The 144179-nt window shown below is 38.3% G+C and overlaps 4 protein-coding genes across 6 annotated transcripts; 2 read left to right on the forward strand and 2 right to left on the reverse strand.

The window, feature by feature from the left end:
* Positions 1–1832: 1832 nt before the first annotated feature.
* Positions 1833–51372, reverse strand: ddb1 (damage-specific DNA binding protein 1). Its single transcript, XM_053318718.1, has 27 exons — positions 51213–51372; positions 48989–49137; positions 48275–48391; positions 46512–46733; positions 45034–45148; positions 42669–42766; positions 38254–38412; positions 35390–35473; positions 34834–34950; positions 30899–31001; positions 29394–29469; positions 29197–29305; positions 26616–26794; positions 23847–24010; positions 22292–22399; positions 18732–18939; positions 18395–18490; positions 17867–17978; positions 16172–16295; positions 14297–14461; positions 13672–13766; positions 11084–11254; positions 9255–9364; positions 8282–8451; positions 5429–5531; positions 3788–3911; positions 1833–2518 (listed from the first exon to the last, which is right to left on the reverse strand). The coding sequence occupies exons 1-27, from the start codon at positions 51271–51273 to the stop codon at positions 2435–2437; spliced, it is 3423 nt and encodes a 1140-aa protein (XP_053174693.1). The 5' UTR covers positions 51274–51372; the 3' UTR covers positions 1833–2434.
* An 8014-nt stretch (positions 51373–59386) lies between these two features.
* cfap70 (cilia and flagella associated protein 70) lies at positions 59387–75641 on the forward strand. Its single transcript, XM_053322099.1, has 26 exons — positions 59387–59458; positions 60518–60704; positions 61537–61632; positions 61768–61853; positions 63907–64095; positions 64487–64669; positions 64974–65068; positions 65526–65622; positions 65766–65903; positions 66266–66427; positions 66683–66772; positions 66983–67074; positions 67351–67411; positions 67528–67710; positions 67815–67946; positions 68093–68227; positions 68589–68722; positions 70344–70459; positions 70724–70921; positions 72591–72730; positions 73053–73205; positions 73420–73584; positions 74110–74199; positions 74631–74732; positions 75172–75219; positions 75531–75641. The coding sequence occupies exons 1-26, from the start codon at positions 59387–59389 to the stop codon at positions 75639–75641; spliced, it is 3255 nt and encodes a 1084-aa protein (XP_053178074.1).
* Positions 75642–76622: 981 nt separating this feature from the next.
* On the reverse strand, positions 76623–80536 carry LOC128361650 (transmembrane protein 138-like). The gene is made up of 6 exons (XM_053322209.1): positions 80508–80536; positions 79384–79468; positions 79124–79329; positions 78720–78891; positions 78225–78300; positions 76623–76735 (listed from the first exon to the last, which is right to left on the reverse strand). Exons 1-6 carry the CDS (start codon positions 80534–80536, stop codon positions 76623–76625), a joined length of 681 nt encoding a protein of 226 aa, XP_053178184.1.
* A 4968-nt stretch (positions 80537–85504) lies between these two features.
* LOC128356434 (CD151 antigen-like) lies at positions 85505–112977 on the forward strand. Of its 3 annotated transcripts, XR_008321188.1 has the most exons (9): positions 85505–85632; positions 92194–92278; positions 96600–96791; positions 106761–106835; positions 110211–110315; positions 110976–111134; positions 111372–111458; positions 111595–111719; positions 111755–112977. XR_008321188.1 is itself a non-coding variant. In XM_053316826.1 (8 exons), the coding sequence occupies exons 2-8, from the start codon at positions 92195–92197 to the stop codon at positions 111652–111654; spliced, it is 762 nt and encodes a 253-aa protein (XP_053172801.1). In that variant the 5' UTR covers positions 85505–85632; position 92194; the 3' UTR covers positions 111655–112977. The 3 variants fall into 3 exon arrangements, 2 of the variants coding, with proteins under 2 accessions (XP_053172801.1, XP_053172802.1); XM_053316826.1 differs by having other exon boundaries at positions 111595–112977; XM_053316827.1 differs by lacking the exon at positions 85505–85632 and adding an exon at positions 85763–85786 and having other exon boundaries at positions 111595–112977.
* Positions 112978–144179: the final 31202 nt, after the last annotated feature.

Genomic DNA, 144179 nt, shown 5'->3' on the forward strand with positions numbered 1-144179 from the left:
CTTTACGGTCATGGAAGGACATATTTGCCTTTAAGTGTACAAATGTGTGTTTCTCTAAGTTCACAAAACAGATTTCAGTATGAGGAGAGGTGAAAATGCAAAACAATCACAAGTGAATGCGAAATCGGTAGAAGAAACATCGGAGCAAAACATTAAAAAAAAAAAAGGTATGCCTGTATACCTCAGGATGGTGACAGGAGGACCAGTTTGTTTGAAACCTTCAGATAAAAACGCAACAATGAAGAGAATTATGATTGAAGTACTTTTCACTGTCACCCTGCCAGTATTTCTTTGTCTAAGACCTTTTGATATTCTCGACTGATATAGCTGGTATCTCCCAATTCTACACTGTTTACTGAAGATAAAAGGAAATATACACACACACACACACACCAGAAATTAATGAGGTGCTTGAGTAAACAATACAAAGTGGTATTTTTTCAGCGGGTCTGACAGAGGAACACGGAGGAAACCCGGCTTGTTTAGCATGGACAGAAACTGATTTACTGACAGATAAAACCTTTTTTTTTTTTCTTCCTCTATTCGTCTTGTTTGAATACCTCAGATTCATTGTGGCTGTGTGAGTTAGGGGTAGCAAGGCTGCATAAAGTGTAAATCAGACCCAGGATGCTGTTTTAATTTGACGAACAACAAAGCACCTTGTTTAAGAGCAGTCTGTCTGTTGTATATAAAAGCATAAAGTGAATCTACATACGATCGTTTCAGCCTCAACAAGAGGCTTTTTATATTCTACTAAAGAGCTTCACAATCTGTTTTGCTCACAGGTTCACACATTTTCAAGTCTGTCTTAAAACAATTTTTACACTGGCTAATAAAAGATCCCTTAAATGTACTATCAGTGTAAGTGATGGAGATCAGAATCCACAGTGTGTCCAGTCTTTTATTACAAAAATACATTAAAAAGTTTATCGGGGGCTTGTATGAGGCTTCAGCAGTCTGAGTTATATGAAATGGATATCTGCCACATTTACAGTCTTTTCAGCATCAAATTCCCTCTTTGTGTTTCCCTGTTGAGCTGCTGTAGAAGTTTAGTAACAAAAATTGGGACTTTGGCCCTAAAAAGACTGGAACGTTGAAAGATATCTACTTGGAGTAATTTGGACGGATGAAGCTTCATATTAGCTTCAGATAAACTTTTAATCCATTGTAACACAGGAGGAGGACTGTGGATTTTTGGCTTCCCATCACTTACATTGTAAGAGCATTATGAAGGGATTTTCTAATGGTTGGTATAGACAGGAGGGATGAATACAGCAAGAAAAACATGTTTTAGGGTTAATCTGTTGTTTTAAGACAGACTTTAAAAATTGCTATTTTGTACCAAGTACCAATTATCTAATTTACTCATAAAATAAATATATATATATATAATCTTATATATAAGATAATTATTTTATCACAGAACTGCAACACAAAGTGTAAAATATGCCTCAACATTTTTCTTGTTATAACAAAAAGGTAAGAAAATGTACTTGTTTTAATAGCAGTTTTGTTCATTATAATGAGAAAATGATGATCTTGTTATATATCAAACTCTTACAAATGAGAATAACCTTTTATCGTAACTTAGTGATTTCTTGAATCAAGAAATTCTTGATCTCAATTATTTTTGTCCTTGTGGCAGCAATACGACAGGGATTTCTGCTTAAAAACTGACTTTGAGTAATCAATTATCAAAACAGTTCTCTGTAATAATATTAATTGAATAAATGATTGTGATTTCAGTTTCATTATAGAATTTCAAAGCAGAAAAACTGGACGTAAGGACAAAGGACAATAAATGTGAACAGAAGGACAAACTGAGACAAGTGTTAACAGTACTAAAGCAAAGTTTATTAGAATAAACAAAGAAAACATCACAAAGACAAAATAGCTATAAATCTATCATTTTCCTCATTTTGTTTCTCATACAGCGTTTACTCCAGACTTCAATAATAATCTTGAAAAGTGTAAATCACTCAGATTTAAACTGGGGGGACGTGGAGGATCTGCTAACCTTCAACTTGCCTGAAGCGGTCACAAATATCCAAAGAAAGTTTTTGGTGAGGAAAATCTGGTGCTTTTCCTATTCATAGTCACACATTATTCCACACGGACACAGTCACACATGTGCACGCACACGCACACACACGCACACGCACGCACACACACACACAGACCAATGTCTTTACTTTGGTCTTTTTATTGTCCAAACAGGATGCTACGCACTTCGCCTAGAGACTCTTGTCTAAATGAAGAGTGCTTCACTCGGTGTGCAGCAACTTCAAGGTCTCAACAGTTGACAAATCAGTAAAGTCTGAAGGACGAACATGCACACACCGTTTATTTATAATTATTTACAAATCTGCAAAACCCAAACCGTTCCCTTCCAGGTCACTCTTCCTCCCTTCAGGAGCCTCCTCTATCAGCAGGGCTAGTGGATCCTCGTTAGCTCCTCCACTATCTTAATGACCTCGTCCACCGTGGCTTCACGCTTCATGCCGCTGCCGTCATCAATCTGGAATTGAACAACACCAAACTGTGAGCCTCCACTATTGAGACAAGCCTCACAGCTGCCACTTACGTCACACTGACAAATAAACCGGTGAATGTAAAGATAAAGAGACACTAAAGCATTTTACTCCATCATATTTATTTTATTGCTTCACTTCATGTTTTTTGGGTCTGCTGCTTTGAGGTGAGGTTATCTTATAAACTCCAATCTTTTATTTTCTCTGCACAGCTGATTGATTGTAACCTTTTTCTATCTTAAAATGACTACATTTTATCTGTGTGTGTTTTTTTTTAAATCACTGTTGTTCTTTATCTCAACATTAAAGTGTAACTTTACCCTCAGGTCTGAGCCCAAGTCCACACACTGCATAATTTTGAAAAATGTTAAAAATTGGGCAAAGGGCTGCGGGGAAATGATGGGAAGTAATGAGATGAAGACAAACAGTGTGACGACATTTAAGCAAGCCAGAAGTCATTTTTAAATAAACCTGTCTCTGTTTAACTTGGTTTATTTTCACACCAAGACAGTTTTAGCCTCAGCGGCTGACAGCAGCACTGAGCCGCTCGAGGAAATGCCTCCAAATGCGGAACAGCAGTGGACCGCAGCGGACAGGTTCAGTAACGGTGGAACTCTGGTTACACTGCGATTTAACGTTTCAAAACAAGATTTTACCAGCTGATAACTGCAAGAACAGACAGTCGTAGAGTTAAAGAGAGTTAGGAAAGGATTTCTGCATTTTTTGGGGCTGCCAGCAGTGTTTACTCAAGCTGACTGTCACAGATGGAGAGATTCCCTCCAGCAGGTCATTGCTGCTGTTACCTCCTGGAAATAAAACTGTCACAATGAGTATATAATTGAAAATGAGTGCAGACTCATGCTTTGCCTTCATTTATATGCTTAAAGTGTAATACTTCTTGAAATGAGAGTGAACAGAATATGCTTGTTTTTATTTGTTTATTTGCCAAAAGCAACTTTGCCACCTGTTCAACCGTGAAGGTTATTCCCAGTTCCACTCACAGAACAAAGGAGCAGCTAATAAAAAAGGTCTTCAAGGATTTCTGAAAGTTCAACATACACAAATAAACAGTGCTCGTCTGCTTCTTTACCAGATGTTTCTGTTGAACTCACAGAGCCACTTAACTTTTATATTTTATTTATAGTTATGTTAATTATGGAAAATATGGCAATGAGATACAGTAGGAGGTCAGTATAGTGAAAGATTCCCAAGACAAGAAAAAGTCATATTTCATCACGTATTTCATTAGCTCATACCTGTAGAGTACTGACGACCTCCTGCATCTTGGCTCGGCCGAGATCCAGGAAGCTCTCGATCAGATCCCCGTCGATAAATCCCGTGGCCTGCTCTGTCTTTCTCTCTGTGTGGAAGGACCTCCAGGTATGGCGGAGTCAAGGAAAATCAATAAAAGACTGCTGCTGCTTCGCCTTAGGATCGCACTTTAGGTACAGCATTACATATTTTATCTCAGGCAGAGTCAACACATATTCAGTATGATGTGAAGGAACACTGGGAATATCAATATTCAGTCAGGCCAGAAGTACGGAGAGCGCTCGGCCTGGAACTGCTCTCCAAGCTGCAGCTAAACAAGATTACCGAGCAAAACATACAGGATTTCACTGAGGTCTCTGTAGTGTTCACCACACTCAATTCAAGACTTTTTAAAATCACATTTGAGTGTTTTAAATCTCTTCTTAAGACCGACTTTTCCTCAAAGGCATTTTAGTGATGCTTCCTTGCACTGATTGGTTTGTCTTTGTTCTTATTCTTTCATAATGTATGCTATCACATGCTTTTCTTACAGTATGCTTGCATTTGCACTTTATGAAGCACTTTGTGACTCTGGTTTTGAAAAGCGCTGAATAAATAAAGATTCTCCTTCTTCTAAAACAACATAGCGTGCAATTAGTAGTTGAAAGTCAACAGAGACAAAGGCCTACAATTAATTAAGTAAATACATTTTGATCATTTTCATTTTTTCCCTGTCAGTGCTTCTCAGCTACTGTATGTACAACAATCATTTCTAGTGTTGGAATTATTCAATTAACAGGTGGCACAATACTGATATATGGATTAGCCCATTACAAAATAATTTGTAATTTGAGTTGACTACAGTTTTGTTTTAAAATTGACACTAGCTAATTATGAGTTGATGAGCTTCCTCTCTATTGTAGCTGCTATGACAACGAGTCTACCAGCCTGACGGTGCTAACTCCACATAAAAAGACGGAGCTTCCTGAAGCACGATCCTGTCTGTCACACCAGTCTCAGTTATACTTCACACATGTATAAGCTCTCGTGGCGGCATTAAAAAAAAAAGAAAAAAGCTGTGACTAATTTTGAAGTCTACAGCAGGCAAGAAAAAATATGTAATTTACTTCTTCAAATATAATTTGACGTTTTTAAACACTGTTGTAGGGCTTTTTTAAGACATCTGAATTCAACACTTTTTAAGGCTCTTCGGTCATGTTAACAAGGAGTTTTATGATATAACACATCTCCAGCTTATATGTGCTGTCAGTGTAATCGCCTCTCACACTCATGAAATTCAGATTTTTACGTGTGTATGTTTTTACACAAAATAGCCATTAAAATGGTGTAGAATCAGCAACAAGCTTCAATAAAAAACATAGTTTCCCATTAGCATGAGAAGTATCTATGGAAGTGCTGGTCTGTATTACACATATATCAAGATAATATGGCAGAGCAGCCATATACATACATGATGTCTGTACATAGAGGTCTATTACTCCCCTGTGAAGCTGATTTCAGCAACTATTGATCTGTCACTTTACTATCGGGGGTTTGCCGCCTACAACACAACCAAACCTGTCATTACAGCTCGTCCCTGTCATTGTGACAGATGGCGAGGGAGCGAATGAATATAAGAAGGATATAAGTTGTGTTCAATCTTGCCAACGCTCTTGATGACCTTGTTCAGGCGGTTCTGCAGGTCCAGGAGGAGGCTGTACCAGCCCTCGGACAGGGAGGTCACCAGACCTAAACACACACAAGCAAAAACGCATGTCAGTTAATGCAATCTTTTTTTTCTTAATGAATAATTCACAGGCAGATTTTTGGGCTCAGTGTAGCTGCCAGCAATCCTGCGAGTCAGATGGTAAATACATTTCATCCTCATGGGAAGTTTTTTGAAGCTGAATTCATAATAGGACTGAAAAACACTGTAATAAATACGTTAAAAGACCATTACTGTGACTATATGCTCCTGATGTAAGTTTCATGCTTGTATGCACAGACTACTGTATGTTGTGAGTAAAGTTGCATGATCTCTATACTTCAATAATTCAAAGGCACTCCAAACTGTTTTATTGTGAGAGCGACTTCCTGCTGAATCTCACTGTCACAGGGCTTCGAGGGAGTAGATGGCTTTCCTGCATGCAAGTTCTATGACAGTGAGTGCATTATTATCATACTCGGGGGTAAATGATATGCATTGAAATTGAAAGTGCACCTAAGAACAGGCATACATGTGAAGGAGTGATATAGTTATTTATAATGCAGGGTGTGTTTCTCTGCATATGAAGCTGTTAAAGTGTTAAAGCATCAACACAAAGTTCCAGGAGTGGTTTGGAGGACAGTAGATTCATTTCACTATCGACTGATCTGCTAATTGTTTTCCCCGCCGATTCACAGATTAAATCGTTTAATCTACCCGGAGTGAAGAAATTTGCCTGTCACAAATAAATTAATCTTCAAAATAATTTGTTTTGTCTGACCAACAGTTTAAAACCCCCAGAGATAAAACGCAGGAAGAAAATCCTCACGTTTGAGAAGCTTGAACCAGCAAATGTTGTCAGGATGTTAATACTTAATTGGCCACCAAAAGTGTTTTAATTCATTATCTGTCAATTGACTATTCTTTTTTAGCCCACAATTGCTATAATTGTCAGAAAAAGCCACAAGTGAGCACACACTGAGTCAATTTCACTCAGTCTTCAATCGTAGTGTGTGAATACATTTTTTGTACAAAGATGCATATAACAGTGCTAATATCCAATCAGAGGTTTCATCTGGATGAATTAAAGACAGACTGTTTAAATGTCACATTAAAATATAAGACCAACATGCATACTTATATTTACTTGCAAAAATATACCAGTATTCAAGACCTTTTTTTTCTTTTTTTTTTTCTCACAGCCTTGAGTTTACACAAAACCCCTTTGACATTTGATGACATTCTCTCTTGACATCATCCCACAATATCAGTGCAATCTTTCTGTCACACAATTTCCGTTTTTTCAAGAACAAACCAAAACAACTTTATTACGGTTTGCCCTCTAGTTGGTTGTTTTGGGTGGAATAATCATGTGGTCTGTAGCTTCTTCCCAGAAACACTCACTATATCACACCATCAGGAGCGATAAGATGAGCTGGGGTATTTTTTCTTCATTACGCGCGGCAGGCCCATGCCGGTTTACGGGTTATTGCGGGAGGAGTTTTTTTTTTTCTTGAATCTACGATGTCGGCTTTTATTTCCTGTTAAACTTTCCTCCGAGGCTTTTTAACAGGATCACAGAAGGTGTTGAGGTGAAATGATGTGCTTGTGTGTCGGTGCTGTCGGGGTGCATGGGGGTAAATTACAGCCGTGTCCAAATGATGTGCGCTCCCTGTTTTTCATCTCTACCATCATTACTGCCAGGCTGAAAGTTACCGCTTTAAATCTGAGTAATGAGGTGTAAAATTATAATTTCTCTGCCATTCTTCTGCCTCTCTGAAAGCAAAACATTAGTTCTGAATAATGATTTTGACAGACATTTGTGAATTTCCTAATTGGTCTGAGGTCTCCTTACTGCAGTCAGCTGATTATTAGAAATACTGGAAATGAGACCTGTCTGCACAATCCAACAGCCTTCACACTGGCAAAATATTTATTCGTTTGTCAGTGAACAATATTAAAACTTCTGTTAATGCTGCTAGTAAATTCAAACTTAATTCTCATGCACATGTTTACTTTCCTGCATGTGCTGAATTATTATATTGATTATCAAATGAAAACTAAAGCTGCAACTAATCATTATTTCAATTATTGATTTAACTGTTGACTATTTTATTGAGATTAGTTGTTTGGTCCAAAAAAAATGTCAGAAAATGGTGAAAAATGTCATCAATGTGACATCCTTATACATCTTGCTTTTGAAAATGAAAATAGTTGGTGATTAAGCTAATAGTAGCTTAAAAACAAGAGAGACTTTTAATTAATTGTTGAAGCTTGGTGGGTGAAAACTGTTGCTAAGAAATTGTTGAATGAATTTCTTGCTGTGGTTGTGATGACTTTCTTCTAAAAGGTAAAAAATAAAGTGGAAACTGTTCACAGTGCGGTCTGCGTCTGTCTGTTCTGAGCAACACGAACACCGCTTCTGAAATGGCACGCTGCTGTTAAGCTTTTATAAAAATGTAATTTTCAGTGCTGTGAGCCACTAAAACCAAATTCTGTTCACCTTCATCGCATCAAGGTGGTTGGCAGAAGTCGCAGCAGTGCATAGCACAAAAACTTGGAAAAATAAATTCATTACTGGTCTGTATGACTGTATACAAGCAGGGGCAAATGGGAAAATATGCTTCCACATGTAGCCTTAAACTCTAAAAAATAAACATTTCAGAACAGCCATGTTTCTGTAGTTTATGTACCTCGAAACTTTCATTTAAAAATTGACATTGATTCCGCTAACAGCAACATCTATTTTTGTGTGTAAATGCTTGTGTCAGCGTGCATTTGTCCATGTGCTTACCAATCATGCCGTTAACAGTGCCGAAGAGCACGGAGCCTTGGGTGGGCGTGGAGCTCTCACCCAGGTTCTGCAGCACCAGTGAACCGTGGCAGAAGACATTGACAAACTCCCCGAGGTGGAAGACCCCCACCTCCTGCAGGTGCTGCCGCTCCTCGTCTGTGGTGGCCGCACTGCACACAGGAGGGATGATGGGACAGAGAAAAGAGAGGATTAGAAAAAGAATGTATTAGAGGATTGGAGAAAGGAGCAAATGAAAAGAGTAGAGAGCAACTGAAAGCATAAAGCCAAACAGAAAAGGACGTCAAAAGAAAGATAATATATTATTTGGTGCAAGAGCGATCGATTAAGCAAAAGGGAAAAAATAGAGGGGCAGAGATTTCAGAAGCATTGGAAAAGGTCAGAGAATGATAGAGATGTAATGGATGAGAGGGTGAGGAACAGTGGATATAGCAACGAAGAGAGATGTGATACAAAAATAAAGGTCAAAAGCACTGAGTGGACCGAGCTGATGTATTAGGTTGATAACAAGCAGTGGCAGAAATGAAACATGCTCACTTTCAGAGCACATCTTTCCTTGAAATCAACACAAATAGTAAAATGAATACAGAGAGAGAAATACAGCAGAGCTCAGTAACAAAGTGTTCGGGTGACTCATAAGTTCTAATAAAAAAGATGCATGGACAATGTTATTGCACTGTGCTCACATCACTGATATTTCTCTAAAGTATCACGGGACTCTGTGCAGAAAGAGCAGCCTCTTACTGAAGTAAAGTTGATTTCAATGGATATATATCGGAGAAACGTTTTGTCAGTTCTGCTGTAGAGAAGCAGCTCAGGGGAACCATAAAGATTAGTGGAAAATACAAAATTCATGTGCATAAAAAAAAAAAAAAAACCCCTTCACTGCAAGAAGTTTTAAAACTGTATAGATACTTTGCACAAGTAGAAGAAAAGTAGAGATGCAGCTTCTCACCTGTCCTTCTGGCAAACAAACAAGTTGAAAGCATTCTCAGCCCCCAAGAAGTTGTCATCATCCAGTATTTCCACAGCACTCATCCAATTAGGATTGAAATCACGTGCAATCTGACAAAAAATAAACCCCAAAACAAAACAAAAAACACATGAGAGATGTTTGATCGAGCAGTAAACAACAACACATGAGAGGGTCCTAAACCGGGGTGGGTTCTTGTCTCCGAGTAAACACGGCATTATCTCTGAGCAAAGAAGTGCTGACTCCAAACAAGTGCAGACATCCCAACAAAAACAAAACAAACAGTCAATATGTGTCAGAACAAGTACAAGGGCAGCAGACTTTCTCAATGCCCTTGAAGGTGCTCTCTCGCACATGCTCAAAACCGCCAAACAGCTGTTGCATCGCCACAGGTGCTGTGATCGGAGGCTGCGATTTACACTCAGCCAAAGAAAATATTGCAGGGAAAGAAACATCAATCTGCATTATTATGATATTTGAGAAGACAGTGTGAGCTCTAATGATTTTGCTAACAGCCTCTAATCATTTTAAGAGAAGCAGGTCATGGACCTGATAGCAATCAGAATCTGCCAGTTAGAGGAATAGTTTGACGTTTACCAAATATGGTTATTAGCTCTTTTGTCAAATGTTAGAGAGTATTGATACCAACAATAAAAGTTGTATCAATCTTCTTCTGAGAAAATAAATAAATTAAAAAAGTACTTGTTGTACATGTTGATGTATTCTTTTAAAACTTTTGGATATTTCATATCATATATATAATAAATTATTTTAAATTAATGATGACATTAAAATAAACTGACTTTTTGGTTTCTCCTGCTGAATGAGAAGCTGAACCCGAACAGACCTCATAGGGAACATATTGGGCACATTCACAGGTCTACATTCATATTCTGGGGCTATACAGGAATATTTTTACATGATTTACAGTTCAAAAACTATTTTATACTGGGTCTTTAAACTGTTTTAGCTCCTGACTTGTTGAGACTCCTCTCCTGATGAGCCCACTGTTTTGATTGGTCAGCTCTGAAGGCTAAATAAACAAACAGTAGTAGCAGGATGTCAGGACTTCTTCGTTCTTTACTTGGAAAAGAAACTTCTCTTATACATCCATACATGTTCGAGCCTGAATCTGATCCGAAATATGTGAGTGGACAATGGGAACAACACGTGTAATAACCTTAACAACGACCTTAGTAACAGAGGCTGCTGAATTGCCAGGATGAAGCCCTGACTTTTAGGAACATTTTTACGTATGTTCAACCCCAGTTTTTGAACTTTGACCATGTTTAACATACACATCCAACATCATATCTGATAACAGAAAATCACAAAAAAGCATGATATCAAAAGAATGATTTCAACAGTGATAAATTGCTACTGTCAATCTCAAATTCTGAGGCAATTCTATGCCTCATGTTCTCGCTCTAAATGAGTTCTAGTCCTCTGGCATCTCACTTATTACACTGAGCCCAGTGCCACGGTGCGCGCTCATGGTGTGCGTGACTCGTTGTCAGATCCCTTCATCATTCTATCTCTAATCAATTTTAGCACTCTGCTCATCGAAAGGCTGGGAGGTATATGTCGGCTACGCTGCTTTATGAAACAAACACAACACAAGTTAAAGCAAGCTGGTGTGGACAAAGGGCCACAGTCTGAACGTTTGTTTCATGTGTGATCAAATCAGAACTGTTTGTAAAACCAGCTGGTTTAGCTTGAAGTGAAAACTCTGTTTTCTCCCAAACCCTTTTTATTTTTTTTGATAAAACAACCACTTGTTTTCCCTTGAAATCCTCTCCTTCACATCTTACCTCTTCAAAGTTGCCCTCCATGGGTTTGTAGGCCAGCAGCAGGACAGATCTCATGAGGTCTCCCACCAGGATGAAATCTCCTTTGGTCTTCAGGTAAAGGGCCATGATGTTGTTGTAGTGGTTGCACTCAGTCCTGAGCTCCTTCTCGGCCGTCCACTCGTACAAACGGACCTTATACAAACAATCAAAGCAAGTAATCATTTGTTAACAAACAGGCTGTCAAGGTAGAGGATTGGCAATTAGCTCCAGTGGTATTAAATGAACTGGCTGACATTTCAGTTCCACATTGCGATCACTTAAGATGTGATGTGCCTGAGTGAGCGTGAGGTTGACGTGCTGATTAACAGTCTGAGTTATTGGCTGCCGTAATACATGAGCATTTAACGACTAATTACACTCACCGGTTCACAGAGTCTGCACATTTCAATAGTCTTTTAAAAAATATATTGAGTGAGTGACGGAAGATTAGGAGGTGTGTCCCCAAATCTAACAGCTATTTAATGAATATCAGTGTGGAGCAAAAACATCACTGCAAAGATACTGGGACACCAAGAATCTGGGAGGTACTAGATTGCCGTTTAGATGTCGGGAACGCTGCAATAATGGTGTGTACAAATGTGTTTTGAAGTTCAGTGGTACTTGAAAGTTTGAAGTAGAAAATAAGAGTTGGATGTTTCAATCAATAGGATGACAATCAGGTCTGAGTCTGGGCTCTGCCTCAGTGAAACATGCTGGTGGCTGTATCCAAGGAAACCCACCAACATCTCTGAGTTGAGACTATGAGGAGAAACAGGCTAAAATTCCTATAAGCTGATGTATGTATATATTGCTGCAAAAGAGGATCAACACCAGTTAATGAAAGCACCCATTCATTCAAAACCTTGCTTTTTGAATAAAGGCTTTTTAACTTAAGAGCACCTGTGGTTTTTTTTTATATGATAAAGACAGTTTCTCGAGCACGCTACCTCTTTTACGCAAGTTCTGAGATTACCTCTATGATGGATTTAACAGATAAGATTAATACATAATAGTGAGGAAACATTTGCTCTATGATTACGAGTAGCTGACACCAAAAATAATTACCAGAGTTTAAGAATTAAATATTTGCAACGGAAGCTTAACTCACCAAATGCCATATTTGAAACAGTACCAAAGTGATTCAGCGTGAAATTATTCCTTTGAAAAGATATTTACAATGCAAATAATGTTAAAGAACTGGTGGGTTTTCGTAGGAAATGAGGCCTTCAGTGTGATGAGTTTCAGAAATCTGCAACCCATGACTTTTTGATTCTCGATATCTTAACACGAGGCTGCCTTTTCAAGCTTTTAATCCTTTTAATCTATCTATAGCTCAGCGTGGATGAGTGTTGCATTACGGAGCATTGAAGAGGGGGGGTTACAGGCTGCTTCTTTCACACTGTATGTCAGTGATTTCACACAGCAATCCATATGGGATAACTCTATTTAGAAATCGGACTTTAAAATGACTGAGGAGGCACTTTTCACCCTGAGAAGATTAAATGCCTCTTAAATATTGAAAGACAGAAAGAGGTCAAAACACACAACTCCAGAGGTCGACTCCTTGGTGAAAAGGAGAGGGAAAAAAAAGTCCAAAAGGTGAAGTGTTGAACAGAAAATAATGAATATCTTTTGGACTCAACAGAAAATTAAAAAATAATCTTACCTGTATTCTGTTGAAAGTCACATCGTCTGACATTGATTAAAAATGACTAATTCATATTGTGTCAAAGGGTCTGATTATGACTCAATACTTCAGTCTGAAGGTGGCTCAAATGCTTAGTCACATTCCAGGTCTAGTTTAGTTATTTTGTGATAAAATATTGTTCAAATCAGAGCTATCCAACCCCCAGACTGCAAGACTTACAAGGCTGCAAGGAAACAATATGATTCTGTAAAAAGCTGCATAATAATCACATAACTTCATAGGCTATTAAAAAGTGAAGCCTTTGACCTTGGTGCAGTCTGTGCTGCACTTTCTTTCATCACTCCCTGTCATGGCAGCCCCTTCCCCACCCACGCTATCCAACAACAACAACATATTGATTGTAATTAAAGTAGGTAATCAGTAAGCAGGTAGCAGACATTTCAGCATTCAGCAAAACATGAAATCTGTGTCGGGTCATTATCGGAGTGTTGCCAAGAGTCTGTCCGTGTTTTTTAATTAAGTAACCACAAGGAAATAACAAGTTTTAGTTTCTGTTAAGTTTCATTAGGTGCTCTCTCTTTCTCTCTCTCATACTCTTTATTTATACATTTTCAACGTCACGGCAACCTCGTGAATACGGGTGGTTTTAACATATCTTCCCATCATCTGTGAGAGAACATGCTGTTTGGCTTTGTGTTGGGTCTAAACAACGAACTGAGTGAGCACCTCCTGATTATTAATCAAGTTCTCATTTTGAGAGCAGGTCTGAGGTAAAAACGTCATCTGAAAAACTTACTTAATTCCAAGTGTGCTTAGAAGTACACTTATTTTCTTCCTTTGAACAATTTGTACATGAACATAGCTGCAGTTCAGTGATGGACGTGTCTGAAAAAACCCACCAAGACTATAAAACACCACTTACAGTGCTATTGATGCTGGCCAGCAGTTTGCCATTGAACTCCACCATAGAGTAGACGGCTCCTTTCACCTCCTTCTCAGCTACAGTTTGCAGCTTGCCTGTAGGAGTGAGCACAATGTCTGTCAGTCTCTATTCAGTTAGAATTCACAGTGTCATGTACTCAATGTCAAACTGCACTAGCACATACAATATCTTTGTGATGCAGAGGATAGCATACAGCTCAATAGCTGCGAGAGAGAGAGAGATGAGGGATAAAGTCTAGAAAATGAATAGATGAGGCATTCAGAGTCAATACAAGCTTGGAATACAACAGGTACAGGTGGATATAAGAAAGGTCGGCAAAGCACCTTGAAAGGGACAGAGTATGAAAGGGAATGAGAAGGAATCAGTGGTGGTGAGAGAAGGAAAGTCTGATATTGAGAGATAAGAAAATGATTAAGTGAGGTGGGAAACAAGAGCATGGTGGGGACAAAGTGTCCGTGAGGGAGGAAATAGGACAGGGTGGAGGGAGGAGAAAATGAAACGGGGTGAAGGATAAAGAGCTGGATGAGGCTGATAGTGTTTCTTTCGGGTTACTTTCTTTGTTTGCAGAGGAGAGAGAAAGCTGAAGACACGCATGAGTACTGACCGTCAGTGTAGTGGAAGACAATAATGCGTCCCTGCTTGGGCTCAGCCTCTTCTGGGTACACCATGGCAGTACCTACGATAAAGTACACCGACGGGTCTTTTCCCAGACGACACGACACCATACTGAGGGCGTACTCGCTGGGGAGGAACTGATGGGCATGGAGAACTGGTAGAAACACAAAAGCACAAATAGGAAACTGAGTGTGGGAGTAGCACAATACGTCTCTCTGTTAACAGGATTTTACATTTATTTGTTCATTTGTCATGACTGTCCCTTTGGTATTCAGTTTAAGAAGATGATTCAGGTTCATTAGAACTTGGGTCTTATTTTCCAGGAACATTGCTATGACACAGTCAGGTGGGCCAAGAAATACGAAGGATTAGATTTTCTCACACAGGTGACAAATGAGCAAACCGTTAAGCCAGATTATCTAAATCAGTTTATTTTGTGGTAACAGGATTTAGAGTCTATAGCCATTGTCACAGTGATACATTGCGCTAAATGCTAACACACTCACAATGACAATGTTAACATGCTGATGTTGAGCAGGTCAAACGTTCACCGTCTCAGTTTAGCGTGATAGCATGTTAATATTTGCTACTAAACACAAAGTACAGCTGAGGCAGGATTTAGTTCAAGTATTGGACAAACTCAAAATCGGATCTGATGATGGTGTCAGAGGAAACTCCAGGGTCACCAAAATTATTACATGCATTTCTGTACCAAATGTCCTGGTAATCCATCCAATAGTTGTCAATGTCAAGTCTATCTTAGTCAAATCCAAACTCATGGATCTGTCATGATAGCACTTGAGAAAATTCAGGGATGTCTGCGCCAAATTACATGGCCATCCATCCAGTAGCTGTCAAAGTATTAAGTGGTAGACCGACAACACTGCCTTCCATAACTTGGAAATCAAAGTGAGCCCACCAGAAATGTCATTAATAATTCCTCATTGCACAGAAAAAGCCTGAGGAGTCGGGCTTGACGTAAGCGCCGTAGACTTAACTGCTCGAATTAAGTGGAAAAGGTAGCCAGCAGCAGTGGATCACTTGCTCCACAACGACCAGAACCATACAGAAATCGTGAAGGCACTACTACCTATTTGACTAATATCAACAATTTCAATAATGCAGCAGCTGAAAAAAGCAAGATAAGGAGCGTGTGACTTAAAACAGCAGGGGCCATCTTTAGCAAAACCTTTGAAATGTCTGCAGACTCAAGTGCTGTAGCAAAAACTGAGTAACTGATCACACGATGAATATGTGCCTCACATTTCATTGGGGGTACATTTTCATAGTACACATACTAGATGCTACAACACTGCATAGTGCATGAGAATGTGTCCCCGTGTGATCTAACATCATCTAATTGAGCTGATCGCACACTGATAAATTGGATTTAGCTGTGGATGTGCTGCACCAGTCCCTTATTTACATATTATTAACATATAAGATACTCTAATTTATGCGGGTGTGGTAACTCCTGGATCTTCCTGGAGGAAGGAAAGATCTGCACTGAGGATTCTGCATTGCAACACAGAATGAAATGATCTACATGAAGACCAACATATTCAATCATTCATGTGTCCATATAATTACTGTTACTGTGTGTTAAGTAGTTAAAAAATTACATATAAAATGAAGACATGACATGTGAGTCCAGATGGCAAAGTTGGGTCAGATAAATAAAAACTTTGTGTTTATGAGCATTCAATAGTTTGATGAAGGAGTTTCAGGCTGTGTAAAGTTTTTTGCCCTGACCTGATTTGACTGGTGGTAATTCTCCAGGAGCCCATTATTTTACCATCAGAAGTGCCATATGAAAGCACCAGCTCTGTGAGATCAAATGGAAATGTACATCCGTCTGTCTCACCTTCAAAGGTGTGTTGATCCACAACTAGCAGACTGTGAACCTCCACCTCTTCGCCGAAGGATGTCTCGTGGGGAGACGTGCTGCTGGGGAAGAGCTTGCTGGAACTCACGCTGCTGGAGAGAGCCTGGAAGTAGATGTAGATTTATATTTCAAGAAAGGAAGACAAAGAGAGGTCTTATAAAGGGTGTACAGGGAATTAAAATCTCTATTTCTGTGTGAGCTCGACACCATCTGTGGCATCAGATGTGCAGCATTTAAAACCAAGTAAACATCTTCTAGTCATTACATGTGAGAGGCTCTGGCTCCGTTGTGTCCCTGCAAAGTTGTGCGTAGCAGAAATAAATACAAACTCAAAATAAAAACCTGTACCCTTGGGGAAGTTGTGGAGCCAAACCGAGTGGACACAACACATGCTGTCACAGTAAATCTGCCTGAAACGAGTTTTTGATTAGCTGTCCAAGTGAGAATCTCTTTTAAAACGCTACTATTTTTTTCTTGGCAGCTGAAATCTCATTGTCAGTGTTCCTTGACAGCAATTCAAACAAAAGACAGCTATGTTTAATGGTAATCTGAACTTCATTTCAACTCTCACAACAACTAAATTTAGCTTGAATAGGTAAAACAATTAAAAAGAAAGGTCTTTTCATTTAGCTTCCTACATACCTGTCAAAACCCTATTATAGAAGGAAGACAGGTCAGTTATCAAGCAAAAAGAGTCAACAAGAGAGTTAAAAAAAAAAAGTTTAAGCTAAGATTATGGTGCTTTGACTATAACACTAAATGGTCGGAGAGAAAATTGGGCCTGAAGATAACTGATGATGACAGTAATTAAATGTGACAAAGCCAGACCGAGAGCATCAACTAAAGGTCCTGGTGAGACCTGGTGGTTGGAAGAAGACAGTACTATGATTTGGTTTGCGGCTCTAAAATTTAAATTTACACAAAGATATCCTCAGGGACACAAATTAATGCTGGGGGCAGTATTGTAAAAGAAAGAATAAAAAAAAGGGGAGAAAAGAAAAAACTTAAGGCAGAAACAACTAGATTTGCAATTTTTAGATTTTAACATTATATTATATAATAATAAGCAACTATTTAATAAGACCGTTGGTTGCATGACAGTGATGACAATGATTTCTAAGAACATTTTCACCATCATACATAATGTATAATAATGAAAATAATCTTTAGTTGCAGTGCTACAAGAGATGCTGAAGAATTTATGAAAATGTTTGGAATAGAAGTTGATTATGTTACATAATACATAATAATTGGGCGAAAATGTATGGCTCAGAATAAATACATATATATCAAAGGACAACTGGACTGACATTGTGTCAATGAAATAACCTTTATGGAAAGCTGATATTGATCTGAAGGCTACAGTATAAACAACATTGACTATATAACTCATTATATGTATCATCAAGCAACGCACTCAGCTTGGAATTCAATCGAATTTAAGTTGCACAAAACAAATAAAAACACCAAACTATTAACATGGGCACAACAGCAGGACGATCTGACTCCTGCTTGAGAAGGTCTGGTTCCAGCTTACCACAACAAGACATCTGTTGTCCTGACTCCCAGTCTCAGGTAATAATGGTTTTGGTCAGTAACCCTAACCCCTCCAAAAAAAATCAAAAACAAGCCCTTGGGTGTTCATTACCTGAACACAACACGGAGCTTCAGTACCTGAGTGCTTGCACTGGGGCGTACGGCAGAGGTGGTGCCGCTCACATCCTGAATCTCCACCCTGCTTGACAGGACGCCGAAACACTGGGAAATCTCTTGGTAGCAGATCCGCCTGGTGGGGTGTTAGCAGAGGGAGATCGAGATGAGAGGAGAAGAGGGAGGGGAAAAGCCAAGGGAGGACACACTAGCAAACATGAAAAGAGCAAACAGTGCTAAGCTGAACAAAACAAGTTGCCCGGAGACTGCTGATGTTTTCCAACTCTATGAAACAACCTTTTAATAACTTATTCAACAACAATAAGTCACGGCTGTCACTTAAATGTCGGGAGTACAAAAAGAGGGAATATAAAATCATTCAGCACATGTACGACAAAAACAATAAGACAAAGAAGATAAAATAGGATCAGAACAAACAGGAAAAATCACTGCAAACAAACACACCAAAAAAATATGCAAAATATTTGATGATGTGTCTGAAATGTTCACTTGAGCTTCAATTCTTATTCATCATTTGACAATAGGACTGACCTGGGAGACTCGTAGAGGGGAACAGTGCGAATGTGGAGTTTCTGAATTTCGTCAATGGTACCGATGGTCAGAGTGCTGTTGTTTGCAAGCGCCAGACTGGGAGAAGAAACAACAAGATTCAGGATTGAGAGTGAAAACAGAAGAATACACCCACTCACTACAAAGTCAAACAAAGTTTAGATGCATTATTTCAATAATCAACATCTGAAACAACTGAGTCTGCTTGAGGATCAAAACAAGAAGTAGTGAAGCTTTCATGTTCTTCAGCTTTTAAAAAAGAAGCAAACATGAAACAACAACACTGATCAAATGCTAAAGTAGTGAATGTGCTGCTGACCTGTCTGGATAACCCTCAGAGTTGAGTGGGCACATATAGTTGACCTCCTTGAGGTTGACGTTGGAGAAGACGAGCTTGTGGTTGGAGGAATAAATGACAGTGGGTCGGTCGGAGCAGGCGAAGACGTTGGAGGTAGACAGAGATCTAAAGGTCCTCAGCACAGTGGGCTGGGTGCCGAGCGTGACCTTCTTACGCTCGCTCAGGGCGCCTGGGGGTAAAGGAAATAAGATTTAAAAACACAAGTTTATCTGTAGTTTGAGAGGTGAGTGTACAGACATGGCCTGACACAGCCGCTGGCCTAATGGCCTGGGGCCAGTAAAGGTTTATGCAGGGAAAGTTGACTGACTGCCAATCAGAGTCGTGGGTATACAGTTCAGGATGAGCGGAGGACATTTCTCTTCGTCTGATAACATTAAAAACGAAGTTAGGCTTCTTGACTCATTTTGAAAAAGACAAGAGAAAGAAGTGAGAAGAGGGAGCGGCCATAGCGAAAACAAAACTGTGAGTGAAAGAAATAAAACATTATTTTCTGATGGTTTCACAGTGGTTACGTTCTAAAGCACAAATAAAAATAACCATCAAACATTCAAAAGATGACAACGCTTTTAAGTTCATGTTTCATTGTCTTCCTCTTCATTTCTCCTTTTCAATCATTCATTACAGTTCAGCTCCATGTCTGTAGTAGACAGGAGGCTCGTGGACGCAGACAGAAGGAGCTCGGAGTGAACACACACACACACACACACACACACAAAATCATCATCATGTTCTTCCTCTTATTGTCCTGTGTTAACGAGCACATTTCTCACTGAAATGTTATCATTAATTCTCTTCTCTTCTCTTTATGAATCCCTACTCTCTGAATTTACACAAAATAGTGAGGGAAAAAAACTACATTTATACAACATTGATGTACTGATCCAATATGTGCCTAATTTTATATTTTGCATATTTTTGAAATACATCAACATTACATATCCATAACAAAAGGAAAACAGTCAAATCTGGAAAGAACTTGTATACAATGAATAAATCACCAAGATAATAGAGAAAAAACAGAGCTATTTTTACTTTTGGCTGCCGTGCAAGGAGCCAGTAAAACCCTGATCTACTGTCCAAGTGGGCCAGTAGGGAAAAATGACAGACATAATTGTTGTCAGCATGATTTTTTTTTTAGTTGTATATTATGTAAATGTTTTCTTTTCATTCATGAATTAATGTCAACTTCATACTTTGAGCAATTATTTTTGGATGTATTATGGTAAATGATGACGATCAGCTGCGATAGAAGGAAGAGGTGGGACTGAGTCTAATCTTCTTCCACGAACATGTGGGAAACATCTGCAGGACATAGCAGATCAATGCAGTCTTCCACCTCAAGTTAGACTCATAAATGCTTTTTTGTTTTTGTTGTTATAAATAATAAATCAGCCAAGCAAAGGCAACAAAATGGGCTGCTGCTGAGTTATAACTTGGACTGTTTAATCTGTGAATTAAAAAGTGGAGCCCAAATGCCAATAAACAGTAAAGTTAGTACTTTTGTGCAGAATGAATGACCTTCTGATACAAGTAAAAACCAGCAGTAAGTGTTGTTAAGTATTAGTGTTTTCCAGCAGCAGCCTTCAATTTATCCTTTAATATTGTTGTTTCATCGATATTTCACACACAAGGGACCAGAGTTGACAATTAATATTTCGGCTAACACCAGCACATTTACAGTAACGTGTGCATTGACCTTGTAAAGCATAAACATATTAAATAAATTGTAGTCCACGTAGAAAATTCATTATCATAACGCTGGCAACACATTTCTATAGTTCATACATTTCACATATTTTTGTCCCTTCTGATCACCGAGCTGATCAAAACATAAGAACAAACAAACGAGTACATTTGTATGCACGTTAATATTCTTGTTGTGCGTCTGATCCTGTATTTGATTTCATTCAGGACACGATGTTTACAAGGAACACAAAGTAACCTGATTATATTCATACCCTTGTGTACACGATTACAACGTTATCCATGTCTCTGATCAGTGTCTGCTGTTTGTGTGTGTGTGAGGGTTTCCTAAACTGCCACCAAGGACGAGACAAATAGTCAATTCATTTATTAGTCAATCAATAAATAATTAATCAGCGACTAATCGATTAATCGCTTTAGTAATTTGTCAAGCACAAAAATATTCTAACATACATGTGAGGAACATTTTCTGAACTTTTAGAGACCAAATGATTGATAAAGAAATGCATGACGGATGAATCAATACTGAAAATAATCAATAATTGAAGCCCTACTGGACACAGCTGCATTTTAACAATGTGTGCTAAATTTAACTTCCATTTTATCGCTTTATTGTTATATAAGGTGAAGCCAAAGTACAGGGTGCTTTAAATCTTTATGCTGGTGTAAAAACGGCGCCTATTTATGACTTGATTTGGAGTAAGTTGCACTGATGGGAAATGACAGAGACTTTCATGGAAAAGCAATCCGGTATGAGAAAGCCCGACTGTTTGTAAAAGATGACTCTTAAATAATCCAGTCTGGAGACACAAAGTGAAAAAGGAAAACAAAAAGCTGCAAACAAAAACAGATTTCACCAAAACCCCCCTGATCATAACCAGGGTATTAATATGCATGTAAGCACACTTGTTGGTTCTGTATTTAATTTTCTATTTCTTTGATGTCTAAATTGTTTAGAAAATCTGCTAATCAGCTAGTAAAATCATCTAACAGGAAAAAGAAACAAAAAACAAAAGGGATGCTTTTCTACTCCAGTGCCTACGTATACTGGCAAGCTTTAAACTTTTAAAAGTCCCGGTGAAATGAAAAATACATTCAAAAATCAATCCCTGACTCGTTGTCTTGTCTCTCCCTGTGAAACGGTTTCAAATGTCTGATGACTCATCTGATGCCACTCAGGGATGTTTACAAAAGTTCATCCAATCAGATGTGACCTTGGTCGAGTCGTTAGCCACTCCAGTCATATAAAACCGCACTTCACCATTTGTGGGTCATAGGAGCCAACAGAGAGCAATGTGAAGAGACAAGAAGAAGTCTGTGTTTGGATATCAGCGAGCAAAAATTCAAATACTCAGTTTCACTGGGAGATACATCTCAGTACAGAAGCTAAAGATGCTCTAACTGATTTTTCATTGAGACTTTAAGAGTATTTATTTTAATACACGAAATAGCAAGAAAAAGAAGTGTCTGAATCAAACTTTTACAATTAGGTCAGTCAAAACATCAAGTTCCCTTGATGGATGTGTGTGAAATCACAGCATTTGATTGCATCATTGCATCTTTTTCTGAAGACAAACAGCCAGCCTTCAATCAAACTCATAACATGAGTTCCTTTAGGCTGCAGTTTCTCCATCATTAGATCCAATTATAGGGCTGGCAGTTATGTAATTCTCCAAGAAATAATATTCTAAAAATGAAAACGAAAACTCAGACAGCTGCCCATGAGCCTGTCTCAAGACCGCTCTTAGTTTCTAAGTTTGAGAAGTTTGTGAATGTCTCGTCTAACAGGTGTAATGATGGTGGTGGGAAGGACCTACCTGTCTGCAGGTCCAGACCAAAGTAGAAGAGCGCTCCGTCTCCCAGAGCGCACAGCAGGTAGTAGCTGCCTTCAAAGGTGGTCATTAGGATTGAGCGAGGGATGATCTCTGAGGACACAGCAAAGTGATTTATTTTTCCTCCACTCTGGAGTCACAAGCTGACAGATGAACACCAAAAGTGATAAATGTCGGTAAAATGTCTCTGTCAGAAAAATCAATACGGGCTATCATCCAGACCGGCTGGTAACTTTTTGGAAAAAAAAATAACTTCATTTAAATGCAGCAGGGTGAATATAAAGCCTTCTGTCTTTTCCATTTCCCAAACATCAGTTTCTCTGACTGCAGGCCAATTACGTCAACGGACAGAATTGATTCTTGGACCACTCTCCACAAAGCAACAGCATAGAAACATCTGAAAACCTGGTTATTGGAAAGGTTGCATATTTATATGGAAATATAGAAGCATTATTTCCTCATTTTAAACTCTCAAGAGGCACATTTTTTAAAACACAAATACAGGGCTGTGTTTGCATTACATTTCAAAATAAGTTACAAATATAATTCATGTTAACAAAACTAACAGACCAACTGTGCATTACTAATAATGTTTCCATTGACGGGGCTAAAGACAACAACAATTATCTTTTACTTTTATTTCTTTATTACCTTCAAAAAGGTTTTCCTGCTTGTAATTCCTAAAAGAAATCACAGCCTGCAGAATTGTGAAATAATGCAAAATAATGTATGATACTTTGGGAAAGAATGTGGAGATATTCTTAAGAGTCCTGTGTGTGCCAGTTCCTAATGTTATGAAACTTTGTCTCCACTGACTGCTGACTTTTTCATTAGCTTAACCAAAAAAGTAGTCACGTCCTCTCTTGCATATTTTAACATTCTTAAATACATCTCAAATGCTTAAATGATGCACTAAGTGCATTTGTGTTGGCAGCAAAATCTATATTCAAGCACACTTGAAAAGCGATGGTACCTCATGGGAAATGTCGTTTACATTTATTAATAAAACTGCTGATAGAATACATTTTAGCTGCTATTCTACTGTTATGGATCCACTACACATACTAATAATGAATTACTACATTATAAGACTGATCTCATTATTGAATTATCATCCCATATTTGTATTTCTGTATGTCTACTATCTGTTTAAAGAATCTTTTGATTTTTAGTAATTGCCTCTGTCCCAGGTTGTAGCCCTCAGCCATTTGAGGAGAGGGTCATGGGAAGGTGGAATAGGTTTTTTACTCATCTAATAGGCTATTTCTATGCATTTGCAACTTTAATCCAATGTGAATTACAATTTTACCTTAATTTTAGGGGAGTTTTTTTCCTTGGCTTCCAGAGAGAATGGGTTTGGTTAGGAATTAATGCTTTTGTGGATCTGAAAAGCCCATCGAGACTTTGTATGTGCCATCAGGCTGTAGAAATAAACTTCACTTGACTTGTCATTATCTCAGTCTACCTATCTGTCTCAACAAGCCGGTAACAGTTTTCCTTGTTCGCTGTCAGCACATCCTGCTTCCCCCCTTTCTCTCACCTCCACCCAGCATTTCCTTGTGCAGAGCTGTGAAGCAGGGCAATTTGAGCACACGGGCTGAGATGTCGGTCCAGAGTCCCACGGCGCATAGTGGTGACTCACCACCGCCTTCCCCCAGAGGTGTGATGTCCAGGCAGGCCACCTCATGCTCCATCTCCGTGGTACTAAGGACAGTGAAAAGGACGTTAGAAGACAGTAGCGAGCTGCCCTGTAACATTGTGTGAATGAGAACTGATTGAGTATGATAAGATCTGACAACAGTGTAGAGCTAAATGACTAATGGCATTAATGTGTTAGTGACACAGAGCATCAGCTTATGTGAGATGCAAAGTCTCCTGATGAGTTGTTCCACGAGTTCACACAGCCCCATGCTGCCAGACGAATGTTCATTTCCGATAACACTGTGTTGAGATCTCAACTCAATGTGTTTGCAAGCAACAGGATTTTCTTTTCTCCTCAACAATCAATAGGCCATGACGAATGACGAATCAACAACCAATCAGATCTCTTCCTTGTTTGAGCTCTTTTGTGAATTTGAATTTTACTTAACTTCGATCGATTCAATCCTATTTTGTACATTCTGGCTCAAAGTCTTAACTTGTCACAATGATGAATTGAAAAGCAATTTTGAAAAAAGTCAGCAAAAAGTTGACATTTCAAAATGAGTCACTTCATAAGTACACTAATCAAATGCATTCAGTGCTTCAGCAAAAAGCAGAACATTAATCAAGCTGCTTGTCATATAAACATAAAGTTCACTTTGTGTATAAATTACGCTTGTTTGGGATTTCCAAAAATTAATAATGATTCCGATTGGGGCGTGCTGGTTAAGGTGCAATCAGCATAAATGCAACATCTACTGTTTGATTTTAGTTGCAGACCTTTCCTAGTCATGTCTGCACTTTCAACTATCAAATGAAATTATTATAAAATTAAAATAAAACAATAATAAAGTCTAATCCTGAACATCTGATTACTTCTCAGCATTTCATATTTTAAAATTGAGTTATAATAATATGTAAATGTTTATTTTAAACAGGTTTAATTTTGCAGTGTGTTTCTTTAATATCTCTATTAGCTGTTTAAATCAGTGGATTACACAAAAACAGATATTCCTAACTTATTATTTTACATTACTTTATTCATAACCAGGTTCTGAATTCAGTTTTATCATTTTATACTTATTTTATCCTTACCACTGTTGTATATCATGTCTTTTTGTCGTTTTTATTTTTATTTTCATCCTCATTCCTTATTCATTCACTCATTGATATGACCTCGTATTGTATCATACATATAACTAAATAAGAATTTTTGAATTAAAATTATAAACTAAAAGATAAATGAATTCCTGCATTGTTGTAACAGAACAGGGCTACTCAATAATACAAACATAATATCAAGATAACCACAGCATAGTTCATGAAGTCCTTTCATTGACTTGAACCACACAACAGAATTTCAGCCATATAGACCCCTTAAATCAAACTATTACTATCTGATTATTTACAGAACTTTAAGACTCACAAAGCAGACCAACTGCTTATTGATGTAGGACAAACATTATTTTCACAACTCCGGTGAGCAGCTCACTCTGTCTCCTTCATTTTTTCATTATTCATGGACACTCGAGGCTGTAAACAAACACTTAAGAGCTTCAAGCAGCCCTGGTGGCGATTTTCAAAGCAGTACATCTTTCTCTATAAAAAAAATATTTATATATATATATATTTTCTACACCCTTGACTTTTTTCAACTACGGTAAAAAGTACTGACTCTAATCAGTTATATTGCAATAGTGCCACAAAGAAAGCCTCAAGGGCAAATAAAGCACAGCAGCCACATTTGAAATGTAAGATTTTACGGCATTTCAAGTTTAATGGTCACTTTGGACTTAAAATATGTGACGCAAAGCCCTCATCTCTGAGTTTACTGCACAACTGTACAGAAAAAAATAAATATCTAACAAAACAGTGCAGGGTAATAATTAAACAAAACTGTGAGTCAGACACAAAGTTGGGGTACTACAGGGAATATAACAAATTAATGTTTGATTAATTAAGCCTTAATACCACAGTTCTGTTGGGTATTGTGTATCTCACATGTAAGCTCCTTCCCTGGTGTTAATTATTCAATTTATCTCACATATTTATCAGTCGCACTATTATGTAACCATCCAAGTATAACAGACATTAACTCAATGTTTTGGAAGCTATCTTTTTCTATTTCCTGACCAGATATGACCTGTGGTCTTTATGGCTGACTTTGTTATTACACTTAAGTTGTTTTTTTTTAAGCTCAATGGCTATAAATAACAAGGTTTAACGCTAGAAGGAGACTTTTAAGGGTGACAGTTACTGGGTTTTTTTAGAAAATAAAGCCAGAGGACGAGGTCAGACATGTTTACTCTAGCTTTTCTGAAATAACTTTCAAGCTGACCCAATTTGATCTAATCCACAGACAGACAAGGCACATGGTTGATGTTTTTGTGTCCTCTCATTGTATTAACATTCCTCTCTTTGTGGTCTCCTGTAATGCTGAATTCACTAATGGAGACTCACAGTATATATAATGCAGTGTAGAAACAAAGCTCTGGTGACTGCACAATATATACGCTCACAGTGTGATGATCAACTGCATTTGTAGTGGTGGATGTAATTGGTGGATAAGTACCCTCAACATTCATCAGTGTTGGAATATTACTTGATAAATATCTATAAATTGACAATCGTGTGTGTGCTTATGTACGTGAGTGTTAATACATCCTACCTGATCTGTTTGAGCTCTCCAGCCAGGATCTGGAGGTAATAGAGGGCTCGTCCCACAGCGAGCACCACCTGGGTGTGGTTGCAGGCAGCCACGCTGATGTTTCTGCCCTGTGGCTCCTTCCATTCGCTCACTAATGCCTTGCTGTCCTGGAGCACCAGACGCACAGAGCCTGATGTGATCTGGAGGCATAAACAGTTTTTGCTGTTAAAGATTATTGTCCAAACAGCACCGTGCCTCTGGGAAATGACAGAAATGATGATGTGGTGAAATTTTGGAAAAAAACTAATTGTTTATATTTGTTTTTGTGCCAAGATTGACTGAGAAATTAGAAATGATTGATTTTGCATTTGTGTTAATCAAAATGTGATGAGACTGTGGTTTAGATAGCATAGAGAACGTTAATTACTTCACTTCCTTATAAGTCACTCCACAAACTGTATTTAACGTACAATATAGTGCATGAAAGAGATTCTTCAGTCCTAAGAGATACTGTTTAAAACAGTCAGGACATTTTAAGTAATCCTGTCAGGGCTTATACAGTAATGAAAGGATAAAGGTGGAAAATGTGGTGACAAGACTAATGACTAGTTAAAACAAAATTTTGCTCACAAGAACCTAAGTAATATAACCATATTTGAATGAAAATACAGCAGTATAATTAGAGAAAGTTGTATGGATTACAGATGTCAAACTATTTTAAATCAAAGAATCCCTTTTATGAAAAGCCAAAAACAACTGTTTTGTATTTTCAAGATGTATTACATTTTCTTTTCATGTTAACTTAATTGCATTTGTATCACATGAACCAAAGAGGTTTGCGAATAACTGATAAAAAACCCCAGGTTAAGACAAAACTCAATATTTATATTAAAATTGTAACTACATAGGACAGGGAGTTGAGGAAAGAACAGAGGTGAAGAGGGCCTCATTAAGAGACTGCTGCAGGTACAAACTGCAGTCATAACGATGTTTGCAGGTTTGAAGATGTTACTGTTAGTGGTGCAATGAGATGTGAACCTAAAGCACATATTCAAGACAGGATCCATAATGGAGTCCTTGAAAGAAGTGAAATGAGGACAAAATGTATAGTTAATAGTTAATAGAGTTGTTTTGCAGCATAATGCCAATCACTACACACTGAGGAAAAATAACAGTTTAAAATTCATCTCTTGTCTGTGTGAAATCATTTCATCACCTCAGTTTTAGTTGGGGATCAGCTCAGGTTCAAACAACTTAAAAATGTATTTGATCAAAAAGGCAATACTTGAAGCCGCGTAAAGCTACTTATGACATCTACGGGTGATAAATTAAGACCACTGTGTTGTAAGCGCTTGTGTATTTCTGCGTGTATATTATCTACAACTACCAAACAGCAAGCAGCAAACCACAACCTGGACACAATCCAATGAGCCTCCCATTGCCATGTTGCTGCTTGATAAATTTTAAGTGTAATATTTATTATTTTTTCCCCTAATAAGAATATCTGGGACTCGCTTGGCGCCCTTCACCAGCCACTCTTACATTTGTTGGCATTTCGTGCTGGGCAGGTAGTGCAAAGTCGGCTTGTTTGAGCTTGTTTTTTTTCCAGAAACTGCTGCTTTCAGTTCTTTATTTGGGGGTTAATTAGAGCAGCAAAGCCCAACCACAGACTGAGCGTGGTACAAAGAAACTAAATAATGAGCTAAAACAAGACTAAAAACAGAAAAGATTTGCAGAGGTATGCAATAATTCTTTGTGGGTTTAACACTCTGAGAAACCTTTCCAAGTTACTTGGAATCATTTGATGTATTGTTAATATCAAAAATATTGCTTGAAGCCCCTGCTGTTTGGGAAGAGAATTATGTGATAAGAGCAAAATGATTTTCAAAGAGTATAAATGAGACAATGCCACTGAAAATTGGTGCTTTCAGCCCATTAATTTCAGTGTCAAACGGTCAGTATCACACGCAGCGTCTTTGTTGTGGGAGACAGTTTAAACTGTGAGCCACAGTTGGAAATGATCAAGTTCTTCACATAATGGTTTCAGTGCAGGTTCAAGTTGAAACATTAACTTTTATTATTTGAAGGCACTACCTTAGAAAGCAAGGGTTAAGTTACACTATTCTGATATGCAAAAATGTATTGAGTGCGTACACATCAACTCAAGAGGTAAGAGTTAGTAAAGTGTGCCAGGGTTAAAACAGTAGTGATGTTTTTATTTATGGCTGAGGATCCAATAGTTGGCAGAATTCCCAGCAGGTTTCATCCTCATTTAAAAAGAGGCAAACTAAAAGTTGAATTTAAATGAACTGCAATATTCATGTCAACCAAGTGTAAAATACATGAAGTCATTTTGCACTCTATATCATATTCACGACTTCCACTTTCAATCATGTATGATTCAGCTCCAGCAAAGTATATCTTATTAAAAGGAGAAAGGCCAAAGCTCAATAATTAATTTCTATAATTAATTCTGAATTTGTGAAATTAGATTATATTCCTGCTTCAGCTAATTCTAGGATAAAAGGCTCAAATAATCAAAAGGAGTCCCGACGTGACCCTAACAAAAGTGTGTTGTGGGTGAATCTGTGTGTATACAAACTTGAATGAGCTGTTGGTGTGCGACGTTGCCACAGTAAAACGTCTGCTGGTTGTCCACAAAGCCTGGAAGTTCAGTCTCCTCAACTTCCTCTCCACTCAGCATCAACACTCTAGGGGACACAAAACACTCTTAAGATAAGATGTGGCATTCTCAATTGACTCTACACTTATCTGGCTTGCTGCTCTGCAAACACTCACCGGGTTTGACCCACAAAAGACAGCACCAGCATGTCATCGGTCTCTCTACCTGCCTCAGAGCGGAGCGGCCACAAACCTTTAAAAAAAAAAGAGGATGTAAGAAAGAAGAGTTACTCATTTTTTTCATCAATAGATTGACAATAACAATTACAAGAACAACAATACAACAATAATAAAGAGAAATACAATGTTTAAGAAGTATCCAAGAAGTCAAATGTTAACATGCTGGAAGACGTTCAGGTTTAGAGCAGGGCAATTAATCGAATTTTATTTTCAATTACGATTTTGGCTTCCAGCGATTATGAAAATGAGATCATCACAATAATGCTTTCATTCTGTCTTGTGTTATGAATCCAGCACACCACTTTCATTTGCGGCGGTGCACTTTTGACCCTCCCTAAACACCGAAACTCACTCTGGGAATCCACATGGGAGCTAACTAACTAACTAACTGTTCGATATATGTCGACTCACAGAAGCAGCCATCTGTCAGGAGCAGCTCCTGGACCGCTGAGAAGATAGCAGCCAGACAAACTGCCTTCACAAGGCTGACAGACAGGACAAATATACTGAGCCAAATATTTTTCATGTTGGCTCCATGGGAAGAAATCAACAGTGGTTGTATTTATTGATTCATTGGTTTTATTTCAGCAACCACTGAGAGAGAGTTGGATCTGTCAGTAGTGAGTAGCAAGCTCACAAACAGACTGGGAGCTGATCAATTATTGTAGATACCGTTAGTTCAAAATATGCATACAGCAGGATATTTGTGTATTTTTAATAGCTGTCGGACTCGGAGTGTAAAGAGACGGACGGACTTTCCGTTACACAAGTCAATTAGTAATTATGTAAAATAATCGAGATCTCAATATTCACCAAAAATAATCGTGATCATGATTTTTGCCACAATCAAGCAGCCCTAGCTCAGGTTGTAGATGCCTCTCAGAGAGCCATTGATTGGATAAGAGAGTAATTGGCTCACATCAAGAGGCCAGGGGCAGGAGCCAGCAGCTAAGACTTTTAGGGCAGAGATAGTCAATAAACAGCTGAAGCCTAACAAGCGCAAGCAGACCTTAGCTGGCCTGCGTGTCTCATTTAAGCATCAAAGAACAGTCTTGGGAAAGGAACCCAATTTTCTGGGATTAAGAGGTGTCTGCTGCCTTTAAAAGCTGATGGGATTCTTCTGCTTGACAGTTTACTATTGCAAGGCATGGTTGTTGATTCACTATATGAAAACAAATGTTTCCCAACGTAGACTTGGCAGTTTCCCTGTGCTTTTCAAAAGCACTGAGCCAAGACCTATGACATCTAAGCCATCTGCTTGCGCTCACATGTTGAGCATGGATGGGCAACAGCTGGTGTCTTGGCCGGGAAAGGCATACAGATGTGCAGATCAAGTGGCTCTGCTGTCAAGTCAGTAGAGGATTACGATCTCAATAAAAGTTAAGACTTGAGAGGGAAATGGTGAAAGAGACACACAGACACACAGACACAGACACACAAACCTTTAATTCCCGGCAGGTCAATGCTGGCATGCTCATGAATCCCAATGCCATTGCGGATGATCCGGAGCGAGCCCTCCTTGAATGCACCTGAGCATGTCACGAGCTGAATGCAAGCAAAGGGGAAACATAAGAGAAAGATCAACTGAGATACAAGGGATCATTTCTTTCCCTAACCCTCTTATAGGGGTTAAGCTGTTGTGTGGTTTATCTTTTTCTATCGTTTCTCATTTTAGCCACATCTTGTAATACATTTCTATTTCTACTTTTTCTCAACACCTGCATTTACTTTAAAAGATAATTATGCTTTAAAACAACCTGGGTCTTATTTCTAATGTCATCATTCAAATAAGTAATAATCACATTGTATTCACTAATTAAGAATTAGTGAGAACCTGTTGCTGACATCTGGAAACACAGTGAAAATATAGCTGAAAAGAAGATCAAGGAAGATGATCAGTCAGGTTTTATATAAACCCCAAGTTATCCTAATCTACTTGGTCTGTAAAAGATGGTTATATTTGACAGTTTGGGTAATAATTTCACTGCTCAACTTCGTTTTCACTTCCAACATCCCAGTTCAATGCAATGTACTTCTGTTGGCAATAAGGGATTATTACTATTTTAGGCAGGCTCACTCTGATTTACTTCCAAATGAAGGCATTTAGATAATCTGGTTGAATGTTGCAGCAGTGTCTTCATTTTTCTTTGGTGAATATTTTTCATCATAACTAACAGAAATAGAAAAGATAGACATAAAAAAAACAATTCAAAATATACAAGACTTATCCTTTAAACTTTAAACTATCCTTTAAACACTTATTACATATTACAGCAGCATTTTGACATTTTTTTAGTTTTCATAGTCAATTAATCTGCTGATTATCATCTCAATTCATCTTATAAATCATTTTCAAGAAGTCTTACCCATTTATAAAGACTGAGTTGACATCCTTAAATTACTTGTTTTGTATGAATAACAGTCTAAGACCAAAACGTGTTAATTTTCCTGACAAATATGCCAGACAAAAAGACCTAAAAAACCTCAAATTTAAGAAGCACATTTATTCTTAGCATAATTGTTAATTAATTGGCTGTCAATCAACAAATACATTTTGGCTCTAGTTATTTCTATCATTATAAATAATTGTAATTATTGTAGCCAGGTTAAGTGGTGATAGCAGTAATAATAGTAGAAGTACTGGCTGTCACATTAATGCTCACAGTTCTCATTGTACCTAGTTGTAGTAGTTCTAAATGTCATTTTAAATACAAGTTATGGATAAAGTGGTGGTAGTACTAGCCAGTGTCATAGCAGTAGTGTAAAATGCTGTAGCAGACAATTTGTGAATCAGTATGAGTTTATAATAGAGCTCCTCTGAGATTTGGAGAACAAACATGACAACAGTATTGAGATCCAAACCCTGAAGGCAAATAACACTGCTGTCTGTACAGTCTGACTGGAGAGCACCAGAATGTTACATATTCATCCAGTCATGGTACACTAACAGGATTAATACAAGGGCCCACATAATCTCAGCCCATACCATTTGCTACCCAACAGTCTCATCCTAGTGGAAATAACCGTCCTGAACCTGGCAGCCCACCTAACTCCCCTGAACCTGCTTTCAAATGTCCTCACACACACAGACTCATGGGACTAACTCACTCCTGCAATTTTATAGAATGTGCTCATGTATGTGTCATTTTAGCAAGTTTTATTATGCATAAACCCCAAAGTGCTTTAAATTTGCAAACGTGTGAATATAAATGTGCAAAGATGAAAAATAAACTAGTGCTTTTATCCTAAGCGTTCTGTCATTCTGGATGCTTTTTCTGTACTGAATCTGGGCCACGTCCAGTTATATTTTACTCTTGTGCATCAATCCCCCACTGTCAGAACTGTCTTTGAATGTGTCTGCACCAATTAACCAGGTCAAATACTCTGTGGATTTACAGCAAATGGCAAATTAAAATAATTGTGATTGGATTTAGTTTTGGGCCTCGGCGGACTAAAACGAGCTAGAATATGTGGACGAATAATACACTTGGTGGCTGACTGTGTGCTAGTCTGTGTCTAGAGAGTGGCTCAGTGCTCTGGTGGACCGTTGCCATTGGAACCACATCAAGTACCCTAAGGCCTGGTGTCAAAGCCTGCCAACAAAACCTTCTGTACTGTATCTCTCCTTACTTCAGTGTTTCATCTCTCTGTGTTTCTCTAACATCAACACAAAGGAGAACAAATGTTTAAATCAAATGTTTATTTGCTTTTCTCAAACTATATTGCTGCATCTTTAAAAAGGGGACATATGTACATTACCAAGTCTATATTTGTATTCTGGGGCTCTACAGGAATATGTTTACATGATTTACAGTTAAAAAAAACTCCTTATTTATCTTATACTGGTCAATTATGCAGCCCCTCAGTTTGGCCTCTGTTGGAAGCAGCTTGTTTTCGCTCCTGTCTCGTTAAGACCCCCTCCTATATTCTGATTTGTAAGATTAGAGAAAAGTGGCTTCCAGCTGCTCTTGCGGCTACATATACAAACAATAGTAATGAAATTTCACTTTTTTTTCTTGAAATGGAAACTACTCGAAAACATCAGTTCACACCCGAGTGTGATCCAAAATATGCAAGTGAACAACGTGAACAACTCACAACAACAACCTTGGCAACAAAGGCTACCAACAGGCAGTCGTTTGAGGGCATGTACGAACAATCTGATGTCATCACGAGGATGAAGTAGAGGAAACAAATGAAGCATTCAAAGCAGGCTGAAGTCTGGGCTTTTCTCTTTCAGGGAGGATTTCTACACACCTCCAGTTTATGAACGTTTGTTTAATGTAGACATCCAATATCATATTAGTGAGAAACAACAGAAAATAGAAAGCATATGTCCCCTTTGAAGTAAAAGAACAAACATTTGACATTTAGCAGCTGTTTCCAATTCAATATGTATTTTAAAACAAAGAAATCCTTATTGCTGGGAAGGAAACAAACTGCATCTTTTAGTTTCTTTTTAAACTTGGCATCAACATGCACTGTAGGTTATGAGATTATATTCAGAGCAGAAGCTGTTTGAAAACCGCTAAAGATAACCAAACTTTATCACTTGAGTGCTAAAGATGATGGATTGTTCGGATGTTTGCAGACAGGGGAACAAATGAGACCAAGTTTTCACTGTGAGTTTTAAAGCGTGTAAATATTATTAGAGGAAATGACATGCACAGAAATGTGAGTTTTTGCAAAAGGAACAAGGAAGCCAATTTAAATGTGTGTACCAAAGATGTATTTTAACATCAGGTGTTAAACTGCACATCCAGCTAAATCATATCTAGACGCAACTAGGATACCAGGCGCATGTTAATGTAAGGTGTACAGGGGCCACTGGCAACTAAAAATATAGACAAGACAAAAGAAGAACACCCAGAGTGCCTAAAAAAAGGCACAGGAAGTTAAGTATTTTATGTCAGCAAGAATCTCTTGAATATATTGTACTCGGCTATTCTGGCCAGTGGCGCTTTTGTGCTGTAGTATGTTGCATGTTTAATTCTGCTGACAATAACAGTGTTAACACGACTCAAGAAAGCCGGCTGGTGGTATAAGCCCAGACTCCCTGAAGGACGTGAAAAAAAAAAAACAACAACAAAAAAAAGAGGATGATGAAGAGGAAAACAGAGACAGACCATAAGCTATAAAATGCATCCCGTGACAGTTAAGAGGGTTTTCAGTAATCACCATGTCTTGTCTAAATCTTCCGGCGAATGCCCGAAGAAACCTTTTATTTTATCTCAATGATTTGCAAGTGTAAAATAACATGTGCTGCTTATTCCCCCGTTTTGCTTTTTGCCAGAAAATAAAAATATCAGTATTTTTTCCAAGTGTCACAAAATAAATAGGTTCAGTTTTTTGTTGTTTGTTTGTTGGTTTTTTTTACCTGGCCTTGGCCTTGTCTCTCCAGATCGACCACACACATGTCCACAATGGGCCCCAGATTGGTGAAGGTCTCCATCACTGCCACATATGAGCCCTGGTCATTACTGTCCACGTTGAGCTGTGGAGACACAGACAAACCTTATAGATCATAGAAGGAGGATGGGAGTGCACGGCTGGACGGGCGATAACACACGTCATTTGTCACTTTTTTATGGACTTCTCTTTAAGATTATAAAGATTAAATGTTTATTTGAGATTTCCCACCAGAGGGGGAAAATGCTGCCATCCTTATATCACACGTTATCAAATTATTTCATAAATTCAGCACAGACCACACACAGACACACACACACACACACACGAGGTACTAACAGACATTTTACTTTCCAGAGGTGTAACATGCCCTCAAGCCCATTTTTTAGATGCCTTTTTTTGTTAAGATTTGCTATAACCTGAGAGAATTTTCCTATATCATTTGATCAATAAAGCAGATTAAAAGTGAATTTTGATATTCATCTTTTGGAACATGTGAAACTGTTCAGTGTCTTGCTGCTTACCTTCACTAACTGGGAGTCGCCCAGTCTGGAGCCCACAAACACCACACCATTATCCAGGTAGGTCAAACACTCAGCGATGGATGTCTGTCAGTGGAAAGAAAACACAATATCTCAATCCCTAGGTCTCCTAAACATTCACACACACAGATCATTGAAAAGGCTTCTTTTTTCTGCCTGCTTTGGATGCATTAAGTTATGAAGCAACCTTTGCCTAAAATCTCTGTAATTAATCACTTTGGTGAGTCATGTGGTGACAAAAACTCCTTCACATGGTTCAGATGAATTCAGGGTCTCCACAACACTTAAATATAATATAAGATAAGAGAAGAGAATAAAGGTATTTCAGCAGTCAAAACACACTGAATCAGACATGGTTTGATGCAATTATAGATATCCTCTCTGTTAGGCAGTAATACAAGTAAACTGAGTCTGGTCCATGGGGCAGGCGCTGTCTTATATATCCAAATAACACGTCCTTCATGCTGTTATGCCTACTTCTTGGACATCCACACATTTTCACCATTGTCTTTAGTCTTGGCCAGTCATGCTTTTCTAATCAAGTTATTTACCACTCCTTCAAAAACTGCAGGTGTCCTCAGTAAACCCCTCAGTAGTTAATGCTTGCTTTGTAACCCTGATATCAGCACATACGTGTATAGACTATATTGCCAATTTCAGCTTTGAAGCAGTAGTCTCGGTTCACATGCGCATATAAACATAAAGATATCGCTCAGTAGTCAGTGGCTGCTTTGTAATTGTAATATCAGCACACGCATATAAAAAAATAAATAGCCAATGTTTGCTTGAAATAATATCAACACAGACATGTGTATCATCTAGCTCTGCACCTCATTGTTTTTTCACCCTTGATGTGATGTTCCCTTGCATTCAAAGTCAGGTCACAGTGACCTGACTGCCCGTCCAGCCCTCCGCTCTAGCCTGACGCCTTAGTGACTCAATGCCTTGACTATCAACACACAATACTATAAAGTACCTGATACAGTTTTACAATAAATGACTATATGTTTTGAGTAGTACCATATTGTTAATGTATTAATAAAAATAAAAAAATCCATTATAACTGATGACTAACACCCATAAAACACTGATTTGATTGAGATCTACCTACAGCAGTATGTGCATAATGTTTTAGAATGATTCATTAGTTAGTCTATAGCCAAAAAAGGTAGTAAATGACAGCTGTGAAAATCAGATATGTCGTCTGTGTAATACCACATGTTCAATTGGGTACACTCTTCTGTCTGCTTCCATTTAGAGTCCAAAAAGAAAAGAAAAAATGTTTCCAAATCACGAAGATGCCGGAGATAGATCTGTTACAGATCCTCTGGTCCTGTCCCCAATTATCGGAGGACTGGACTAAAATATCTGAAACACTGACACAGCAATTATTGTCAGGATTTTGGAATTTTCCTGTAATAACAACTCTGGCCCATTGCAAATAGTGTTGGCTTTCATTATTTTACTGGCTTGGCACCTATTATTATTAAATAGAAACGCCCTACATTTAGAGGTTGGAGGTACTGAACTGTATCAGCCGAAGAATTTAATATACTCTGCTAAGACGGCTCTAAAAAAGCTCTGCCTGCCTGATGCTGAGGAGTGAAGTTTTCCCTTTACATTTATCGAGTTAATTACTTATTTATTTCGTTTTTATTGAGGCTTAATACCCGTGGGGTTGGAGTGAGTGGGTGGATTTGGATAGATGAATTATATATTTTATTTTTGTTATTATTAAAAATGATGTATTCACTTTTTCTTTTTAAAAAACACAACTTTTATTTTGTGTAGTATTTTGTTTGCAGTTGTAAACTGAATACTTTTATGTCTGTGGTTACTGTTGGACACACAAACTTAGCAATTATGAGACATCACTCAGACCCTCTGGTGATTTCAGATGGAAGATACTTATTATTTGTGACCTTCTACATACTAAACCAGTAAAAAAAATAACAATTATTTGGGGCCCCGCTCATGCACAACAGAACAGTCGGTTCAGCTATACTGAAACACAAATTAAGTCATGATGGCAGATGATTGCATTAATGCGCAATTTTGTTGTTTGCCAAATGAAAGAGGGGGTAGAAGAAGACGGTTAATAGCAAATTTAATTAAATACAGGCAGAGCTCTGTTTGATATAAACAATGTTTCCAAATGCATTAGTATGAACATGACCTGACACTCTCCAAAGGTATTATTGATGCACCATAAAGACTGTTTTGTTTTGTTTTTTGTTTGACATTTTAATGCAGAGCTGCTGCTGCTGCCTGTTGACTGAGCAGACTGGTCCTAAACTATAAAGTTTACAACGATTTGCAAAGCAATCTGTCTCCAGCTCAGCAGTCCTATTTTCCTCGATTGTATCCAGCTCCAGAAACACTGGCTAGAAAGCATTTTACCTTTCTAAATTCCTTGGCAAGTCATTAGAGGAAGGCGCCACAAGCCAAAAGCTGTCTGCCTTTAACGTGAGATTAAGCTTTGAGCACGGTATTGACATACAGTCATTGTATAAATCAACTTCAAAGGGATAAGTGACACCCTGGCAAGCAAGCAACAAAGATGTGGGATAATTTTTCTCATCTCCTGCACAAGTGTGGCCTGATCCATTAGCCCCTGTCAAAGCTGTAAACCATTAAAAAGTCAATTGCAACAAAGGTGCGCAGAGAGGAAAAGGCAGCTGGAGGGAAATCAACAACTAACAGGCTGGATGAACGAGCCAGGTAGAGAGAGAGAGAGAGAGAAGGGAAGAAAGTGGGAGAAATGCCAGAGAAACAGTAGGTGGATAAACAGAGTGAAGAGACAGACAGAGATAAAAAAGAAAGAGTGAATAAGATTAATGAAGTACCTCTCCGAGCAGCTCCACATGCAGGTCTTTGAGCGCCACGGTGCCGTCCATCAACTCCTCCTTCTCCAGCAGCAGCATGAACAGGCGTCCCTCCATGTCTCCCAGCAGGTAGCGCGAGCCGTTGGGGTCCACGCGGTTGTGACAGACGATGGTGCTTTGCTGTAATTAAGAGTGGACCACACACAAAAATGGTTCATATAATAGAGTGGAGGTACAGCAGAAAAAAACAAAACAAAAAAAAGCTTCTTAAATTACATCACTACCCCAAAAATCTTTGCTCTCGCTTCATGAATTATCTATATGACAAGGTCCAACAGAGCCAAATACACTTGTCTTCAGGAGGTCTGTTTTGTTCTCTTCGTTAAGAAAACATACACGGTGGAGTTTCCCCCAAAGTACAGCTTGAATCTGACTCAAACTGCTTTTAGTCTTTTATCCTAACAAGAGGAGCACAGATTTAACATGCCGTCTCGTCAGTTAGCTGAGTGACAAATGGACGATAATGAAGCTTCACACACGAAGGAGGGAATCCCACGCTGTTTGGAAACACTGACCTGCTCCACATTTGAAAGACCGCAATCTGAAAGTCGACCACACCTGAACACGAGGGTATTGATTATAGAAGAATTTTGTTCAGTGAAAACATTTAGAGCCAAATCGATAATGGACTTCTGAGATTGATACCAATTTCAATAGCAGAATTTTAAGAAATAGACTTAATTGCAAATAACATATTTAAGTATTCCTTTAATTTAGTAATTAAATAATGGGGACAAGATGAGCAGTTTCTCATGATGAATTAACTGACCTATACAATGATATACCCTCATCTGCCATAAGCAACTATTGGCTGATATTGACTAGCCACTACTTTTGAGGCTTTTTGACTTTTGTAGTTATAAATGTATTATGTCATATTATATTACATCACATTATATTAGGTATGTTTCTCAAATAAAACCGCACAGTAAAGTTAAGAGGCTCTGATGCAATCCATCTACAGGAGTGGGTGATGTAAAACATAGCTTGTCTTATAGATTCCCCTTGATCTAAACCACCTGTGGATGTGATCAGGGTCGCTCTCAGGTTTCAGCCCTGTGGCTCGTACTACAAAGCAAGTTCAACTTAGTCTGGCTCTCTCTGGATGAGCTGGCTACACTGAGCCGAAACACCAGCCATATGACCAATTAACAGTGTGCAGATTATTTTTCTAATACAAGATAAGCTTTCATTTTTATTTCCAGCTATCATCACACAGTTGTGTCATGTTATTCTGAGCTTCAGTGATGGAATCAGAGTGTGAATCATCCACACTGTTATCTGTCACTCCGGGATAAAATACTAACTAAAGTCTACACTATGTGTTTAGTGTTGTAAACGATCTCTGTTTTGAGTGGAAATAGAAAGCCTGGAACAATAAAATGTTTCTACTGACCTATAAATACATATCAGTAAAGGGAACTCCTCAAGCACAGCCAGTATTGGCGATCAGCGGCTGGTCGGTCACAGGAACATCTTAAGTGAAAAGTCTAAATTAACCACCGCACACTGAACTGACTTTACTGTGACTTTATTAGGAGTGAACAAAGTGTTGTGCCTGTAGCTTTTTCAGGTTTTTTGAAGCGAAACGAGTAGTTGGCTCCTAATAAAAATCACACTATAGCAGTTCAGTGTGCGCTGGTTATTTTTATCGGGAAACCCCCCTCCAGTGATCTGACTGGTCAGTTGCTGGGGTGTTGTTGACGGGTTGTGATCAGACACGCTAAAGTTAACCTGTTTTGGTCCAGGTTAGCTGTTCATCCCAATTAAAAATGAGCCAGCCTTTCCCAGGTGCTGATTTTGTTTCATGTATCTGGCTGCATACTCCCTGTTCCTTGTGTAATTTCTAAACTGCGAACTTCCCAAGAACTATCCATGTATTTTCCCTCATCTTTCTGTATATCTGTATATCTGATCTGCTTATACTAAACATTGCTGTCATGTATGTTCACTGTTCTGTGTCTGGTTTGAAACTTAAAACTTAATAAAATATTGGTAAAAAAAAAAAAAGAAAGAAAAAGTGAGCCAGCTTCACGAAACTGATTAAAACCTGCATTAAGCCCAAAGATATCTGGCTAACATATTAGGTACTGGTTGGACTTTCTCAATCAGTATGACGACAAGTTATCTTTAGAGATTCGGTAGGGAATTTCAGGAGGAGCCACAGTCTCCCTTCTCCACTATAACTTCATGATAAGCTCGCCAGCTGCTTAGAAGAATAGTAGTCTTGATTGGAACTGGCATAAAAATCATGTAGTGTGACTGAGCCTGCTCTATTTCCCCTTTTAACAGAAGGTTTTGTTATTGTCGTTGTCTACTGTGCAAGCTGAGTCAATTTCTCACTTGATCGAACCTTTACAAAACTCATTTTCAAAATCCTCCCGCCTGTGCTATTGCTTACATCTTTTGTCAAACTGTGGCTTTCACTCTTATTTCTTAAAAGCTTCCCAAACCCTTAGCACCCACTGTGGACAGGTAATGAGTTTATTAGATTTGAAACCAGTCAGTCTGCTGGTCCACTACAGACCAGTATGAAAATGATGAAGTTTTTGTATCTCACATTTATCCCCCCATCTGTGCCCAACAGTGGCAATTCATTAATTAGCTGCCAAAAATGCTGTTAAACATCAAAAATGATCTCCATCTGCGTTTTCTTGACACTGCTGACAATGTTTCAGCTGAACTTTAATTTTACATTTAGGTGCAAATGAGGTATCACACCCAAAAAAAGCCCTTCCACTTCTTCCCTCAAACATCTCCAGATCAATGTGGAGTCCTGCTGTTGTGGAAAAAGAGTTACAGTGATGTTTACGTGTTGTTTGCACCAGTTTACCTACTGCGCTGCAATATACCGCACTTCTTTCTGACACCCGTTTAATGAAGCTATTGTTACGCGCTCCACCCCCCTTTTTGTTTTCTCCCTTTTTTTACTTTCAGGAGTTCTTGATGAGCCAGCTGATTGGTGGGCGGAACAGCTTACCCTCTATATGGGAGGTTAGAGGAGAGGGAGCTCTCTCTCTCTCTTCCTCCTGGCAAGTAGCCCTGACAAACTGAGAGACTTCATCTATCATTGTGTTGTTTTGTTTCATTTTGTTCCTGGTGGGCCTGGTAGTTCAGTTTTCGTAGCTTTGTTTCATTAGATTAAGTTGTGCATTTTATTATAGTTTGGGCGGGGGAGAGTTCTGGGTCCTACAGTCTGCTGCTGGGCTGGCCCATAGCTTTCCTTGTCTTTTGTTCTTTTTGGCCAGACCTCCTGACTCCGATAGTTTTGGTCAAATTTAGCAATATTTGTAAATAAAAAAAATCAGTTTTTGGCAAACTTGTTCTCGGGTACAGCATTCTCAACCTTGTGTTGCTGGCCACAGGGTTGAGCCATCCAATTTTTGTTAGTTATTGTGGCTGTGACTAAATAAAACTTTCATTGTGTTCTAAGTCCAAACACCAGGAGTAAGTAAGCCAATCCTCTTGTAGCCTTCTACACAAAAGTAAAAGAAGATTAATTATAAACTTTCCCCATCTGAGACAAATACTTTCATGAGTGTTGAACAGGAAAATAAAGGCGATAAAACTAACACGGGGGAGTGGGGGGGGGGGGACTTTAATACAAAATTGTCCCCAAACGCAAAAATGAGCTCAAAAACAACTCAAATGTGAGAAATCTGGCATTCCATTTAGAAATGTCTCACTCCTAAATTGTTATCTACATCTAACTATGAGCTGCTTTTGCATTATGTTAGCATTCTCACAAAAGGCGTTATTTTGGGCAGATCGCTAATGAAGACGCTGCTATATCTGAACAATCTGACAAGTTCTCTGCCAAATTTATGAGGCCACAGTACCAAAGAGCATCGGCAGAGTGAGAGAACATTCTCTAATTATAGAAACAGGATGCTGGCAGCTGAAGAGCTCCTTGGGGCCCTGAGCTTTGTTAAATGTGAGCGAAGCAGTACAGACTGCAAGTTAATCTTGATAAAATAACACTAAAAGCAATGGTGTATGGGGAGCAAAAGTCATCAGAACAGCACAGTTAAAAAAAAACTGCCTTCAACATACTTCACGACACATTAACTCAAACTTGTTCACTGGCGTTTCACAAATTCAGCAAAAAACATTTATATGTTAGTTTTACATGAACTGAGCTGAAGAGCTATCATGTTTTACTTCCAAATAAATAAAAACTCTCCTGTAACACCATTATCATATCGTGAAAATAACATTATTCTTGCTGTTTTACTAGTCAAGTAAATCAGTTCTGCACTGAGACATACTACTGCGATGATGGCTCCGATGAAATACCAGAATTTATGATGAAATTACATTTTGAAAGAAGAATATGGGAAAAAGCACTTTTATTGCCTATTATTTCATGTTATTACCTTGATAGTGGGTGGTGCAATGGCCAGATACTTGTCCCCGTTGTGGTAGGTGATGGACTCTTGTCCTATGATTATAGCTCCACCAAATGGCTCTGGGACTTAAATACAAGCACACACGAAACACAGTCAATTATAAACATATACAATTAAACAGAGAGACTATTTGTACATTTCATTTTAAAACAGCTTTGATTCAACAAATATTTTCATTATCGGAAATATGCATATTCAAGTTATCAATTAAATTGCTTTCTTTCAGTATTCTCTGCACCCCGGAGCTAATGTGTTTGTTGAATTAAACAGGATCCGGACACAGGGTCTGAGAGGAGAGCTGAGCATCAAAAACACTAATAAATGTTGTATTCTGTTGTGGATGTGCTGTGTTGTGGATTATAATATTTATATAAACTGAACATCTGCCATGCTTAATTTCTGTCACACAAGCTGCTGACTTATTGGAATATTTCCAAGCAGAGGATGTACAGCCTGAGCTCATGTCTACAGCCAATTAGTCATTTTTAACCTAATATGAATGACTGGCTACAGGATGGGACTCATTAGTATCAGGTTTGACTTGAAAGAAAACCCAGAAATGTTTTTTTTACATGGCTGAGAATCTTATAAAATACATATTACACTAGGTAAAAATCAGATGATGAAAATACGATTTGTCATGCTTTATTTTCTGCTGATTGGCAAAATGATTAACTGACTAATCGTTTTAGTGACATGTAATATAAGCTGTAATTACAGTGTTTCCTCAGGAGTAGAGGGTTTGCTGTGGGGAGGGGAACTTCCCAGCCTAATGTTTCGTTGGGTTTTGCCTACCAGAAACGAGATGACTTCAAGAAGACTTTTAAAAGACTTAAATCCGACACCCTCGCATATCTAAAGACGATGTGTCATAATTTTGCAAAGACTGGGGATCTTGCAGGATTTTTGCACCTTGCATATTTAGTGGTTTGTTCTGAAAAAACCGACAAGCCCTAATGGGTTTCATTGGTTCCTCTGGCATGTTTCTCTTTCGTTAGTTATTGTTCTCTTTTCTTTGTGGTTTGCATGTATTATATGTATTTCTGGTATTATGTATTTTTCTTTTACTTGCAATAAATAAACAAAAAAAATAGACAATCACATTTCAAAAGGTGTCATCCCGTACCTTTATTTTTCTAGGATGTGTGGGAAAATTAAGTATTTTTAAAATTAAAACAGCTACACAGTTTAAACCACCGTCACACATTAACTATCTGGAACCAGCTCTTTCAGCTGCTGGATGTTGGAGGTTTTCTGTTTGGAAAATCCACAAACTGTATGAAATAGAGTAGAAACAGCTGCAGTCTGAACAAAGGCAGAAAGTCACAGGTTTAACTCCTCCAATTGGCCCCAAATCATGTATGAAAAGCCAGTAAATACACTGCAGACACACAGCAGTTGACAGGAAGTGGAGGTCATATTATACAGAGAAATATTAGCTTTTTCTGGGTGAATAAATGTTAATGTGACTTATAAAGAGGGGAGCTAAAGGGCAACAACAATGCTGAGCTTTCAAGTTTCATTGGGGCCATCAAGCACATCATGTTCAATTAGGGAGAGCAGTTAAAAAGCCACAGAGGGCAACCGTTTACTGCATACTGCCGTTAGAGGTAATTATAATAATTAGGCTGATCAGCCACCGTCACTTATCAATACAAACACACATTATTAAACCCAATAATTAAACCAATAACTAAGAAGGTCAACATTAGACAACTTTATCATACTTGAGCAATTACCTAGTGTTTTTGTGGTGGTGACAAAATGTTATTAGCATTTTGAATTAAATTGAACCTCCCTCTGCTCTGCATGGAAATTATTATGTTAAACTCTCTTTATGAAATATGATGAAAGATTATGAAATATTAACAATTAATGTCTGCAAAAACACATACCTTCAGGAAGACAAGCTAAAAAGCGTCAAATGTCGACAGTCTTGTCAGATCAGCATCTATATAATTCATTAAGATAAGCTGTATTTCTTTTCAAACTTAACATTTTGGGTTTTTTCCACCTCAACTCCTCTACTAGTCTCTGTTGATTAGCTGCACTATTTTAGTGGGAGAAGGCTGTCATTTCAAAAATTTAGATTAATCACTAAAATAAATACTTGTTAATGGATCAGATACAAGCTGAACATCTACTGTGTGTGTGCGTGTGATGGTAGTTGAGGAATTTTTCATCCGTTACCATAGTAACTCCCCAGTTTGCTGAGTCCTGTTTGGTGCTGGAGAGAGCCAGACACTTTCGATAATGTTTGATTGACTTAAAATAGCTTGGGCTGAGTTATATGAACACCTTGCAGATGACTGACTGCAGAGCACTGAATTACCTGGGATGACCATAGAGGCCTCAGCCTCCACATTCTCCTGCTTCCAGGGGCCTTTGTTAAACTCCTTCTCCCTCAGAGAAACCTCATAAGTCTTCACATGGCGTCCTTGGGGGTCCTGCAGTTAACGATAGGACAACAAGACACCAGATCAGACTTAAAAACATGTTGTGAATTCAGATAATACAACAATAGTGGTGTGTAAATATAAGACAAATCAAACAACTACTACTCCAAGCTACTACACAGGAATATTTGTGTTTGTGCTGCAGCTAACAATTCTTTTCATCCTAAATACATCTTCTGATCATTATTTCATTAATAAATTAACATTTTAGCCAAACATTCAACTGGAAACTACATGTGCATTACGCATGAGCCGGTATGAGATTGTGACGGTATGATAACCTTAGGTAAAAATATCACGGTTTCACGGTATTATCATTACAGCTATAAAATGTGATATTTTGAAATGTCTGTATTTAAAAAAATAAATAAAAGAAAAAAATTCTATTGAACATATATAGAACATGATCGAACATTAGTACATATGTATTTAAAATAAATGATAATAAAAAATAACTGAATTCTTTCTAAATAAAAAATAAGTGCAGTCCTTAATGCAGTCCTTTAACAGAGGCTAAACCTGCAACTCAAGTCATGACATAAATTAATTATTTTTTGTGAAAAAACAACACAAAATGCAAATAAATGCAATCACTTAATCTGTGGCTCAAGATCAGAACATGAATAATTGAAAAAAGTAAAAACACTTCTAAGATAAATAAATATAAATAAATGCAGGCAGGAGCTTAAAACTGAATCTCAACAGTTTTTGGAGACTTGCTCACTATCATATTGGATGTATTGCCTCCTCGGGCTGCCACTGCCCGCAAGCATGTTTTGCACGGTTGGGACCTTCTTCCTCCAAGCCACGGCCGTCTGTCTTTTTACAGAAGACTAAGTGTTCCTATACAGCCGACTTGGTCCTTTTAGACGGGGGGGAAAGTTCAGGGGGCTCGCCTCCTTCAGCCACAGCCTGCAGAGCTACCTGCTTGTATCAGCCACCGTAGGTGCGCAGCAGGAGCGGGACTTTACGCTGCAGCTGCACATGCCCTCTCTAAAAAAAAAAAAACCCTGCTCATACCGCAGGAACGGTATGACTGAAAAAATTTGAGTGGTTTTGAAACCGTGACTTTTTCATACCGTGGTAAACCTTGAAACCGGTAACCGGCCCGTGCCTAATGTGCATCTTTTTGTCATGTGTTTGTTAAATGTGTATGTGCTATTGTTGTATGTAAGGAGAGCAACAAAGTAAGAATTTGCATTGTCTGAACCTTTGTGTTTTTACTATGCATATGACAATAAACTTCTTGAATACTGAATCTAGAATACAACTCAGTAGATATGGCTTTAAATGTATTTTTAACATTTCTGTTCATCAGCACTCCCACATCCCTGCACCCCTCCTCCAACAGTACCTGGTAGATGAAGCAGACAGTCGGTGCCTGGCAGCCGTACAAAAAGTGAACATCGATGACCTGCAGCTCCTCCAGTCGAATGTTGAAGGCCTTCAGCTCGCGGTTGTCTCGGTCCAATGGGATCACTTTGAACAACCCGTCATACAGCCGGAGGCCAATCATACGGCATTCTGGGTCTACAATTCCAATAATACCTGTCTCTGATGGACGCCCAATACGATCCTGAAAATGAGGTTTCAGAAGGTTTGTGGTACATTGCAGACAAAAATCACATTTGGTGTGTTGTCAGACTGCTGTTCAATAAAATGTAGCTATAAAACCATCTGCAGCTTTTATACTTTAAAATATAAGATCAGAACTCCCAAACTTTGCTTATATAATCCCTATTAAAGAATATAAGTATGCTAAAAGTTTAGATTTAAGTACATTTGTCTATTCTGATTATATTATATTAATATTTCTTATTTAAAAACAGCAGTGGAACAGGCTAACTGAACTTTAATTTTCACTTTGATGATGTTAGGTTACTCAGTTTGAGCCCTTCTATGGCTTAAAATGAAACTCACTCAGTTAAATCATCAGTATGAAAAAAATATAACTGAATCAGAATATCTGGTTATTTAGTAAAAAAGTCGAATGTACAAGACTGCAAGATTTTGCACATAAAGACTTAGGGTTGGCAGTTAACTAGGACTCCCAGGGTGCATTTCAGCAAGGAGACAGCCAATGACGAAGCTTTAATTTAGTCACATGTGCCTCTAATGGCGAACAGAAGCTAAAGATGGTTTTATCCCTGACATACTCTTCAGGGTCTAATTTGACCAAGTGTTAGATTTCATACAAGAAAACACCACATAAAAACTTTTAAAAACATTTTTGTGCAGCTGATACACATTTTTGTTGAGTGTTTGACTGAAACACGCTGAATTCAGCAGCTAATGGCATGAAACAATTGAACTGACGGTCATAATATAAATCTATAGGAGTGTTACATTATCCAGGAGAGTCCTGTGTTAAGTGGTAATGAAGAGAACTTTAAAGAAATATTTGAACTGTGAATACAAAAAAAGAGAGAAAAGGTGGCACCTCTTACTTCACAACTCTACTAAAAAGGGTTTACTATTGCTAACATATTTGACCCAGATTGATAAAAGATGATCAAAATACATCTTGTTCTTCATATGAACCATAAAAAAGGAATCATAATTGACAGAAATTGGCAGAAAAAGTGGTCTTAGTAGTGTGCACTAGGTCTGGGCAATATATTGATATTATGTCAATAATGTGATATGAGAATAGATATTGTCCTCAAGTGTTTTCCTGGTTTTAAAAGCTGCATTACAGTAAAATGGTGTAATTTTCTGAATTTACCAGACTGTTCAAACTCTTCTATTATTTGTGTTATTAGCTATTTAACCTACTTAAATCATTATATCCTTATTACTGATGATTACTCCTTAAAAGAAACCCTAACCAACCCTTACTGTACACAGCTGATAAAGCAATGGTTCAAAACAAGCAGAGAAACAAAAAATCTGCTCCTTCACACTATCAGCACTTATGGTAAATATATTCAGTATCTTCAATGCTGTCAAGCTACAATCATGAGGCATTTCAAACACGTGAAGGGCTAAATGAACGTGATGAAGACCTGACAGAAAGAAGTACTGACAGTGTGTGGGAATTTTTTTTTTTTGTTTAGTTTAAATATCCCGTTTACCAACATATAATATACATCATGTTTGTATTGTTGTCTCACCCACCTGGACATTGCCGTGGGCGCGAGTGATGATGTCGATGCTCTCTCCGTTCTGTTTGTATTCTAGGATGCAGGCGTTATATTTGGATGTGAGGATGAACAGCAGGTCCTTGCTCTCGCCCTAAATAAGAGAAAAACAAGAAAGTAAAGTCAACACAGAACAAACATGCTGAGGCCTTTTTAGTTTCATTAAACTGGCTCTAAAACTACAAGGAGACATGATCACTCTCTGAATCCACTAGTCAGTTGAAAGTTAACTATTCTTCTGGGATTATTGATTGTTTTTCTTTTCATTTATAACAACCACTACGGGCTGTTAGTGGTGTAGTAGTGATTACTCTGATGGATGCTTGAAGTTGCATTTAAGGGCAGTTTTTTAAAGGCTCTGGTGATAACTTTAGCTCCCCACACACCATTTACTTTTAGTGTTATTTTATCAAGATTAAGTTGAAGTCTGTGCTGCATACATTTAACAAAGCTCAGTGCTCCAGGGAGCTCCTCTGCAGCATCCTGCTTCTAAAGTGTAAACCAGTTAGTGGTTATCTCATTTCCCCCCTTTAAGAGATGTGTATTCTGTCCCACATAACACATGGTCCATTATAAGACATTCACTACGAAACTAATCTACTTCAGCCCAACGTAAAGAAAGCCCACCAACAAACCCACTTTGAAAAACCTACACACCGTTACCAACTGTACACATACACACCACACCTACCTTGGGCCTGAAGAGCTCCATGACCGCGATCTTGCCATACATGCCCACTTCCTTGACGGGCCTGAGCCCCTCTGCTGTGACAACATAGATCTCCAAACGTGTGTTTTTAGCTATGAGCAAATTCAGGTCCTCTGCAGAGGTGAAGTGGCCTGTAGACACATCAACATTTACAATATGTTAGTTACACTGTTATTTAGATGAGAGCAGCAGCACGGAAGACTACTGAGAAAGGTGGTGAAATATCATCTATTTGCCAAAGTGCTGAACCATTTACAGAGAGGCATTTATCATCAAGTAAAAATATCAAACATTTACTGGTAATAAATAGTAATAAACAGTAATAAACAGTCAAGAGTAGGACTACAACTCATGATTATTTTCATCATGGATTAATCTTAAAAATTAACTGCATAGTTTGTTGGTCTGTAAAATTTTAGAAAATGGTGAAGTACATTAATCTTTGTTTCAGAAAAGTGTGTCCCATTTTATCAGCTATTCAGTTTACTGTCACAGAGGACGAAAGACACCAGAATATTTGAATATCACATTAATCACTGAAGCTGTAGTAGACTGTTGGTCAAACAAAATGTCTAATTTGATGACATATGTACACATTTCTTTGAGATTTCAACAGTTATTCAGCCAATGACGAAGATAACATTGCAGATTTTGTTATGTCTGTATAATATCTGTCTGTACACATTTGAGATATAAATTTATGCCATTATAAAGTTGAAGGAAAGCTGGCAGAGAAGCATTTTCATACTGATATGAGAATGAATGGAGACAAAGCAACCCATAATATCTCTGGCAATCATAGTATCACAATTACAAGTAAGATTATTGAAAATGAAAGTGAACAGGGAAGTTTAGACAGAAAACGTGCATCTGACACATGACATCAAACTCTAGACTATAGGAAAGGTTCACAAGTTTTCAAATCCATCTTAAAACAAGATCACGTGCCAAAATGAACACTGAAACAGGTTTTTTGTCGCTGTAGTCATTCCTCTTGTTCATACTAGCTGTTAAAAGATCCCATTCGAATGTGCCAAAATCCACAGTGTGCCCACACAGTAATTTTATGCAAGAATGCATTTAAAAGATTATCTGGAGCCACATTAACAGTCTCTGTGTTTCCCTGTTGAGCTGCAGTGGAAGTATAGTAACAAAAAGAGGGACTTTGGCACTAAAGACACTAAATTTGAAAGATATCAAATTGATTTGACTCATTTAGACGACTGAAGCTTAATATTAGCTTCACATAAACATTTAAATACATGTTTACATAGTAGGACAATGGATTTTGTCCTCCACCACTTACACTGTAAGTGCATTATGAAGGGGTCTTACAATATCCAAAATGAACAGGAGGGATGCTTACAGCAAGAAAAACCTATGTCAATGTTCATTTGGGCATTTAAGGCAGACTTCAAACATTATAATGGCATCCTTTAAAGTTATATTAATGTAAAACGTGCAAACATTTAGTTGATGTTTTGGTATCAGTATCAGCTTCAACTTGTCATGTGTCATGTAATATTTTGTGGCCCCTTCACAGATATTATCGACGACAGCAGCTTTAGTAGCAGTTTTACAAGAGGTAGAAAATCGCATATTTCCAAAGTCTGTCTATATCCATGATTAACAGTTTGTACTGGCTGTGATGTGATATGATATGATTATATGATTTGTCAGCTAAGTTAGGACGGACGCATTCAGCTCTGCAGTCAATAAACATCATCAAACGTTAAATCTTTAAAAAAGAAAAAAAGGAATAAAAAGGTGTAGTTTAAGTTAAATACAGTTAAAACAGACATGATAACAACAAGTAAAAGACGTCCGCGCCATCAGCTTCAAATATATAACTATACCTTTAACGTTATCTACTAAGTAAACATTTGGCTTAGCATAACAAAAGCTAGCTGCTACAACAGGCCCGTCCGGTGTTACGGTCTAACTGGTGACCGTGTTAACTGGTGACTTTCTCACATTTTAGGACACATTACGGTAGGGTGAATCAGTCTTCTGAACTTACACAAATGGGAAGATACTTTAGATATTCAAACACAGATGAAAAGTGATTAAACTATAAAGTTATTTCTACGTGAGAGTCACCAGTCAACACGGTCACCAGTTAGACCGAAACATCGGAGCTCTTGGCTTGCAGCGCGGGATCTCAGCTAGCATGCAGCGGCTCCATCACCGCCACTAAGGTGTTTACCTGTGATGCAGGCGTTGACTGCCGTAGGCTTTTGGGCTGTTACCACGTAGTTGTACGACATTTTTTGACGAGAACAAAAACACAAACACCAAGAATATAGTGTGGGTTTTTTTTAAGTCTCACACAAGTGGAAAAAAATCATTGATAACAAGAACTCTCCCGGAAGTGATTCGTTAGTTGAGCTCCTCAATGTGGGTCATCATGGAGGTGGTGGTTGGTTGTTTGTTTTTTTCCTAGGATGGCGAAGTCATGCTCTCGCCATACACTGGAGTGGGAATGGTCAGAGCCGTGAAGAAGAGATCAAGGTCAGCCAATCAGAGGAAGAGAAGGGGCGGGTTTTGACTTCGCCATCCTAGGAAAAGAAATGTGGCATGGAGGACTGCGCTGAAATATGGAGTTACAGCGCCCCTGTGTCGGGGAGGACCTCCGAACAAGTGCTCAGAGATCAACATTAAGTCATCTTCAATTTTAGAACCACTTTTGGCGGTAAATAGTATTGACATTATGAATAAACACACTCCTTCACCTCCTATCTATCTATCTATCTATCTAAGTAATACTTTCTATGAAAGAAAGGGAAATTACTCCTAAAGGAAAAGCTTTTTGGGACAACATTTTAAAGTGTAATTGTTGGCATAGTGTTGAGGAGTAGCTAGATATATTTAATCTGTTACAGTTACTGGGAAAAAATATAATTAAATACAGTTACTCATGAAAATGTTGATTACAAGGGAGGTTACATCTGAAGTCAGACCTTTAAGATTTAGCTCAGGAGGGTTTTTTCCTCATTAAGATTTTTTTAACATGTTACTGAATACACACACTGTTTTTAATTCTTTGAAAACAATATTTTTATATTTTGTAAATAAATCATGATGTGGACTTTATTTGGAGCACACACGAGTCGACACAGGTTAAGTGATGTCATCCATTAAGCCCACTTTTGACTTTTTTCATAAAGAATCTTTCCAAAATCTACATGAACTAATGACTACATATTCAAAAGATAAATTTTGCTTAATAAGAAATGATCTCTCTTAGCTATAAATCATGTCAGTATCCATGAAAAACACCTGAAGTTAGATTTTTGTGGTTAATGAGTATACTTATCCTAACAGCTGAAAACATTTGTTAGAACATTAGAAAAGTGATCAAAAAGTGATCAAATGTAATAAGTTACATTATTTTGATTAAGTCATTAGTTACATTGCTTATTATATTTTAAGTAAGGTAGCTAGTAATCTGTAACCCATTACATTTCCAAAGTAACCTTCCCAGCCTTGCTATTACCATATAAATCCTCCATGAACAATATGATTATAGTACATATCAACAACATTACACTATATTAAACAAGTCAACATTTCTCCAAATCTTTAGATATTGAAAACAAACGTAATTTTTTGCAATGATGAGCCAGAACCTTTTGGCATTTATTTGATCAATGTATACATTCAATTATATTTTGGACTCAAATGATTATAAATTTACTCAAACTGATCATAAAATGTAATTACATATTTTGAACATGTAAATAAGTGAAATAACTTACTGATTCTATATGGTAAATTACACATTCATAAATGCAAAGAACCAAAAGTTTCTCCCACTTTCACTGGATTTTTCTGTGAATTTAAAGAATATATTAAGACAAATTCATAAACACTAAAGATTTATAAAACTGTCAAACAGCACAGTAAACCCTAAAGAAGAACACGTTTTTTTAAATCATAATTTTATATTAATATTTTATTTATCCCAACTATTTCTTTTAAATGTATTATTGTTTTTTCTTTATGTATCTATTTGAATTCATATTCACATTTCCTCTTATTTTGAGCACATGTCTGCACAGTTTGTTTATTCTTTATTTGATTTATCTAAGTAAACACAGACAAAAAATCTTCACCTTAGTAAAACTGTCTTTTGGTCATGACTATAGTAACACTAGACTAGAGAATCCCAATCCCAATATCCAAATTGGAATAACATATATCACATATGAAGAACAGAAGAAGAATATCAGACATAGGTTTACACCTGCATACTTACTATACTATGCTACTATACTTACTTGTAGACAGTATGAAAACTAGAATACATTTGTTGTAATACAAATAACTCACATAATATCAGCTGCGATTCACAGTGGCTTTTATAAAGAATGATCATTTTGTGCTTCTCAGTCACAGAAATTGTTTAAGCATTGATAAATCATCTCCACATCAACAACCTTTCCACTCTTTCATGAGTGTATAAAACATGTTATTTTATACACTCATCAAAATTCATGGACAGCACACCTGCAAGGGAATAATATAAGATGACTTTTTTTCTTCATAAGTTTCCTTTGAGAGCAGTGACCCCTGCTGCTTTAATAGCTCTACTGCACAAGCGAGCCATTACCTCTGATCCCTATTATGTACAGCAGGTAGAGAATTACTGCTGTGCATTTGGTGAATACTGACTGAGATCAGCAAGGCAGACTTCTATTTCTTACTGAGATCTAGCATGAAGAGCTAAAATTTGTCTGTTGTAGTGAAGACCTAATCGCATTTTTTTTAATCATGTGTAACTAATCTTTAGTTGTTGAATATTAAATAAAAATAGGTCTCCAGCTAAAGATTATTTTTGTTATTGATGAGTATTTTATACAATGATCCAATTAGTCATTTTGTCCATAAAGTAGTGATACATGTCCTTTATTCATTCCCACACACCAAGCTGATGTCTTCAGATGTCTTGTTTTGTGGGACCAACAGCCTCAAACCCAAAGATGTTCAGTTTACCATCACAGAAGACCAAAGCTGGATTAGTACTCCTAGGGGCCACTGGACACTGAAGCTCATGTGCCCTGCCCAGCTTTTGCTCACTGTCCAATTTACATTGTTGACAGCCTAACCACATGCACATGCAATGTGGCCTGCAAACCAATAATCACTTACTCAGTCATCAAATTGACTAATAAGTCAATCATTGGACTTGATTTTCTATAAAAAATAACTTTTATTTGATTTCAACTGGATAATTGGATTGCTGTCAGGTGGAAGTCTTGTAATTCCATATTTCATTTTGGACATACCATTTTGGACATACCATATACATTTGGGTCAAGCCCATAGACTGTATATACAGTATCTCACAGAAGTGAGTACACCCCTCACATTTTTGCAAATATTTCATTATATCTTTTCATGGGGCAACACTATAGAAATGAAACTTTGATACAATTTAACAGTAAATCCATAAGCTATACAAGCTGTACATGCATATCAAAGTTTCATTTCTATAGTGTTGTCCCATGAAAAGATATAATAAAATATTTGCAAAAAAGTGAGGGGTGTACTCACTTTTGTAAGATACTGTAAGGTGAAGCCTTGTGTCTTATTTCCATGGAACCTGACAAAAATGGGGGAGGGGCACAACAACACTCAATGTAGTACTGCTCTATATTGTCAGCATTATAGTAATCTCTGAAGGTGACACATTCTGGTCTCTAGTTTACTAACAAATGAAACAAAAAGCTTCATTTCTATCCACTGGTTCCTCGAAGTACTGATACAAACTACGCCTGAGATGACTTGGGTCTATGAAATGTGTAGCCTAAATTAGAACTGTGTGGTAACTTTGTCAATAAAGAAACCTGAGGTCAACTTAGCCCTGCTGCTCTCCTCATCTCCTAAACATCTGGCTGTGAGATCTGTGCAGGTAGAAGCTGCTACTACTAGTTCACAAACTAAATCAAGGGCGCCCACTGCAACAAGGTTTAATTGATCCAAACGTCAATTTTGACATGTCATGCAAATGTTTCGTTCGTTCCCTCGGTAACATTTCAGCATCTGTCACTTTAACAGTGGCAGGCCACCTCACGTCTTGCTTTACTGGCGGGAATTAGGTCCCCACCCAGTTGCACATGCTGTAAAGGAAGCTTGTGGATGAGCTGTCAGCCTCCCCATCCCCATCACACAGCTGCACCCTGCTGAAAGTGGAAAACATCAGAGTAATCAAACAGAGTTACTTCCTTCCCCAAGGTGAGTGCCTGCTTCTTCTTGCGGAATAATATCTGGAAACTTTTAATCAAGCTATACTTTTGCGTGAGTTTGGCAGGTGAAGAAAAAGCCTGAAGGAATGCGTCAAGGCGAGCCTCTCCATTTACCGGCCAGTCTTGGTCCTAACACGCACCTATATGCTCACAAGCTTTGAGTGAATGAGATCGTGGATATAAGCAGCCAAAATGAGTTTCGAGTCAGGAGCTCAGACATATAGCTAGGACGAGATCATGAGCCTGGGAAGGCCTTGCCTGGACCTGATATTAATCGGGCATGGGATCCCAAAGCCTTCCAGGAAGCTGATGAGCGCAGCTGGGGAGAAAGATGTCTGGGCTTCATTGCGCACATCCCAATGCCAGGATAAGCGGCAGAAAATGGATGGAATAATAAATTAAAAAAAAGTTTATAGTTTAAAATCGATGTATGAACTGTAAATCCTACTTATTCGGTTTATTTCTAGCTAACTTCTGCAGACCATAATTTGAGTAGACTATAGGCTATTTGGAGTTTTTAGTTTTCTGAGTTTATTAAAAAAAAGTTTTTTATTATGGCTGCGCCGTCTGCCCAGCTCTGGTTTAGCATTGTGCACAGGCTATAGCTACAATGCGTTTGTGAATCTAGGCCTATGACTTGTGGTTATGAGAAAGAGACAATGCAGAAATGAGAAAGAGACAATGCAGAAATATATTTATATAGCAGCGCCGTCTGCTGGGTACTCTGGATTTAGCATTGTGTAATCGAAATTAACTAATATGTTGTCAGCGATTTTGATTAAACGATATATGACGTTCAATAAACTTACTTTATGTAGGCTAGACAATGCGTTTGGTTCGACATGTGTGTGAGCCTAGGCCTGTATTATTGTAAATTGGTATGATTTGTGTGTGTGCGTGTGTGTGCGGTTATGACAAACACATATTCAATTATTGTTGGTGATGTTGATTTTGTAACTGATTTGCTATTGCCTAGTTTCCGTAGATCTGGCAAACTTTAAGCCTTAAGTGTGTGTGTACGTGGGTTTCATAGGTGGGTTTGTGCATGGATGGGGATTTTTTTGTGTGACGTCATAGCTTAAAAAACTCCCCATTACACCACTGGACTTTCTTTTATACAGTCTATGCACTGGACACATATAGGGTCATTAGATTATTAATCGTGAAGCACAGTGTTAGAGCAGCATGTTACAGTTGTAGCTGCTGGAGGTGGATTTGACACCTAATAGTAGTGTAAACTAACACTACTATTAGGTGTCAAATAAATGTAGTGGAGTAGAAGGGAGAGGAGAGTGGAGAGGAAGTATAAAGTAGCATCACATGGAAATACTGCAGTAAAGTACAAGCACCTTAAAGTTGTAATAAGCTGCTCTCTCTCTCTCTCTCCCTCTCTCTCTCTCTCTCTCTCTCTCTCTCTCTCTCTCTCTATCTCTCCCTCTGCAGATGTCCTTAAGTTGTGTTTATGCCCCCTTTCCCCCAAACACCATAAATTACATTAAGCTGTACGATGAAAATAATGACAATGGCCACCTCTGGATGGGACATGGTACACCTACCAACTGCTCCTCCACCTCTCCACCATCACCCTCCAGCTGTGTGGTGTGCCTGCAGCAGGGTGTATATGCTGTCTGCTCCGACCTGCAGCAGCGTGTGAAGCTGGTGATGGAGGCTTCAGATCAACCACTAGAAATCATAAAGAGCGGTAAGACCTGAAGCATCACCTTTTTTATTTTCTAAACTCGTACGTTCACACACTCCCGAGGTCAGAGGTCAGATCAAACTTTAAAAAGAAGCCAACATCTGAACACCAGAGATTATAAAAGCAGACAGAAAATGAAAATTCTACAGTACTTTAGTCAATATACTTAGTGACTTTCCACCTCATAGCTTCATAGCTGTGCCAATGAAGGAAAACCAAAAGGGACGATAAAACCTACAATTCAGTGTTTCTTAAACTTTTAAGACCTTCACAAAGCCTGTGAAACCTTTCTTAATCATAAACTTTATTTCTGTAGCACAATTCATGAAATAAAATGCAGCAAAAGGCATAAAATAAAGGCCAAGGATTATAATCACAATAAAGCAAAGATAATAAAGATATAAAATAATATACATTACATATAAAAAACAGGACAAGACATAAAATAGCTCTTATGTAAAAACACTTTAAGAGAAAGAAATATGATTACTTTATGTGATTACTAAAAATAGTGTCTGTTTTATTTTTACTGCAGAGTGTCCAAGGCTTCTTGGTGATGGTAAGTGTCTTTTAGATCTCTGTTTGTCATCAGTGAAGGATTGCTTTGACAGAGTGAGACTTCATAACAATACTCACTTTTTTCTTTCTTTCAGCCATGGTTCAAATTACTACTGAATCTCCATTAAGCAGCCCAGGTGAGCAGTTGGATTTCCTTCAGCCACACCAGCGAGCCATGTGGTTTTTGGAGCTAAAAAGCCCAACAACTCTCAATTACACTTATGATGATGATGAATCACGCTTTAGTATTTACAGTTGTGGCTGCAGCTCATGTTTGGTGTCAGGACTTTTCCTTTTTCATTTCTGTCTGTTGTTTTTCCTCAATCTGTTAGATATGAGGGAACGCTGGCCAATCTTCATCCCCATCCTTATCTTCCTCATCATCACTGCCCTGATGGTTTACTGCATCTGGAAGAAATATCGTCTGGCAAAGTAAATCTCATGTTCAAAGACAAATCAGTGACGACGTTCAGGGCTGCAACAAACAGTTATTTTCATTCTAGCATGTCGGTAGACTCACAACAAACACACAGAGCAGACATGGGAAGCCTGCGAGTCAATTTTCCAAATATCAATTAATTGTTAAATTCATGTTGGAATCAAGCACACGATTACTGCATCTAAATTACTGAGTTAAGTTGTGAAAACATCTCCACCGCTGTCTGCCCCCCCCCCCCCCCCCCCCCCCACTGAGACAGAGGAGAGGAGCAGCTCACATTAGCCTCTGCTGCAGTGTGCTGTCATTGCGCTCTCCTCTGCTCTCAGGAGGGCCTGTTGAGGGCCATGCCACTAAGCATGTGCAGTAAGGCTGTCTTCTGTTTACAGCAGACAGCTTGTTGTGTTACAGATCAAAACCTCTGAAGCCCTACTGGAACTCTTTGACAAATTTACAGTTAAGCACAAAGTCAAGAAGTTGGGTTACATGCACTGTGGCATCTGTCTGCTCTCCTGTGAAAATGTGATCGCTCATTGAAAAGTGATTAAATGACTGTTGTCATTTATTGATTATAATATCAGAATTACCTTAGAGATAAATGTATAGACAATTTCCTCCAAAATGATCGTTTCCCTCTGCTTTATTCTCATGACCACATCAGTCTCAGTGAATTGTAAGTTTCTCCTCTTTTGTGTTTAGAGTCCACCTGACACAACTTAATGCTGTCGATGTCAAACCTGAAGCTGAAGCTGAGGAAAAGAAGTTTTCATACCATCAGCCATCAGACACCACACCACAGCTCCCAGTACCTCCCATTCCCACTAAAATAGACTGATGCTTGTGCTTTCCTTGCTATGCAAATCCTTGGAACATTGCATACGTGTATAATCTCAGTCATTTCTGCATATGGCACATATTGGACATTTATTTCCATAACGATTGTTTACTGTGTGTTGTATTTTATTTTATTCATCACTGCTACTTTTTTCCCACTGTACTGCTGTGTGCAATTTGAATTTCTTCAGAGGGGGATCAATAAAGATACATCTTATTTTTATCTTATCTTATCTTAAAGTGAATGAAAAACGACAAAAGGTAAACTCTTTCTGAGAAACTCCACAAAGACCATGCAATGGCAACAATAAAAACATACAAAATGTATAATATTATTTGCTGATGTACTTTTGCTTTATTCCTGAAAACCTGGCGTTCTTGTAATGATTGCTGTTGATATGTCTGAAAAGCTTGATATTCTTTTAGTCCAGAAGCTACACATTTCAGATTTCCTTTGAATGCACCACGCCGCAGCGCTGCCATGGAAACGGGACTGTGAGTACAAACCATACAGTCTATGGTACAAACCAGCAAAGAAGCAATCAACAACATAGAAAAGCGATTAAAACGACTAGTTAACTGCGAGCCCACGATTTAACTACAAAATGGAGAGCCCTGAAAATACAGATGAAAACAACATGACCATTACAATAACTGTTATTCGTGGAAGTAACCTGGTAAGTAAAGGTTAAATAACAAAAGTGACGCTATGTGTAATGACTAAGGCAACATAAATGCACTAATCGCTAATTTAGCTTAAAATACAGGTTAATAATTTTTCAAGTCCGTCTTTAAACAACAGTAAGGAACACTGTATGAGGTTTTCTTTGCTGTAATCATTCCTCCTAGTTCATACTAACTGACCATTAAAAGATCCTCTTTACATGTACTTTCAGTGTAAGAGATGGGAGCCAAAAGCAACTGTGTGTCCACAAACTCATCTTGTATGAAAACAAGTGCATTTAAAAGTTTATCTGAAGCTTATATGAAGCTTCAGCAGTCTGAGTTAAGTTATATCAAGTGGATCTCTGCCACATTTACAGTATTTTTAGCATCAAATTCCCTTTCTGTGTTTCCCTGTTGAGCTGTGGTGAAACACAAGACTGAAACGCTGAAAGATATCTACTTGATTCGACCATAGACTGTATATAAGAAATGGACGTAACATTCGTGACGTCATCCATTGGTTTGTGGACTGCTGCTCGGAAGCCAATAGTATCGAATCTAGGCAGCGCCATCTTGAAAATTTCAGGTGCATGCTGGGAAAAAAAGAACACGGATTCTACTTATATGGGCATGAGGCGGAGTCATGGACGGAAGTATGGACGGGACCAACGGCGGAGCCGGGAGGCTGCGATTGGTTGTGAGGGCTGGATCTCAAGGACATTGGTCAATCAACCTGTCAATCAATTCGAAAGATTCGACTCATTTGCATGACTGAAGCTTCATACTAGCTTCAGATAAACTAAGGAGCACTGCAGATTTAGTCTCCAGAAAAGGTGAAATGTTTACAGTAAAAAAAAAAAAAACTATTACATTTTTCATTTGAGGACCAGACTGTTGTTTTAAGACAGACTTTAAAAACTTGTGAACCTGTCACAACTGTTAAAAGGGTTTTTTTGTGAATGTGCATTGTGACTTATGTAATGCTGCAAGACTAGATGAGGATAAGAAGGTGTGTAGATGACAGCATCCAAACAGCTAATGTTGTATTATTCTGTGTTATTTTCTTTCAGCATGGAAAAAAGTCAGACAGCTTCCAGAGTTTTGTTCAGGTGGAGATGGACGGGACGGTGCTGGGAGAGTCAGACAAGACGCACGCTGATCCTGTGGCACACTGCGTCGACTACAACTTCACCTGCAACTTCCAGTGTCCCCATGATACTCAGGCACTCAGTGATATCGCCCACAAACCACTCATAAGTAAGCAGAGTGGGAAAACGTTTTCTGATATCTGACAGAATTGACAGCTTACAGGCTTTTGGATTCAATGAATAACTGGAACCTGGTCCTGCCTTCTTAAATGATATATTAACATAATTACTCACTTAAAACTACACTAAACAAAATTAATCTATTAATCTTTATTGAAGAGTTGTATTACTCTTGGTTGTGTGCATTTATCATTGCTGTTAACCCTCATATACTGTTCATATTCAACACTCTCACAGTATGTTCCAGGTTTATTTTTGATCTGGTCTAAGAATCCCCTCATAAAAAATGCCTTTACCAATATTTGAACCATAGATCTGTTTAGAACGTATCAATAGTCGATATGACTGATCAATAAATGAGTGATTAAACCTTGATTAATGTTTCGGAGAGCTGTGAGAGTGTATTTTTTATGTTTTACACCACTTGTTTTTGGAGAAACACCTACTATTACACAATATCATGTCTTATTAATGAAAAGCCATGTCAATAGATACGGATCAAAATATTGACAAAAAGTTGTAACACCTATAAAAAAGTATAACATATTAAATATTTTCATTTTTGTGCATTTTAGGCCACTTTAGGCCACGTTAGGAAAAGTCATGAAATTTCAGAGTAAAAGAAAACAACTTTTTTTTTTTTTTTTTAAAGCTGTCAAATGTTTAAACGGGTCAAATGTGACCGTAACGTTGTGTAAGGGTTAAAATTGCAGATGTATTATTTCTAAATGTACTATATGCAAAGTCAGATCCAACTGTCATCATTAATACAGCCCTCAGTTTTCACAGCACTGTCACTGTCTGGTTTTTGTTGCGGTCAGTGACGGTGACGGAGTTCCTGCCTGACGAGAAGAAAGTGGACGCGAGGAACGCGTTGATGGGCCAAGCAGTGGTCGACCTGCTGCCACTGCTCCAAGGTACACAGCTGCGCATGTTAGAAATTAAACATTTTTTCATCCAACAATTCAGATTTACCAGATGGTTAATACCAGAGGTATAGTAATAAAAAAATGAGCTACTATGTGAATGACATTTTTGTCTTTCATCTTCAGGTCAGTGCAGCTTCTCATCCACAGTCCCTCTGAGTCTAGTGAACAGCCCCCCAGCTAAGGGGTCCTCCCATGACTCCAGCAGTAAGGTTTGTTGACTAATGACTATAATATCATTGCTATATAGATATTGATTAAAGATCCTTGTACATGCTTGAGCTGGTACTAGATTTTTCCAGCTGTCAAATAATTCTTACCTTGGTCTTTAAACCTGTACTGTGTCAAATTAATTTAAAATGTTTTTCTTCGACTGAATTTTGCCTTTAAGTTATGTATTCTGACCGAAAAGCATTTTAACTATACCCATTAGTGCCAATGACCTTTGCCACACGGTTCTTCCTTTTCTTTGTCCCTATATATTCTGTCACTCTTTACCCTCTACTATCACAAAAGGAAAACTACTGTAAAATGTTCAAAATCAGAAATATAAAGCTATTCACAGCATAATATCAAGCAACATATCAAGGATTGATTGCTCCTTTCATATGAATCAGTCATTTCAGAGAGAATCACAATCATGTAACAAGAGTAGCTCGACAGATTTTATTTTTTTCAGATTGAAGAGTTCAATGGGTAAAAACACCTTTTGTACACGGCTGCAATTGAATGGAATAAACTACAAGTTTCATCAGTTCTCATCGAAGCAGAGAGAAATTTTAAGCAGGAGATGAATAAATGGCCAGAAAATAGTCTCAGACTTATCTATCTATCCATCCATCCATCCATCCATCATCTCTCAATCATCTCATCATCTCTATCTATCTATCTATCTATCTATCTATCTATCTATCTATCTATCTATCTCTCTATCCCTAGCTGAAGAGGAATGTAGAAAGGTTTTTGCTGCTATAAGAGGTGAAATGTGGTTTAATTTAAGATTGGTCAATATGACAGTATTTATAAGATGGTAGAGATGTGTCACTTGTTAGACTTTTTGCTCTTTCATACCTTATGGAGTAGCATTATTCGCATCTCACAATATACAATATATTTCCATAACAACATAATATGAAATATGATTTCATCCATTGTGTACCACCACCCTTAGTAAAGTTGATAGAGTTAGTGATGAGACGTGTTACCTCAAGCCTCCTCTATCAGTGAATGTTCTACAGTCACAGAGCAGCCAGAGTATGGAGACAACAGCTAAGGCCAGACAGAAGCAGGTGGCCAGCCAAGCCATTTTAAAGTGGAGGAGCAAGGTAATCACATCTGAACTCACAGGGCTGGGATGATTCCAGTTTGGGTGAATATCAAACACATGGCCAAGCTCAATGACACAGTTGCTCACAGCTGACTACATTGAATTTATTCAAACCATCTGAGCATTTGGCATATGAGGGCTACACATTGTGAAAATGTACCACTCACTCTCACTCAGTTTCAACCTATGTTTATCACCCAGATCAATAAAATGTCTAACTGTCTAACCACTGGGATGCACTGTTATGTCACTATGGACACATTTAGGGTTGTGCCAGTTAGCCAAAGCCAACTCAAAGTATGGAAATGAGCATGATGTTGTGTCGCTTTAATAAAAATGGCAGCACAAGACAAGAATTATTATAATCAAACATATTTCAGACTATAATTCCCTGTGGACATATAACAAAATGGAACTTGAATAATCCAATTTGACAAAGAAAATGCCCTAAATGGGCTGAGTTAAAGGTATAGGAAAAGCATTATTTCAAGACAATATTTTCACCCAGTGTTTTCCAGAAGTTGTAAGTTTTTATTTTCCTGAAGGCTTCTGAATCACAACAAGGCTAATGGTAAGAGGAAAGCTGTAGTGTTTATGAAATTATGTCTGGCTGTAATGTGTGATACGAGTAGCTGATACACAGAAAAGCCAAGAATTATTTGTTACAAATAATTATTTGTTATATGAAACACCATCTTATAGATTTCTGTGAGCAGTTTCAACACTGTCGAATGTGAAACTGAACTGTTTACACTGCTGATAAAAAAACTACTTCCAGAGCATATTTAAATTTGTCCAAATAACTTTTCCCCACAGGTTTTGGAGAAGCAACCAGTACCTCGGGTGAGAAAACTCAAATATTTTAACTGTATAATGATACAGCAGACATCACCGAACAGATTATAAAGAAACCTGAATACTTTACCCCTTTATAGAAGCCGGCGCTGGACGTGTCAGTCAGTGTGTCGAATCCATTGCTGTCTGAGCCTGAACTCTCAGCTTCCAACCTGCTGAGGGTAACTGTGGAGACAGCCTACTCCCTCCCTGAGCCATGGACTCAGATGTCTGGCCCCACTCCCACTCCATACATGTACACTGCTGCCCTGGAGATCCCTCTTACTGCACAGGTTGAGTGTTACGCTGTACTTTTGATGTGTTTTCTCTCAGTAATTTTACAGTATTTTACATATAACTTGACCCATCTTAGCTGTCCAAGAAAAAATACAAGTGAAATTCAGAGTTCACATTGATGCACTCTAGGTTATTAAACAGGAAGTATGTTACATTTTGCCAGACATTCAACCCTGATCTAATGTAAGTTTAGTAGAAACACAGCACGTACAATCTTCCTATAATGCAGATTGTAGGGAAATTTCAACTTTTCATGTTCTAAATTTCTCATGCTCCATAATGGTACTAGCATATAATCCATTCTGCCTCATTCAGAACAACTTAAAATCATTCTAGGGTCAGTGTTTCTAGCTGAAAGGTGCTTAACACTGTTCTTCTCACTCTCAGAAAGATCAGATGCTGGTGTTTTGTGACGGGCAGCTGAAGGCAGGGGGACAGAGGGAAGACAATGGTCGACAGAAGAAGAGACCCCATCAAGCTCTGCTCCTCCCAGAGAACCACTTCTTGCCTGGAGTCTTTTTCCAGGCAGAGACGACTGAGCAGGAGAGCGGCGAGCTAACTGAATTAGAGGTACCTGAATTGGCAGATTTTGTAATATGACATGTTGCTGTCACAAACTATTAATGTATGGGATTGCATTGAGATGAAGGATATGATAGATGTGGCCACTTTCCTTTACCAATGCATGAAGCAATTTTAGACACAGGATTAGCCAGTGACTGATGAGATGAGAAGTTAAAGTGCATTATAAATAAAAAGTAAATTGGCCTTAGCAGTATAGTTAATACTGTAGAAGACAAAAAAGTAACTCAGCATAAAAGCCAGTTGAGTTACATAGACAGTTACACAGCTGAAGGTTTCAATGTTCCTGCAGGACCGCGAGTTTCGTTGCGAAGCAGAGATCATGAGGAGTCGGGTGAGCTGGGACACAGAGATGCGCTGTTTTCTGGATGAAGGAGGAACTGTCAGGTTGGCTTCACACACAGCTCACTCCTTCTCATATCTGACCATGATGCTACCTATTAACTTTGAATTTTAGGAGCTTTATTCTAGACAGGGAAAGTCAGGATCAGTCCATAGGGGTTAAACCAGAGCTTTAAGGAAATTCGGGATTAACCACATTTCAGGATTTAGTGGAGAGTACTTGACAACTGGAATAGAAACCAGGAAGTCATGGACAAGTCATTTTTATCGTATTACTGGTTTTACCTCAGGGCAACGCAATTAACTTGGGACTCTGTGATCTGTAGAACAGGTTCAGTGCTTGAAATAAAACTTCAAAGCCCTGTCAAGAGAACCACAAATAGTGGCTTTGCATAATCATAAGAAAAAAATTAAGATATAAGAAAAACACCAAAGTGCGTGTGAGTGAATTGCATCATTGTGTCGGTAGATACACGTATGAAAATATGTGTGTTGATTTCAGGCTGCGTCAGAAGATCACTGAGAGCAGACTGTGGCCGGTGGAGATCATGAGGTCGTTGGCTCCTCCCCAGGGAAAGGCAGCAGAAACAGCCAAGCTGGTGAGACGCCTTTGTTATTGTACTGTGTTTTGTGGTTTGAAAGCAAAGATCAAGCAAGTTCATCCAGTCAGTGGCAGAAACTATTTATGTTTATTGAAAGTCAGAACTCAATATTTGTCAACCAAAATGACGTGTGTGTGCAGCCACCTGAGGAGGACCCACAGATCCCCTTCCATGGTGTGGTGTTTATGGACGTGGGGAGGTTGCTGTATCCTGGAGTTACCCGCATCCGAGGAGCGTACAGCATTCAGCCCTTCTCTGAAACTGAGTTGCTGAACAAGGTCAAACAAATACACATATTGAAACCTTTGTCATTCTGTTTTTTGTTGTTGTTGATCATTCACTAATGCTCTGGATCTTGGTCTTAATTGATCAAGTAAGGTAAAGTCTGCCAGGAATAACCTACCAACAAATTGATTTGAAAGGAACATGTTTTGAAAATGTGCTTATTTGCTGTCTAAGAATCTAATGAGGTCATAACTGTGTGACCATGACAGAGTCTTAAGATGTTTACAGCACTGTTGTGTTGTGTGATATGTAAGTTAAGACTTAAGATAGTCTACCAAACAGTCTAATTCTGGTCTTATGGAGTGTGTGTACTCTCTCTATAAAAGTGTCTTTGTTATTGATCTCGTACTCAAAGGCAAAGCGAAGCATCAGTGTGTTGAAGGAGCAGGCCAAGGCTGCTGCCAACCAGATCAAAGCTCGAGCTGGCTCGGCTGCAGGCTCTTGCAAGGGGAGGGCAGGGAAGGCCATGGATGGAACCAACAAGGGAGCCAAGGATCCCAAGGAGCCAGCCAAAAAGGTCAGTAAGGTCCTGATGGACAGACATAAAACAAGTCCTGGAGTGCTTTTGAGCTTTCCAAGTAGAGCAGAGAGGAGTGTTTGTTTTTGTTTTACTTTATATAAATAAGAATTATTTCACCAAGATTTCAAAAGTAGGGCAGCTTGTCTTTTTAGTTATTTAAATTCACTAAATTGTGACCTTGGAAGTCCTTAAGTTAGATGTGTTGTGTTTGGGAATCTTGGACTCTAACGTTTCCTATTTCCATTGTGTCAGCAACCTGGCAATCAGAGCAGGATGGCTCCAGCTGACAGCGTGGCCGATAGTGTGACCGAAACTGAACCACACATCAATATAGAGGGAAATGTAAGCATCACGACCCTGTAAAGTATTTATGTCAGTCATAAACACATTGTATTTTAAGCTGTGCAGTTACAGTTTAGTGCAAATCTGTGCTGCAGCATTTGACTCTTAAGCATCCTCAATATTTGTAACAGATATATCCACCTTATGTGCTTCTAGATAAACTATATTTTGAAAAACCCTGAGACTCATAATTCCTCTTTTTTATGGCAGATGTACGTGGAGGCCAGGACTTACATTATTATTGAAATTGCCTTGGAGAAACCACTAGTGCCCAAAACATCTCCAGAGGAGCTGGCCAGATGGTAATGTGATTTACACATTTTCTGAGTGTCCTGTGGTCACATTCAGACTTTGACCAGGGTATTTTAGTTACTGTGTCATGCTGGATTGTGGCCCGGAACTATCAGAACCCGTGAATTATGAAAAAATAAATCACTTATGAAGTCAATTAGGTATTAACTTCAAATTATCCTGTTTTAATAGTGTCAGATTCACACCCCATGGCTATAGACCAGAAAGCCAGGGTTTTTGCCTTGAGTCAATATGACTGTGCTGATATCTGTCCCCATTTCCTGCAGGGTAAAATCCCTGATCCCTCCCAGACCTCCACTTCCAGCGGGTCCTAATAAAGCAGAAAGAGTAAAATGCAGACATAATTATACCTACATACATACACATTTACAAACAGACACTCAAAATGAACCATACATCAGTGTTACATGCTGAAATCTCTCCACTTGTGTGTGTTCTTGCAGGCAGTGCAAGGTTTCCACAAGCAGGTAGGCAACGTGGTGGCCCATATTTCAGACCAGTATGAGGAATTGTTTGGAGCAAAATGCAAGTCACCTGATGACTGCAGCCAGGAGCAAATGAAGGCTCAGCTGATGGGAGCACTTAATGTCTCTGGGAGATATTTTGCCTTCAAGGAACAGATGAAGGTCAGGAACCCTGAAATGAGTTTCCATAAAGGTTGTATTTCTGCAGTGGTGACTGTTCAGTGAGTATTTCACCAGATGAACGTGTGTGTGTTTCTGTTGTGTAGCATGCAGTGGTGAGGATTGTGCGTGACAAGATGCAGCAGACAGAGCCATTCACTCAGCCTCAGGATCTGCAGGCTTTTGTCAGCAAACTCTACATCTACCTGGTGGATGAAATGCACTTAGCTATGAACAAGGTGGGAACACACACATATTCACACACAGTGAGGCAGCTTAGGTTCAGGAGGGTCGGTTGTCCACTAATCACAGGGTCAGCAGTTAAATCCTCAGCTCCTTCTGCCAGCATGTTGAAGTGTCCTTTGTCTTCTCTGTTCCTCATCAGATTTATTCAGATGACGTTGTTGATGATGACGACCCTCCAGATGAGATCCATTTGAGTACTTCTCAGCTCAGACATTTTGCTAAAGAGGCTCAGCTTACTGGAGATTATCAGCAGGCTGCTCAGTACTACCAGGAGGTACAATAACACTTTTCTAATACTTAGGCGCTTCATTCAAAAGAAAGGAAGAATAGTAATTACTGAAAAGCTTTTAATTTTTGTTTTTAGTTAGTTATAACTATACTCATTAGTGAATAGTTTTTCTTTTGTATAAAGAAAACAGAGGATTGATAACCAATCACAGACATCCATTTATTCATTTTTTTTATATCTGAAAATTAAAATGATTGCTTAGCACAAATTTATTTTTGTGTGTCAAGGGGGCACAGGTAATTACAGCAGTTGCAGCAGTGATCAATGATCTCTCTCTCTCTGTGCACTTAATGACTCTGCTAAAGTAACAAAGTGGCCAATACATTTTGTATTTGTTGTCCTGCAGCTGGTGGTGAGGCATCCATGTGAAGCCTCCCACAAGTTTGAGTGGGGAAGCCTTTACATGCTGACCGGAGACTACATGAAAGCTAAAGAGTGTTTCCATGATGCTGTGTCCATCCAGCAGGCCCACCAGCCCAGGTCAGAAAATATCCAGACACAGTTTACACATAAAATATTAAGGAACATCAATTTCCAAAAGAAGAGCAGCAATTGATTACTAAATCCTGTGTATATCTGCACATCATGATGATTTCATGCTCCTATATTGGGCTGGACAATTGTAATGCTCTCCTATCTGTTCTACCCAAAAAAGGTTATAAAATCAGGTGATTCAGAACTCTGCGCCCCAGTGCTGATAAGGTTAGGTTAGGTTAGGTTAGGTTATTTTATTGGTCTCCACCAGGTAGAAATTTGCCTCGGAGATAGGGAAAAGTTGCAGCACATAAATGACATACAATAAAAACGTACATCAGGTAAAAAAGACAGTTGTGGAATAAACACAGACCGACACCGGACAATCCTACACATATACTGCCATTAATATACATCCATACCACCTCCCAATCCTCATAGCATTCACATAAGCATTCGCATCACCTCATCTCACCCTCACCACATCACCATGTCAACCTACCAAAACATTCATTCTGTCATAAATATAGGTTCATTACACATCCCAGCACTCTATCACAAACATTCATTGATCCATTCACTCGCATACATCCATACTAGCTGGAGTCATAAGGACCAGAATATGTTTCAAAGTTCTTACATCGATTGCTTGTCAGGTTCCACATTGAGTTTAAAATTATTTTCCTTGTTTTTAAAGCACTTCATGGTCTTGTACCAGCCTTTATATCTCAGATGCTTAGACTTTATGGTAGGGCCACACAAGTCCCCTGGCATTAGTCTTTTAGTTGTTCCAAAGCACAGGACTGAAAACTTTAGTAAGGAAGCCTTTAGTTTTTGCACTGAGCCGCTGAAACAGTCTGTCTAAATATGCTGAAATCTGTAATTATAATCTTAAAACCTGCGTCTTTAGTTATATAGACATCGCAAAGTGAGGAACAACTAGACCATACTGAGATTTTCACTTTTAAGATACACAAAAAAACAACAAAGTACATAAAATATGTAGTCACAATGAAAGTTGTGTCCCAGGACGGGGGTGAACTTTTAGAAATTTGAGACAGTGGACAGACAGGATTCTCAGCCACCAACACTAATATTAATTTTTCCCAGGAGCAGTGGAGCTTCAGCCTCGCTCGCTCTGTAACTCTCTCGCACTGGAAACTCTGGCAGCCTTTTGTTAGAGACATCGACTTGGCTCCTAATTACTTCCTTTTCCACAGCTACAGAGCCAGCTCCAAGCGGCTTGCTGGCAGCCCCCGGAGAGATCAGGTGATCAGTATTACAGTGCAGGTATCCACAAAACAGACAGACAAAAGACATTGTTCTCTTCACAGCAACAACAACCTTAATTGTCAAACTTTTTTAAACTCTCTGACTTTGCTGATCTTCAACTGCACTCATCATTCCTTATACAGCAGTCTATAACTAGAAATATCAAATCAGTTGTAATTTGTGTGTAATGTGTGAAAGTATTAATTCCTCCTCAATACCAAAGGAACAGGTAGAAGCAGAGGCAGCCCACCCTGACTTGTCATTTGAAAGAGATGCAATGTTACGTTTACACAGACAGGCAACATTGTGATCTGGGAGTCAAGACCTGTGTATCTGTGTTTTCCTGTTTCTCCAGCCTGATGATGTGTGGGGTCCTAGCAGTGATGTTTGAACGTTTCGAGGAGGCTGAGGTCTTCCTGGAGCGAGCCGCCAGCATAGAACCACCCAGTGTGGTGGCCTGGACACTGCTGGGTGAGACCTGTTAAACCTGTAACCCTTACTGACTAAAAACTACTGCTGACAGGCTCCTGTGAAGTTACAGCCACTCAAGGTGCTGGAGGATATGGTCTTTGTGTATTTTTTATTATTTGAATTGTTCAAGATGGTCTTTCAGTATCAGTCTTAAGTTGTTTCAGAGGCTTTCAAAATTCAAAAAAAGGAAATCAAAGGCAGTATTTAATAATGCATACTGGAAAATGTAAAGTCTTATTTCTCATTTTTGCATCTGCTTTTCAGGTTTGGTTCAGGAGACCCAGAACAAACCCACCCTGGCTGAGAGGGCTATCATGGAGGCCAAAAATCAGCTGAAGGCAGATGTAGCAAAGAGACAAACACAGAAGGGGGAGGAGAAGAAAACTGAGAAGAAGAAGAAAGCCCAGCATGAGCAAGAGGAGACTGCTGCAGCTGCATGTAATTCTAGTGACAATAAGCAAGGTGAGACACAGTGAGAGGAAAAGCACCCAGAAAAGAAAAGTATACTGTCTCTTCATCTGAATGCAATGTGTTAGTTTTCTGTGGTCACATGGAGGGAAACCAGATATAAATCCTATTCTTGGAGAGAAAAGCAGACATGTTAGAAGAGACTTTGGAGTTACATCTGTGCCAGTGGTGCTGGTGTTCTTCTGGAAGATGGTGTCGTGGTTTGGGATGTTTAGTTAATATGCCCATTTCTAGTGTGTAAACGATAAAGAAAAGCTGTAATGGGTTTCATTCTTGTTTTTGAGTGTCCACCATGCCATCATGCTTTCTTTGCAAATCTAAAACCTTAACCAAATCATATTTGATTCAATTCAAAATCCACCCCATCTGAATGTCTCACATCTTGATGGGTGAAGGACACATAGATGTTTTCTCCTGCAGAATTGAATTCATTAAAAATCACCTTGTGATGACAATGGATGATATGAAAAGTATTATTGTGTGGAAGTGTAAATAAGGTGGTTGGAGGCAGACTCAGACTAAAATAAGATTATTTATCTACACGGTGCAACCAAAAATACATGTGATCACCACAAGATGAAAAGAAAAGAAAAAACTAAAATAAACTTTGCTTACCTGAGGAAAACTTCACCCACAAAACTTGCAGTATATTCATGTGAACACATGTACACAGGCAGGAATCCCTCTCCCAAATGACAAACAACAGCTCAATAAAATAGCTCCTACAATCTGTTGCATCATCAGTTTAGTCAGAACCATATCACTGTCACCCCTCCACCCCCTCATACTTTGCATCACTGATGAGCATAAATGTTTGGTTGCCACCCCCTTTGAATCTTGATGAAGCATGGTGAGTATAGTAATGATACTTGACTGATTTGATTTAAGCAGAAAACATAATGTAATGTGATGTAACTATAACAAAACATAACATAACACTGAACACAAAGAAACCCTTGATAGTATGCAGTAGCAATGCTCCAGATAAAGATTTTTATAGTCTCAACAACATATTACATGCATAGTTAGAAATATGTCAGTGAAAATTAGCTAAATGGTTCGGTCTTTGTCACAATTATACACCACATAAAACCATTAGATTTACCATTGGTCAGTGCCAATGAGTGATGAGACAAAATAAATGATGAGAAACACCCAGAGCAAAAACCTACTGTGAAATGTGTTTGTGTTTTGACCCTTATGGCAACTGTAGTTATTTTTGTCTCTGAAGTGTTTCTGGTCCCAGTTTCCCTTTGTTGTTATGGATCTGCAATGTTGAAACGGAGTGAGGTTTCTGCTTGTAATATTTGCTATACGTTTTCATAAACAGAAAATGTGCATTTGTGGATTGTAACCATTGTTTAAATTCCTTTCTTCTTGTGTTTTCTTTTAGAAGAGAAAACCTAAAATTTTGATTTACAATGAAATAATTATGTTAGTCTCACCTGAAGTCAAATGATAATCTGACCAATCTGAACATTGTTAAAATATACAGTATACGGTTGGAAGGAAGCACCTGAAAATAAGACTTGTCTTATCTCTCCTGTCTTTCATACACTCATTGAAGCTCTCAGTTCCTTTCAAGCTGAAGGGCTGTGGCATTGACTATAATTCCTGCGAGCTGCCAGTGTAACCTATCACTATTACTGTCACATTCTCCCAGACTCAGAGTGTGGAGACCAGGACTCAGTGGTGCACAGAGAGCCTCCAGCAAAAAATGTCAGTTCCAGATCAGCTCCAGCTACATTCTCAACAATCTACATAGAGACGGTCCAGTTCCTGCTGCAAAACAATGCTGTGCAGGTAAAAACATACATTGTGGCCGGTGGTTTTCCAAACAGACCAGCCAGCCAGAGTCATGGTCAAATACAGTATGAATTAAAACAAACTAAAATCTACAGTACTACTTAAGTGTAATTTTTTGATTCCAAGTGAATCAAGGAACAAAAGTGATCTGATGCTCCAACATCTGAAAAAAAATCGATGGCTGTAGAAAATACATGCATTGGAAATGTTTGATCTCTAAAATTAAATTATGACAGCAGTAATGCTGCAACAATAATAAAATAAAATAATGTGTGCTTTATGGTTGCTAACAGAGCTAACACTGTTTTCCTGTTGTCAGATGGCAGAACACGCTCTGTCTCAGGAACTGCTCTGTTCAGAGGGTGGTCGCAGTGTCACCTACCTCATTCATCTGGCCCATTTGCAGTTGCTTAGAGCTGATTATTGCAGTGCCATCGCCAGCCTCAGGGAGGCACTATTGTACAGAGACCAGGTAAGCACATCCTGACAACACGAGTAAGGACTCTAGTATGGATGAAGGTAAATAATTGATTTCAAATGAACAATCTTTTTAGTTTGGCTTTTTTTTATCATTGTTACTCTTAATGTGATGCAACTACCCAGCAGTAGCAAAATGAGCACAAATTAACCTGATGAAACCTCCATCTGATCTGAAGCCTGACCTGAAGTGTTTCCAACCCCGTGAGCAGGATGGAGACGCATGGGCTCTGAATGGTCACTGTCACTACCTGCGCGGGGAGTTCACTGAGGCCCGAGGGAGCTATGAACGGAGCCTGATCTCACTGCAGCAGCTATCAGACTCTCACCTTGTTGTCCTTCGCCTGGGATCCATCTATCTCCAGGAGGGAAAGGTCAGATATAAGTGCACAGCAGTGAAACCTGTCTAATCTGACCAGTTGGACAGTTTACTGATAACTCTAACTACTGATAAGTCAGGGCAGGAGATTCTGACCTGGTGCATTTCCAGGAAAAGATGAAAACTTCACCAGTCGTTCTTTTTTTTAAATCTGCCACAGATTCCCACACGTCTTAGAATAGCTAAAAACTCTAAAAATGCTTTAAAGAAGCACTCTAGTTAGAGAAAGTGTTTTTTTTCTAAAATACCAGACAACAAAATGTTTTCCTGGAAAAGTTTTCACTTCGCAGCACAGTTATGATGAAGCTGCTGTTATATGCTGTTTGCAAATGTGTGTAAGTATGTGGGCAGGGTGTCAAAGAAAGCACTGTGCTGTAGAAACCAGAAATCATGTTATTCTTTCTTTCGATTTAAGTTAAAGCACATCATTATACTTGTAAAACAAATACACAAATACGTATGAAGTCACTAATTCATATGTTGTACCTGAATGTCTCCTTTGTGTGCTGTTCGGTTACAGTTTGAGCAAGCCAAAGTTGTGTACCTGCAGGCTTGCAAGCAGTCTCCATCCTGCCTGACCTGGTTAGGCCTGGGCATCACCTGTTACCAGGTACATCTCCTCCTCTCTTCCCCACACAATGATGGCAACCAAAACATATTTTCAAATCCAACTTGATTCTTGCTTCAAAATGCTCTAAAACTGTCTTATTTACACGTCATATCTTTGTTTATTGGATATTTTTAGACATAAAAATGCCAATACGTGACATAGGCTTTAGAGGAAGATTAGAGATATTTCTCCACCAAAATGTTGAGCATGGTGATTCAACTCAGCATCTGAAAAGACCTACAATCACAGAGGGGTTGCACTAAACTCTGTCCTAATTTCTAATGTTAGCTCTGGGTTGTATTTGGGACTACTTTTCTATCTTAAAAGATTAATGTGCAGAAAACATCTGTGGAGTTATTGAGAATCATATTTTTAATTTACTTCGGAAGGAAATGAGCTCTGGTTGTTTTTGTGTCTGTCTCGCTGCATAGCTGGAGGAGCTGTGTGTAGCCGAGGAAGCTTTGACTGAGGCCAATCATTTGAACAACCAGAATGCAGAAGTGTGGGCTTATCTGTCTCTGATCTGCCTCAGGGTGAGTGATGATGATGCTCTGAATGTACACCGCCTGTGTCCCAGTTCAGACCTGGCCTTCTATGAAGGCTGCATTTCGAGACTGACTTAACAGGTCAACACTGTCCCATTTGGGGGTATCCTGTGTTCTCCAGTATACCACAATCAATCACCCAATAATCATATGACCTTGCCATATTCACCCGGTATTTGTTTCAGTGACAGCTGACTCATTTGCAGTGGAGAAGCAGATTCATTTGAACCTTCAGATTCAGTGGAGACACACAGACTTCTGTGCCATGTGCTATGCTCCTTCCAGGAGTTCAGTCCCTGAATTGGGACAAAGTTAAACAAAGATTGACTTTTCACTATCTACAAATGTATTTTCCCAGTCAGGCCACAGGGACACAGGGAACTAACCACTTGATGACATTTGTTTTGTACCCTGTTTCTGTTTTCAGTCTGGCAGACAGAAGGAAGCAGAGCAGTTTTATAAATACGCCACAAGAGTGAGTTGGATTAATGCTATTTATCTATTGTTAATTGTTGATAATGCTGTGAAATCTAGATGTAAAAACATGTTTAAATGAAAAGATAAACCAACCAATATTTTTTTACTAATTTAAATACAAAACTCAGCAAAAAAAAGGCTGTTTGGTTTGTCCTGTTTGAGTCAGTAACAACCATGTTTGTTCAAATTAGTCATTGCAGCACTTATTATAAAAGCACAGCATTTGAGCATGTATACTGAGTGCAGTATATAGGCATCTGTTTTTCTCTATTATCTTGTCCCAACATTTTCTTTTTCATTCATATACAGTTCAACTTGCAGAAAAATTCGCTCCTCGAGGAGTTCAGAGCGCTGCAGGATCAGGTCCGCTTCAATCATCTGGTGTCATGCTTTGGAACAAGCTGCGACACAAGGGTTTAAATCTTATGAGCACGTACATTTCAAACATGCACACACACATGTGGTGTCTAAATCTTTAAACTTTTCGGTTTAAATTGCAGGGTTATGTTCAGAGTTGTGTTGGTATTCTTCAATTGTATTTTGAGCATGTATATGTATTAAATGCTTTATTGAGAAAAAGTAACACAGCCAGCTCAGATTATCATGTTAAATCTGATTTTACAGACAGTGGAGATGTTCACAGTAACTGACCAAGCCATGAAAAAGTCAAACTCTGTCCAACATCAACATTACAAATAAACACAAAGCAACCCAAATAGTCTAAACTTTTATAAAACAACTGCAATATACCCTTTAAAAAATGTACAGCATGAACACAAGAAAAGAAAAAAGGGCATGTGGTGACTGGAATCAACAGATTACAAAAAAAATCATTATCTCCTCTCTCATGTCCCAACTGAGACTTTCAAACCTTCATAATAACTGTCCTCTATTATATCCAAACAGCAAAAAACAAGCCTGATGAGACGCTCCAGCCTTGTCGTTACAAACACTTTACCGGATTTTGGCACAATCCTCCCCGCATGGAAAGGAAATTTTATATATTTTATGTAATAATGTTTTTTAGGCCACAATTTCTGTTAAAGAGATTTATAATGCCTGTGTGACATAAAATCCATTTTAGGCCTAAATGTATTTTTATATTCATATAAATATACATCATCAATTCATTCATGATAAATTTTGAATGAAGAAATTAGTGCTGTGGGATTATGCACTTCCCTTATACCAATACCCTTAGATTATAACGTATTCACCGAACATTTCAAAGAGGCCAATTACTACCCATGTTACCAACTGTTCAGTATATATTTTGAAATACGCTTTGTATGTCAAACAGATTTGCTTTCCATTCGGGCGGTTTTTATTGTGCCATGTCCCACAGTAGTTCTGGCCTCTGCAGCATCACGGGCTCTGGTGCTGAATCCTCTTTCATTGAGATCACTGTCTGACTTGAGCAAAGACCTCTCGCAGCCATGGTGAATCCTCATAGAGCCGAGGGTCACCCAGATACTCTGAGGTCCTCTTGTAGAGGTAGTAGTACAACACAGAAGCTGTGAACAGAAAACATGAGGAGGTTATAACGCACAAAACACAGAAAATACACTTCTCAATTTAAAGGAGAAATGATGACCTTTCTTTGTGTCTTTAATATGTTTTCTGGCTAATGTACTGTATAATTACTGTAATAGAGGACATGGTACGCTTTGAATAAGCAATAAGTTTCACTATAAACCAATCCAGCAAATGAAAAATCAATTATCAGTATTCACATAATTAGACATCTCTGTTAAATCCCTAATGGCCAGCTTAGTTGCTCGGCTGTTAAAGTGGAGAATTTAATTACGACAAATCATACATTTCTTTACATTATTGCCAACTTTTTCATCCTTGCATGCAACAACATCAGTAACTCTCATGATATTGTAATTAATAACTTGCAACGACCTAAAATTGGCTTGAGTCTGGTGGTACTAATTCAGTACCACAAAGTGGTAATACAGTGTAGAGCTATGATATTCATTTTCATGAATGGACAATGATCACTTCACATTTAAGGGAAAAATGGACAAAAATATGACACAGTACATTTTTCTTGAGTGATAATTCTTCGTTTGCATAATTTATTGGTCATTTTCACATGAGTAGCGTCAATGTTATTTCTTTCTTTACGTTAATTGAGAAATAACATGTGGTTGTACATGGATGTCTTTGCCAGCAGTGACAATTATAGGATAATCAAAGTACCACGAAGCCAACTGGAGTTTATCGTGTCTTTAGGTAGGAGTTTCAGACTGAAAGAGCCTTTTGAACTGCTGATGCAACACTGAGTCACACACTGAGGAAAAGTCTGGGTGGGTTTTGAACAGTCGACAAAACAAAGACACAAATGAAACATGGCGACAGTACGTTCTCATACAGTACTTAATAAGGGATTCCCTGCAGAGAACGACTATGCATAAAATCCTTTTAATCCACTTATGAGCTGATATGCACATGAAAATCACGTATGTGGTGATGTGAGATCACTGCCTGTAGTCTGTTGGTTGAGAAAACGTACAAAAAACTCAGACAGGCGTAAGTTTTCTGTCAGTGACCTTTGTGAGAGGATTAAAACAAGTGTGATAATCACACCGAATTGCTGCATAAATCTGTTTAAATCACAGAAAATATCTGAGATGTGGATTCAGAGCTCTGGAACCTCAGCTCAGCAAACTCAACTATAGCAAGGAAAATGAAGAAGGGAGAGGAGAGTAATTTCCTACAGTGTATTCAGCTCAGTATTACCTTTATTGCTTCTCATTTGATGTAAGACAGCATGTGAATAGAAGTAAAATCTGAATATACAGACACACACTTCCCCTTTTTTTATAAGGCTAATACAGTTTTTGTAAGACAACAGATTATGTTTGTCCTTAATAAAGCTCTCTAGATACAACTGTAATTGAATATGTTGGCTTTTGCGGTCAGATAAGATTTTTTTTTAAGTCAGAATAAATGCATTTGATTGACATTAGAAAGAAAGTTTGTATGTTATCTTACCAGTTCTTTGGAACACAAACAGCACCTGAAGGCCATCTGTCCAAATATATCTTTTGGTATTCAGCCAGCGCAGATTCTGGAAAGATTATAAAGAAAACATCAATGGTCAATTTGCTTTTGATTAAATGATATAAAGATGAAAAAGACGATGCTTTATGTACTATGTCCAATTTACTCATTAAAACTAGACTGATGGGAAAATTGAACAAGATGTAGTGTTTGAAGGTCTGAGACATACATATTTCTGTCTAAGCAAGATATGGGAAATTCAAAATGTTTGGCAGCTTGCAGATCTTCCATGTGTCTTTGTTGTTTTATTAGTCACATTTAAACCATATAAATATTCTCAAATTCGTGGGATTATACCTCCTTAAAGGCAACAATGCCCTTTCAGCAGTTCATAAATACAGCAAAATACATTTCTAAAAATGTGCTGCTTATTTTGATGCTTATGCAAAAGAAAAAAGTGACATAACCATTTGTGTATTTACGTACCATAAGCCAGGAGTGGAGTATGATACTGAAGGTCAGATAGAGAGCAGAGAGCATTAGCAGAGCTCTAAATCGCTCCAACAATATGGCGACCAGGCCAACCTGGAACACGATGGTGTTAAACAGCATCAACAGAATGATGATCAGGTTGAACAGGATGGAAATATCCTGGATGCTGCCAGAAAAAGACAAGAAAAGAGAAAGGAAATGTGAGCGCAGCAGAGAGACGGAGGACAGAGACAGGAAGATTACATGTGCAGCTTACTGTGTGAGGATAGTGTTGTTTCATTTCATCCCAAATGACTCAATGCAGACAACTAAAGCATACTAATTTTAGCTCCAAATGGTTTTCCCGTTGTGCCAAAGACAATGTTTGGTTGCAGAATTATTGAGAAACTCTTGCTTACATGAAAAGTACCAGCTGGACGGCTGGCTCATCCCTCAGCAGCTCACTGAAGGAGTTGACAAACAGATCGAAGGAGAGCAGGCTGAGCTGAATTAGTAACACCAGGGAGTAGTTGCCGGTTTGGAGCGTCTCCGGCCCGAAGGCGGGGCGCCCGGGCGGATTGTGGTTCCACGATGGATCCAAGGCTGCAGTGCGTTTGCACACACGCTACATAGAAACATGAATCCCCACACAATAGTTCTGACTGTTTGGAGGGCTCACTGAGGCCTTCAGCTGGTTCCTGTGTCCACTTTGATCGTTCAGATGCAGACTGAGTTTGATGGCCACAACATCAGGGCTCCATTTTCTGTTTTTAAAACTTAGTCCCGTTTATTTGGAAAAAAACAAAGTCCTTTCAGAATGGGAAACAGATTCAGGTTGCAGGATGAGATGTCTGGAAATTAGTGAGGGCAACATGTCCAGACCATTGCGTTTTACAGCTTCAACATTAACAGATGTGACAGTTTATGGTATTTGGCAAACTGTAACAGCAAAGGTTTTATTGAATCTTCATATTAAAACTGGTGAGACATCAGCATCCGAAGTGAATCCAACAGAGATTCTGTGGAATAATACAGATGAGACACATTAGTGTACTGGTGGAACCCATCATGCTGTAAAATGTATTTACTTTATAATGAAAACATTATTCTGTTGTAGATTGACAATTTAAGATACAGCAGCGTTTCTTCAGTTCAGTTTCTTATTATATTAAGATATTTATGTTCCATTACTAGATAACAAATTATTCAGTTTTCACAGTAAACTTTTCTTGTAATAACATATCAGTATATCCTGTGATGTGGTATCTTATTGAAACAAACTTTTCTCATCACATTATAATTTGGTATGTTTTTATAACAAGAAGTTTCTATATGTTGTCCAGTCAGTACCTAAAGAGAAGACACTGTGTCCTACTCTGGCTAGAAAAAGTGAAAATTGCTGTTTTTTGATATAATAGTGTTATAATAAGAAACAGCTTTTATGCAGCAGTTCAGTCTTTGTGTTATGTTGTTATAACAAGAAACAGTTTTTTTGTCATGGTGGCAACAATACGCTGCAGTATGACAACCCTGAAAGTTAAAACTGTTAAAATACCAAACTTTATCAGAAATGATTGAAGCCATTTATCTACAGAGAGTTGGACCTCAGCTATGACTCAACCTTTTTGACCTTAATAACATGTCAGACCTTCAGAGAAAACTGCTTTTAGCTTTTAGCTGCAAAAAGATGAAGTGTAACTCACTGACAAAGTATCCTTTCTGATAAATCACAAATAAGAGTTTCTAGCAGCAACTTGTACAACAGTGACTGAAGTATGAGTAACCTGGATTGCTCAAACTCACAATGGACTGGACTGGACGTGGACTGACATGTTGATGATTGAATTCATTTTACACAGTGTGAATACAAACTGTACGAGGCTCTACGTGCTAACTGATCTGAACTGATCTGGTTCACAGTTACAAAGTTGGTTCCCTGAAATAGCAACGCAACAACTGGACAGTTTTCATATTGTCATTTTATTGGCACAGAACAGTTCTGGTAAAAGTTGTTGATAGTGGGTCCCTTTGATTATCCAGAGTAAAATCTGTAACACTGATTTTTGGAAGCAGATTTGTTATTTTTTCCAAAATAGGTGATATATACATTACTTTTTTAGTTCAATTCATAAAATGGTGATTTAATCTCATAATTCATAAACAGTTGATTTTGTCAAGTAATTCATACCATGAGTTTTAATTAGCTCTAAATACGTTTTAATTATATAATTTGAGTATTTAAGGTGCATAATTCATATGTTTGTTTTAATCACGTAAATAATAAATGATCTATTTAGTCATGCAATTTGTAAGTGAGTGTTTTAGTCTCCTAATTGATACATTTGTGGTTTTGTTGCACAAGTCATACATTTGTGTTTTAATCACATGATTGATACATTGATGATATAATCACGTAATTCATAAGTGAGTGTTTTAGTCGTGTAAATCATAGATTAGTATTTTGGTGGCATAATTCATAAATGAGAGCAGTGTTTGCACAGAGAAAGACAATTTACAAAGCTAGATGTTACTAGAGGTAAGTGAGAGAATATGTTGTTTGTCTTTGAGTAAACAAACCTTAAAGTACAACAAACCTCTATCTCCTAAATCAATAGTACTGTAATTTTTGCAAATATCCACATATAGCTTACCAAACTCCGTTGTTAGATAATAAGGCCCATCAATGACTAATAACTTCAAATCAAACTACAGCTAATCAAGGAACATTTGAACATTACATAACTGTTTACTCTTTAAGCAGCAAAGCAATACATCACCTCCAGGGTCCTGGTCTCTCTTCCAGAAAACAAAAAGAAAGACAAACATCCATTCAAGTTATATCTCATCCATTAAAATGAAAACAGGCCTTCCATTTATCGCATACTGAGAGTAAACAGGTCCTCCTTTCACTACAGTCGCAGCCACTGGGAGTATTAGTTAAGTAGCTACTGTAAATCTTTGCCTTGGCTCATCTGCCATCCTGTGAGTCAGGATCACTATCCAACAGGCTCCTTCACACTGACATCAAGTGGATCCTCTTATGACCCCTAACGCAAAGACGTATTTATAGCTTGGCACGGCCATGGCAGGTGTGAGGAAGATTAGGACTGCTTGAGCGTCAACCTGAAGACTGAATGCCTACTTGTTCTTGAGAGCTGTCCCACTGAGATTCTGGGTTAGTTGTTCTACGGGCTCTTTAGCAAAAGCTGGATGATTAGTGTATATAAACAAAGAGGGAGAAACAGGCAAATATGTCGACGTGGCTCAGTGTGTTCCAGTGACATACAAAGAGCTATCTATTCCTGCTCTCATCATTTAATGAAGAATTTAATTTAAAAAAAATAGCAGTTTTTATTATATTTAGCTCTAATTTGATAAGAATGAAGGCCATTGTAGTTGTTATTGAGCTACCACCTTATAGTTCTTAGCACAGTCCCACTTAATCTTCTTAAGAGACAGCTTATTGCTTTACACAGAAATGATATACCCTCCCTTTAACTATTTCTTACTATCAGCAATTAGAGTAAAAGCTGCCACTGAAACACACAACTAACCTGTACAAATGAGGGTGAATTTCAGAGGCTTGAAGTAGGGTGTATATGTCCAAAAGACAAGCGTGTTCAAATGTGGCCACAAACAACAGTGTGCAGCACAGATTGACAGCTTGTGTCTGCTCCAGTTAACCGGTTTCATCCCCTTACCTCGCTAATAGACAGTCACGTACTACACCCTAATGTCAACACACTGGAGCTACAAACAAAATGTAGTGCTGGGGCTGGGGGGAAAAAAAAGAAAAAAGTTTTATTGTAAAATATGTGTTTGTTTGTTTTGTGTTTTTTTTTTTTTGGATTGCTGTGTTCAGTAAAGTCTAATGATTTTCCCTCTGCTGGACTGACATTTATTACAAAAGACGATGGGTTAAGGCTGCTACCTATAAATATTGATAATGGGTTATAAATGGATGCCGTCCAAACTTATTCAGCCACATTTCCATTCAAGATTACGGTGATGCTTCTTAGAAAGATATCTGGAGTCAAGCCAGAGGAAAACCACTGCCATCTACTGGTAAGTGTACAGCACTACACAAATCATTGCTATACTAATAATCTGTACAGGAGAGAGGGTCTATTCACGGTACATGCACTATATGTTTAGTGTAGGCTATTACTTAGCTGTATATTAATATGTTAAGTTTTGGGATATGAACTGTTTAAATGCAATATGAAGTGGAAGAGACCCTCTTAATTGCATATGAGCAGCTCTACATGACATGCTCCATGAGTTTATGACATATTTCTCCAACTAGACAGTCATATGTAGGTGGTGTTTAGCTCAGTTGGTAGAGCACCCGCCCCATGTGTTGAGGCTACAGTCCTCGCTGCTATCACTGTCTATCCTGCATATCATTCTCCCCTCTCTGCCTCCAGTTTCCTGGCTCTCTCTACTAATCTATACAATAAAGGCAAAACCCAAAAAAATATACTTAAAAAAAAAAGAACTGGGAAATAGATGATAAGAATTGTGAGTCAGACGATCACCGACAGTTCAGTCACATTATCTAAACCACTTTACTTGGAAAACGTGTCATTCCCCCCTCTCTGCCTTCAGTTTCCTGTCTCTCTCTCTACTCGTCTGTCCATTAAAGGCAAAAAGCCCCCAAAAAAATATATTTCAAAAAAAAAAGAAAGTCATATGTACTTGGGTAGTTTTGTTCACTGAGACGTTTCACCATTACATTTCTAAAGAGATATTCCACATTATTTCCCACCACATGTTGCAGAATCAAATTTTGCAATACAAATACAATAGCTGTGCCTTATAGAGAGACTGTACCCTATAAATATCCTTCCTTTTGTCACTTAAGTACATTTAACTCCTACTCTACATACTTTCACTTAAGTACATTTCTGAATGTTACTTTAAGTATATTTTAAAATGTGGGACTTCTTGACTAGATTAATATATATTCATCCATTCATTTTCCATACCGTTTATCCTACAGAGGGTTACGGGGGGGGGGGCTAAAGGATTAGAGTATTTATTCCATTTAAACTTTATATTTTTATAATTAAATGCCTGCATGTAAAATTTGAAGCTACATAAACTTTACTTAGTGATACATGTTAATTGTATATCAGTGACGACAACTGTAGATTATGTTTTAATTTGTGTTAAACAGATTAAGGACCAGAGCACAGTGTTCTGATTGTCCCATAGGAACCTTCTGCCTGGCTCTACAAACATTATCTCATTAAACTTTTTAGGAGAACACTATATTTCAAGACCAATATTAAATGGTGACAGGGAGGTTGCAGGCAAAGGAGATAAGAATGATGAAGTAGGCCTATAAAACTCCAGAGAACTGATTTCCCAATGCCCACTGGGTTCTCTAATTTCCCATATCGCTGTGGCCTATTATCTACAATACAGAAATAATAGTAAATCATAACAGTTTTTCTTTATAGCTCATTGTTGAGTCCTCTGTCCTACTGCAGCTTCCTCAGAGAATCACTAAGTATTAACCTTCTTGACCAGGATAAGCAACAGTATCTCTGTCTTTTTAATCGGACATTTATTTCATCTTAAACTGAATAGAAACTACTTCAAATGAAACTTCAGGGCTGAAACAATTGAATGATTAGATGATTGTCCAAAAAGTGGCAACTATTTTGATAGAATAGAATAATAATAATAATAAAATAGATCATTGCAGAAATGCCAAAATGTCACCGTCTAATGTGAATATTTGATGCTTTTCTTCATCATATATGGAAATAAACTGAATATTTTGTGTGTGTTTTTTAGGGTTAACATGGATTTTAGGAATTGATGAGAGGATTAATCAAGAAAATATTTTATTATCAGTAACAAAACAATATTGCAATCTTTCATTAGTTTCCAAGGATTAAATATAACATGTAAATACGGTTGGCAATGCTTATGATGGAGGTCAAAAAAAAAACTATAGCTATTGATCAGCTCAATATCTGTGGATCAATATCAGTTAAATGTAAATTAATACATAATATACGGGTTAATTATGTTTTTTGTGTGCATGTGGCTTTGTCAAATTTAAAAGAGTTAAAATTTGAAAATAAACGTATGAATAACTTGCACACATTCTTTTTTTGTGGATGAAATTTCTGCTTTTAATCCATTTTGAAAGAATATACTAGAAGATTATGGCAAACATGTCTAAGTGTGACCATAAAAACTTTGTACCAAATGATTAAACGTTAACACTTTAAAAACACTACATTCTCACTAAAACACCATATCAACTATAGTTTGGCATCATCTTACATTCTAACTTATTCTTATTAAATAAGGGTAATGGAATACAATTGTTTTGTTTTTAAATGGGGTAATTATTCGTACAAACTTAAATACACTGTAGGTGGATAAAATATGTAATATTTATCATTCTTTTGTGGTTACACCATTTGACATTTTCAGGAGCCAACCCTTATTTGTCACTGACCCATACATAGATCCCACTAAAAAATAGATTTAATTTACTTGTTTTTAACTTCATTTCTCCCTGTAAATCACTATCAATCAATATTTGTGAATTTGCTAAATAATGTACATAAATCCAACTAAGCATAGCCCTACTTCTCTTGTGTTTTAACCTCATTTCTCCATGTGTTTCTTGCTTACATCACACTGGAAGTAAAGCATCGCCCCGGGACAGAAAAAAAAGGGCCAGAAACATGCAAGGTGGCCTGGGTGGAGTCAGCTGCAGCTCCAGCCTCAACACAACCCTGTCTGACTCTGTCTACTCCTGTTGTACATACACCCAGCTGACGGGGAGGGAGGCCTTTATCTAAGAAAACTGGAATGAAAACAGACGACATTTAGGACTATTCTTTTTAATCTTCTATACATCTCATCACTGTGTCGATTAAATCACAGTAAACTGCAGCAGGTAGGTGAAAGCCGGAAGCGCTCTCTCTCTCTCTCTGGCTATAGCTCATTACTGTGTATTGGGGGGGCCGCTACAATGTCGCATTGCTTGTAGACAAGACGGGGGGTTTTCTGCAGCTAAAAGTGATACAGTCGACATCTTTTAAAGCTTCAAGGTGAGAGGCATGTTGCCACTAAAGTGTTTTATACCGTGTTGTCGTCGCTTTTGGAGAAATGAAGTGTACAGGAGGCGCAGCCGAGCAACTTTAGCTTTAGCTCAAGCCGACGGAGAGATGCGCTGCAGTGAGTTAGGAGGGTTAACCTCAGTGTAGAAAAATCATAGAGGAAGTGTGTTAAAGTGATTTAGTTTAGATGTAAAGCTGTAATGATATAGTCAGGATGAGTTGGTTACCTTGAAGAAAGATAACAAACGAGGATATCCGATAGTTATTGTGAGCTCAAAGCCACAGAAAGATGTTAATAACCTTTTTTGTTAGTGTTATACGCGTATTATCACTGCAAATGATAATGAAATGAAAGTAGCTTAAAGGATATGTTCACAGTTTTTCAATTAGTGTCTTAAAACAAACAGCCAGGTGTTCATATTAACAGTGAAAGAGCTTTTTTCCCTTGTTTTACTCATTCCTCCTGTTCATACTGGCTGTAAAAAATGTGCTTTCATTGTAGGGGAGAACAGGGTTGGTGGTTACACTATTTACTTTCCTTTGAATTCCTCATAAACTATAAACTGAATAACTTCCCTTTTGATTTGTGATGAAAGACTAAAGTGTCAGGTAGGAATTGAGTGATTTTACTCTCCTTCAGCTGATTCTGTTCAAAAGATATGGGCCGTCAAATATGTCTTGTGCACTTGTGACCCCACGATGGGGATGGTTGTCACACAGTATGGGGGAGGTTGTTCCTGTGTTATTTCAATGGGGAAAAATAAAAAATGTATAGTCTTAAAAAAAATATTTACCTCTCTGACTACTCTGAGCATCACATCTGGAGGAGTCTGACCCTTGTTTGTCTTCCTAAAAGAAAGAAAGAACTAGATATATGATACCATATATGTATATACCAACATGTGACAACCAACCCCGAAGAGAAAGTGACAAGCATTCCCAACTGGGATCTTTTGCTACCAGCAAAGTTAACATGCACATGTTTTGGTGTAGCTAAGAAAAAAACCTAACTATAACTATCTCTTCATACTTTTTAATGGTAATGATTGTTTTATTATAAACTCATTGTGTAAAAGCCCAGACAATAAACACTGAAGAGTTGGATATTTACATTTGCGTCCTCTCACCTCAGTGTCAAGCAGTTTACTCCAGAAATGACCTCTGAAATAATATCTCACCTAAATTCTGAAACTTTCAGTACCAAAACTTTTTAACAGCGCCCTCTAGGGCCCGACATCTGATGAATGTGACAACCGACCCTGTTCTCCCCTAATTGATGGGTGTCCTATATTATGCCAAAAAAAAGCATTTAAAAGTTTGTCTAAAGCTTATACGAGGCTTCAGCAGTCTGAGTTAGTCTATTAAGTTGGATGTTTACCACTTTTACAGTCTGTTTAGCATCAAACTCTAGAGCTGCAATGATTAACTGATCAGTTATCAACTATTTTGATAACAGATTCATCGTTTTGATGATTATTAATGAAAATAAATTCCTTCTTTGTGTTTCATTGGACAGTATTTCTCTGTTGAACTGAAGTGAAAGTATAGTAACAAAACAGGGATTTAAACTCTAATAGTATGAGACTAATTATGAAGAAAATTTGACTCATTTGGATGCCTCAACCTTCATATTAGCTTCAGATAAACTGTGAAATACATTTTTACACAGGAGGACTGTGGATTATGTCCCCAATCATTTACATTGTAAGTGCATTATAAAAGGATCTTCTAATGGTTAGTATGAACAGGAGGAATGATTAAGACAAGAAAAACCTGTTTCATTGTACATTTGAGCTCTTGATTGTTGTTGTAAGACTGATGATTTTTTTAATTCATTTTGTCCACCACCCAGATATTCAGTTTACTGTCATAGAAGTCTAAAGAAACCACAAAGTATTCACATATGAGCTGCTGAAATCAGAGAATTATGAGATCTCTTCTAATGTAAATGACTAAAAGTGATCAGTCGATTATTAAAATAGTTGGTGATCGACTAATCGTTGCAGCTCTAGACTACCTGGTTGCTATGCCACCTGGTGTTTTCCAGTGTTTCAGTGAACTGTGTGAGATCACAGGTGTGAATCATGAATGACTTCAGACGTGACTCATTTGAATCAGAGCCTAACCTGATGCCCTCAGACGTTCACTAAACTCAATTTTGTCGATTTGTCATGGCACTGTTCAGACGGGCCGTGCACATCTGCTGTATGTTCGCATCCAAATCAGATTACTTGTTCTTCCTCTAATTTTCTGTCTAGACTAGTAAGTAAAGAACATAGAGGTGCTTGCACCCAAACTGTAACTGTAGATGTAGTCTTTCATGACAACTTAGTGTCATCTTGTCATCAGAGGACCCTTTCTTTACTGGTGCTAATAAAATAAAGGGCTGCAACTAACCATTATTGTCATTATCTGTAAGTTTTTTCACGATTAATTGTTTTGTCAAATGTCAGAAAACACTAAAAAATAATTCATAATCATAATTTCTGAGAGCTTATGTTGACATTCCAGATATCTTGATTTGTCTGATCAGCTGGAAAAATACAAAGAAATTCAGTTAACTATCATGTATGATACAGAAAAACATCAAATTGTCACATTTAAAATGCTGCATCTAGCAAAGGTTTTGCAATTTTGCTTAAAAAAAAGACTAAAACAGTTATTCATTTGTCAAAATAATTACAGATTGTTCTTCTAGTATTTAGCCATTATGTTTTATATCCAACACACCTCTCTCAAGAATTTATGTAGGCGTGCAGAAACACACTTTCAAACCAAACCACATATCCATCAACACTAATGCATGTGGTAATATTAACCACTGTCTGACCACTCAGATCAGCAGCTTGCAGTAAACTTAATTCACAGTCAGGTTTGGACTGTTACTCCTAAATATCAGATGGTAAAGCTCAACTGCAGTCTGGACATGTTAGAGTAGTGTTAACTCCGAAAGAAATGAATTAACTCATACTGTAGGTGTACAGTAGTTTTAGCCAAGTAAGTTATCCAAACTCATTGTTCCTCTCAGTGAAAAACTATTTCTGTATTCAGTCATGCGCTCACAGCAGGAGTATATTTAATTGGAGAAAAAACTCTGCAGTATTTTATCAGAGCTGGCTGCTTGTAAAAGTCTCTGAAATGTATCCTGGTGCAGAACCAGGTCTGCGGTTTGGGAAGTCAATTTCATATTTAAAAAAAAAACTTTCAACACACCAAATTCAAACATTGTTTTCTGCTGAAAATTTTTCTTACTTGTTAGAATGTTAATAAATCTGAGATATGATATCGCACAACGCTCATTGTAACATCATATAATCAGTAGATGGGTTTCAAAAGAAAACCTTACACAAGAGAAGACAAGAGAAATGGGAAAAGCATTACTAGATAACTGAAACACATAATTATGCTCTTTCTGTATATTTATTTTATCAAAGTTATTGCTCTTTAATAGGAAAACTAACAGTCACACCTTGTAGATGAGAGTTTAGGTGAAAAGTCTCCAGGCTTTTGCTCTAAACAGCCGCCATTATTTAGCTTATTGTTAATCCAATAACAGTCCTGAAAAAATGCAACGTCTGTAGCACACTTTCTGAGCTTGTTTCAAGTGTTCCACCACTATAATCTCCTCTGTTAGACGAGGCAGCCCCATTAGCTCACTAAATGCGATTCATGGTGAGTGTGTCAGACCTGTCGGCTTTATTTACCAGGCAACAGTCCTGTGTAATGCGCCTTAGAGTTAAAGATATCCCATCTCGAAAAACAAACTAAAGCACATAAGATCCGCGATAGCAAAAATCGATTGTGTTCTTCAGCATTTTTTGTAAACATTTTAAAGGAGTTAATGCCTTTCTTGACTCAGCTGCTCCTTATTCAGCTCTTTAAAAGGTAGAGTGAGTGACCCTCAATTAAATCTTGTTTGAATTTAATTAACAGGAGCACGCTAAAAAAGAGACGGGTCCACCATAGCAGCTGGTCGACAGACAGAGTGCAGACATACTCATTCATTCATGCATGTGAGTTGACAGTAGTGTATGTGTGGAAGGGGTGCAGGGAGGGGAGGGGAGGGGAGGGGAGGGGGAGCAGCAGCAGCAGCAGCAGAAGGAGAGTTTGATAGAAGGCAGCCACAGAAGAGGGACGAGTCCAGGCTTGACTGGCAAGTGAGCTGAGAAAATTGTGGGGTTTAAAAAAAAAAAAAAAGAAGGGATGTGAGACCTTGGGAACAAAGATTACATGAAAGCTGTTAGTAGCGAGTGTTTTTTCAGCGTCAGGCTCTATAAATCTCCCAGACATCAAAGTCACATGTGTACTCAAGAAGTCATGTTCAGGTGTTGTTGTGGTTAAAAACCTGTCAGATTTTAAAATGGTATATTAATAGAAAAGTAATACACACTGAGGATTGTAGTAAAGTGCTGATCACTGGAAGAAGTCGATTTAAGGCTCTATATGCATTCGTTTTGAATATTTCAAAGATGTTTCGACCCAGAGGCCTCATTAAAGATTTTAAAATAGTGCCAATTAAAGTGGTTTAGATACAGAGATCCTTAGGATAAGCTTCCTTATAATAAATAAAACACATAATTATGTCAATCAGCACTAGTACAAGTTGTTGATTTCACATCATCTTTTCATTCACTTGATTTATGAAACACTCCTTACTTAAAGCACTCATTTGCTCATAAAAAGAAAAAGCTCCAGAAGTGTCGTATCTTGTTACCGAGGCTCCATTGAAGTGGGCAGTTATAATTTCCAGCCTTTGGCCGACTCTCAGCTCCTACTTAGTGCTTAGTCATGGATCTCTCTGCATACTCGAGTAATAACTCACACCGATTCTGCCTACTCTACGGATCCGAAGTCTACCCACCACCCGCCGTCTGCATTATCCCTGCAACATCTCGTTTGTTAAATAAAAAGGGAGTTAGCTTTTATTTCAAGCTCTTAATTTTATATCCTTTATGTCAGCTACACACCTGCGTTGCACTTATTTAAACTGTGTTAGAGTTGCCTGGGAATCACCAGGGTATCATTCAATTCAATATTCTTATTTTTTACGGCCTTAAATAACTAAGTAATAACATGCTTTCTCTTAATGCTGAGATGTATGAGCTCATCCGTGATTTGATGAAAAGTTAAGACATTATCAATCAAAGTTATTATTGTCCATCCTGAGTGAGAGACGCCAATGGCCGTGCCAAATTTCACAGCAATCCTTCCAATGATAATAATTGTTGAGACATTTCTAGAGAGCTGTAACGATTAGATGATTAATTGATTAGTCCAACGACAGAATAATTTATCATCTGTGTGTAACTTTTCAAGCCAAAATAGGGCAAACATCAGCCGGTCTCAGCTTCTCTAATGTGATGATTCAGCGCTTTTCTTCATTCTTCATTCATGCAGGACAGTAAACTGATTATCTTGGAGTTTAGGCTAATAAGCTGTCAGTCAGACAAAGTGAGATGTATGAAAATGTGTCCTTTGACTCTGGGGAATTATTATTATTATATTTGTCAGACATTAATCAAGAAATAATCATCAGTTTAATTGATAATGAAAACCACGTGTAATAATGTTAATAATGTTAGCGTTAGGGGGTCGGCTGAATCAGTAATCTCTTTTATGTCCCTTTTGAAAACGTACTTTTATCGGAAAACCTTTCCTGATTTTAATTGAGCTTTAATTTTCCTTGAATTGCTTTGTCTCCTTTTTAAATATGTTTTGTCTATTCTTAGATTTTTCCTACACTGAATTGGTTTTGACTCATCAAATTGACTTCATTTGTTCTCTTTTAAATTGTAATTATATTAATCATTTGTGGATGTAACTGCTTCGTGAAGCAGTGTGTAACTTGGATTTGGAAAAGTGAATTATAAATACAGTTTATTATTACTATTATTATCCATATTGTGGCACTAAAGGAGGAATCAGAGTCGCCAAATACATTAGGACCATGAATGTTATGCTGTTATAATGGCTAAAAACCACCAAGTACCAAAAACTAGCACCAAATGCTTGCGGGATTATTTATTTATTTGCAGCTGCTTTTATTTAGACAAACAAATTTGGCCTCCGTTGATGAGGAATGAGGTTGTTAAAAAAAAAAAGAAGAAGAAGCAGTTTCTAGTACAGTATCAAAAATGAGTTTAGTTGTTGACACTAAAACTCAGGTTTGGTATTGACAAGTATGTAGAAAGATTTCAACACTAGTGAATGACAGCAGAAAGGAGTTCTTATGAGAGGGGAGTCAATCACTAGAAGACTTCTGTTTTCTACATTTATCTCCCCATAATCTCTCAGAAAAAGCTCAAATTTCAAGGATTGTGTCTTCCACTTACTTAAATGAATGTATTTGTATGGTATCATGATGATGTAAGTAATATGATGTCCTCTGTGTTTTGCAGCATGGGGGCATACGAGGAGAAAAAAGCAACATGTGGAACCATCTGCCTGAAATACCTTCTGTTTGCTTTCAACTTTCTGTTTTGGGTAAGTTTCCTTTTAGGCAGAGTTCAGCCTGCACAGACGATTTTAATTATACCAGTGTACCTGTGTTGGGTCATAAGTGCATCTCAAGCACCTACATGCTTTGGGCAGAGGTGTGTCCTCAAACATTTGCGGTTTGAATTCGTAACTTAAGTGGAAACTTCTTTCTCGATAAAAATGTAGTAACCAGGTGACAAGGATTACACTTTAAATAAACTGTTTAAATACACATGGATGGTATCTTATTTCCTGCAAACAAAGAAGAATAGTGCAATGTTTACCCTTCCTTTTGCTGTGAACATGTGCACTGATTATTAATGGGACTGTTGCCAACAATCCAGGTGCCATTATGTTTTCCAAGTAAAGTGGTTTAGATGATGTGACTGAACTGTCGGCTCATTTCTAAAATATGATCGTCTGACTCACTTGTCGTATTTCTTATCATCTATTTCCCAGAATTTAACAGTTACTTTGGTGCAATAAGCTTAACCAATAGAAACGATGACCATGGCCAATAAAATAAGACCTGAGGCATAATAAACTGGAATTGTCCTCATGTAATGTGTAATGATTGATGTCTGCTATCAAGAAGGGTGCAAAGCAAGTAGCAAACAGTTATTGAAAAAACAATCAAATGTTTTTTTTCTGATGATAAACAGTCACTAATTTAATTGACACTCTGAATTTCTCGGGCACTTAATGCGATTTCAAAATGACACACCCAACTGATCAATTTCATTAATGTGAATCCTCCACACTCTACGGCTCAGACGACATTTATTCAATTATGGGTCTATTCAACCGATTAATGCAAATAGACGTTTTCAATAGGCTGAATTCTTATCTATCCATCATTTTCATACCTGTGTGTCACCGTAGAAATAAGCTGCCTACTTGACTTCACACTGTTAGTATTGATTCTGATGTGGGCAACGTTCACAACCAGTAAAAACAAGATCAAGATCAAGAACTGTATTTGCCTTTTGTGCTCGCACACATAGGAACTCTTGTGCGGTTGTTTGTTCAGAGAGTCAAGTCAAGTTGAAAAGACACACAAGAAAGACACATAAATCTATAAAACATATACTTCTCTAGAAATAAAAGGAGAGTGCATAAAACCAGTCTAAACTGGTGTGTTGAAATGAAGGAAGTCAGGGGGATTAACTCACTAGTTTTGGTCATTTATTAGAGCCCTAAATTTACCATACTGTGATTAAACTGGGAAAACATTTGAAAACATGCAACCCACTTCCTAATTAAGAAAGTAGAGGACAAGATTTAACCAACAAAAGCTAACCCTAACCCTACTTTTTTATGCATTATATATAATTTAATTTTTATATGATATTAATAAGAAAAATAGGGCTGACAAACTTTCACTGAACTCTTCAACAAGACTATTGAACCCTTTTTTCATCCAGAACTGTGATAAATGTCTGCTACTATTCCAGCCCACGGACTCAAAGCCAAGTTGCATATTTCTTTTTTTTTTTTTTTTTTTTATCAGCAGACACAGCAGATGCATTCAAAGCCAATTTCCATAAAACTTTCCAGTGTCAAGAACTTTGAATACCAGGAGAAAAACAGATAACTGATACAAATATTTAGATCTGCTGTGGAAAATAAGAGTCAAACATCAGCTCGACAGCAAAGCAAAGGGTGTTTGTCTTATTCTCACTCAGTCCTCTGTGTTTCATTGCGTGAAATCGAACTTTCTGCTTTGCACATATGTGATAATCATCTATCTTTCCGAAGAATCTGATATTGATCAAACTGGCCGTCAATTTTTCAGTGCCAGACGCCAAAGTTAAAACCATTTGAATAGTTTGGGTTCCTATTTAGACTACACTACAGAAAAGACTCTGTTTGCTCCGTTACGCCTTCTTCCTGTAGCCTCTTACATCACAGTTACTGCAGGTGTTAAGTTTTTCTCAGCTCAACTTCAGAGAACAAATGAACCACTGCAGCTCTACATTTGAGGTGTCGTCCATTTACCTCAGCAGAAACATGCTGTATGTCACAGTTCTTTCTATCGATGTTCTGCTGATTTAGTCGAATCACACTGAATGGAAAGTGTAAATGTAGGTTGAATAAAATCTTGCCTGGGCAATACAGGTGTTACAGCAGAAATATATGGATGGGTATTTAGGTGTGAACACTTTGTACTTGAAGAAGTCACATTAGTAGACCTACTGTAGTGATCTATTTAAAGGTGCAGTCCATGACTTTTTAGATCATTTTGATCATCGTTGGGTTTATTCACTTATCATCACTTTGAGGTAGAAACCGTGAAAACTCAATTTTGATTGTTTTTAAGTATTTTCCTTATAAGTGGGGTATTGTGTTAGTATTTTTTATTTTATTTAGCTGTTTTCAGCTTTACAAATGTGAGGATTTGATGCTCTTCTGTGTCATACAGTACATGTTACATCTTGGGGTTTAGGGTTTGTGGTTATACAAAAAAAGACATTTGAAGACATTACCTGGGCCTCTAAGAAATTATAACGAGCATTTTTCACTATTTCACTGACTGGTTATAGTAAAACCATAGTATATTTTTTATATATATATGAATAGTAATTATTAAATAATCATTATCTGCAACCTTCTAGAGTATTGCATGTTCTTCCTTTGAGATTTGAGGAAGAAAATAGAAAAGTTTTACTTGTTGATGAGAAATAAACCTGAATGGTAATCAGACCTCAAAAACACTGTACTCTGATGCTTCTAGACATGAACACAGCCTGTAATCAAGGTCATGGAGATAACTCTGAGTAATCCTGTAAACACACAGCACTGTCTTTAACAATAGATATGATTGAGCGTTAGTGTTGACTTGCACAGAAAAACACATGCATACATCAGAGTGTATACACAGTAATCTGTCTTTTTTAACACCACAGCATAGAAAAGTGCCATCCTGTTAACAGATGCCTTATAATGTCCTCATTAATTTCCAGTATCTAGTCACCAGCTGATTGTCTTTTCTTTTACATGATATCAAAAGTGAACCCTGAGCAGCTGGTCACCCCATCACCCACATTAAGATAAATAAATATTCCTATGGGACTCGAGAATGTGACGATTTAAAGATCACTCTGACTTCCAAGTGCTCCGGTTCTTACTTGTTGCTGCCACTTGGGGTCGCCAATGTTTGAATTTCCCCTTGTGCTGCTTTTAATTACACATGGATAGGATTCACTAATTCCTGTGGTTCATTGAGTTTTAACAGCTGGTGCAGACACAGCGAGCGTCATGTTCACCACAAGGAGCGATTACTGCAAAGACTTGAACCACATTCTGCTACTTTATTATCAGTGGTTAACAATGTCTGGCCCTGAGGTCTTTCTGTGGATTGCAGCATGGTTTAAAGAGGGTTGTGAAAGGTTTCCTATCAAAATAAAAGTGGGTAAAAATGTGTGTATGTCATTTTATGTTTCCTGTACTTAATATTTCTAATCAATCTCTAATAATTAATGAATGCTGAGTTTTCTAAATTGCATCATGAACTGTATTGAAAGTGAGAATTAAAATAAAACATATTGAAAAGATAAAGATATATCGTAACAGAAGGTGATGTGATCACTTCTAAGAATAGGAATAGTAAGTAAAGAGTGTTGATTGTATTTTCAGTGACTTGTTAAACACTGTTGTTTTACTGCCACGCCGTCTCTCTCTGGGCGTTGATACAGTCTGACTCAGAGTCTAGCTCCTGCTGCCATCATCCTCCCTAAGAAATTAAATCTAAATTAGGACGTTAGATTGACGGCTTTGGCATGGTGACAGGTTTCTGTTGCAGTGCCGCACCATCTGCTGACTCGTCTCGAAAAATATCGTATTGATTTAATTCCTCATATTGGTTTAAACTGATTACGCTGAAGATGTTTGAATGTGACAGAGGTTATATGCTGAATTGATGCTTTGGTTGGTGATAACAATCGGTGCGTCATGTAGGATTAAGGATCCATTTGGTGCTTTGTAATTCCTCAGCCTTTAAGGTTAAAGTCCTGAATAAAAAGGCCTAATTCCACGGGCAACAGTTTTCACAGTACCTAGATTGTCGATCAAAACTGCTCAGATAACCTCATTCACGCTTATTTTTCAGCATAAACTGGGTCAAGATTTGATTATACCTCTGAGAACTGTAAAAAATTCATTCATTTATTGACTGGCACTAATTTCAGGCTCCTGCTTCTCCACTTTTAATGAAAACTTTGTAGATAAATAATTTGTCACTCTCAGATTTTTTTCCCTTGATGTTTAAGTTTTATTTCTGTTATCACTGGCAAGAAATCTGACTCCCATCATGTGTTTCTTCTTTCAGTTGGCAGGTGGCTTCGTGATGGCGGTGGGTGTTTGGACCTTGGTTGAGAAGAGCGACTACATCAGCCTTCTCTCCTCCAAGACCTACGCTGCCTCCGCCTACATACTGGTCCTGGCCGGTGCCAGCGTCATGGTAACGGGCGTGCTGGGCTGCTGTGGCACCTTCAAGGAGCAGAGGAAGTTGCTGCGAGTGGTAAGACATCATGTCAGAGTTGAGCGATAACTTTTGAAACAAAAATCACTTGTTACACTGGCCTAACAGAACAGAGTGTGGGATAGTAAAAAAATACTATATAATCCTAATTTAAATAAGATGTTTTCTACCTGCCAGCACTACCATCCCTCATTTGAACACAACTTTATGTTCATGACTTTTGTAGTTTCAACAATATGTCCTAAAAAGGAGGCAGCAGGAAATGAAAGAAAATGAAAATAATTGTCCTAAAATAAATATAAAAGATGCTCCCTGTTCATTACAACTAACATTGAACTTGTCTTGGCAAGCTCATATTGGAAGACAAACAAGATTAAATACTAATTAAACCATCATGTCATCTTTTAAGAAACATTTTAAACTACACAAAAGGAGAAAAGAAAACAAGCCTTTTATGTGTCAGAGGGTACAATTCAATTATCAGATGACTTGAACATTTTAAAATACACAAATAACTGCAAAGGAAACTCTAAGCTAAATGCAAAATGTCCTTTTAAAGCATCACACTTACCATTGGAGAGTTGAACAGCCTCAGGGGAATGTACGTCTTTTCGGGCAATGAACTCTTGTCAAACTTTATGCCTGCTGGCCTCCACCAGCTCTGGTCCCAAACAAAGTAAAATATTGGTTTTGTATTACGCCGACTTCTTATTTACTGCCCGATGCTCAGCTCAACACAAAGCAGCAGCTTGTAAACTGACGCATTTTCTGTCCTGTTTATTCTCCAGCCAGATGGCTAACCGGCGTGTTGTTGATAGAAACAAAACATTTTTATATGTGGCGATAGAATGCAAAAAAAAGGCCACTGAACAAACCACTTCAGACAAATTAACATGTGTTGTAGAAGTGAGTGAGCACATTTAGATGTAAAACTCGACTGAAGCTACTCAGACAGAATGATTATGTGCTCAACTTATCACTGAAAATGAGCTGGATTGTATTTGTACAGGTACAGGTACAGGTGGTTGAGTGGTTAGAGCGTATGCCACGTACGCAGCCGACCCCGGTTCGAAACCCGACCAGAGGGCCTTTGCTGCATATCACACCCCTCTCTCAATCTCCCATGTTTCCTGTCTGTGTACTGCTAAATAAGGGCGTCTATGCTGAAAAAAATCTATAAAAAGAAAAAAATGAAAAAGATAACTTTGTCCAAGTATGTTTTGCCTTTATTTTGATCAGAAATGAGGGGAAAAAGAGGAGGGATGATATCCATTAAAAGTCCCCAGATGGAGTCAGAGGGATATGTTGTGATTACATCTTAAAATCCCAATAGGCCATTTGGATGTTGAAGTTATTCTTGGCCCGTAAAAGCATTTTGTTTCGTAATTTAAGACTCACATAGAAAGCGAGACATGAACAGAGCGTTTTATCTGTTCAATGCGTTCAGCGTCTCTGTCCACAGAAGCAGTCATCTGTCTGTCAGCAGCAGCTCCCGGAGAGCTGAGAGGACAGCGGCCAGCCAGACTGCCCTCACCAGCCTCACTGACAGCAGAAATGTACCTAACCAAACTAGTTTTCATGTTGGCTTCAGGGGAAGAAATCAACAGTGTTTGTATTAATTGATTAATTGATTTTATTTCCCAGTCGTGGCGAGCTAGGGGAATCTGCCTGTCTTGAACAGGTGAGCTCATAGGCAGACTGAGAGCTTATCAGTCAGTATAGACACTGTTAATAAGTTCAAAATACATACACAGCAGGAGATTGGTGTGACTCAAACAGCTATGTTTATGTGGACTGGATGAAACTCTTGGTGAGTGTAGTATTAATCTAGTATGTATCCTTTTATCTTTTAATAATTATTTGTTAGGACACAGAAGTGAGACGAACACCGGCTGAGAACCGGCAGAGGTCGAGGTGTCATCCTCTATTATGTTCAGTTCAGCCAAAACAGAAACTTAATAGGTGTGTGTTTGTCCATATTTGATTTGGCACACAGACACAGCAAAGGATTGTGCCAACAAAGACACCTGCAAGGTACTGACAACGTCACCAAACACAAACACACACAGTAGCACTGTAATGTATACACACACATACTGCTCAGGCCTTCATCCACACGTTTCAACATAGTGAATTTATGCAGCCACAATACTGCACAGCTCAAATGTGTCTTATAAGTGTTGCCAGAACATCTGTCATCTTTGGCATTATCTACTTTTTTTACTGGAGACGAGTCCACAAAAATTTGGCACCTGCTATGTCTCAAGCTGAAAATATCTGGCTATGCTAAAGTATAGTCAGTTCCCATCAGGTGCATTTAAATGTAGCATTCATCACGTAACAATCAGATAACAGAGGACAAGGATAGTATCTCAAACAAGGATATGACACTCATAATTACCTTTTAATTCTCCCTCTTAAAAAGAAAACAAACAAGAAAAAACATTATTATCTGTAGATTCTCAGTCATTTGAGTTCAAATTGACTGTTTGGCTCTTTTTACGCTCATGTTTTTCTAAACACACTGCTTTCTCAGTCACTTCATTAAAAGTAATGACTGAGATGTTTGGAAAATGCAGAAATATTCAGTCAGAAAGTGAAAATGATGTTTTATTCTGAAAAGAATATGTGCAGCATTTTATAGTTTTGACTTAATACAAGATATACTACATTCTGGATGTGTGGAAGTCTTCAGATATGCTTGTTGTAAGTCATGTGAATAATGAATATGACAGGGAAACAAGACATCTTTATGCTTTGTGTTTTAATAGAAATATTTCTTTTCAACAATAAATATTGAGACTTTAACCGTCTGATGTTGGTGTTGACAGCAGATACCCAACATGGGAATCTGAGCTATTTTTAAACTTCAAAAACATCACCGTAATGGTCTGGTCTGCAGACAATAAGTGAAGGCTCCCCACTGCGTTCCGATCAGCTCAGCGCCTGTGCGTAGATCAAGATTACACACCACCTCCTCCTGTGTGTCGCCGAGTGTTTTTAAATGCTCGGTGCATCCTGAAGAGTCGAGATTAGGGCGATGAATCACGGCAAAGGAATGAACTTGTTGGCAAGGAGAGATGCTATCGAGATTGCTAAAGAGGGCAAACATGAGGGCGGGGGGCAGTGGCGGTGGTGGGAGTGAGTGAGGTAGATTAATTGTTTTCCTGTATGTGCAAAGGGTGCCTGGTACCTACTGAGAGTACATGAGAGCATCAGAGATTGGAGACACACTGCCCTGTAATCTAAAGGTCACAGGTTCAACTCACTACACAGCTGATCATCAGGATACTCTGGAGCTGTAAGCCTTAAACAAGCAGTAGTCGTCTTTATGATTAAAAGGGTCTTTCTGTGATGTTTGCGCCGTGCAAAGTATGAGCGAGGTCAACGAGACGAAGAGCGGAGGAGAAAAAACTCTCCCACGGGAGGAGGGGTGTGGTGTGTTTATGCAAACACACAAGCTCCATTGTTTTGTTTTTTTAGGAGCGACAGAACAGTGTAATGACTCAGGGAGAAGAGGGAGAAACTTTTTTCCTTTCCAAATGACAGAGCCAAAATGGAAAGTAATCCTAACAGAGGCTGGATCCACCTGTGGAGAAACTGACTCCATGCAGTTTTACCACACATATTACAAGTCTGTGTCACTCTCCTCACGCTCTTTACTTCTTTCTCATTCTCTCTCTATACACCTATCTTTCTCTATTTTCCCTTTTTTCTTTACCTCTTTGTGTCTCTGTTGCTCTCTTTCTTTGTCTGCTATAGAGATTTAAAACCACTTAAATAAATTGGTATACTGACACAATGTTGGCAAGGTGGAGGCTATATAGATAAAATCCTCTATCATGATATATGTAATTTTACGTCATGCTTTTTCTAGTAAATCAATCAAGAAACTGTTAATGCATAAAATAAGTGGGCGGGAACGTCTGTTTTTGTCTCAATGTATGGTCACATTTGACTTTGGTTCAATAAAGATATTAAAGATATTTTATCTGTCACACATACAGCTGTGTAGTGAGATTCAGTCTCAGCATTTAACCCACCTTATGTATTAGGATCAGTGGGCAGCCACTATGCAGAACATTTCCCATTCACTTTTACTGAAGCCGACCTAGAGGACCAGGGTGCTGTGTCTCATCAGGCTCCGATCCAGCTTGGTTGAACGTGCTTGGAGCCAAAACTCGACCTGGTCCTGCTCTCAGTGTTGAGACACATAATGCTTCTCCATTATGACAAGCTAACAGCACAAGGAGAACATGTATAGCATGACTAAAATTCAAATATTATATCCAATATTTCCATCAAGCAGCCCTGCACATTAATGTGTGAGCTTTAGCTGCCAAATGCTCCACTGTGACCATCAGCTTGTCACTAACATTGTGTGTCTGTAGTTTGGTGCAGAGCTGGAGCTGTAATGTGGGTAAATCAAAGTTGGACTGCAGCTGCTGTTGGGCTGGTGAAAGCAGAATGTGCTAACTTGACTAAAACAATCAACTGAAAGATGCTTTAAAGCAAAATTTTGAATTTATATCTTCTTACTGTATATTTGTCATGTTGCCCAACCCTGAGGCACAGTATAGTAGGTCATAGAATAATAATTATTTGTAGAGTATTAGTGTCAAATAAGGAAAGTAAGAATTTGTAAAGATATACAGCTCCCGTTTATAACTTTTTTTCATCATCAATATATTCATTTAAGTTTAAATTGTCAAACAAAAGGACAAAAATCCAACTGCAGCACTCAATCGTCCACCGCTTTACTTCTCTCTTTCTCTGTCTTTCTGTTTCCACTTGTATCTTTTTTTTTCTTATTAGATTTGTTGTTTCTTTCTCTCTCCACTGAATTTTATTTGTCTGAGGCAACAGGCTGGCCGAGCTGCGAGCAAGAAGCAAAGGTTAAAGAGATCACTGCCTCATATTTCATTTTCTGTCAGGCTGCTCAGCTCGCAGCCGGCTTGTGCCGCAACCTGATGAGTCTTTCATGACTTAGTTATGACCATCGCTCTTAACTACGAGCATTCATTCAGCGTCATGGCAGAGTCTTATAGAATAATCTTTTAGACTTCAATAAGGGCAGAAGACCCAGACAAAAAGTTGCAGATACAGTTACATTAAAAAACGCATTATTGTTCATTTAAATTAATTTCTTTTTGGTTGTTTAATAACACAGAATTGACTAAGTAAGGAATTTTTTTTTGTCTGTGTGGGAACATCTGTTTTTGGATTATATGATCCATGGTGTTTTGTTCATGCGTTGTATGAAATCTGTGCACACCTTCTCTGTGTGTGTCTGTGTTTTTTGAATGCGTGTTGAATTTTGAAGAATCATGATTACAGCCATGAATCACAGAGAAGGAATGAACTTGTCAGGAGGGTGTGTGTGTGTGTGTGTGTGTGTGTGTGCGTGTGTGCGTGTGTGTGTGTGTGGGGCGGGGTGGGGTGGGGGTGGGGGTTAGAAAGAGATTGCCAAAGATGGAAAATGAAGTTTTATGTCCATGAATGTGTTTGTGTGTATGTGTGTGTGTGTGTTTTTTAGTCTGCGTATTTGTGTATCTGCACATCAAGGGAAGCAAATTCACAGAGTGACATCTCGTCACCACATCTCGGAAGCATTAGCATTTTTAACTCATTACAACGTCTACACCCAAAATCTTTTATTCATGACTTTTTAAATTGTCCGTAAAACTGCAGCTGACATCTCGCACTTTTATTGTAGAGTGAATCTGATTATATTATAAATATATTCTTTATGTCATCCAACTGCATTTGCGGATAATAGCGGATTGAGTGTGGTGTTTACTGCTTGTTGTGACATATTTGCATTTTGTGAGACCAAATAGAGGATGCTAGAGGCCACAGTTAAGTCTCATTTTATGCTAGTTGTATTTATTAGCAGGCGGTTGATGTGAGCAGTGGTGAATGTACCAGGAGTGTTGACTATAAATCTGACATGATATGAAGGTAGCATTAATAAATGTGTGTCTTGCAACTCCACCTGCTGAAAGGAGGTGATACATCATCAGAGTTTTCACACAGTAAAGAGCTCCACTGCTAAGTTTAAAAGTAATAAAATCGCTTTTATGAAACATGATGTGAAGTTTGGAGGAAAAGGAGCAGAGCCGCTACATGGAACAGAAAATACATCATATTTAATGAGCGGAACAATGATTTAAAGAGGATATATCATGCTTTATGTAATTTTCATATGTCTGTGTTAAACATGGTCAAAGGTCAAAGGTTTTCATGTTGAGGAGTATATCTTGTTCAGATCTTAAAGAAACAGGAGATAAAACAGCCTGCTTCAGACAGAGGCTGAACTGAGGAGCTGCAGAAAGGACTATACATTTTCTTTTTACTTTGAGACCCAGAATATGAATATAGACATGCACACATATCCCTTTTTAAACATGTCATTTAATAACAAACTTAATGAAAAGATGAGCTACATCATGATTTTATTCAGCTCAGCAGGCAATTAATCAGTCAATCAATCACATTGTACATTTTGCTGTAATTAAGAGCAGCACAGCTGGGAATAGTTGAACCAAATCTTAAATCATTCACAGTCAGGTTGGGGTGTTTGAGTAAAAAAAAAAGAAACCATGCTGCACTTCCAGTGAGACATCATCATGAAGTTAGTTTAATATTCACCAGCTGCTGGACACACTTTATTAGAGTCGGCCTCAATTTCAAGTTAGTTTAAAGTTTCTATTGATAATCAATTTGTACTTTAATACTCTGGAACCACAAAAAAAAGTTGCAACAGTCATGTGTTTGATTAAAGTCACCTTCAGTGTGACTCTGAACTCCTACTTGCTCTGTAATTGTAAAGGCAGCAGCCCACTTTTAATGAAGTCTGAAATAGAAACACAGTTGAACATGGAACTGCATACAAATGTGTTTTCCCTCACTGCAGTTTTGGTTGCTTTATGTACATACTGTATGCTGGTGGAGATGCGTTAAGATGAAAGAGGAACTCTGGAGGAAAAGTCCAATTCTCTAACACTCAGCAGGACGAGTCTGAGCTTGTATCCAAAAAAAAAGAAAAAGAAAAGTATAGTTCAGCCAGGAAGCATTAGCGCAGCACACTGATGACTCTGAAGCCAATGCAAGGACTTTTAAAAAAGAAAGAAAACGGTTTTGTACATATGAACCTGCTGAGAGTCATTTTGGCAGTAATTACACTGTGCCCTCGAGTCGCCCGGGACAAGAATGCCAGCTCAGACGTAAAATGAGTGTGTCTGTGTGAGGGAGTGAACCGGAGATCATGAGGAGTCCTCTGGAGGAGTCGCTGCAGTCAGTAATTCAGTCGCCTCAGTCTCAACAGTCAACAACAGGTTCTCTGTCACACCCGGTACACATCACTGTCCGTGTGGGATCAGTGTGTGTTTGTGTGTGTTTGTGTGTGTGAGAGAGAGAAAGAGTAGGGAAGTATTGACTGTTGGAAGATAATATCTTATTTTCAGCTCGCTTAGTAGAGTTTGGGCCTTAAAGACAAAATGACTGAATTCTAAGTGGTTGCATTTATGTTGGTTTTAAATAAAGATAAATGTAGATCGGAGTCAATTTGAAAGTAGTGGCTGATTTAAAACCAATCAATTGCAGGAAAGTGTTTTTTTATTTTCTCCTCTTATACTCTCCTCTTGCTCTGATACATTTTTGCTCCTGTTCAACCTCCAATTGCCACCTGACAGATAATGTAATTTTAGAGCCATGAATTTTAATAAGTAAACATCTGATAACTGTATTAGCTGATATATTTAAGGCAGGATTACCACAGATATTTAATATTAAGAGTTGTGATACCAGCCCTGACAGTAAAAGTAATTATATGATGAAAATAAAGTCAAATGGTAAAGTTCACAAGTTAAATTAGTATAAAAAACAGTTACAATGAAAAATATATTCAATATATAACCCAATACAATACATATGTGAGAATAGACTAGATTACATTAGAGAAACTATATTGTGGTGAAACTCATTTGCCAAACAGCTCATACACACAACAATACAAACAATACAATAGAATAAATAAATACATAATACTAGTCAGCAAACACACAGAGGGCAGAGGCACCTCATCATCATCATCATCATCATCATTAGCGAGTGCAGATCATTTTAGCCAAGTCAAGTCAGGTTTAAGGATCTGTACCATGTTGAGATGTTGTTTTTATTTTAAGCAGAAGTTGAAATAGTACTTGGTGTGATGTTAACATGTGTTCAAATCTTAATCAAATCAAAGGGTGGATGTGAGATTTCATAATGCATTAAATCGTGATAGAAATGTGTGTATATATGTCGGTATCTTTTGCCGGGCTTCGAGTCTGTTCAGCATTCAGACACAGAGCCACTCAGAGATCTAATCAGCCCAAGCTATCAAATCAAAGACCAGGTCCACTTTACTGGGCTGATTTTCTCTCTCTGATAGCAGCCAGCCAGAGGAATTTGGGTCAAGGTTTGGTTCTGATACTATCTGTTTCTTTTTTTTTTTTTTTTGTCTTTAATTGTAAAGAAATCTGGCATGAAAAGCAGACCTTCCCTCTACCTCCCATGGGCCCCGGTCACAATTCAGATACCGATGATAAACTCTGAACAACAAACCTCACTTAAAGGCACAGAGTGTGAGATGTGCGACCATGACAGCCATTTTCACTTTGAGCCAAAGAAAATTCATAGAAAGCCAGAAGAAAGCAGAGATGGGTTTTACTTTGAGTTTTGTCATTTTTAGGTCTTTTTTTATGCAAAAATACATAATGCTAGTTTATTAGTTACACCTTTACAGTGTAATGCAATCCATAACATCAGCCCTGCAATGAATCTTCGATTTTAGGCTGGACTTGATGATGCTGTTGTCTTAGACTGCATTTTACTTGCAAATGGAGGAGTATCAGACACATCTTTAAAAAAAGAAAGACTCTGCATCATTCAGTCTTCAAGGATTCATTTGACATTTTACATGTTTTTCTCTCCGGTGCCAAATCGAAATCTTAATCATCACTTCTGTGCTAATTAATTAAGCATTTTATAGACTTGCTGCAAACTTGCTGGCCTCAAAGTTTGGACTCTGAAACTAGTCTGCCACTCAGAGTTATAGCCCGACCAGTGTAGGACTGTTGAGGCCTATTTGGATATATTGATATTCAAGTTTAAAAACATACAATAATGATACAGTATATCAGTGGATTTTGTTTTTACACAACCATAACATACATTTTTTGATATGGTCCCCTTGAATTATAATAATTTTTAACCAGTGTAGCTGGTAAATGTACTGGACAGGATGTTTTACAGTTTTAGTGAAAAATAAACTGAACTTATCTACTGATATATATATGCGTATAGTAATATATCTGCAATGAGCTTACTTCCTTTATCGAATGACTGCACAAACCTGCACTGAATATATTTCCGAGTATTTCAGACCAGTTTTGAAACCACTGGGAGATTTAATCTCTGAATATATTTTCCAAAGTTATCTATGAGAAAACTCAGTGGTGCATCATGTGAACAGGACTCTGGTGTCATTGTGTTATCTTTTTGTGTTTTTCTCTTATTGTCGAACACAGAAATGGTCTGAGTAAGTAAGGAAATATTTGAGGCAAAATCTCTGGTACTCTATAATAAAGAAAGCAGAGTCAGTGTTACAGCTCCCGTTCTCCACATCCAGAGTTTCAAATACTCCCTCTGGTTTTCTTTTTAGAGTCCCATCCCATTTTGTCATCTCTTAACTCTGTGAGGAAACGATGACTCGGCCAAAATTCTTAATATCTCAGGATTTTACATGATTTATATACCTGTATTGTAAGTGTTTGTCTCAAATTGTTTGAACTGATATATTTTATCTGGTATGTATTTTATATTTTTATTCATATTACATAATAGTATATGTTCATCTGCTTTATGTTTTTATACTGTGTTACTTGAATGCCCTGTGGGAACAAATAAAATAATAATTTGAGTTTTAAATACATTTTCTTCTTCTCTCTCATTCTGTGTCCTCAGTACTTTGTCCTGCTGCTGTGTATTTTCCTGTTGGAGATCCTGGCCGGCGTCCTGGCTTATATCTACTATCAGCAGGTAATCCTCCCTGGACCAATACAAAAAAAAATCCTCTCAGATATTTCACACTGCATCCCAGGATTTACAGAATATGTTAGGTTGTATGTGTGAAATGATGGAAAAGAAGCTGATAAACAGGAGAAGGCAGGATTTTGATTTTAAAAAATGAGACACAGACATTAGGATTGTGTCTGAGTAGTAAAAGATACCACCTTAAATTAATTATATTGGCAGATTACAAAAAGTCAGCAAATCTCATGAGTGCTATTACTTTCTTTTTGTCTCCTGGAATATACATTTTAAATAATTTCTCAATTTTTATCAGCTATGTCTGCACCTGTTACAAGGATGATGTACTGCACAAAAAAATCAATACAGCATGCTTAACATGTGTTTTGTTCCTCTTCATTTGAGCACAACGTTGTACGACACTGCTTCAGCTCCTATGTGGCATGTACTGCGCTGTAATTTTAACCACGACCAAACCTGCATGATGAATGAGAGATTGCAGGAAGGAAGTAAAAGACGGCCCATTAAAAATACAAATATCAGACTGACCGTATTACTTGTGGTACATTTAGTCCAAATGGAATGAAAAATGCCTCCAAGTAGCAGACATTATAAGTCTGGATGCATTGTGTCAGAATCAATTATGAGCTTTATTTTAATGTTTTGAACTGAAATACTCTGCTCACCTCCCCCTATTTCACAAAAAAGAAATTAAGAACTCCACTGACACAGGTTAATGACTGAAGAGGATCCTTCTTAGCATCCCGAAGTGATTATTTTCTTATCTCATGTGCTGTATTTAATTTTAAGGAACTAAACTACAGCTGTAGTATATAGGAACATTTGAGTAGTCACAGTCTAGCGTTAGGCTGACTACACTGCAAGCAGTTTCAAAATGAGAGAGTTGGTTTTTTTCCCTTCTTGTGTAATATTAACATGACACTGCTCTTCACCAGCAGCGGTCCCACCCCAACTAGTTTCAGGCCTGGTGGCTTGTAGCTCAGCAACAGGACTTTTCTCAGTCTAGAGGTGCACTGCTATCATTATAACTGCCTCATTCATAATACACAAGTCATCTGAACACTGAACAGTCACTGAGCTCCATGGCTCTCTTGCTCTCCCTCCTCTTTCCTAAAGCTCTGTCTCCTTTACTCACTTCAAAAGATTCTGAATCATGAATTATGCCTTCTCCTTTCTCTTTCTCTGTTCTTCCTCCCTTCTTTTTAAGTCCCTTTTTTCCTCCTCTCTGGTAATGAGTTGTGAGGGCTTTTTTATTTTTTAAGATGGAAAAGCACCAAATTTAGATATTTTCCAAATCACTCACAATTAAAACATTTGGCACGATGCAGATTCTCCACAAGGGGGAACTGTTCAGTTACTGTCAGACCAGTTGTACGCATGTCACCCTGTGCCACCTAGTGGAGAGGAAAGAAACAGCAGCAGCAGTTCTTGAATATATCCTCCTAGCAAAGAAAGTACATTTTGCAGGTTTGCAGTGTAAAAGGTGCCAGGGAGGTGCTGCTAATAGTTGGCCCCATCTTTTCTGTTTGGAGCCAGGACTGTCCAATTAAGAAGAGCTGAAGTGCTTTTCAGTGCTCAGGAAACTCTACCCGTTACCTTGGACCAAAGCAAGCCCTAGCTGACTGTGATTTGAGTAGTGCACACTTGGGCTAACATTAACGTCTAGCTAAATTGTGCTAACAAGGCAGGTATCATAATCAAGTAGCATTGCGACAATACTCCGACTCAGTGTGAGTCCTGGAGTTGAGGAGAGCAGCAGGTGAGCCAACTGTCAATCACAGCTATCAGTCAACACCCACACAGACATGAAAGTCTTTATGTCTTTTTAACAGAGCAATAATTTCCTAAATGACCATCACCACACTTATTAGAGGGCCTAAATGTAGCGAATGAGACCATAATGAAAAGTGCTGACTTAGTATTTCTAGAAAGAAGTTAATGCTTTTTGAATTGGAGTCAATGATTTTTTAGAGGCATTTGATATGATACAAATATATCAGGTGTCATTGCCTACAGGTGTCAGAAAGGCATTCACCCTCCTTACCTATAGATAGTGCACCGGGAATCGTCAACACTAGCATTTCTAAACTGCTGCTGCTGTTACTTATGGCATTTGTACTCGGAAGTCCGAATTTCGGAGTTCCCAGTTGGAAATTTCAATTGAAACATCCCTTGAACTTGGATTTCTGACTTGGAAGGTCAGACGAACCTCACCATCCCCGATCTCAAAATCCAACATGGTAGCCCTGTGCATCAACTGTGTGAAAGTTGTAGTAATATCCTGTTCATTAGCAGTTTTGTCTTATTTGTGTCCCATTAAATCAGTCGTACACACAGGCAGCACTGTCCAACATCTATCGGTGGACATGTTGGTACGCTGTTTGTATGCGAAAAATACAGTGAAATGCGTTTTTATTAACTTGTATTGGCTATCAGTGGCTTACCTGGATAAAACTGGTTTTGTGACTGGAACGATTCAAACTCGGTGTGACATTAATCCCTGCTCAAAATGTCTAATTAGCATTATTGGTAAATACATAGTCATGGTTGAACTGTAACTGTAGGTTTCAGACCTGTGGCTCTGCACTTTAATGATATAGTTTGGGTTTAGTTTCACAGCCATGTAGCGATTTCCTAAATGGAGGCTTGAACTCAGGTTTGCATTCATTTGTATGTTTAGCGCATCTTCACATAATGCTCGTGTCCACTCCCACACCTGCTGTTTCTGCTCATTGAGCCGTGTTAAATCTTGAATTGCTGTTTTCACTTCACTGCCGCAGTGTTTCCCAAACTGTCAACAGGTGAAATGAAAAGCTGAACCCTCCCTCCCTCCCTCTCTCCCACCCCGTTTTCCTCCTTTCCTCTTTGTCTTCACCTCCCATCTCTCTCTCTCTCTCTCTCTCTCTCTCTCTCTCTCTCTCTCTCTCTCTCTCTCTCTCTATCTCTCCATCCTCTCTTCTTCTCTTCATCATTCATTCCCTTGATATCTCCTTCACGCTTTGATTTACAGTGGTTTCCCAGCTGGCTTGTTGCCATAGAAACTGAGCCCCCCAGACCTCCCGCTCCTTTAGTGAGCGTTTTCTGCCACTGGTCTAGAGAACAAAAAAACACAGACTTCCCCTGCCTTCATCCTCGTCTGCTTCTCCGTTAGAACTACCGTCCATGGCATGTATTGTCAAGAGAGCGATTAAATCCTGTGTGCTTTATTAAAGTCGTCAGCAGCCCCCCCCCCCCACCCCCCCCCCCAAAAAAAGCAACCAACTGTTAATCATTATATTATTTATGCTCGTGGTCTGTGCTGGCCTGAGATGTTTGTGTTGCTACGTAGTGGAATAAATTTGTGTCTTGTGTGTCTGTGACCAGTTGAACGAGGAGCTGAAGCAGAACCTGAGGGAGACCATGACCGAGAAGTATGCACAGCGCACCCACGAACACGTCACCGAGGCTGTGGACAAACTGCAGCAGGAGGTAAAGTCTCTACATACCTGCATGGATGCACACAACCACCAATTTTATAGGGTGAAGGTTAATTTGACTCATCTAATTATTTACTTTTTTTGATGTTTTCTTTCTTCCACTCCGCCCAGTTATAAGTGAAGTGTGTCTTCTTCATTGAACGGAGTCTTGGTTAACCTATCATCCCATCAGATTAGAGATTTTGATGATGGGTGCGAGTCAAAACAAATCCGATTCCAGTCCCTCTGACTTCAGCTAAGCATGATGGACTAGTCTGCTTGCTCCGCTGTAATTTACCCTCTCTTTTGCTCATACCAGTTGACAGCACATGAAGGACTGGATAAATCTGAGCAGCAGTTCAGACTGCACTTGGTTTATTTTTTAAGTATGAGACGCCCCTGGCTATCAGATGTCAACATTTATTCTTTATTCCTTCCTCCAAACTTTTCATTTTGAGTCATTTCCAATAATCGGTTTGGACTTCCAGCTCTAACAAATAACACTGTCTTGCTTTTGTCAAGTAAAGTATTAAACTTTTTTCAGCTTTTGATATAAAATTGTTTTGATGATTTATGTCCGTGTCACACTTTTTTGTGATTATCAACTTTTATTCTGTGTACACTTTTCCCCTGAAGCTAAAACATATATTTTCTTCTGTCACCTCCCCGTCAGTTCAAGTGCTGTGGCAGCAACAGATCATCCGACTGGGCTGAGAGTGTTTGGATCCGCTCCAGAGACGCGGACGGCCGGGTGGTACCTGACAGCTGCTGTAAGACTCCCACTGAGCTCTGCGGCCGCAGGGACCACCCCTCCAACATCTACAAGGTTGAGGTGAGAGGATGAAGGGTGCTTGGGGGAGGCATTCCAAGAGTTGGCACGTCGGTCTGATCAATAGTGTTGTCATGTCTCAGTGTGTCAGGCATGGAGAATTGTGTGGTCTATGAATAGCAGAGAAAGAAGAGCTGTCATATCCAGAACCATATACGTAATACTTGTTTGCAGTGAGACTCCAGCAACACTCCCACATCAACTGATGCAACATGAAGACACACTTTGTTTTTCATTTAGGGTGGCTGCATCACGAAATTGGGGAATTTCATCCTGGACCATCTGAAGATCATTGGAGCGGTGGGTGTTGGGATTGCTTGTGTACAGGTGAGCACAGAACTCTACTTTTATTAACTTAAACTATTTCCTGGCACGTAAACAAAGATTATATAAATGCACTGCGTGTCCTTTGAGATTGCCGTGTTGCTAAATTATGTTTTTGTTTCATCTTTCCAATCTCCAGATTATAGGGATGGTGTTTACATGCTGCCTATATCGGAGTCTAAAGGCAGAGCCGTACTAAGAGAAGAAGGAGAAGATACAAGTGTGTGAGTGAGTGAGTGAGTGAGTGAGTGAGTGAGTGAGTGTGTGAGTGTGTGTGTGTGTGTGAGAGTGAGGAGGAGGTAACTTCATCACCACATGCTATACTCAAATAGCCCATAGGTTCTTTTCTTTGCTGTGCGCATAGGGGAAGGAAAATTTGGCAAGGGATCAAATTGCACATCTGAGGATCTCATTTTGGTAAACAAAGGGTGGAAAAACACTACAAGGTTTCTTGAAGTAATTAGGCGCTCAAATTGCAGTCTCAGCTACATCTTCAAGATCACAGCACTGTGAGAAAAGGCCTCTGAGAGAAACTGATGGGAATTTTAACACAGATTGTGTAAATTAGTTTGGGACAGCCTCTTTGGGACTTAACCATTGTAGTGTTTCTTCCACTTTGATTCCCCCAATGTACAATAGATTCATGTTAGTGGACCAGGTGTCGTACCTGTGAGTGCTATAAAGATTAGTGGACTAAAACTGGCACTTGCCAGAAAATGTTAATCCTGGTCGCAGAAGCTTTCTCTTTCCCAGCAGCGCGGTTTAACAAGCCCACCTCTGGGGTCCTCTTCAACTGCAACAGCATTTTGTTTCCATGTCAACTAGGTAGTCATGCATTTTAATTTTTTTTTTACCCGATAGTGGCCTTTTTAAATGTTTGAACTGTTAGTTTTTATATTTTGTAAATGATTATTTTCTGTTACACTTGAGATGCTTTCCTATGAGCTGTTCCTGCCTTTATTCCTTAATGTGTCTTCATAGTGAAATGTCAGTGTTTGATCATGCTCTTACCACGACTCTGCTACTTTAAACACCTGTTGAGAAGAACGCAGTATCTACCAGAGTGAAGGTAAAGGAATTAGTGCCTTGTTCAGCAGCATAACGGTGCCAATTTCCTGCATTTTAACACTATGCGACTGTTTTGAGATGTAAAGGCTGACGTTAATGAAGTGATTTTGTGATTGTGGTAATCATACAAGCAGTGCAACTAATATCGCTCATAAGAAAGTGCCTCATGTTTAGTTTTTTACTGTCTGCTTTTTTTTATACAAGGGATTTATCCACTGATGCCAAAGTTTTCAACAGTAACTTTGTGTAAGGACCTACTGTATGTCTCTCGGCCTTATTGTCATATCTACTGATGTCTTATTTTTTAGATTGTTTTCATAAATATAGGTTTTGTTAACTTTTCTATAGACCATGAATATATTATAGTATTTAACAAACTGGAAGCTCACTGTTAGTAATGATCATTCCTTGTGTGCCTCAAACACATCACTATATTAATTACCAATAAACTGTATTCCTGTCTTTGTGTTAATCCAGGAAATATTTTAGTTTGAATAAACTTCAATCAATAAAACATTCTGCCTCAGCTGTGTTTTGCTCTCTCTGTGAAAGCCTCGGCAGCAGTTGGCAGCAACAACAACAGACAGGTCCAATAATTTAAGATCAGGTTCAACAGATCCACACTCATAAAATCCCAAAATGACAAACAGCAGTTCATGGAAGACAAGGAGTGCACTTAACTTCACAGGTTATCAGGTCAGTAGATCCCAAAAACTGTCAAAAAATGAAGACAAAAGTATGTACCTCTGACCAGCGGCCCTTACACAATTGGCACAGGCTTACAGGTGCATTAGTGTATTAACCCACAGTCAATTCCCTAATGTTACTGTACAACGATGATGTAGATTTGGGACATGAGCCACATTCCCGACAGCTGCTTCTGTATTAGTGTATTACCTATACCATGACATCTATATGGCCTGTAAAGGGAGTTATCCTGATGATTGGTGCAAGGCCAGCTCATTTGACCCCTGGTATTGTTAAGAGTGACTGTGCATCAGTGTCATTACAGCCACAGCGGCAGTTACTGTGTGCAAACACAGGGAGGCAGCACTCGCCAGGCTTTCATCATTAAACACCACACTGATAGAAACAGCTGGTGGGAGTGTGTGCAAAACACCCAGAAGCTATTGAGGATTACCCCCCACCCCCACCCCCCCCCAACAAACTCATTCTCTTGTTCTGTTAATTCTAAATGGCAGAAAAGCTTTTAATATGGTTTCCCAAAGTGTTCAGGAGGTGAATGTGAATGTGTGTTTGGGTGTGTGTGTGTGGGGGGGGGGGGGGGGTGTCACACACAATGAGAGATATCACACCGACTTGGAATCTCACCTGTTTGCATTTTGGTAATCGAAAAGCATATTTTTTAGTGATCTAAAAAAATATATATTTGTGAGTTTGCTTTGTAGTTAGCTGAAAGTAAATCAAACGGCAACCGGTCAGCTCACAGCTAAACACTACTAATTGGTTTCCATTGGGGCCGCTAACAATCCAAATGAAGCTCAGTTAGTGGAGCTTGCAGTGTAAAAACATTTCCCCCCTCTGTGTCACACAGGCTCACATGACAAAATGAAACAACAGGAATCGGTGCGTATTGTCATAGTACCCCCTTAAAGGTGCTCTCACAGCACACCTCGTGAAAGCTGAGTCATCCCTTGCAAAATGAGCGTGAACACTTTTTTTCTTCATAAGCTGGATGGTGGGGTAGAGGAGAGAGGGGAGGAGAGGATGGGGGTGGGGGGTTGAGGGGGGTTTAGCAGTTAATGTTTCCATTGGAGTGAAAGTAGTTCAACACATGGCAATTTTAACGGGGCGCTTTTCCAAGAAGCAGACATCTGTGGAATGCAAGTCGTCTGTCCTGCTCTTGACACAGCCGTTGCCTTTGCTTGTTGTCTCAGTTTGACTTTAAATAGATGACAGAAATTATGACAAGCCTTTGAACAACCAGTGTGTCCTGAGCAATTGTGCCCTGCTGATCAAAACCGTAATAAATCACCCTCCTCTTTCCCAGCTGTGCAGGCCTCCCTGCCCGTTAGGCTCGCTAACTGTGACAGGCTAACGCGAGGGGTATGTTAATAATGCCAGTGCATGACATTTCCAAAGTACCTCCTCCAATACTCTATGCAGTTGTCCGTTCAGTGCACATGTCACCCCACCACACCTTGGCCTGTTGGTCCATTCAGCAGAGAGGTATGCTATTTTCAGTGCATGGGGGGGGCACTTGTACACCCTTTCACCTTCCCCCTTTATTTCCTGGGGGTGTGATGTGATTTCTGTGCCTACAGGACAAACAGACAACAGGGAGTTGTGCTTTAGTTTGTTTGCAGTTGGTGACAGGAGGAGGAACATGCAGGTATTTGTTCCCAGGGTCACCCAAGGGCAGGGGAAACCAAGGGCACAGAAAATCTCTGTGCGTTAGTCTAATTTTAGATCTAACGTTTTTTTTCTATAATTCAACTTTAAATCAGTCGACAGGGGACTGCGTGTCCATTTAGACAGTTTCTACTTTGGTTACACAGCAGTTTCATTTATCATGGCCTAAAACGGTGGCTGTCTTCACCAGGTTTGGGGTTAAGGTTGAGGTCAGGTAAGTATCATGGTTAAGTTTAGGGTGGCCTATAAGGAAATGAATGTAAACACTGCTGTGGTTCCCAACATGGGGTCAGGACCACCTAAAAAGGTCGTAACATAAATATTAGGGGTCATGAGGTGAATAGCATGAACATGAACGAAGAAACAATATTGCACAAGAGTATTTGTTTTAGCTTTTGCTTTTTTCTTGTGAATTAGTTAATGATTTTACTTAATCGGGCCTCTAAAATTTAAATAAATCAATCTAAATCAGAATAAATGATTGGCCACAGTGTGTAGACACATGCAATCTGGGACAAGAGGGTGCCAATAGACATTACATTGTTTTAAAGGGTCACAAGCCAAACTGGTTAGGAGCCACTGAGAGACTATAAGTCAAAATGTGTGTGTGTGTGAGTTCCTGTGTGTATGTGTGTGGTGCGCTTGTATTGCTAGCTCTGTGAGACCCAATTTCTGTTTTAAACCATTATAGTGAGGGTATATTAGCATTGTGAGGGCATTTTAGCCAATCTTCACTACTTCAAAGGGCTATTCGAAGGTTAAGACTTGGTTTTAAGGTTAAAATTAGATTAGGGTGTAAATGACAATGAGTGTCCCCACAAGTATGGAAAGACAAAACATGAGTGTGTGTGTTTTTGTGTTTGTGTGTGACTGTGACTTTCAGCCAGCTAATCCTCTGCTGTTATTAAGGGTGAATACAGGAGCTCTAAATATCATGTTTAGCTATATGTATGCTCCTCAATGTCTCAGCTGTGAGCACAGACATCTCAGGTCATCTCATTTTGGCTCACTGCATTTGCTGTTTACACTGTGTATTTGTATGCGTGACATGGGTAGGTGGGCGGGGGGGGGGGGGGGTCGGAGGGGTAACAAATGTAATCCTGAGTCTGTAGATGGCAGCAACACTCTTGGCCGATCTGTCTCAATAAAATAGAAAAAAGTCTTCTGTCTTGGCTGTCATGGGCTGCCAACTGAAATTGAAATTAATTGGAAAATCCAGCGTGAAGAAGGAAAAAAAATCCACTGTAATCGTGAAATAAATCCACTCGCTATCAAGAGGAGTTCCTCACCGGCTGCCCCTCATAGGTATAACATTGCCCTCCTACCAGTGCACAGATACAGGCAAAGTGTATGCAGAGTCATGTTCTCTTTGCTTGTTTTTAACAGTCAAATGAATGCTAGTACATTAAAATCCACAACATGCATATATGGATTAATGCAGAGTAACAGCTTCTCCTTCAACCACATGATGATGATGACTCTGGGTCAAGGATAAGCCTAATTATGCAGCAAAAGCAGCTACATACAGTAAAATGTCAATTTCATTCTGCTCACTTGCTCAAACAGTAAATTGACTTGCTGAACATGACTGATTATATTTGGCTATTTTTACACAGTTATCAACAGTGTTATTAAGCGCTGACTTCACATTTTTTAGGGTGTATGTGTGGAGGGGGGTGTTGCTGATTATGTAAGTCATTTACATTTCCTCCAATTTGAGAGTGACTGGCTCAGCGAAGTGAGAGACTTTGAGCCTCGGCAGCTTTCAAGCTCCGCTCAGACTAATACTGAAGAGCTGTGTGAAATAAAACCTCTCACTGAGCTGCCTCTCAGCTTTTGGAAGATGTCACTGGTGCATCTGTTGAAAAGGCGCGACTACAGGGACGCACATCAGGGTAAAGCTCCTGCGTGCTGACAGGAGGCTCACATGTGGCTCTTATCCCTCAGCATGCAGATACAGTACCATACACCACATACATCACTCACTCTGTCACTCACTTGCTCACTCAGGCTCGCTCCAGCCCTCGCCTGCTCCCTGAAGCGTAGCGCCTCAACATCTGGCTCTCCATCCTCTTCCTCTTCTGGGTCACATCGCATTCAAGCAATGGAGATACTGAGTCCTGAGGTGTTCAGACCTTCTCCAAGGTGGTTTGACCAGCTGGCTTTTGATCTTCCTCCCAGGGGTAGGGGTGTATATATGTAGTGGGAGAGGGGGGTATTAACCTTGGGGGTGTCCCCCCAGGGATGACAGCAGGGTCGCAGCTGTAGATGTGAAATTAGAAGGCGTCAGGGATGCCACAGGCTTGGATGTGATACTAAAGCATGGATAAAAAAAACAACATGTTTTTATATTATATCACTCAGCTGTTTTTTGTGAAAATAATCACTAAGAAATTAGATAATTTATGCACAACATTTCCCTTGTAGAGTAGATCAGCTATGGGAGTTTGGAGCACTTTGCTGCATACAATTGTAACTGCATCTTTTCACATTTTATCAAGATTAACATTATGTTTTTTATATTTTATTTATGTCCTATTGCGTAATGTTGCTCTGCATATCTGCATGTGTCAAAAGGTAGTCATAATCAGTTTTGCTTGGTTGTGATTCATTGCATTGTCTTGCTTGCATGTCTACATGTACCGAATACTGAATGTGGTTGCTCTATTATTGTACTAATGGCTTGTTGTTTGTTATTACTTTGCATGGTTTGTGTGCTGCCTTGAGAATGCTTATTTGGTTGCTATTGTCTGTATGGCTTCTTGTTTTCCTCTGTCTATCATTTTTAACCACCAACTGATTTCAGAACACCTTGACATAAAACTGCAGCTGAAAATTAGCCTGCAGGCTCACACTGCCACATTTACAGAAATGCTTATTGATGCGTATTGTCTTCATGAATACATCAATGAAATTAATATAAATTATAAAGTGTCCACTCATGTCAATTCTATTAATATGGTCAAAGATCATGTAATTGCCCCTTTATAATGTGTAAAACCCTCAATTTGGATAACATATCAACATAGGAGGCATCCCTCCGAAGGACAGACGAATACACAATCAATTTATATTGGTTTTGGTATTTTGCATTGAATTCTACATTTCAATTAAGTGAAAATATGTAAACCACCTCTAAATGAATTGATTAATGTCCATGTGGTTGAGTGCAAGTATGTAGACAGAAACATTTTTGTAAGTCAAAGATGAAATGATTAGTTGACAAAATTCTGCTAGTATTTAAATTTTAAAAACCCATTTTTTTTTATCTTATCACTTGTCAAAAGCTTTTTTTTTTAAAGGATGTTTTTCTTTGTTTAAAAGGCAATGGTATCTTGGAGATTCATTGTTTTCACAGGACAGTGGTGAATATGCATATTACAACATGTATGTAATTACAATTACAGATTGTTTTAATCTATTATAGTGATAATGGCTGGGCATTACTCAGACACTTTCCTTGTGTGTGTGTGTGTGTGTGTGTGTGTGTGTGTGTGTGTGTGTGTGTGTGTGTGTGTGTGTGTGTGAGTGTGTGTCTGTGTCTGTGTTTGCTGTGAAATATTTGAAATGCTGCAGGTGCATTTGATTTATTTGATAGCATCTCAACGGCTTGAGGGTCAATGATTCTGAGCCACACATGATCAGAGCTACCAGGGACGTTAAATGTGCATTACAAGATTTTCTTAAGTGGATAATAAAATGCTTATCGACATGCTTGGAAAAGGCCACAGGGTGAGATGAGGGATGTAGATATATCTTTTAATATATTCAACTTCAACACCTTCTACACAAACCCAGAAAAATATGAGGCATGCTTCTCAAGATATTGTATTATTACTGGAGCCTTTGGTACAGGGTGAAGCTGTATATGGGAGCTTGAAGAAGAGAGGTGCATGCTGATTGCTGCTTGTTGTAAGTAGAGGGGAGTGCCAGCGTATTTTTTGCCAATGCTGCCAACAAATAGACAGTAAATCAGTGGAAGGAATTGTGTTAAAAAAACCCAATGAGAAAACATGATGCACCCTTTAAATGAAGAGGATGTAATACACTGTGCTTCTGTATGGGTGCCCTTATAGTTAAGGAAAGAAAATGGAAAAAGTGTAATTTAGATTCCCCCCGAGTCATACTGTGTACTTTATACTTATGCATACACTCAATGAAAAAGGTGCCCAATAGTGTGAAATATATAGGAGAAAAACACAGTGCCCTAAATTCATGGTCTAAGTTAATGTATACCTTATGTGGGTTTATCCTCTTGTGATGTAGTGAAATCTTTCAGGAAATTATTAAAGTATTATTTAATCAAAATGCATTTACAAGCTTGGATTTAATCCTTTAGCTTGGATTAACTTGCATTTGTGGAAAGGGGAGATTAGCATTGGGTTACCTTTTGATTGCAGAACGCCACAAAGAGACACATAATTGGCGACAATGCAAATCAATGCAGATCTGCAAAATGCAGCTGGAGGCAGCAAAGGAGGAGATAAGAGAGATAAAGGTACATTTGCATTTTCCATTAGCAATTAGATAGGATGCTCGGTATAGAACTTAAACCCTTGACTAGGCATGTTAGAAAGTTTTAAAACTGTATCCTGTCATGAAATCTGGAGAACATTTTGCTAACAGACAAACAAGCAGAGAGGAGTGAAAACAACTTTCTCTATGAGTGTAAAAACATACAGTGCTAGTGCAGTTGTAGTGCTGTATGTCAGTGGCTCACAACCCCAAGTATCTGGAATGGCATGACAAATGACAGCGCTGCCCAGGCTGTCAAGGATGTTTGCCAATTCTGTGACACGGAGGCAGACAGTATTGTCACAGCGCTTAAGGTGTCTCGCTCCTCCTCTGCTCTCCCTCTCCCTTTCATCAGCAATGTCCAAACTGTGCTTAAGTGCCTTAAAGAAAATGATGTGGGCACTCTTCCCAAAGCTGACAAAACTCCTCAAAATAGATGCTTACATTGCCGCCGACAACTGCATCAGTCCAGCGCTCATTTCCCAAATTGAAGCTGACCCAGCTTAGAAACAGAAACTCTCAGATCTTCTGCTGTCGTTCCATTGAGAGGGACGTCCCAACTGTCCATAACGAGGTCATTAACATTTGCAAAGTCACAGCCAAAAAATCTTCTTCTTTTCTTTAACCAGTTTTACTCCTCACTTCCCTGTCCGCTCAATACAGCTAATTCTCAAAATATTAAAAGTTCCATGTTGAAACTACAGATGTGTTTGAGAAATAAACATTTAAAAGGTGTTTAAAAAGTAAATCCTTGTTAATACAGGAGTGTTGTTTTCCTTATACTCTGAATCACCCTATAAAATGTTCGTCTTAATTAGAGATTTAACCGTTTTACCAAACATGTATCATTGTTATCTGCTGTTGAGGCCTCCTAAATGTATCAGGGGCCCTTTATATTTTTCGCCCCTGCCTCTCAGACAGCCTGAGTCCACCACTGCCTTCAAATATATGTTAAACATACATATTTGACTACAATAATTCAAATAGAGCAGACAAGCAGTAGCTTTCTGACTGAGCAGCAGCGATACAAAGACCCCCTGGGGTGTCTGAATGTACCACAATATTGGCACAATAATAAAGTCCGTGTTCTATTTTTGAGGGGGTAATTGCATTGGGATTATGAAACTTTGGTCTTTATCATATTGAGAGTGACTCTAACTATGCCTGTGTGCACACATACACTGAGAATCTAATCCCCGCTCATTCACAGATTAAATATACTTGAGTTTTACCACTATCACTGCAGACATGCAGTACTGTGGTACTGTGGACAACCAGATTAAAGTAATTATTAAAGTATTTAAACCAAATGTGCCTCTCAGTGGTGAGAGAGTGCCGCTGTGTGATGGATCAGCAGTGGTCCAGTGCTGCAGTAGCATCTCAGCAGCAGACAGGAACAGACTGGAAATAGGAAGGCCAGCTCTGTCCTGTGATGCTGTCTGGACTCCATATGATATTGGAGAGAGAGGACTGACAGCCGAACCATGGACAACACCTCCCACCCCCCTACACGACACCCTGAGTGCTTGGCCAGACTGTTCAGTGACAGGCTGCTCCACCCATAGTGTCTGAGGGAGGAAGGAGGAGCGCCACCAGCACAGTCACCACCACTGTTCTAAGCACGACTTTCTTTCCATTATGAGGCACACACTTTATTTTTTAATGCTTTAATGCTGCTAACAATGCTATCTGCTGTCAGAGGAAACTTTATCCACCAACCAAATTCATTCCCTCAAGTGCAATTTTCGTATTAAATTATTTACTGCAACTTCTCTTCCCTTCTTTCATCTTCTCACTCTGTGTTATGACATTTTTATGATAATACACTCTGTGGTCATGTGAGGTTTACTGATATTTGGTGTATAGTATTTATTTATACATTATACCCATTTTGTATATGATTACGACTGCAACTCATGATTATTTTCATTATCGATTAATCGATAATCAACAATCATTTTATTGATTAATCTATTCATCATTTGATCTATAAAATGTCTGTTTGTAAATCTCAATGTTATGTCCTCACAAAGTCTTATTTGTCCGATCAGCAGTCCATAACCCAAATATAATAAGTTTACTATCATAGAGGAGCAAATAAACCAAAAAAAGGTTAATGTTTTTTATAGAGGAAACTTTAAAAATGGTTTGAATAACATTACATTTTTAAAAATATATATTTCTATTGCAATTTTATTTTCCTATATGAAAGTCTAAATACCGTTTCAAAATCTTCTCTGCACGGCCAGAAATACACTATAGGTTGGTAAAATGTGAATAGGCTACTATGGACTGGAGGCTGCAAGTCCTGAAAGATTACCTTTTTTCCCTTTAAAAATAAATAAATCTTATAGCACAGTTTGGCTTAAAAGTAGTCAAATGTAAGTACTGGTATAGTATGTGTAGAAAAACTAGAAAGAGACAATCCACTATGTTTTGTTTTTGTTTGTTTTTTGGTCAAACGTAAATAAAGGGTAATAAAACCTGAGTAGACATGTCGGGTGCACATATTAGGATTTTTCTGATTCACGTCTGTACGTTTTTTTGTAATTAGAAATTGTATTAATTTTTTCAATATATACAAAACATAATTACAGTTTAAAAAAAAAAAAGGCGCGCTTCTCTCACGTGACACCGTCCCCTGGCTGTGACGTAGATCCAACACACCTTTTCTAACATGGCAGACTTTTTAAATGGTCAGTGCTTTCCTCACCATCAGTAGCATTTCAGATACAAGCTAGCTTCTCAATGTTCACGTTTTGAAAGAATAATTACATTTTTGTGGCTTGTCTCAGCATTTCAGACCAGAAGTGGAGTTTACCTGTGCTTTCCTGGCAGTTTTTGGGACCACAGCACCTGTTTGTGAGGGATTTACTGCTCCCTGCTGAGATGTCTCTTCATCAAAGTAAGTGGCTAAACGCTTCTGTTTATATCTGTTGGCTGTTTAGGTGTGTTCAGTAAGCTGTGAGGCTGCTGGCATTGCTTCAGTGGTGGAAGAAGTCCTTCACTTAAGTCACAGTATCAATACAGCAATTTAAAGATATTCCATTATAATAAGACAAAAACATGCTAGTTGTATTAGCAGCAAAATGTATTTCAAGTATTGCAGTATTATTAGCTTGATGTAGTTGAAGTATTGCAGTAAAAGTATTATGAGCTTGATAGTATTACAGTGAAAGTAAATAAGTATTATGAGCTTGATGTACTAAAAGTGTTACAGTTAAAGTAGTGGTTTGATCCCTCTGACTGTTTTATTATTATATATGATTTCATTAGATTATTAATAGTGAAGCATCAGTGTTAGAGCAGCATGTTACTGTTGTAGCTGCTGGAGGTGGAGCTAGTTTACACTACTTTACAGTATATACAGTTAGCTAGTTTAGTCCAGTGGTTCCCAACCTAGGGGTGGAGCCCCTCCAAAGGGTCACCAGATAGATCTGAGGGGTTGTAATTTGATTAATGTGTGTATGAATTCTGGCTACTTTTAGTGAACCAGATCATTTGGTTACCCGACGTTCCCAAAGTAATCAAGTATAATATTGGCTTATTGGTAAATTCAGCCTGGCTTTAGTCATACATTGGTCTTGAAGTCAAACTCATTGCATACTTCATTTTCAGTTAAGCATTAGAAGAAATATCTCAACTCAAAGAAATATGTAGGCTATTTGTGAGAGCTTTCTTAACTATTTCTCATATCATTGAAGAAACTGTACACGTATCGTGCTCTGTGGTTAATGCCACTGCTACACTCACCCACACTCGTTAACCTTGAGATTGTATTTATATTGCAATGGTCATGTGCTGCTTATGTGTTATGAAACATGAAGGTTTTTGTCACTTTATTTGAAGAGAATTGATTGGCTGTAGTCCCTGTTGCTGTGTGCTTACGTCCATTCTTCATTCCCTCCTTCCTCCTTTGCTAAAAGAGGAAAAATATAAAAACAAATACTAACAAAAGCCTGGAAACAAAAAACCTATCTGAAAAACAGTTCTGGACACAAGGGTAAGTGATGTCCTTGACAAAAAACACAAAGCAATTTAAAAAAGTGCCAACACAGAGCAAATTAAGAATACAAAAGACCTAACAGCCAGAAGTAATAAATAATCATAAAGGCTCTAGCGTCATTAATACTCTAGCATGTCATTAAAAATCTTCACTGCTGCAGGCACAAAGGAGCTTCTCAATCTTTCTGTTGAGCCGTGCACTGAAAGAAGAGTAGTGACCTGAATGTAGTTATAAAAAAGTCACTTTGTCTGCATTCGTTCTTTTATTTTAATTGAAGAATATACAGAGCATCTTAACTCAAGTTTTTTAACATATGCTATAAACTATACGCTTTTTTTTTCACCAAAAACTAATTTACATCCACAAAATTACAAGATCAACACAAATCCTATGGAGTCTTTTTTTTTAAAAAGACTGTCGAGTCATCCAGGTCTGCTAATCAGGTTACTTTACTCCACATTTGATGATGATGTTCAGTGTTTGCTGTAGGTTGATTGCTTTGTGGTGATGGCGGCAGCAGGGGGGCAAAAAACTCACAAGAGACTCAACAGTCAGACATTTCTTTATTCTCTGTTATAGAGCAGCTGAGATTGACACTAAAAAATGAGAATAGCTGGTCTGCCTTAAAGGTCAGTCCACCTTCAGTAAGCCTGGTCAGGTTAAGCTAAGCTATTGTCGCACTGCACTTTTCCAGCAGTCGTCGAAACAACAGACGATACCTTTATTTGTCTTGAGATGCTTATTAGCTGACACACTATAGTTTGTTCTGTACATTTACTGCCAGACTGACAGCTTAATGCTAACCAATTTCCTCTTCACTGTCACTTTACTGCCACTCACTATTCCTCAACGGATGTATGCTACTCTTAAAACAGTACCTTTCACATAGATGTCCTTTGAAGAATGAGGAGAGGGAGGATTTCAGTAGTTAACTCAGTGACCCTTTCATATCAGTGATCCTGTGAAATTTTAGCTGCAGCGGAAATACTGATTTGGAGTTAATCTGGTAACGGTGTTGACATGTCGGCTCCATTAATTTGAAGTTTTGTTTGAATCTGATTCATATTATTAGTGTTTTTGTAAATGCAAAAGAAGCTCAAAGCCTTGCACATCTCACCTTGTGACCTTCCCTCAAATTCAGTGAATGCAGAATATGACGGTGCATAATATTTCTGCAAGTTTTGCTTTTTCTTTATTTGTTGTTGGGGTTGTTTTTCTTCCTCGTCCTTGTACGAGAAGCCAGGAGCTGTTGATAGGCTGGGTCTCCAATCTCTGTGTATTGATAGGTATATGTGTGTGTGTGTGTGTGTGTGTGTGTGTGTGGAAGGGGTGTTTGTGAGTTGCCAGGGCGGAACAAGTCAACTACTATTTGTCACCGTCGACTTTGTGCCTTGCTTGTCAGTGGCACCCGCCTTCATGCCGCAGCAAAGACCTCTGGGAGCCATGTGCATCCGCTAGGCAGGAACCTGAACGCCTGTTGAACTCTCAGCGGGGGAGTGTATGCCTGTGTGTGTGTGTGTGTGTGTGTGTGTGTGTGACGGGGACGGTACAAACGTGATAGCTTCACTATAAGCACCTACCTGTCTCCACCAAAGTGCGCTGAAGTAACATGAAGCCCTAAAAAGATGAATGCAGAATCAGGAGCAGGATGCGTCCTTGTACGAGGTTTGTAAGGATTTACTGAATTGTAAAACAGCAGGCAGAGACATCTCCTGTCTACACACACACACACACAGACACACACCGGTCCGCCCTTAGGCCAGTGCTTCCTTTCCACATGATTCATCTCTCTTGACACTCAGGTCATCAGCTCAACATGGTAATGAATGAATGAATTCCCCTGCATGCTGAAGTAAACGGCGATCACAAGATGGACCCAGGATGTCTAAGTCAAGCTGTCTCTTGCATTAAGGTTACATAACTGAGGCAGTGGGAAAAGGACATGTATGTGTGTGTATTTATGTCGAACGTGTGTATATGTGTGTGTGTGTGTGTGTGTGTGTGTGGGTGCTAGCGAGTGAACGAGCTCAGTTCCTTTTATTCACAATTGCATTCTGACTTTGCTCTTTTGAGGATTATGGAGGTGGCAGATAGCTTCAAAGAGTAACGTTTCCAAAGGTCATTATGAGTTATTCTCGCTCTCTCGTTTTTTTTTTTCCTTTTCTTTTTTTGATTTAGCAGAAAATAAAAGACCTTTTCTAAATCACTGAATCTTTATCAAACCTACAGACTGTGTTGTCTGTTGTGCTGTGGTACCGCTGAAGGCTTTATTATGTGTCAGCCACCGAAACCGCCCACTACAATCTGTAACCGACGTAGAAAGAGAAGAGCGGGGTTGCATTTAGGGCTTCAGCTAACAGTTATTTTCATCGTTGATTAATCAAGCCGCAATGATTTATCAACTAATCCAATAGTTGCCAGCTATTAAATGAATTAGCAGCTGCTTTAATAATAATCGATCGATCATTTTGAGTAATTTTTCAAGAATAAAATGTCCAATTTGTCTGATCCCTCCTTTTCTGGTTTCTTTAGTCTTCTATGACAATAAACTGAATATATTTGGAGTGTGGACTGTTGGTCAAAACAAACAAGACTACTGAAGGAGACACCTTGGGCTGTAGGGAACAGTTTCTGACATTTTATGGACCAAAAGACTACACAATTAATTTAAAAAAAATGATGAGTGCAAATAAATGTTAGTAATTAATAATACATAATATTCTTCTTGAATCATCATCGTCATTTGGTCTTTAAGAAAATGGCGAAAAATTTTGTCCAATATCAATGTTCCCAAGATGCAACCTAAATGTCTTGTTTTGTCCCGACCAGCAGACCACAACCAAAATATATTCAGTTTAGCATCAAAGAGGATTAAACAAACCAGAAAATATTCATATTTAAGAAGAATCAGAGAATTGTAGCATTTTTGACCTAATGGATTAGTCAAAATAATCAATTATAAACATATTAATTCAGTTAATTCTCTGTCAATTGATTAATCAGTACAGCTGATTTCAGTTGACTCCCTTCATTTGAACTTATTGGTCATTATTTGTCTATGAAGCAGGTAAATGTCCTTTTAACTACAAATGTTTGGCTTCTTTCTCTCTAATTGACTTAATCCATGATCAGAATTGTTGTGGAATACTTTTCAGTCCATAAACTAATCAATTCATGAACCATATTTTCCACTTCTCTATATTTTCATGTAGACACATTATTCAAATATTTTATGCTTTTTGGTCTATTATTGTTATTGCAGGTGTGAAATCATTTTAAAATGTGTTGTATAAATTATTCAACAATATAGGAGCAGTTGATCTGATTTTTGGTCATGGTTTACCCACCTCCTGCACATCTAGATTATCGGTCCTGTGGATATGTTTCACAGGGACACAAAAAAATCAATTATACTGAGAATGTAATTGACAGGAAGGTCTTTCTGTGCAACAACAAACTGGAGGATTGTTCAGCTTGAGTGGAGTCCTTGCCACTCTGTAGGTCAGCTCAGGGTTTTCCCAACGTGTCACACTGTGTTCACATCCCGTTAACTTGTTGTTAAAAGCGCCTCAAACCTACAGTGACCTATAGCTCCTGTGTCCTGTACGTATCCCCACTAGAGCCGAGTCACACTGGTTCTTTCTCTGCTCGTCTGATAGGAAGCTCTCGTGCCATGTGACTGCGTTTGTGTGTGAAGCCATTCAGGGAGGATCCTCGCCATGCGTGTGCACCTGTCGTTTGTTTGCTCCCCCCGCTGCTTTACTAGCTTGAGGTGGGGGGGGCGGGGTGGGGGGCATGCAGTCAGAGCTGCCAGCGTTGACTGCATGCAGTGCCGAGGAGAGGAGGAGTGTGTGAGTGGAGGGAAAAACATAACAAGTGTGTGTCTGTGAGAGACAGAGAGAGAAAGAGTGAGTGTTTATATTTGGATCTTGTAGTAGACTAGTGTTTGGACGCTCTGTGGAAATATGATCACAGTTTCAATTTTAGATTCAATTTTATTTCATTCCTGAACTCCAGCTCTGTACTCTGGGCTCTGAGCTTCAGCGTCCTTCTGAACAACAGCAGCTGTATTAAAGGCACAATACATGTGTGTCAGACATAGGCTGTGGCTGAAATCACTCCGTGTTTACTATGTAGTGCACCACATTCATGCACTGCTGTTTTATGTCAGGGTCCAAATACTGAATGTGTAAATATCTCCGCTATAGTGCCCTCAAATATTCCACAATGGTACAAAAAAGCATGGATGTATAGAGAGATCAAACCTGCTCTGTGGCACACAAAGCTAAAAAAAAAAAGTTATTCCGGGTATTCCTCTTTCCGCTACTTCCAGTTTAGCCCTGCAACTAGCTTGAATGGGGATAAAAGGATCTAATCAAATTCTGATAATGAAACGAGTCATTTTTGCGGCTTTTGTGATGCTTAGAAACATGTATGCTGATCATGCGTCCATACATCTCTTTCACAGTGTAAGTCTATGGGAAACAGTATTTTTGGGCCCAATAGCATCATGTGTTATAATTACATCGTACGGCCACTATGTCAAATTGGCTTCCTGGGTGCTTGGAAAAGAGTAGTGTCCCTATCACGTATGCTAGTTTCTGCTAACAATGCCATGATGCAATGCTCCACATTTTAAAGATGTGAAAACTACCGTGACAGCACTCTACAGCTGATGGTGACAACACAAACTGATGACGATTAGTTAGAGTCCAAAATCTTGATTTGCTGCTCATTATTGAGAAATGTATTTATTGTCTGTTATACAGGGAGAAGTGAATTAGCGAAGAAGTGAGTGATTTTGGACAAAGACATAAACTTTGGACATTGTGAAAGCAAAACAGCTTTCATGGCGGGTTTGTGTGGTTTCCTTTTTTTTTTTTTTACCCACTTTCTAAAACTGTCAATCTGCCAGTCATGCTCGCTATTTTTTTTCTGCAGTAATTAAGCAAAATTCTTTCTATTTCTATTTCTATTTCTACTTCTGTTTATGTTCACTCCTAAATGACACCATCTGCCTCTGCGTTGGCAGCAGTGAGGGCTGAGAGTGTGACTGAAAGCTGGATGAGCTCGGTTGGCAGATTTTGACCGAGTGTGTTGTGTATTCTTTTCCGTCACAGAAACCCTGCCGACGTTTAATGCATATAGTTACTATCTCCGTTGTTCCATGCTACCTCCCTCAATTAGTTAATTCATTATAGAGCTGCAACGATAAGTCTGATTAGTTGACTATCTTGATAATCAAATTACTGCAAATTTATTGATTATGAAAATAATTGTTCATTACAGCCCTAATTCATTACATTTGTTGCGTTTTCTCCGCTTAACCTTAATAACATTAATTTGCTTTGTAACGCTGATAATTTATTAGATGTTTAGTGCATTTTTCTGCAGTCATTCAGGTTAAGGCTATCTGTCAAATGGTGCAATTTGGAGTTTCAATAGTGTCTGGGTGCATAATTTCAAGCTGGTTATTATCATATTTTTACACATGTATGCCTTTTCTAACTTTTTTCTGGGTGTTTTCACTTCAGAAGCTACAGCTGCTATATATATATATATATATATCTGTAGCTGTATCTGTTCATATACTGTTGCAGCAAACTGAATATTTCTCCAGAGTAAAGAAGTTAATCGAGAGCCTCTGATTGGAGCTTGGCAGTGATCGATACTAATTATCCAGCTAGTCATAGGATAAATAACCCAACACAACAGCTGGACTCCTCTATCACCATAGCTCTTCATCTTTGAATTAAACTCTCACAGATGGTATTAAATAATTGATTCGCATTTAAGCGAATCTGTCTTAAAACAATGGCGCATGGATTTTGTTCCTCATCTCTTAAACTGAAGTCACTCTAATAAAGGATGTTTTCAAGACCTGGAGGAGCAACTAGACCACCAGTAACTCTCCCACATGGGCCTGATACATTCAAGATTATACTATACTTTATACACAGTTGATTGGGATTTGTCTAAGTGGGCTCACAGACACAGACTAGCACATTTAACTACTCACGTAATATATTAAAGGAATGTTTAAGACAAATAAAAATAACATCCAAACCTCATGTAACCCAAAATGATCATAAAACAAATGGTCGAGTACATAAAAATACATTATGTATAAAACACTGCACAGCACTATAAAAACACCATATGTCTGAAACACTGGTACCTGTGGGAGGCATAAGCAGCAACACTAGGTAAAGTGCTAGATGAAATGCTTTTGCTTTTGATTAATTATTAGTCAAAATGTAAACTTATCCTTTAAACACACAGCTGATAATGCAGACATGTGTAAATATAATGTTTTATTGTCTGTGGCTGTTTATTGCTCTGATGTTTTAGGTCTGGGCGATAATAGTCTCTTTATCTTTTTAAATGTGCAGGTGCAAATCAATAACATTAACAATGGCTCCTCTTCTTGGACTCCAACTGATTATCGATCATTCTATAGATGTTTTTTTTAGTCTTGATGAATAGTTTTGTTTATAAATTGGGTGAAAATAGAGAAGGTTGTGGAAGTGCACTACAACACGGATAATCTTATTTATTTTTAATCTGTATTTTTATTATTATTATTGAGATTTTTTTTTTATTATTTATTTAATTTATTTTTTTTATTTATTGTTTTTCAGTTGAATTATATTGAAGTTAAAAGTAAATCCACTGTTTTATTTTTATTATTTTTTTCTATTTTTTCATTTTTTTTTTTTACATCATGTTTCCAAAGCCAATGAGTTAAATGATAATGATCCAATACAAAAACCTCCTCCTCACCATCGAGGCCCTTCTTACCTCCGCAACCTCCTCCAGGATCACAGCCCCTCCCGCACCCTCCGCTCAACCTCCACTGGTCTATTAACCATCCCCACATCACGCCTCAGCACCAGACTATGGTACTCCCTCCTCCACACAGACAGTCAGACTCCATCACAACATTCAAATCCAAACTCCAAACACACCTGTTCAAAGTGGCATATTCATTCTGACACTGTGCACTACACTGGTTTTCAGGTTGATGTCTGGTTTTAATGTTTGATGTTTTATTCTCTGTAAGGTGACTTGAAAGGCGGCATCAAATAAAATGTATTTTAAATATTATTATTATTATTATGATCTTAATATTGACCAAAATAATCCTGATTATAACTATTGCCATAATCAAGCAGCCCCTTAATGGCTGTTGTAGGATCTGGGGCTCTTCTGAGTGTCGTCTCCTCCCCCCACGTCGACTGAGAAAAAACGACTTTCTAAGAGTGAACAAGATTCAGTCAACAGTGAAGCGGACACACACGAAGACACACAGTCCATGTACTGTACGCCTCGGGGGCAACTTGCAACTGCATGTTTGTCATACATACGCATCAACATCCACGGACGACTCATTATGATAATTCATTGGTCCTGAAATGAGAATGTGCTGCTCAGATCCCGAGGGCGAGGCTTAGTGTGCCCTTCTCTTTCTGATTATCTGTAAAACATTAACTTGAAGTGAAGACCAGTGCGTTCAAGTGCTTTTATATTCGCGGGGTCAAGTTAGTCTGAGATTAGTGGTTTGTTTTCTTTTGCTGCTTTTTAAAGAATAGACAGTGAATCCTTTTTCTTGGGTTTCATTTGAGTTAGAATTAAATCTGGGAAGCTCAGTTGATGTGAGAGTTTGAGACAAGGCCAACAAGATGTCAAATTAAGAGGAACAATGAAATGACAACTGATATTTCCAAGTATCTTTGTGCACTAACAATAAAAAAAAAAAGGTCATTTTTTTTAAAATTAAAAGAAGCTGCCAGCTGACTACACTTTGACATTCAGGGGTGAATCAAATTTCATGTTTTATTGCTTATTGGAGCCCTTTAAACTCACTGTGGAGAATTGTGATCTGCCAAAAATACACACACACACACACACACACACACACACACACACAAAGCTGTCATCCAGCAGCAGCCAGACGCACAAAAAACAATCACACATACTTTACCTTAACTGCCAAGCGGGAGCCTCCCTGACAGAGCGGTAGGCTATTAAACGACTGTAATTTGGAGCAAGTGGATGGGAGCAGCCAACTAATGATATCTATTTAATTTTCTCTGTGCCTGGTTGCTCAGATCTAGGTCACAGGGTGATTCATCGCAGAATCATTCTTGCAAAAACAACAAAAAAAAGAAATAGACAACATGGAGATGTTAAGTGTGTAGGAGCTGAATAAGCCTGCACGACGCCTCCTTCCATCTCCGTCTCTCTCTATCTCTCTCTCTCTCTCTCTCTCGGTGTCTCCCTCTGTCTGTCTTGGTCATTTTCATTCTGTTTGCAGCTCAACGCCCTCACCATTTGTCCACACGACTCTGCACACTCACCCTATCCGCCTTGACAAGGAGGGTCTTGCCAGACGCTCATTTGGAAATGGGTTAGGGCTGCATCAGTGATTCATTTGAGATGCATCTGAGGATGTTAGCGTTGCTCCGGGGGCCGCCGTGGCTGTCGGTGACGTGGCTATAGCTTCGATCAGAATGGAGACCGCTTTCCATTCGTTCAGACGGGCTCATTAATGTCAACCTGACGTGACAGCGAGGACAATTTGCAGTACTATTTTCTACACACTTTGTTCCTCGTTGTGCTGCACCATCAAACAAGTATTTATATTCAAAGTAGTTGTGACAGCTGAACTTTTCCTCATATTCGTCAAGTGTGTGTGGTTTTTTTTACGCACATAAGTGGTGTATAGTGTTTTTTTTGGTGTTTTTTTAAGAATAGGAATATTTTGGAGAAGGTCCTTTTTTTTTAAAAAAAAAAAAAAAAAAAAAAAGTGGTGATGTGAAACATTTCCAGGCTGCTTTGAACTGTAAAACTGTTAGGGCTCTCTTTTATCTGTTGGTGCGTGAAACTGCACGTACGTAACCAGCCGCAGTCCCAGTCGACTGGACCGATTTACTCCCAGGGCAGTTTTATCAGGTTGAGTGCCAGGCAGTGATGTAACCAGGAGCTGACCTCACTAACGCTCAGTAGCAGGGCGGGAAAAACCTACACACAAAGCCACTGAGCTGTATGGGACTTGACATGATTGTATGAACCTGTCAAAGCTAACTGCGTCCATTTTCGAGGTTCAGTCAGTTCTCACCAAAAAAGACGTGACGTGAGGTTGAATTTTCAAATCTTTCAAATCTATAAGACTGTGTGAAGAAGCTGCACAAAGGCAAATAAATAAAAATGTATTAATGATCAGTTAACTTAATTCGTATAGCACTTTAAACACAACACAGTTGATCTAAGGTGCTTTACACAGAGGAAAAGCCCCTTCTTTCTGTCAGCCTGGGTTATGGCAACTAATGATTATTTTCATTATAGATAACGGTTTCCCAGAGCCCAAGATGCTAAATAAGATTTCTTGTTTTGTATTGATCAACACTCAAAGACAACTCAAGGATATTTGATTTACTATCAAAGAAGAATAAAGGAACTAGAAAATATTCCCATTAATGAAGCTGGAACCAGAGAATGACTCAAAATGATGAATTGATTGTCAAAATAGCCAGCTGGTACTTTCCTATTAATCAACTAATTGATTAATTGACTATTTGTTGCAGCTCGATTATTTATCATCTTCTACTGTCGTTATCATGTGTTGCTTTATTTGTAGTTCTGTTACTTTAGTTAACATGATAATGAGATGTGACCATATAGACAATGACAACCACCAACCATCATCAGCATCGCTACTGATTTGTATTCAAAATCTGTCAGTGGTGTTCAAGATCCACTGATATGATGGAAAACAAGAGAAAACTGAAGTGGCATTACCAGGTACTTAAAACAGCAGGTGTTTTATTTTTTAAAATATAGAAAAGCTTTATTTTTAGGAGAAACCTGAGCGTAGTCAACGATAGGATAATATATTAAATATGCTCACGTACCTCATCTTATTGTGCACATCTGTACAATCCTGAACACAGCAGTGTGTTTGCCTCAGGCGGCAGTCAAGCTGACACCAGTGCTCCACACTCGCAGGTGTCCCACAGCCTGCACTGATGAGCGGTCCAGATAAAGTCTGGCAGTAAAACAGATTATGATAATCACATTTCTCTTAAACTTAGAGTGAGATATTTGTGTTTTGTGCACCTTGCCAAAATATTCAGACCATCTCTGTTGTGCTGAATCTTAATGACTGTTAGTTACCATCTGTTTTGCCTTGTTACTGGGGGCGTGCTGCTCTCCCTGATAAGATTTTCTGCTTGAAGGACTCATTTTTGGTGACTTTTTTTATTTTTTTTATAGTGTAATGTACTTACTGATAGAGAAAGGAAGTTCCCATGTACTGTAGATTTGATGTATAGTGGGAAGGTTTTAGGTTTTGTTTGTTTGTTTTTGCATATCTGGGGCTTTACAGCTGATGAGATTTTATTTTGTGACTTCTTCGAGGCTTGAATGAGGTTTTGTAATTAACCGTTTTTATTCATTCCTCCCATCTCGCTTTCTGAAATCACATTTAAAATTTCAGTTTTTTATACACCAGCGTTGATGCAACTCCTGAAGATTAATATACAATCTGATGAAAGATTGCAAGTTTTAAATTAAATGTAGCATATTGATATATGAATTAAATGCAGTGTGAAATTGACTTTGCATGTTTAAATCATATAATTAACATTTACCGTATTCTCCAAAGCCCGCCACAGTGTTTTCACATTGTTTATGCTTTTCAGTCTTCCCCTAGTTTCCATTCATTTGGGTACGACGTGAAAATGAACTTTCAGCAGCTAATCCATCACCGTGAGCTTCATGTCTGCTTTTCTTATTGTCAGAGTTATGTTTTTGTTTTGCGGTTGCAACTTTAGCATCAGGCTGACAATAATAAAGGCAGACATGGTGTGAAGTGAAGCCAGTTGCAAGTCTTACAAGTGATATAAACTTTATGAAATGATTGGACACAAATGTCAATGAGAAGCAGAAGAAACATCAATCATAGTAAATATTACATGTTTATTATTATCCTAGCATACATAGTACATATATGCATACACGTACAATAAATAAATATCATAACTTGTTTTGATCTTACATGTTAATCAATTCATTGTCATGACAAGCAAGTAAATAGTTGACCTGGCAATATCTTCCTTGAAAGCTCATAAAAATAAATCTGATGTTCCACTTACTGACTTTTTCCAAATGATTTCAACAGGTCAGTTAAGTCCACAACAAAACAAACACTACAACTATTCATATTACATCAGCCATTAGAAATCAGCAGCTGCGATGAAATTGATTTCATGGCTTGTGTTTGACATCATATTCGGGGTTACACAAGTCCACAAGGCTTGTTTAGGAGTTTTAATCCTGTGGCTCTGTGTTAGTAGTTATATTTTGTTTTATGTAAAAAGAAATATTTTTTATCATAATCTCTCTCTTTCTTCTTTCAATATTAAAATATTTATAATGACTCATTTTGAATTTGGGAGCATACACGTATCAATCACATGTGAGTTGATGCAAACTTGACCATTTGCTTAACACATTGATTATATATGTGAATATGGACGATGCGTCTCCACTTCTTGACACTGAAGCCAAAAAAGTCATTTCCGGGAGCTGCCATCTTGCTTGTGTAATGTAATTTGGAGCCAGAGTCTGCCTACTAGTCGGGCAGCGGGAGATCGCCTGCAGGACATGTCCCCTCTGCCATCCTGCCGTCTGATGGAGGTTTGAGAGCGGCTGTCGATTCAATCAATCAATCAGACTTTAATTATATAGCACTTTTCATGCATTAAAATGTAGCACACAGTCACACACACACGCACACACACACACACTCTTCAACACAGAAATAAATTACAAAAATAATTATGAAAATTTAAAGATGACGACTATGTTTGGATCTCATTCAGCAAAAAACTGTCCAAAAACGAGTGGTTGTGTTCCATCTATTCATTCACGTACTAATTCTGTTAAAATGCATGTTGTGAAGTTTCCAATAAACCGCACCAACTTTTGAAAGAGCCAATCAGACCTTAAAGATCTGATTCAAAATTCCTCTTGTAACGTAATCCCTGCTCACATATCTGAGTCTGTTTCACTCAGAAATGCGTCACACGTTACAAAAGATAAATATGTTCTAGCTGCTGTGACTTTACGCCTACAAGTTGCAACAAATGAAATCATAATGAGCTCCCATGTCAACAATCGTTCATGTCGACTAAGTAAACTCCATTTACTGATATTAAGGACAAATGAATTGTCCTGAAAGCTCTGGAAATAAAAAAGGAGAACAATTTTAAAGAACTGCATTTTGGCTTTGAAACAGCAGTTATCATGAAGCCAGTGTGATCTGTAGTAAATGGTAATAGTAGTAAAATAGTAAAAGCACTATTTTCCATTTTACAAGACAAATTTAGTTCCATTCAAGATAACATAAGAAATCACTCCTCTAATAGTATTTCATAGAACCACACTATTCATATTTATGGATAGTGTTGCTATTGCCAGCTGGTCTGAGGACTTTTTATGCCTCTGAGAATTACAGATGGGTCTGTTCTTGTCTCTAATTATGATGAAGAATTTTAAGAATCACTTTATTGATTGTTTGGCATGCCTCTTTAAAGTCTCACCAAGCATAATTAGTCAGTGTCTAACATGGGAAAAAAAGGTGATATAAACACATAGATGCTCATAATTTAGACTTTTTTCATATGTGAAAGACTCAGTACTGTGTCTTGTGTTTCAGATCACATTTTGTCAGCAATTAGTAAAGTCAGATCTCCACTCCACCATTATTGTGCAGCATTAGTCAGTTTAAAGGATTTGAGATGCTGTCATATACCAGAGCCCGCTGATTGATGAAACTTCTCATTGCTGGACATCTGCCTCCTGTCATTGCAGCGTCCCCTCTTCCCCGTCTATTTTTAGGGGGGTGGAACATCATGTCATACACAATATTACAGCTACATTACAGTCTGATCGACCGTTTTTATCCCGCTGTGATCAAATTAATCTGGATGGTTCTGAAACAATGAATGATGATATAACAATCTGGATGCCAGCCACTTGTCGTTCCAAAAAATCGGTTGGTGTTTGGCCAGGACAAACGCCTGCACCGGGGATCCAATGTGGTGTGACAGGACACGTCTGACTTAACAAGCTACTGAGACATCACTGCAGGAGGAATTATCTTTTTTATAGAAATATTTAGACAGTTTTTCTGTGTCTAATTTCACATCAATGACAGTTGGATATTGATCCATGACAAGGTGATAGCATCTGATATATCCTGATTTATATGCAGATTTATTCTGACCCAATGATTGTTCTGTCTTCAGTTATCCTTCAGTAAACAGAGCACCAAATCCTGAACTGAAAGATAATGTTAACAACTGTAATTAGCTAAACCGATTTATGGTTTTGATTTTTGCGTAGTCAAGTCGTCTTTTTTGTGACCAACGGTGAGTATTTGGAAAATCTGAAAATCCTATAAGGATACAAAGATGATACTGTCTGCACTTCACTAACAATCTATGTGTTCAGATCCTCATGACCTTGGTGATGCCTTGGCGTTTCCTTTAGTGCCTTCCTGTGGTTTATTTTTGTGGTTTTGAATGAAAAGTCTGAGCTACCATCTGCTGTCCTGATGAATTCTAATAACTTTGTTGATCTCTGACCTTTGTCCAATATTTTAGTTTATGATCTGCAGAGATAATGACAATCCCATCAGCCACAGCTGTACCTTATGTTAAGTGCTAATCAGTAGATGTGAGCATGCTAACATGCTAATCTAAGACAGTAAACATTATGTGAAACATCAGCATGTTGGCATTGTCATTGTAAGCATGTTTGCATGCTAGCATTAGTATTTAGCTCAAACACAGTGCCCACAGTACACTCTCTATGAAGATGCACCTAATGAGGTGTAACGATGTAACATTGTTTGGCATTGGAGCCAGCAACTCTTGAAGCCCAGTTGCTGCTTCTGGTCAGCGCTACCTTTTCTATTTGGAGGCAGGATCTTCCACATAAGGAGTGCAGCAGCAGTAGTAATTTGTTTATTGGGACTGTGTACAGTGTTAAACATAAATGTAGCCATCTGATTTACTGTACCAGAGTCAATATATAGCTCATTTTCATCTGCATTTCCTTCAGTGGGTCAATATTATAACGTAGTAACAAACAGTACAAAGCAAAAAACACACAGGACACATACAAAATACAAAACTACACACAAGAGCACATCACATACAATGTAAAGTTAGTGTGTTGCCTTTCACGCTCTGGAAAGATGACCTGCTAGTTAATGATAGCTTACTGAGAACACTATGGTTAATGTTGGAATGATAAAGATAAACATACTATGAAGGCTTCTCCACCCAGCGCAAATGCTTCATCTCCATATTACAAAAAACCCAATTTATGAAATTGAAAAGTCTATTTCTAAATACTTGTGGCATGGGAGGAAAGTAAGAGTGAAAATGAAAACACTGCAACTTCCTATAAGGGGGGGGGACAACCTTAACAAGTCTTCTCTATTATAATTGGGCTTTCCATGGTCAAAACAATTATAATTGGCTACATAATTTCTCAGAAGCCAAAAATCTCCACATTGACTCCTTGTGCTGTCAGCCACATTGCTTACTAAGCTATTTGTCAAGTAATGTCCAACTCTCTACAGATATTTTAAAAGAATACATTTAATTATATTCAACACATTAAAAACATGGTGCGATATATTTAAATTGGCTGACCACATACATTTTTCATCATCCTTTCAAACATTAATTAATAAATAATTTTTGCCTGAAACAAGGGAAAGGTGTTTAAATAATCTGAGACCTGTTTGAAGCAGAGATCCTTATATTATCTTCCATATAAATGTTTGCATATATATATATATATATGCAGATTAGACATTTTGTATTCACTACCTGCAAGTTTCCCAATGATAAGCATGTTAGGAGCTCTCTTGGCAACTTCTTTCCTAAATCAAATATTACTAAAAAATGTTTATTTCCCCCTTTTTTTAAACAGAAGCTGCAGATCATGGATCAATAGAGCACAATAGGACTGGAACAAAGCCAATATCAAAGCTACTATAAGTCTTCAAATCTTATTAACGGAGTAATAATTTCCAAAATGACCTCCAGTACATTTATTAGAGGACCTGAATTTAGCAATTGAGACAATGATGATTGGATGAAAAAAGTTATTGATTGAAGTATTTCCAGACAGAAGTTGGCTCTTTTTGAATGGCAGTTAATTGGAGCCGGGATCTAGTGGCGGTCGATGTCATTGCATTTTAAGGTACTTCCACATTGTCTCGTCTAGTGCACTAATAAAATATGAACAGAAGTTGCAGGCTGGCACAGTATTTAGGATATTTATTGCATCAGACATTAAAGGATAAGTTCACAATTTATCCTCTTAAAGTCAGTCTTAAAACAACAGGCATGTGTCCAAATGAAGACTGAAACAGGTTTTATCATTCCTTCTGTTCATACTGAGTGTTAAAATCAACTATAAAACATGGAGTAACATTGAATTTACCAAAATGTGGATGTAATGTATAGAAATCAGGGGTTTCTCTACCATTTTAAGTGTTTTTTCAATGTGCCTAAGCTGAATGAACAGAAAAAAACTATTTTGAAATTTTTCCTTTTGATGTCACTCATGTGTACGCTCACACACAGCAGGGCTAAGTCATCCAAAAAACATGAATTTGACACTAACAGCTGAATTTAGAGCAGAGCAAAATCCAAACAACTACAATGAGTCAGGAGAACAACTATTCAGTATTCACTGAAATTCATTAAATTTTGAATATTTTTTTATTGAACTGTTGAAATTGTATTCATCCATCACATGATTAGACACTCTTTCTTTCTGATGTGAAAACAGTGAATTTGGGGTGAAAAATAAAACTGGAATCTGGAAGAAAAGTGACATGAATTGTGAACCTATCCTGTAACTTTAAAACTCTGTCTCTCTGGTGCCGTCAACATTTGAACATATTTAATTTCTTTTTTTTTTTGTTCTTTCTTCTGACCACTTAGCTTTTGGATATCTGAAGCTTTACACAGTTCATGAATGCATCTCACGCACAGTGTAAGCAGCTGGATGTAGAAATAAATCAGAGTATAAAAATCAGCAGTAACCAGACGTACCATCGTGTCAGTTTTACCTCAGACGACCTGCCTCCCCCAGCTTAACCTGCGCTGAGTCATACACACGTTTACAATTATTATTTTATTTATTATTATTATTATTTATATTTTTGCCTGGTTTCATTAGGCATGTACCCCGGCTATGCCTAATGACAACAAAATTGAATTTATGCGCAGTGACTCACAGTGTTTGAGGGGGAAGTTTGAGTTTTTTCGTACAGCACTTTGCTGAAGCATCTTAGGCGTTGTGATTATTCTGACAGCTCTAACTTACTTACAGGTCACGGCAAACAAAATGTTTGAATTAATATGTGTTATTTAAGCATGAGCACAGTTTTTACAGTTGCTGTTTCCAGTTCATAGTAATGATGAGGGAAGGCATCTGGTGTTTGGTTTCTCTCTGTCTCTCTCTGTCTCTCTCTCTCTCTCTCTCTCTCTATCTCTCTCTCTATCTCTCTATCTCTCTCTCTCTCTCTCTCTCTCTCTCTCTCTGTCTCTGTCTCTGTCTCTGTCTCTGTCTCTGTCTCTGTCTCTGTCTCTCTCTCTGTCTCTGTCTCTGTGTCTCTCTCTGTCTCTGTCTTCTCACGTGTGTTTGTGAGGCTGTTTTTGTGTTTCTCTGCATGTGAGAACATTTCTTCACAAAAAAAGAGTAAATACTCCGAAGTCCTCATTGTTATATTCATTAATTCAACTTTTATGACACAGGTTGGTACAATGAGAGCAGAAGCATGCTCTTTTTTTTGCATGCATGTCATTTACACAGGACAATAAGAGCAAAAAATATCACAAGTTATCACAAACAATAAGACATCCATTAAAATTAAGAATGCAAAACTCAATTAAGACTTTGCTGGTTTAGTTTCAGAAGTTGATTTTACATTGTTACATAAAAGTTAGTTTGGCCTTGATTTATTCCTGAACAATAATTCTCATTCATGTTTGTTGGACATAAGTTTTTCTGTTTTTAATTGAGTGTGCTTGTACAGTTGACCATGTATGTTATTTAGTAAGTTTGTCATTTTTTCATGTAGACCTTAAAATAACACAACAGTTTCACTCTTACTTTAACTTTTGACATATGTTCCTAAAAAAACTACTCAAAACAATCAATCAGCTACTTGTTTCACCTCTAAATTCTACTTTAATGATATAATATCTATATAAATCAAATAGCAATTTTGTTTCACTTTTATGAAAGATGAAAGATTCAGAGAAGTAAAGTTAAGACTTCATGTTTTTACATTCTGATATCACTTCTTCTCGTTGCCAATTTGAATTATTTCTGTTTAGAGTCATTCAGTAATGGCGCGATGTTGTTGTTTTTTGGTTGAAACACCACAATGTTTATTTGGCAGTTGGAGGAGTTTTTGCCCACAAATGTTGAAACTGCCAAATAAACTCACTACTGTGTGTCAGTCAGGTGTTAGACTGCACCACCACCTCAGCTGAAGTTGGTGGAGTGACACGGTGTGCATGACTCAGAGGGCCCCAAACTGTGAACGGTGGGTTTGAAGCACCGACAGCCATGCAGCCAGACAGCTGGAGGTGACTGTGCGAGCGTGTTGTGGGATATTGTCCATCCTCTGCATCCGACACTTGGGCGGACTGTGACGGATAAATGGCCGGACGTGATTAACGGCTTGTCAGGCTGATTCTGGGGCATGTGGGCCACCGCCAGCGCCTCCAGAACAACTCGCCTCACAGCAGGACGTCTCTGGATGTACAGTACTCGGATGTGACACGAGTCTGCTCCAGAGAATAATTTCACATGATCATTTTGAATGTGACTACCCTACAGAAACCGATTGTTTTTAATACTGTATTACAAACACGTAGAGGCATCTGTGCAACTTTTGACCTAGATAGCTGCTGCAAACTGCATCTTTAATCAGTTTTCCCTTCAGTTGATCCTCATTTTGTTGTTTTCCCGATGTTTCCCAGTGTTTTTGGATCAATATATTTATCAGGATATTTATATTTTCTGTTAAGGACTTCATTAATCGAGATTTCATTAAACATTGAACCATACTTCAGGCTTTCACATCATTGCATCTCATTCATTTCAGTTAATGGACCATGTGCAGATTAGCTGTCAGTTCTCTGGCTGGTTATTACATTTTAATTTTTTTTTTACCTTCTCTCTATAAATGTTCAAAAGCATTTACTGCTTTTTAAAATGTGCAACCATTCAAAATGAGACCATACTCAGGTGCTGAACTGAACAGACTTTACAATGTTGTCAAATTTAATGTTCATATATGGTATTTAGAGCACTTTCATAGCATTGGGAGTGGTTTGTGAGCGTGAGGAAAAGGTGCAGCAGTGCATTCACAGATGTTTACAGATGTGGCTAAATGACGTCAAATTATCAGCTGCACGTTTGCATGTTGACACCAACTAGAAGCCACCAATATATGTATGAAACTGATACAGATTCCACAGTTTTTCTTCTTTCCTTCTTCATGAAAATCATAAACTTTGAATTTAAACAGCAGTATCTTCAACTTTTCAACTTTTTAACCCCAAACTCAGTCTCTCAGTCAGCAGTTAAGTACAAAGGAGGCCAGCGCTGCCATTAGTTTGTTGCACTCTCACATCAAACAGAGGAAAATTGTCCTTAGTCATCTTTGGGACTTTCTACCAGCGGGGTCTGCGGCGATTGTTATTTTAAGCACATCAGCCCGCAATGTCATGCACTTTGAGGTCCTGGAGCCAAAAAAAAAAAAAGAAAAAACAAAAACAAATGTTATACATGGAGGCAACCACCCGCAGGTGATCCAAAGATCATCCCACTGTCACTATACACTAGTTTGTCCTCTCTGGTTTTCTCTGTTTGTTCAAAACGGCAAACAAACGCTGTTATTGTTATAGTTGGGGGAAGAAATAACAGGGACTTAGTCATGCTGCAGAAAAAATACCTAAGGGGAATCCACTTCATCCAACAGGCAGCTCAGCTTCAGTGTATTAAGAGATGAGGAGGATGAGTAAGTTTGATGGGCTTTCACAGTAAATTCCCTCTTTAGTTCTCTTACTTCAAAAATATCTTCAAACCTGTTTTTGGGGGAAAACGTTTTCTACTGTATGAATTTTTGAAATCTGAGTCTCTTTGGTAAGCCTTTGCAGCTCTGTCACGGTACATGAATATGTTAAAATGTGATATATTAACAGGAAAGGAGTTACACTTTATTGTCATGTCCCCCCGGGTTTAGTATAACATATAAACATGATGTCCACAACCTTATCGCCTACATTTTACCCCTCTGTACTACTCACTTTTTTTGTTACGTTTTGAATGTTTGTTGTTGGAGAGGTTTTTGTGGCTAGCCATTTGGTGCTAGAAAAGCAGAATGTGATGAATATATTGGAGTTTTTCACTGAAAATAGCTGGCAACTGTTGGCAAGTACTGAGGTTAGTGAGAGAACTGATAATGATCCAAAACAGTTAAATTGGAGGCAGGAAAACCAAAACAACTAAACATTTGTCTTCTTGTTCATCATTATGAGGGACTTCTTTGACATTATACTGATCCATTGTTATCGTGAAAATATTAATTATAGATATATTAAGACCTTAGATTTTTTTATTTCTTGTGTGTGCTCCTTGAATGTATTATGAGAGCTGGATACTATACCAAAACTGGCATCCATTTAGTCCTATGAGAATAGTACAGCACCAAAAAGAGTGTCTAGCCTCAGGGTTTACATCCACATTATGCGGCCCACTGAGTGTTTCCCCACCTGCAAGTTCCTTTCCTCAGCCCATAGACTTTACATTGTGATGACGTCACATATTTTCAAATCACTTTTCTCAGCTCAAGGAAGGCTTTACACATCTAAAACCTCAAAGATCAACAATTCATAATAGAAAGAGTTGTAGTTGACCTTGTCTGGTGTTCGAGGTGTCCTGTCAACACTTTTACTGACGTCTCTTTTACAATGGTGGTCTATTTGTAGCTCCAATACCAGGAGTCATCTCTGGGGAAAAATTGGCTGATAGTCTGAACTGCGGTGCTGTATCCAGCTCTTATAATACACTAATGGTGTGCTCATATTAACTTTAGAGAATGAAAGAAAGTCACACATCCCTTTTGTTGTTTATCAAATGGAGGAGACAAAAGGTTGAGGTCACAGATGTGTGTATTTAACACAAATTTGAAATCATGTCACATACTGAACAACTACAGAGATTAAACTACCCTGCCTTATGTGCACTCTGTTTCCTGTCTTTTATTCTCCATAATGAACAGCACACTGGCTTCATGTTACCCGTAGCTGATAGTGATACAGTCTGTAACAGCTGTGTGTTGCGATATTGTGATTTACAAACAACTAAGATATCAGATGTAATTGATAGTGAACAGATGCACTGCTGGATTTTATTGTTGTTTTTTTTGGGTGGGGTTTGAGCCAGTGGCAGCCAATGTGGAAATACCAGTACCATAAGTGCAATATACCAACAACGGCTGCCAGATGCCAGCTCCAAAATATTCCTGCCTCCAATTGACTCCAATTCACAAAAAAGTGCTTCTCTAGAAATATGAACTCAACCGTTTCTCAACGAGTTAAGATTGACAGCTGTTATTGACAGTTGGCTTGCCCAGCTCCAGTCACAATATT

The sequence above is a fragment of the Scomber japonicus genome, chromosome 1, assembly GCF_027409825.1.
Source record: "Scomber japonicus isolate fScoJap1 chromosome 1, fScoJap1.pri, whole genome shotgun sequence".
Taxonomy (NCBI): domain Eukaryota; kingdom Metazoa; phylum Chordata; class Actinopteri; order Scombriformes; family Scombridae; genus Scomber; species Scomber japonicus.

What these genes read in the sequence shown, in the direction of transcription:
- LOC128356434 (XM_053316826.1), top strand. Translation starts at nt 92,195, where the DNA reads ATGGGGGCATACGAGGAGAAAAAAGCAACATGTGGAACCATCTGCCTG. An exon ending in CTTTCAACTTTCTGTTTTGG is followed by an intron (nt 92,279 to 96,599) that starts GTAAGTTTCCTT and finishes TTCTTCTTTCAG; the next exon opens with TTGGCAGGTGGCTTCGTGAT. An exon ending in CCAACATCTACAAGGTTGAG is followed by an intron (nt 111,135 to 111,371) that starts GTGAGAGGATGA and finishes TTTTTCATTTAG; the next exon opens with GGTGGCTGCATCACGAAATT.
- LOC128361650 (XM_053322209.1), bottom strand. Translation starts at nt 80,536, where the DNA reads ATGTCAGTCCACGTCCAGTCCAGTCCATT. An exon ending in GTCCAGCTGGTACTTTTCAT is followed by an intron (nt 78,892 to 79,123) that starts GTAAGCAAGAGT and finishes TTTTTCTGGCAG; the next exon opens with CATCCAGGATATTTCCATCC. An exon ending in GTTTGTGTTCCAAAGAACTG is followed by an intron (nt 76,736 to 78,224) that starts GTAAGATAACAT and finishes TTCTGTTCACAG; the next exon opens with CTTCTGTGTTGTACTACTAC.
- cfap70 (XM_053322099.1), top strand. Translation starts at nt 59,387, where the DNA reads ATGGAGAGCCCTGAAAATACAGATGAAAACAACATGACCATTACAATA. An exon ending in TTCTAGTGACAATAAGCAAG is followed by an intron (nt 70,922 to 72,590) that starts GTGAGACACAGT and finishes ACATTCTCCCAG; the next exon opens with ACTCAGAGTGTGGAGACCAG. An exon ending in TCTATCTCCAGGAGGGAAAG is followed by an intron (nt 73,585 to 74,109) that starts GTCAGATATAAG and finishes GTTCGGTTACAG; the next exon opens with TTTGAGCAAGCCAAAGTTGT.
- ddb1 (XM_053318718.1), bottom strand. Translation starts at nt 51,273, where the DNA reads ATGTCGTACAACTACGTGGTAACAGCCCAAAAGCCTACGGCAGTCAAC. An exon ending in AGAGACAAGGCCAAGGCCAG is followed by an intron (nt 31,002 to 34,833) that starts GTAAAAAAAACC and finishes GCTTGCATTCAG; the next exon opens with CTCGTGACATGCTCAGGTGC. An exon ending in CACTGTTAACGGCATGATTG is followed by an intron (nt 5,532 to 8,281) that starts GTAAGCACATGG and finishes GTGTGTGTTTAG; the next exon opens with GTCTGGTGACCTCCCTGTCC.